Here is a 144179-nt window from a genome sequence, read left to right as displayed (position 1 = left end):
TTGAAAAAGTTTAAGAAGGATGGGAATAAGTTCCTCTTTGTATGTTTGGTAGAATTCACCTGTGTAGCCATCTGGTCTTGGACTTTTACTTGTAGAGAGTTTTCATGACATATTCAATTTAATTTCTAGTGATTGGTCTGTTCAGTTGATCTATTCTTGATTCAGTTATGGCAGGCTGTAAGTCTCTGAAAAGCAGTCCATTTCTTCTAGGTTGTCAAATTTTTTGGCATACAATTTTTCATAGTATTCTCTCATGGTTTTTTGTATTTCTGTAATGTCAGTTGTGACTTATCCTTTTTCATTTCTTATTTTGTTTATTTGGGTTTTTTCTCTCTTCTTGGTGAGTCTAGCCAGATGTTGGTTATTTTTGTTTACCTTTTCAAAGAACCAGCTCTTGCTTTGATTGTTTTTTTCTATTGTTTTTTTAAAATCTCTATTTTATTGATTTCCTCTTTGATCTTGATGATTTCCTTCCTTCTGCTGACTTAAGGTTTTGTTTGTTCTTTTTCGAACTCATTGAGGTGTTGGGTTAAATTGTCGATTTGAGATTTTTCTTCTTTTTCAAGGAAGGCATGTATTGGTATGAATTTCCCTCTGAGCAATGTTTTTGCGGCATCCCATAGATTTGGAGTGGTTGTGTCTTCATTATCATTTGTCTTGAGGTATTTTTTAATTTCCTTCTTAATTTTCTCATTGTCCCATGGGTTTTTTAGTAGCATGTTGTTTAGTCTCCATGTAGTAAGTTTTTTCTCATTTCTTTTCCTGTGGTTGATTTCTAGTTTCATGCCACCATGGTCAGAGAAGATACTTGAAATACTTTCTATACTCTTAAATTTGTTGAGGTTAGCTTTGTGCCTCAGTATGTGATCAATTGTTGAGAATGTTCCATGTTCCATGTTCCATCAATTGTTGAGAAGAATGTATATTCTGATGTAATGTCCTGAAAGTGTCGATTGAGTCTAACTTTTCTATTGTGTCCTTTAGGATCTCTGTTGCCTTATTGATTTTCTGTGTAGAGGATCTGTCCACTGATGTGAGTGGGGTGTTAAAGTTTCTACTATTGTTGTATTGCCATCAACCTCTCCTTTTATGTCTGTTAGTATTTGTTGGAGGTATCTGGGTGTTCCTATATTAGGGGCATGTATATTGATGATTGTAATATCCTCTTCTTGAAAGTATCCTTTAACCATTAAATAGTGTCCTTCTTTGTCTTTCTTTATGGCCTTCATTTTAAAGTCTATTTTGTCTGATATGAGTATTGCAACTTCTGCTTTTCTGTCTTTTCCATGGGCATGAAATATCTTTTCCCATCACCTCACTTTCAATCTGTATGTGTCCTTTGCCCTGAGGTGAGTCTCTCGTAGACAGCATATTGTAGGCTTTTGGTTTTTTATCCAGTCTGCCACTCTCTGTCTTTTGATTGGAGCATTCAGTCCATTGACATTTAAGATGATTGTTGATAGATATGTATTTATTGTCATTTTAAACCTTGTTTTCCAGTTAATTCTGTTTTTCTGTTCTTTTCTTTTTTTGGTTGGATGGTTTCCATTTATTTTCTGCTTGAGTACTTTTCAGTTTTTGTGAATGTAATATTCAGTTTTGATTTGTGGTTGTCCTGTTTTTTAAGTACGTCAACTCCTTCCTATATCTGCTTGCTTTTGCCTGGTAGTCATATAGGCTCAAACACATCATCAATATAAAAAAAGAATCTATATTTTCTTACTTTCCTTCCCCACATTGTATGATTTTGATGTCTTTTTTTTTTTTTTTTTTTTTTTTTTTTTTAGTATCTTCATGTTTAGATCTGTATGCTGGCTTATTTAACTGACTGCTTTCCAATTGTGGTTTTCTCCATCCTAATTCTTCTTCTTTTTCTTTTCTCTTCCTTTTTTTTTTTTTTTTAAATTTAGAGAAGCCCTTTCAGTATTTCTTTTAGAATGGGTTTAGTATTGCTGTACTCTTTTTAGCTTTTGTTCATTGGAGAAATTTTTTATTTCTCTTTCTATTTTAAATGATATTCTTGCTGGATAGAGTATTCTAGGTTGCAAATTTTTTCCTTTCAGCACTTTAAATATATCTTGCCACTCCCTTCTGGCCTTCAGTGTTTCTGTATAGAAATCAGCTGATGGCCTTATGGAGGTTCCCTTATAATTAATGCTTTGCTTTTCTCTTGCTCCCTTTAGAATCCTCTTTAACTTTTGCCATTTTTATTATAATATGTCTTGGTGTGTGCCTGTTTGGGTTCAACTTGTTTGGGGCCCTCTGTGCTTCCTCCATCTTGATGTCAGTATCCTTTATATTTGGAAAATTTTCAGCCATAACTTCTTCAAATATATTTTCAATTCCCTTTTCTTTTTCTTCTCCTTCTGGAATTCCTATTAGGTGTAGATTGGCCAGCTTTATATTATCCCATAGATCTCATATTGCTTTCATGTTTTTTCATTTGGTTTTCTAACTGCTGTCCTGATTGGGTGATTTCCATTATTCTAACTTCCAGGTCACTGATTCGTTCCTCTGCATAACTCATTCAATTCTTTAGTGCCTTTAGCTCAGTTTGTGTCTCTGCAAATTTTATAATTTTTCTTGGTTCTTCCTTATATTTTATAGTTCCTTTCTAAAGTAATCTACATTACTGTTTATATCCACTCTTAATTCCTTCATATTCACCCTTAATTCTTTCAGTATTTTCACCGTCTCCTCTTTGAACTCAGTGTCTGTTAAGCTGCAGAGGTCAGTTTCGTTGTTTGCTCCTTCAGGTGATTTCTTCTGTTCCTTTAACTGGGAGTGGTTCTTGAGCTTCTTCTTGCTTATATTTTTCTTTTTCTGTGAGTTTAGGTAAGCCAAACTGTAGTCTTGGAGGCCTATTTCTATGCAAGAGTGCCCCTTTGTATTTTGTAGGGGGTTACTATTTATTTTTGTCATGGGAGTTTGGATATTTGCTGTCTCTTTCTTTAGGGTGAACAGGCTGTTATCCCCAGGGTGCTGAGTGTGTTTCTAGGGAGAAGGAAGCCGTGGGTATGGCTAGTAGTCAGTGTGTGGTTGCTGGGGTCTTGACAGTAGCAAGGATCTGCAGGAAGGTGGCACAGGCTACTCCTAGTTGCTGGGCCCTGGGAAGTGTTAACAAGCCTTGGGTAGATTTAGGTGGTTCCCAGAGCATTTGGCAGTGGCAGTGGCAGGGTGTGTGAGTTCCCAGGGGAGTGAGAGCAACAACGGGTATTCTTCGGTCACAGTGCCCTCCTCTCTGGTGCCCGCTGAGGTGAATGGGCCCTCAAGTGGCACCCGTTCATGGACCCCTAGTGGTGGCATGCCATGTACACCCCTAAAGTCAGAGGTAACTGTGGTGGTTTGCCCCCACCACCTGTAGACCATGCAAGAAGCACCCCCATCCTGCTTAGCCCATGCAGGAGTTGCTGTAAGGCTGCTCCTAGTTGCAGGGTCCTGGGAAGTGACAATCAAGCGTGTGGGCACTGCCTGGAGCATTTGGCAGTGGCAGCAGCAGGGTGGGTGTGTTCCCAGGGCACTGCAAACAACAGTGGGCAGTACTTGGTTGCAGTGCCCTCTTTTTTGCTGACGTCTCACGTGACTGGGGCCACAGGTGGAGGCTGTTCACAGACCCCTACTGGTGGCAGGCCAGACCTCCCTCTGATTTCTGAGATGACTGCTATGGTTTGTCCCCGCCACCTGTAGATCACGCAAGAAGCACACATTGCACTTGGCCCCCTGCAGCCCTTAGCCCACACAAGAGGTGCCTGACCACCCGTAGCCTGCACAAGAAGTGCCCAGTCTCTGAGCAAGTGGCCTCTCACCTGTAGCCTGTGCCAGTGTTGCCCCACTCTCTGAGAACCCATGGTATGTGTACAGGGAAAGAGATTTCTGTGGTGGTCTGCCCTTCCTCCTCTTGCCCTCCTCAGCAATTGCACCTTGCTTCTCCTGCAGGCACAGACCTCCTCCTCTGTTCCCTTGGCTGTGGTGTTCCACTTCTCAGACTGTGGCACACAGCTCCTTAGCCCCTCAGGCTGTCTCTACACTACCAACCCTAGTCCTCTCCCTGGAACTAACCTCCATAGCCTGAGTCTCAGTGCCCAGCCACCACCCGAGTGTCTCAGGCTCTGGTGTCTGTCAGTGGTGCACATGATTTGTGTGGCTCTCTTTCTGTTTTGCCCTCCTCAGTGCAGCTGCTGTACTTTTCTACAGGGCTTTGAGGTTTCTTCTCTGTCTTGGCTTATCTCCTGGTCAGTTAGGTCAGTTAGGTGGCCTCTCAGGATGGGGATTCCTTTCCTCTTTCACAGTTACCTCGCAGGAGTGCTAGTCCCATCCTTTTTTTTCCCTCTTCTCTCCCCCCTTTTGATCTCTCCAGTTATGTGTAGCGTTTCTTGCCCTTTTTGGAGGTTTAAGGTCTTCTGCCAGTGTTCAATAGATGTTCTGTGGGAATTGTTCTATATGTCGATTTTTTAAAATCACTTTCTCTTGTGGGAAAAAGTGAACACCATGTCTTACTCCTCCACCATCTTGATCCTGCTCCTCGAAAGTAACATTTTTCAACCCATAAATTAAGACCCAACCAAACTATCCATCAAGAATGAAACTATACTCAGACGGGATTAAGATGGCAGAATAGAAGGACTGGCGTTCAACTTCTCTCATCAAAACAACAAAATTACAACCAAATGCTGAGCAACCTTCAACCAAATGAACTGGAAACTTTCAAAAAGATATCCTACTCCAAAAGACAAAGAGAAGGCCACATCAAGAGGTAGGAGAGGCAATTACACAATATAAGCATCCCCATACCTCCTGGGTGGGGAGCCCACAGACTGGAAAGTAACTATCACAGAGACTCACCTATAGGAGTGAGAGTTCTGAGCCCCACATCAAATCCCCATGCCTGGGGATCTGGCATTAGGAGAAAGAGCCTCCGGAGAATCTGGCATTGAGGGCCAGTGGGCTTGTGTGCAGGAGTGCCACAGGACTGGGGGAAATGGAGAGCCTAATCTTGCAAGTTGCACAGAGACTTTCATGTGCACTGGGTCCCAGGGCAAAGCAAAGTCTCCATAGGAATCTGGATTGGCCCTGACTGCAGTTCTTGGAGGATCTCCTGGGAAATCAGGGGGTGACTGTGGCTCCTTGTGAAGAAAGGACATTGGAGGCAAAGCTCTCGGGAATATTCATCAACGTGCGTTTCTCTGGAGGTGGCCATTTTAGGAAAATCTGGTCCCACCCATCAGCACTGAGAAGCCCCAGGCCAATCAATAATCCAGGTGGAATCACAGCCCCACCAACAGTGAACAGGCTGCTTAAAGACCACCCCCCCAAAACACAGCCACCTCTAATCTCACCCAGAGACAAATCCCCGCCCTCCAGAGGGATAGGAATCATCCCCACCTACCAGTGGGCAGACACCAGTCCTTACCATCAGGAAGCCTACAGCAAGCCCCCTGTAACAACTTCAGCCACAAGGGGGGCAGACTCTAGAAGTAAGAGAGGCTACAACTCTATTGTCTGCAAAAAGGACACCACACCAAAAAAACTATAAAAATGAAACTCTGCAGGCCAGAAGGGAGAGGCACGATATACTTAATGTGATGAAAGGGAAAAACCTCCAACCAAGATTACTTTTCCCAGCAAGGCTCTAATTTTTTTTTTTTTGTCTTTTTTCCATTTCTCGGGCTGCTTCCACAGCATATAGAGGTTCCCAGGCTAGGGGTCAAATCAGAGCTGTAGCTGCCAGCCTATGCCAGAGCCACAGCAACACGGGAACTGAACCACATCTGCAACCTAGAGCTCATGGCAATGCTGGATCCTTAACCCACTGAGCAAGGCCAGGGATTGAACCTGCAACCTCATGGTTCCTAGTTGGATTCATCAACCACTGAGCCACGACGGGAACTCCCAAGGCTCTCATTCAGATTTGAAGAAGAAATCAAAAGCCTTGCAGATAAGCAAAAGCTAAGAGAATTCAGCAACAATAGACACTAAATTTGTGCGTGGATGATTTCCTGTCTCTACTGTGTATGTCTTTACCGGTGAGCCTTGTCGTTTGTGGTATTTGCTTCTATGTATTTTTAAATTTCCTTTTTGATTTCTTCAGTGATCCATTGGTTGTTTAGTAGCATGTTGTTTAGTTTCCATGTGTTTGTGTTTTTTGCAGTTTTGTTGTTGTTGTTGTTGATTTCCAGTCATATAGCATTGTGGTCAGAAAAGATGCTTGATATGATTTCAATTTTCTTAAAGTTTCCGAGCTTGGATTTGTAGCCCAGGATGTGATCAATCTTAGGGAATGGTCCATGTGCACTTGAGAAGAATGTGTACTCTGTTGCTTTTGGATGGATTCTATAAACATCTATTAAGTCCATCTGGTCTAATGTTTCATTCAGGGCCTGTGTTTCCTTATTGATTTTCTGTCTGGTTGATCTGTCCATTGCTGTAAGAAGGGTGTTAAAAGTCCCCCACTATGATTGTGTTATTGTCGATTTTCCTTTTTAAGGTTGTTAGCAGTTACCTTATATATTGTGGTGAACCTGTGTTGGGTGTGTAGATACTTAAAATTGTTATATCTTCTTCTTGGATTGATCCTTTGATCAATATGTAATGTCTTTCTTTGTCCCTTAAAATATTCGTCATTTTAAAGTCTATTTTGTCTGTTATGAGTATTGCTACTCCAGCTTTCTTTTGATCCCCGTTTGCATGAAATATTTTCTTCCATCCTCTCACTTTCAATTTGTATGTGTCCCTAGAAGTGAAGTGGGTCTCTTGAAGACAGCATATACATGGTTCTTGGTTTTGTATCCATTCAGCCAGTCTACATCTTTTGGTTGAGGCATTTAGTCCATTAACATTTAAGGTAATTATTGATATGTATGTTCTTACTGCCATTTTATTAATTGCTTTTGATTTTTTTTTTTGTTGCTCTTTTTTCTTTGCTTCTTCTCTTGTTCTCTCCTCTTGTGGTTTGGTGACTATCTTTATTGTATTTGAGTTGATTTTTCTTATTTGTTTGTGCATCAGTTGTAGATTTTTGGTTTGCAGTTACCCTGAAGTTTTGATATAAGAGTCTATATATATATGAGATTGTTTTAACTTGTTGTTCTCTTAATTGCAAGTGCATCTCCATTGTCCTGCCTTTGTACCGTCCTCTTCTCATGATTTCTGATTTTGGTGGTATAATTGTGCATGGATGATTTTGTATCTTTACTGTATATATACCATTACTGGTGAGCCTTATCATTTGTGGTATTTCTGTTTCCTGTTGCTGTCTTTTCTTTTCTGCCTAGAGAAGTTCCTTTAGTATTTGTTGTAAGGCTGGTTTAGTGTTGCTGAATTCTCTCAGCTTTTGCTCATCTGTGAAGGTTTTAATTTTTCCTTCAAATCTGAATGAGAGCCTTGCTGGGTAAAATAATCTTGGTTGAAGGTTTTTTCCTTTCATCACGTTAAGTATGTCATGCCACTCCCTTCTGGCCTGCAGAGTTTCTGCTGAAAAATCTGTTGATAACCTTATCGGGGTTCCCTTGTATGTTACTTGTTTCTTTTCCCCAGCTGCTTTCAAGATTTTCTCTTTGTCTTTAATTTTGGTCAGTTTGATTAATATGTGTCTCGGTGTATTCCTCCTTGGGTTTATTTTATATGGTACTCGTTGTGCTTCCTGGATTTGAGTGAGTGGTTGCTGTCCCATGTTAGGGAAGTTTTTGGCTATTATCTCTTCAAATATTTTTTCTGTCTCCTTCTCTCTCTCACTTCTCCTTCTGGCACCCCTATAATAACAGATGTTGGTGCGTTTAACGTTGTCCCGGAGTTCTTGGAGTCTCTCTTCATTTCTTTTCAATCTTTTTTCTCTTTTCTGTTCCGCATCCGTAATTTCCACTAATCTGTCCTCCACCTCACTTATTTGTTCTTCTGCCTCCTGTATTCTGCTGTTAGCGGCTTCTAGTGAATTTTTTATTTCAGTGATTGTATTTTGCATCTCTTCTTGTTGAAGTTTTATATCTTGTATCTCTTTGGTCAGTGTTTCCCGTAAGTTATCCATCTTTGCCTCCAGTTTATTTCCAATGTCTTGCATCATCTTCAGCATCAGCAATCTAAAGTCTTTTTCCTGGAGGCTGAGAACCTCCTAATCACTTAGCTGATTTTCTGGGATTTTTCTTTTCTCCCTCATCTGAGTTCTAGTTCTCTGTCTTTTCATTTTTAAAGGTTTTTTGGTGTGGTGACCTTTTTACAGATAATAGAGTTGTAGCCTGTCTTACTTCTGGTGTCTGCCCCCCTTGTGGCTGAAGTCAGTATGGGGGCTTGCTGTAGGCTTCCTGATGGGAGGGGACTGATGCCTGCCCACTGGTAGGTGGAGCTGATTCTAATCCCTCTGGTGGGTGGGGCTTAGTCTCTGGATGGGATTAGAGGCAGCTGTGTGCCTGAGGGGTCTTTAGGTAGCCTGTTTACTCGGGGGTGGGGTTGTGATCCCACCTGGATTGTTGTTTGCCCTGGGGCTTCTCAGCACTGACTGATGGGGTGGGGCCAGATTTTCCCAAAATGGCCACCTCCAGAGAAAGGCACTCTGCTGAATATTCCCAAGAGCTTTGTTTTCAATGTCCTTCTCTCACAACAAGCCACATTCACCCCTGTTTTCCCAGAATTTCCTCCAAGAACTGCAGTCAGGTTTGACTCAGATTCCTATGGAGACTTTGCTTTGCCCTGGGACCCAGTGCATGTGAAAGTCTGTGTGCACCTTTTAAGAATGGGATCTCTGTTTCCCCCAGTCCTGTGGAGCTCCTGTGCACAAGCCCCACTGGCCTTCAATTCCAGGTGCTCCAGGGACTCTTTCTCCCCATGCCAGATCGCCACACGTGAGAGTTTGATGTGGGGCTCAGAGCTCTCACTCCTGTAGGTGCGTCTCTGTGAACCAGTTAGTTTCCAGTCTGTGGGGCTTCCCCTCCAGGAGGTATGGGGTTGTTTATATCGTGAAATCGCCCCTCCTACCTGTTGATGTGGCCTCCTCTTTTTCTTCTGGAGTAGGGTATCTTTTTTAAGGTTTCTGGTCCATTTGGGTGAAGAATGCTCAGCCTTTAGTTGTGAATTTTGTTGTTTTTAGGAGAGAAGTTGAGCTCCAGTCCTCCTATTCCACCATCTTTATCCCATCTCTGCATGGTCTCCAGTGTGCATGTGTCTTTGAATTGTAGTTTTATCCAGATATATGCCTAGGAGTGTGATTGCTGGATCATATGGCAGTTCTATTTTTAGCTTTTTGAGAACATCTGTACTGTTTTCCATAGTGGCTACACCAACTTACATTCCTACCAACAGTGTAAGAAGGTTCCCTTTTTTCCCCACCCTCTTCAGTATTTCTTACTGTGGACTTTTTAAGGATTGGTAGTGTGAAGTGGTACCTCATAGTATTTTTCATTTGCATTTCTCTAGTAATTAGTGATGTTGAACATCTTTTCATGTACCTGTTGGCCATCTGTATATCTTCTTTGGAGAAGTGTTTATTTGGGTTTTTTTGGCCATTTTTAGATTGGGTGGTTTGTTTTTTGCTGTTGTTGAGCTGTGTGAGCTGTTTGTATATTGTGGAAATTAAACCTTTGTTGGTCTCATTGTTTGCAAATATTTTCTCCTATTCCATAGATTTTCTTTTCATTTTGTTTATGCTTTCTCTTGTTCTATTTGTAAGTTCTTTTAGGCCCCATTTGTTGCTTTTTTTATTTTATTTCTGTGGCCTTGGGAGACTGACCTAAGAAAACTTTGGTACAATTTATGTCAGATAATGTTTTGCCTATGTTCTCATCTAGTAATTTTATGGCATCATGAGTTATAATGTATAAGACTTTAAGCCATTTTGAGTTTATTTTTGTCTATGGTGTGAGGATGTGTTCTAACTTCATTGATTTACATGTGGCTGTTCAACTTTTCCAGTACCATTTGCTGAAGAGATTGTCTTTTCTCCATTGTATGTTCTTGTCTCTTTTGTCAAAGATTAATTTACCATAGGTATGTGGGTTTATTTCTGGGCTCTTTATTCCGTTCCATTGATCCATATGTCTGGGTTTTTTTTTTTTTAAGTTTTAATGAAGTATAGTTAATTTACAAGGTTGTGATAATTTGTGATATACAACAAAGTGACCCAGTCATTCATACACACACACACATACATATATACATACACACACACACGTATCCATTCTCTCTCAGATTCTTTTTCCACATAGATTGATTGTCACAGAATACTGGGTAGAGTTCTCTGTGCTATACCGCAGGACCGTGTTGGCCAGTCATTCCATATAACTCAGTGTGCATATGTCTGTTTTTCCATGTGTCTTTTTTGCCATTGCCATATTATTTTGATTATTGCAGCTTTGTAGTATTGTCTGAAGTCTGGGAGAGTTATGTCTCCTGCTTCGTTTTTATTTTTTTCCCTCAGGATTGCTTTGGCAATTCTGGGTCTTTTATGGTCCATATAGATTTTAGGATTATTTGTTCTAGTTCTGTGAAAAATGTCATGAATAATTTGATAGGGATCACATTAAATCTGTAGATAGCTTTGGGTGGTATGGTCATTTTAACAATATCAATTCTCCCAATCCAAGAACGTGGGCTATCTTTCCATTTCTTTGAATTGTCTTCAGTTTCCTTTTTTAATGTTTTATAGTTCTCAGTACATAAGTTTTTCACCTGCTTGGTCCAGCTTATTCCTAAGTTTTGGTTTTTGTGTGGGGTGGGATGGGTTTGGTGTGATTTTAAAGGTATTGTGTTTTTACATTCCCTTTCGATATTTCATTGTTAGTGTAAATAAATGGAAACAGTTTCTATATGTTATCTATATGTTATCTATATGTTATCTATATGTTATCTATATGTTATCCTGCTACCCTGATGAATTCATTTATTGGTTCTAGTAGTTGTTGTGTGAAATCTTTAGGGTTTTTATAAATAATATCATGTCTTCTGCATAAAATTATAGTTTTACCTCTTTCCCTCCAATTTGGATACCTTTTCTTTCCTTCCTTCTTTCTTTCTTTCCTTCTTTCTTTCTTTCTTTCTTTCTTTCTTTCTTTCTTTCTTTCTTTCTTTCTTTCTTTCTTTCTTTCTTTTTTTTTTTTTTGTCTGATTGCTGTGGCTAGAACTTCCAATACTATGTTGAATAGAACTTGTGATAATGGGCATCCATCTCTTGTTCTAGATTTTAGTGGGCAGGCTTTTGGCTTTTCACCATTGAGTCTTATATTGGGTGTAGGTTTTTTATAAATAGCTTTTATTATGTTGAGGTATGTTCCCTCTATACCCACTTTGGTAAGAGCTTTTATCATGAATGGATGTTGAATTTTATCAAATACTTTTTCTGGCATCTATTGGGGTGATTATGTAGTTTTTGTCTTTTCTTTCACTGATGTGGTGTACCACATCGATTTGCGTATGTTGAACCATCCTTAAGAACTTGAGATGAATCCCACTCAGTCATGGTGTATGATCCTTTTTATATGTTGTTGGATTCAGTTGGCTATGATTTTGTGGAGAATTTTTTCATCTATATTTATCAAAGATACTGGCCTATAATTTTCTTTGTTGTTGGTATCTTTGCCTGGTTTTGGTATCAGGATGATGATGGCTTCTTAGAATGTCTTTGAGAGTATTCCCTCCTCATCAGTCTTTAAAGAGTTTGAGAAGGATCATTATAAATTTTTCTTTATATGTGTAGTAGAAGTTGCCTGTGAAGCCTAGTCCTAGACTTTTGTTTATAGGGAGTTTTTTTTATTATTATATTTCACTTCTAGTGATCATTCTGTTCAAGTTATCCATTTCTTTTTGATTCAGTATTGCTGGGCTGTATGTTTCTAGAAACCTGTCCATTTCTTCTAGGTTGGTGATTTTGTTGTCATATAGTTGTTAAAGTTCTCTCCTTTTTTTTTTTTTTAAATTTCTGCAGTCTCAATTGTTATTTCTCCTTTTGCATTTCTTATTTTGTTTGTGTGGGTTCTCTCTCTTTTCTTCTTGGTGATCCTGGCCAGAGATTTGTCAATTTGGTTTACCCTTTCAATGACCCACCTCTTGGTTTTATTTATTTTATATATATATTTTTAATTTCTGTTTCCTCTTTGAGCTTTATTATTATTTTTTTTTAGGTAGGCCTATATTGCTATGAATGTCCCTCTAAGAACTCCCTTTTGTTTTACCCCATAGACTTTGTATTGTTTTGTTTTCATTGTCATTTGTCTCAAGGCATTTTTTAATTTCCTCTTTAATTTTGTTGTTGACCCATTTCCTTTTTATTTTATATTATTTTATTTTAGGGCTGCACCCGTGACATATGGAGGTTCCCAGGCTAGGGGTCTAATTGGAGCTGAAACTGTTGGCCTATGACACAGGCACAGCAACATGGGATCCGAGCCGCGTCTGTGACCTACACCACAGCTCTCAGCAACGCCAGATCCTTAACCCACTGAGCAAGGCCGGGGATCGAACCCACATCCTCATGGATGCTGGTCAGGTTCACTAACCACTGAGCCACTACGGGAACTCCCCATTTTCTTTTTAGTAGCATGTTGTTTAGTCTCTATATAATCTTTTTTTTTTTTTTCTCATTTCTCATTTCTCATTTTACCATTGTGGTCAGTAAAGATGGTTGAAATAATTTCTATACTCTTAAATTTGTTGAAGTTTGTTTTGTACCCTAGTATGTGGTTAATCCTAGAGAATCTTCCATGTGCACTTGAAAAGAAGGTGTGTTCTGTGGGTTTTGATGTAATGTCCTGAATCTATCAAGTCTGTTTTAGGTTATCATTTAAGGTATCTGTTGCCTTATTGATTTTCTGTCTAGAAGATCTGTCCTTGATGAGAGTGGGATATTAAAGTCTCCTATTATTTTTGTATTTCAATTTCTCCCTTAATGGCTGTCTGTATTTTGTATTTTGGGTGCTCCTATATTAGGTGCATACATGTTGACAAGAGTAATATTCTTTGCTTGTATTGATCCTTTTATCATTATATAGCATGCTTTTTTAAAATCTTACTTTATGGCTTTTGTTTTAAAGTCTCTTTTGTACGATATGGGTATTTTGATCCCTGCTTTTGTCATTTTCATTTGCATGAGATATATTTTTCCATTCCCTCACTTTTTTTGGGGGGGGGCTGCATATGGAATTTCCTAGGCTAAGGATTGAATTGGAGCTGCAGCTACTGGCCTATGCCACAGCCCCAGCAACACCATATCTGAGCTGCATCTGTGACCTATGCTTCACCTCACAGCATCACCAGATCTTTAACCCACTGAGCAAGGCCAGGGATTGAACCCACGTCCTCATGGATTCTAGTTGGGCTCATTACCACTGAGCCACAACAGAAACGCCTATTCCCTCACTTTCAACATGTGTGTTTCCTTTGCCCTAAAGTGGGTCTCTTATAGGAAGTATATTGTAGGCTCTTGTTTTTTATCCAGTCTGTCACTCTGTCTTTTGTTTGTTTTTGTTTTGGCTGCTCCCATGGCATGTGAAAATTCCTGGGCCAGGGATTGAACTTGCACCACAGTAACAACCCAAGCCACCAAAGTGACAGTGCTAAATCCTTAACCCACTGCACCACAAGGGAACTCCAAAAAACTGTTTTTTTCCCACTCTGTGTCTTTTGATTGGAACATTTAGTCCATTTACATTTGAGGTAATTATTGGTAAGTATTGCCATTTTAAACCTTTACTTCCATTTGATTCTGTGTTTCTTCTTTGTTCCTTTCTTTTTCTTTTTTTTTTAATAATTTGATGATTTTATTTTATGCTTGTATTCTCTTCTTTGTGGTTTTTGTGAATCTGTTTTATGTTTTTTACTTATGGTTACCTTGTTTTTCAAATATGTTAACCCTTTCCTATATCGTTTTAATTTAGACTGATAGACACATAGGCTCAAACACATTCTTAAAAATCTGCATTTTCTTTCCCACATTTTATGATTTTGATGTCATTTTTTACATCTTCATGTTTACCCTTTTGCTGTTCATTGTGGTTATTATCACTTCCACACAGACATTTTTTTTTCTTTTTAATCTGTATACTGGCTTTTTTAACTCATTTACTTTCTGACTGTGATTTTCACTTTCCTGTAACTTCTTGCTTCTTTTCTATTTAGAGAAGACCTTTCAGTATTTCTTATAGGATAGGTTTAGTATTGCGATATTCTTTTTGTTTGTATGAGAAATTCTTTATTGCTTCTTCTATTCTAAATAATAATATTGCTAGGTGGAGTATTTTAGGTTACAGATTATTTTCCCTTTTAGAACTGTGAATATATTTTTCCATTCTCTTCTTGCCTGCAACATTTCTCTAGAGAAATCAGCGGGTAGACCTGTGGGGGGCTCCCTTGTAACTAACTCTTTGTTTTTCTCTGCTACCTTTAGAATCCTCTCTTTAATTTTTGCCATTTTAATTATAATATGTCTTAGTCTATTTGGGTTCATCTTGTTTGGGACCCTTTGTGCTCCCTGTATCTGGATATCTGTTTTCTTTAGGTTTGGGAAATTTTCAGGCATAATTTTTTCAAATATATTTTTAGTACCCCTTTCTCTTTTCTTACCTTCTGGAATCCCTATTATACATAGATTGCAGCTGTAATACACTGTAGACCCTTTAGGCTATCTCCGCACAGCCAACCCCAGTCCTCTCCCCAGGTCTGACCTCCAGAGCTCAAGCTTCAGTCTGCAGTCCCTGCCTGCAGCTGCAGATATGCATCTCAGTCAAGGGAGTGCAGGGTAGCAGCACAGATCATCTGTACAAGTTTGTCTTTTTTCTGCAAACTGTTTGCTGAACTTTCCTCTGTGGCTCAAAAGCTCCCCCTCTGTTCTGGCTGATGACCCGATCAATGAGAGGGCTCCCCAGGATGTGGGAACCTTTCCTCTTGCACAGATGCCTGCCAGGGGCACAGGTCCCATCCTGATTCTCTGAGGTCTTCTGTCAGTGTATAGTGGGTGTTATGTGAGAATTGTTCCACATGTAGATGTGTTTTTGATGTATTTGTGAGAGGAGGTGAGTCCACTTCCTTCTGCTGCACCATCTTGGTCACTCTCTGGCAGTGCTTTTTTTTAAAAGCTCAAAAGTCTGTTTTCAACTCCGCTTCATATTTGTTGGTCACAAAAATATACGTACTTAAATAGCATTTTTAATTTTTTGTTTTTTATGCTCATAGACCTCTAAATGTTAAAAATTTCTCTTTTGGGAGTTCCTTTTGTGGTGCAGTGGAAATGAATCTGACCAGGAACCATGAGGTTGCAGGTTTGATCCCTGGCCTCGCCCAGTGGGTTAAGGATCCAGCATTGCCATGAACTGTGTGGTGTAGGTCACAGATATGGCTTGGATCCTGCGTGGCTGTGGCTGTGGTGTAGGCTGGCAGGTACAGCTCTGGTTAGATCCCTAGCCTGGGAACCTCCATATGCCATGGTGCAGCCCTAAAAAGACAAAAAAAAAATTTTCTCTTTTGGATTGATTATCTTTATAGCTGGTAGTATGTAATTTTAATCAAAATAGCATAAATATCTTTCAAACTATGATAAATATTAAACATAAGAAGTGAAATTGCACCAGAAGTATATCATTTAAATAAATGAATGTGGATTTTATTGCTGAGTTCATGTATCCAGAGATTAAAGTTAGTTCTAATTAGACCAGGTTCAGCATTGGGTTTCTTTTCTTTTTTTATGGAAGATTTAAGCCATGAGAAATGTCATTCACATAATAAGTAAGTGAAATGAAAGCTGTGTTGTTACTACAATGTTACTCCAAGTCTTTATATTCCTTTGGAATGATATGCTAAGAGATACAGTGTGATCTATCATAAAAGGTATTTCCAATTGTCTATCAACTGACAAATCAATCAGATCCTCTTTCAGTTTGCTCCTGACTTGGCAAAAACATTTGTTACCAGGGCATTGGAGTCCATTATATAAAACTTATTCTTTGCTGGTCCTCCAGGAGGTTTTTACACCCCAGGGCAATGAATAGACTTGAGGACAGGGTGGGAAAGGCTGGTTGGGAAGAGGAGCCCCCTGGTGGCCCTGCACCACCACTGCAGAAGGGTTTTAGAAAGAGTACAAAGGGAAGTTACTTACATATAAACAAATGCCCTGAAAACCTTTTGGCAAGAAACCTTGTAAAGTGCTTCTGTAATCTCAAGACTGTACATCCCCTAGCTTATAAACTCCAGGACCACAGGTTCTTGCTAAATCTACAGCCTGCTGAGAAAAGTGCTATTTAGGCAAGATGCCAAAGGGACTTGGAAACAATCCACCCCTAGGCTGATTTTTCTCTAAATGGGTTTCCTGGACCACTTGTATCAAATACGATCTGGTTGTATCATACTATGCTTAATATGAAGATGATTAGACTCTGCCCCAGACCAATGAAACTAAAATAATTAGGAAGAGGGACCTAGGAAGCTATTTAACAAGGAAACTTTGTATTTCTTAAGCATAGTAAAATTTGAGAAATATTCATGCCAATCTAGTTTTTATATTTTTGGATCTAACTGAAGCATCAGAAGGATATATGCTTAGCTACATCTTTTGCCTACAGGTGCCTTTACTGAGGTTTCATCTTACATCCTAGGATTTTATAAACATCACAGACAGATATATGCATGGCACTATTGTATCTGTCTATTACAATATCATAGTTCATGTTGATGTCTGTATCACTCAGTCTCCCATATTATGAGCCTATTAAGGATTTTAATTTAGAAAGCAGTGCCTAGAAATATAGCGTTTACCTTGCTGGTCTGGTATGAGACCCAGTTACACATCACAATAAGAATTATTGCTAGTCTTATTTTTCCTTTGTGCCCTAAATGCCATAAGCTTATAAGTTCATTTAAAGTTTATCTATTTATTTTGTTTTTTAGGTCCGCACCCACAGCATATGAAAGTTCCCAGGGTAGGGGTCAAATTGGAGCTACAGCTGCCAGCCTATGCCACAGCCATAGCAACACGAGATCCAAGCCGCATCTGTGATCTACCCCACAACTCATGGCAATGCTGGATCCCTGACCTGAGCAAGGCCAGGGATCAAACCCACATCCTCATGGATGTTAGCCAGATTTGTTTCCGCTTCACCACAATGGGAACTCCCTAATTTAAAGTTTAATCACATATAATTAAAAGCAGTCTCTTCGGCGAGTGGTGCTGGCAGAACTGGAGAGCTGAATCTAAATCAGTGAAACTAGAACACACCCTCACACCATTAACAAAAATAAACTCAAAATGGCTTAAAGACTTAAACATAAGATAAAACATTATAAAACTCCTAGAAGAGAACATAGGCAAAACATTCTCTGACATGAACTGTACAAATGTTTTCTTACTTCAGTCTCCCAAAGCGATAGAAATAAAAATAAACCAATGGGACTTAATCAAACTGAAAAGCTTTTGCACAGCAAAGGAAACCATATTTAAAAAAAAAAGAAAACCTAAGAAATTGGAGAAAATAGTTTCAGATGGTGCAACTGACGAGGGGTTAATCTCTAAAATATATAAACAACTCAACAGCAAAAAAACAAATAACCCAATTGTAAAATGGGCAGAAGATCTGCATAGACATTTCTCCAAAGAAGACATGGATGGCCAACAGACACATGAAAAAATGCTCAACATCACTAATTATTAAAGAAATCCAAGTCAAAACTGCAATGAGGTACCACTTCACACCAGTCAGAGTGGCCATTATTGGTAAGTCTACAAATAAGAAATGCTGGAGAGGATGTGGAGAAAAGGGGACCTTCCTACACTGTTGGTGGAAATGTAAACTGATACAATTACTATGGAAAACAGTATAGAGGTACCTCTGAAAACTAAATATAGAACTACCATATGATCCAGCAATCCCACTTCTGGGCATACATCCAGACAAAACTTTCATTCAAAAAGATACATGTACTCCTATGTTCATTGCAGCGCTATTCACAATAGCCAAGAAATAGAAACAACCTAAATGTCCATTAACAGATGAATGGATTAAGAAGATGTGGTACATATACACAATGGAATACTACTCAGCCATAAAAAAGAACAAAATAATGCCATTTGCAGCAACGTGGATGGAACTAGGATTCTCATATTAAGTGAAATAAGTCAGAAAGACAAATACCATATGATATCACTTATATCTGGAATCTAATATAAGGTTCATTTATGCCAATCTACAGAAAAGAAACAAACTCATGGACATGGAGATCAGACTTGAGGCTGCCAAGGGGGAAGGGGAGGGAGTGGGATGGTCTGGGAATTTGGGGTTAGTAGATGCAAACTATTTCATATTGCATTTGGAATGGATACAGCAGTGGAGGTCCTGCTGTGTAGCACAGGGAACTTTATCTAATCACTTGTGATGGAACACGATGGAGGAGAATGTGAGAAAAAGAATGTGTGTGTGTGTGTGTGTGTGTGTGTTACTGGGTCACTTTAAAGCAGAAATTGACAGAACATTGTAAATCAACTGTAATAAAGGACAGTCTCGTCTTTATTGATTCTGAAATTTCACTTATTAAAAATGTCATTGTCTTTGCTTTTGTAATAAGCTATTCAAATTTAAATCTTTGACAAGTCATTTTGTAAGTAACTTAGGCCAGAAAGTTCAGTTATTTCCTTTTTATATTTGACAACAATTATTCTTGTTTATTAGAATAATATAGGTTAATTATACAAAATTTTATAAAGCTTGCTAAAGTATAAAGAAGAATTGGTCTATAATCTTATGATTCAAATAGCCACAGTTAATATTTTCTTGCATTTCTTCTTTTTCTATACATATAGAATTTCTTTACAAAATTGGAGTCATACTATACACTGTGAATCCAGATTTTTTTTTTTTTACTTAACATGATTATGTTTATCAAAAGCATTTAACCATGTTATTAAACATTTTTGGTCAACATGAGTTTTAAAATTTATCCCATTTCTAGCTATATTCATTTATCCCATTTCTTGATATATTCATTTCTAGATATATAATTGTGAATATATTTTCCTCTGGTTCTTTCCAGTTATTTTCTGCCATACCAATATTGTGATAAGCATCTTTTACACATATTTTATGCTCTCCTGTGATTATCTTGGGATAAACTTGTAGAGGTAAAATTACTAGATAGGGTAGTAATTAAAGGGTAGGGACCTTTAATTCTTGTGTGGTGTTTTATCAAGACACTTTCTAGGAGTGTTTAAGAAACTATCCAGCTCCCCAAACTCCACAGCAGTAAAACCTATCAGCTCTCTTTCTACAGATCCCCCTTTTTTTTCCATTCCTGCTGCCCAGTTTCAAGTTGTCTTTCACCTTGGCTTTGGGGAGAACCTCATTGCCCCCAGGTCTTGTCCCCTTCCTCTCCCCTTCCCCCTCTTTTGTTCCTGTTCCTCTATATTCTCTTTTTTCTTTTTAATTGGGAATTTTCTTTTTAGTATTTTTTGCTTTCCCTTTGCTTATATCGCTTTTTCCTCTTCTTTCATCAGTAAATAGTTGTTCATTTCACAGGGCAGGACTTTACAGAAGTGGCTAGTGTAGTGAGCAACACTCTTTATCTCTTGCTAAAAATGCCCACACATTTACCATTTGTAGATGAGGAGCTTGAGTTATCCCATGTTCCTAAGGAGGAAATAAGCCCACATTTGGGACATGTGCCCAACAAAGCTTAGATAACTGCTTTAGTCATGGATTTAACTTTCTCTTTTACTTAAAAACGTCAAAGGTCTTATATTTTATAACCAACTACATGAAGTCTGCATTTCCTGCCTGTCTGGTAATCAAGACCATCAAGAGCTGTCCACAGCCTGGTTTCCAGCATCATCGGTCATTATTTCTGCCTCCTGAACATACAATCCTCTGTTCAGCACCCTATAGTTCAGCTGAAAATCCTCCATTTTAACTTTGGGATTTTTTTAGGATGTGGATATTCTGATTAACATTTATAAGCCAGGACTGGAGAACCTCCCAGCTACTCTGAAGTTTGGGAGGAATAATCTCCATGGAATACAAAAATCCTGCTAATATGTTAGTCGAGTGGCCTTTGGCCCAATGCTAGGGAATTTATCCTAAAGGCCTTAGAATGGGAGATTGTAAATTAAAGAGTTAAAGTTACTCACTGGAAACCTAATTAGCAGCTGAAAAGGACAGTGGGTAAAGAAAGTTCCCTATCTGAGAAGGACTTTGAAGCACAAGTACAGGACAGCTGAAGGAAATATAGCAGTTGTTAATAGCAACCATCAGGTGACACAGTAGAACACAAAATGCAGCAAGACAGGACAAAGATGTACAAGAAAACTGCAGGGAATAGTGCAATTGCTAACTCCAACCACAGGGTAGCACAAAAAAAAAAAAGCAAAACTCAGCAGGACAGGGCAAAATAAGTACAAGACAGCTTCAAGGAATATAGCAGTTGCCTACAGCAACCACAGGTGGCGCAGAAGAATGCAAAACCCTCAGCTAGACAGGGCAAGCAAGTACAAGACTGTTAGATGGAATATAGCAGTTGCTAAGAGCAACCACCAGATGGCACAGCAGAATGCAAACTGTCAGCCACACAGGGCAAGCAAGTACAATACTGTTGGACGGAATATAGGAGTTGCTAACAGGAACCATCAGGTAGTGCAATAGAATGCAAAACAGCAGTATAGGACGAAGGTGTACAAGACAGCTGCAGGGAAGATAGTAATTTCCCTACCAGGTGGCATAGCAAAATGCAAAACTGTATAGAACAAGAGCAAAAAAGTGCAAGACAGGAGTTCCCGTCGTGGCTCAGTGGTTAACGAATCCGACTAGGAACCATGAGGTTGTGGGTTCAATCCCTGCCCTTGCTCAGTGGGTTAAGGATCCAGCATTGCCATGAGCTGTGGTGTAGGCTGCAGATGCGGCTGGGATCCTGTGTAGGCCGGTGGCCACAGCTCCAGTTCAACCCTTAGCCTGGGAACCCCATATGCCGAGCATTGCCATGAGCTGTGGTGTAGGCTGCAGATGCGGCTGGGATCCTGTGTAGGCCGGTGGCCACAGCTCCAGTTCAACCCTTAGCCTGGGAACCTCCGTATGCCGTGGGAGCAGCCCAAGAAATGGCAAAAGACCAAAAAAAAAAAAAAAAAGTGGAAGACAGCTGTGGAGAATATAGCAGTTGCTAACTACAAACAGCAGGTGGTGCAGTAGAACACGAAACTCTTAGCCAGAGAGAACAAGCAGAAGAGTGGTAGGGAATAAAGCAATTCTTAACTGCAACCACCAGGTGGCACAGCAAAATTCAGCAGAGTAATTGCTAACAGCATCCACCAAGTGGTACAGTTAATGCAAAACTCTCAGGGTAAGCAATTATAATACAGCTTCAGGGACTATAGCAATTGCTAACTGTAACCACCAGGTAGCACAGCAGAATATGGAACTCATGCAAGCATGTGAAAAACAGCTGAAGGGAATAACTGCTGACTGCAACCACCACATGGCACAGCAAAACACAAAACTCAGCGGAAAAGGGCAAAGAAATACAAGGCAGTTGAAAGGAATAGAGTAGTTGCTGACAGCAACCACCAGGTGGTGCAGTAGAATGTGAAATTCAGCGAGACAGGGCAAGCAATATGAGACAGCTGAAGGGAATATAGCAATTTCTAGCTGTAACCAGCAGGGGCACAGGAGAACACAAATCTCAGGGCTAGCATGCACAAGAGAGCAGAAGGGGATAGAGTAATTGCTAACTGCAACCACAAGGTGGCACAGCGATCTCAGCAGGGCAGGTAGAAAAGTACAAGATTACTGCAGAGAATATAGCAATTGCAGTAACTACAAGGTGGCGGGTAGAATACAAAACTCAAGGCATTCATGTACAAAATAAAGGGAATATAGCAGTTGCTAACTGCAAGCGCCAGGTGGCACAGTAAAGCACAGAACTCAATAGGACAAGACAAAGAAGTGCAAAAGAGCCGAAAAGAATAGAAATTGCTAATGGCAACCACCAGCTGTCAGTAGAATGTAGAACTCTCAGCCAGACAGGGCAAGTTAAGTACAAGGCTGTGGGGAATATAGCAGTTGCTAACTGTAACCACCAGGTGGTGCAGCAGAATACAAAACTCAGGGAAGCATGTACAAGATGGCTGAAGGGGATAGAGTAATTACTAGGTGCAACCTCCAGGTGGCACAGTAGAATGCAAAATTCAGGACAGGGCAAAGAAATATAGGACAGCTGAAAGGAATACAGTAAATGTTAACAGCAACTACCAGGTGGCAAAACAGAATACAAATCTCAGGGTAAGCATGTAAAAGACATCTGAAGGGAATATAGTAATTGCTAACTGCAACTACAGGGTGGTGCAACAGAACTCAAAACTCAGAAGGACAGGGCAATAAATAGTATACAAGACAGCTGAAGTGATTATAAATCACTTGCTAACTGTAACCACCAGGTGGCGCAGCAGAACACAGGGCAGAGTACAAGACGAGAATAGGGTAATTGCTAACAGCATCCACCAGGTGGTGCAGTTGAACGCAAAATAGCAGGGCAGGACAAAGAAGTACAAGAGCTGAAAGGAATAGAGTAAGTGCTAACAGCATCCACCAGGTGGCGCAGTTGAATGCAAAAACAGCTGGATAGGGCAAAGACCTGCAAGACAGATGAAGAGAATAGAGTAATTCCTAACAATAACCACCAGGTGGCGCAGTAGACCTCAAAGAGCAGCAGGACAGTGTGATGTATGTCTGCTTAAAAAAAGGGGGGTAGTTGCTTACAGTATCCACCAGGTGGCGCAGCATACCGCAAAACTCTCAACAGGAGGGGGCTAAAGGAGTACAAGACAGCTGAAGGGAATACAGCAATTGCTGACTGCAACCACGATGCAGCTCAGTAGAATGCAAAACTCTCGCAGAACGTGATAAACCCACCCCCTTTTGCTGCTTTCCTCAAAGAGGAATTTGGTACCCTAGAAATTTGACCTCTGAGGATTGGTCAGAGTTAGCTAGCTACCATTAAGATTATTGCTCAATACCTTAATTTTACCCTTCTCCCAATTTGCCTCTGATAATAATCGGACATATGGTAAAATGCAATTGCTAAAATTTTGTACCCTTTAGTCAGGTCAGAGGATTGGAACTGTGCTTTGCCTTTGATTACTTATTTACTTCAGGCAATTGACTCTTGCTGTCTATCTGTAAAAAGAATATAATAGTACCTTCTTTGCAAGATTATTGTAAGTATTAAATCAGTACAAATGTCACCTTAAGTAGCTCTATGTGTTGGCTGTTTTGATGACTGAAATGTGATGGAATTATGAATATTCATGAGAGAAGGAATGTTGATGCAGACAGCAGAGACACGTTTGAATTCTAAGATCCTGAAGCCATTTTCCTCTTGTTAGATTTTTACATTTAACTTCACATCATGATTTAAAGTTATTTTCTGGAAAGAAACTAATCATAATGCCAGATGTCAAGACAGAATAATACATGTTTACTGTCATACATTTCTTAATATTTGGAAATTAAAATTTCCAAGGTTTAGTTCTAAAGGCTTTTACCTTGATTTCTGAAATATTTTGTAAACAGAAAATCAGTTAGGTTTTCTCAAAGAGCATAATGTTTTACACAACAGTATATCTTGGGTTGTCTGAGTCCAACCAAGAGGCTGCTCAAAAAGCAGGTTAGTAGAAAATCCATGTCTAATTCCTCTAATGAGTGGGTTAAGCATTTGTCTCCATATTTAAATGGTTGCAGACTTTGAGAATAAATTCAGAGAATCATCCCTCATAGGGACAGAAATGAATGAAAAGAGTCTAGAATTGAACATGTCTCTCTTTCTGAAATCACGAATTGAAGACCTAGCTTTGTGGTATGAAGAGGTTGATCTGTTAAGGCTGAATTTTTCAGTGATATAAACTTTAGGGTGCCTTTCAGCATCAAGTTGTGAAAGCCCTTTCTGGACGTTTTGCAGAATGTTGGCGTACAGCCTGCCTGCTGAGATCCCAGTGTGTGACCTGTTCCTGCCTGCAGCCAGAGGCAAACTCAGTGACCCACTGAGGCCACTGTCAACTGGCACAGACTGGAAAATTGTTAAATAAATTGGTCAGAAACTGTCAAACCTATTGCATAATCCAAACCTTAAAACCCGGACTGCAAAGTTTTCTCCTCATGCCAGTCATTCACCCCTTTTGGATTCATTTTTTGATCAGTTCGTCAGAAGAGTATTTATTGGTTCTCTATGAGATATGCCCAGCACTGTGATAAGTGCTACTTTAAAATTTATTTTTAAAACTATAACTAATGGGGAAAGAACTTGGGTGGTTCTCCAAGACACCCAGAGATTAAGATGGCATGTACTATAAATCTGTAACAAGTAATAATTTGCTTTAAAAAAAAAATCAGAGACACGTTAACCACGTAGACAATCTCCACCTTCATCTCTCTGGAACTCTTCAGCTCCCAGAAAGTGACAGGGTGTTTCTACACCAAAGAGTATGCACATTGCCATTTTTAGTTTCTTCCGTCATACGGTCTACTCATGGCCTCAGGGGAAAGACATGTGACACTTCAAGTCACTTGAGAGTACAGCTGTCTTACTATCACCATCCCATTGAGGCCAGTTTTGGCCCAGCCACAGCTGCTGGTGGAGCCCACGTGGGTGTAACTGTGTGTGGGGAGAGTCGTGATACAGACAAGCCAACTGACACTGCAGAGGGGCCCTCAGGGCAGATCACAGCCACAGCCCTTGGTGGCACGTTTTAAAGTTGTAAATGTATGTATATGATGAGAATAAATACATATCGGTGGTTGATTATGTGTGAAACATAAAAGCATAAAAAGGTTAATTTTATTATTATTTCCCCCCCTCAGCTTTATTGAAATGTAACTGGCATACATTGTGTGTGTTTAAGGGGTATAGAATGATTACTTGATACACGTATATACTGCAAAACGTTTACCACAATCAGGTTAGTTGGCACATACTTTGCCTCCCATAATTACCTTTTTGTTGTTGTCGACATGATGATGAAAATCTTTAAGGTCTACTTTCTTAACAACTCTCAAGTATACTAAACGGTATTGTTATCTGTAGTCACCATACTGAACATTAGATCCTGGGAGCTTATTCATCTCATAACAGGAAGTTTATGCCCTTTGACCAACCTCTCCCATTTCCCCCACCTCCTAGTCTTGGCAGTCAGTATTCTACCCTCTGTTTTTGTTTTTTAAGATTCCACATGTAAATGAGAAAATACAGTATTTCTCTTTCTTGGTCTTATGTCACTTTGTATAATGCCTTCAAGGTTCATGCATGTCAAACCATGTTCATCACAAGTAGCAGTATTGGAATTCCGGTCGTGGCACAGTGGTTAACGGATCCAACTAGGAATCATGAGGTTGTGTATTCGGTCCCTGGCCTTGCTCAGTGGGTTAAGGATCTAGCATTGCCGTGAGCTGTGGTGTAGGTTGTAGATGTGGCTCAGATCCTGCGTTGCTGTGGCTCTGGCGTAGGCTGGCCTCTACAGCTCCGATTCGACCCCTAGCCTGGGAACCTCCATGTGGGAGCTGCCTTAGAAAAGGAAAAAAAAAGACAAAAAAAAACAACAACAACAACAACAAAAAACAAGTGGCAGTATTTCCTTCTTTAAGGCTGAATAATATTCTATTCCATATATACATGTGCATGGTATATAACATTCCATTGCATATATACATATATATATTCTTATCCATCTGTCCATAGGTGGACACTAAGGTTGCTTCCATATCTTGGCTATTGTAAACAATGCTGCAGTGAACATAAGAGTGCATGTATCTTTGCTGCTTAGTGTCTCTTTCCTTTGGATAAATGCACAGAAGTGGAATTGCTGGATCATACGGTAGTTATATTTTTAATTTTGGGGGGAACCTTCATGTTGTTTTGCATAGCAGCTTTACCAGTTTACATTCCCAGCAATAGTTCACAATGGCAGTATTTTCTCCACGTCCTTGCTAACACTTGTTATTTCTTGTCTTTGTGATGATAGACATTCTTACAGGTGTGAGATGGTACCTCACTGTGATTTTGATTTGCATTTTCCTAGTAATTAACGATGTTGAACACATTTCATGTACCTGTTGACTGTCTGTATATCTTCTTCGGAAAAATGCCTATTCAGATCCTCTGCGCTGTTTTTAATCAGATTGTTTTTTTTGCTATCGAGTTATATGAGTTCTTTATATATTTTGGAAATCAATCCCTTATCAGATATATGACTTGTAAATACTTTCTCCTGTTCAGGAGGCAGCTTCTTTATTTCATTGTTTTCCATTCACTTGGTTTCCTTTGTTATGTAGAAGCATTTTAAATTGTTATAGCTCCGCTTGTTTATTTTTGCTTTTATTGTCTTTGCAAGACTAATTTTAAATGTAATGCCCCACTGTCTAGATATAAATGCTATTAATGCTTTTGCTACACTTCCTTCAGACATGTTTCTGTGTGTGGGTTTGTGGGATGGGGGAGAGAGGCAAGAGGCAGGGAGAGAGAGGTTGAGAAAGAGAGAAGACAGTTTTTCTTTTTTTCTCACTATCTCTACCATTTATTTTGAAATAGTTGCAGGTTTACAGAAAAGTTATTAAAAATAATATAAAGAATTCCAGTATGCCTGTCACCCAGATTTCCCAACTATTAACACATTTGCATTCTCTCTCATATGTATATTATTTTTTTCTGCACCATCTGATGGTGTGTTGCAAACTGATGCCCCCTAAAGAATGTCTGCATGTATTCCCTAAAAACTGTCTTATAGATATCCATGCTAGACCTAACAGAATCAGAAGACTAATGATGAAACTGTTGTAATATTTAATATGCAGAATTTATTTCAATTCATCAATTGTTTACTTATTGCTCTTTTAGCAATAGAAAAATTCTGGTCGAGGATGTAATCCTGCATCACTTATGGTTGGTGTCCTTTTATTTAGTTATTTTTTTGGCTTATTTTTTTGGAACTGTAGACGTTCCCAGGCCAAGGATTGAACCCATGCCTCTGCAGTGACAATGCCAAATCCTTAACCCCCTACACCACAAGGGAACTTCTCTTTGGTGTCCTTTGATCTGGGTGGTTCTTCAGCCCTTCTTGTCTGGCTTTTGACATCTTGGAATAGTCCAGGCCAGCTACCCTTTAAAAGAGTTTGGGGTTTGTTGATACTTCTTCATGATGAGATTCATGCTACATGTCTTGGGCAGGAATGCATGGAAGCGGGGTGGAATTCTCCTCTGGGCATATTATCAAGGGCACGTGTTATGGTTTGGGTGCATGCTAACCTTGATGATTCTTGCAAAAGTGAATTCTGTGGCTTTGTTTTTCTTGTTTCCATTGTGTCTATAGGGAGAAAGCTGTGGTGTGATGAAAAGGGGGACAAAGAGATCTCCAGTAAGGGAGGAGGTGGTCACCTAAGGGACACGTGTTTTTTGGTAATGATATTATAATTTCAAGGTAAAGCTTATTGTGGGTAATTTGGAAAGAAGAGAGGGAAAAAAAATCACCCACCTCCTCAAATCTGAAGTAATTGGTTAGCATTTTGTCTGACACTTTTTGCCTGTGTATTTTTTTTCTTGCAAGTGTTGGAAAAATGTTACATATAAAACTTGTGACCTATTTTCCCCTTAGAATTGTAGCAAAACTTTTTAGTATTATTATAAATTATTATATATTACATTCTTAAGTATCATTTTTTTTTTGGCTTTTTAGGGCTGCACCCACGGCATACGGAGGTTCCCAGGCTAGGAGTTGAATTGGAGCTGTAGCAGGTGGCCTACACCACAGCCACAGCAACACCAGATCCAAGCCACGTGTGTGACCAGCACCACAGCTCATGGCAATGCTGGATCCTTAACCCACTGATCAAGGCCAGGGATCAAACCCATGTCCTCTTGGATGGATACTAGTCAGATTCGTTTCTGCTAAGCGACAATGGGAACTCCTTGAGTATCATTTTAATGACATTTCCCATCATACTGAATCATTTCCCCCACTGTTCCTTTAAATTTTTGCTAGAAACATTCTTACACACAGATCTTTGACTATATCTCTATGATGTTGGGATAGATTCTTAATAATTGGATAGAATTTGGACACATTGATTTTAAAAACATTTTATTGAAGTATACTTGACTTACAATGTTGCATTAATTTCTGCCATATAGCAAAGTGTTAGTTACACATATATATTATTTATTTCCCATTATGATTTATCACAGGATATCGGATATGGTTCCCTGTGCTACACAGTAGAACCTCGTTGTTCATCCATTTTATATATACTAGTTTGCTTCTGCTAATTCTAAATTCCCAATCCTTCCGTCCCTCACCCCACCTACCCCTTCGCAACCACAAATCTATTCTCTATGTCTGCGAGTCTATTTCTCTTTCATAGATAAATTTATTTGTCTTATTTTATATTCTAGATATAAGTGATATCATATAGTATTTGTCCTCTTTCTAACCTACTTTGCTTACTATAATAATCTCTAGGTCCATCCATGTTGCTGCACATGGCATTATTCCATTCTTTTTTATGGCTGAATATATATATATATATATTTCACTGTATATATACTCTACGTCTTCCTTATCCATTTATCTGTCAATAGACATTTAGGTTGTTTCCATGTTTTCGCTATTGTGACTAGTGCTGCTATGAACATATGCGTCTGTCTTTTTGAATTGAGTTTTGTCTGGGTATATGCCCAGGAGTGGAATTGCTGGATCATATGGTAGTTCAATGTTTAGTTTTTTGAGGAATCTCCGTACTGTTCTCCATAGTGGCTGCCAATTTACATTCCCACCAACAATGTAGGAGGGTTCCCTTTTCTCCACACCCTCTTTAGCATGTATCATTTGCAATCTTTTAATGATGGCCATTCTGACCAGTGTGAGGTGGTACCTCATTGTAGTTTTGATTTGCATTTCTCTAATAGTGATGATGAGCATCTTTTCAAGTGCCTGTTGACCTCACATTGATGGCTTTTGATAGCTATTCCTAATTGCTCTCCAGAGTGGTACAGCTTCTACTGCCATGACCTCAGCATGTGAGTGCAAAGAGGCAAACTTGAAAAGCACATTGTGGGGGGATTTTCACAGAGCCGATGACACAAAATGTCAAAAATTAGGTGTTTACTGATATGATCCTTCTTAGCAACTTCTTTGACATCTGTATATTAAAGACTTGTACATACAAGTCTGTTTTGGATTCTGTATGGGGAGTTTGGCCTCAGAAATGCCTCACATAGTCTAGTCTGTCCAGGTTTTAAAACTTTGGGTTCCAAGAACAGCATTCTAGAGGGGCCCCAGGGTGTGAACATTTCCAGTGAAGCCAGATTTACTGTTTTCCTCTGTGTTGAATGGCCACCTCATTTTTATATGGGATCACCCTTGCACAGAAAATGGATCACTCATCCAGCCTCTCCACTTAAGAACTTGAACATTTGGTTCTTTTCACTTGAGTTTCCAAATAACACCATGATAAAATCCAGGAAGGCCAGTGATGTCATGAATTGGTTCGTTAACTGCCTCTTAGTCACTGTAGCTAAGGAGACAGTAGTTCTAGAGGCTGTGCCCCAGTTGTGTGTATGAGCACAAGGCACATTGTCACAGCCCCAGCCAAACCCCATTAGCTTAGGCTGCTGCATGATAGATGCAGGGTTAGTTCCACAGAGAACCAGGTCAGAGCATGTGTGTGGATCAGTGTAGTTAGAACCATGACCTTAACATGTGGATGGGTTGGCTCCGGTAATTTTCGAGTCATGGGACAACAGTGGAATGAATTGGCATAGATCCAACTCAAACTGGGGAAGGAACCTTAACCAACAGTTGAGTGTACAGATGAGCCATTTAAGGCTAAAGAAGCCCAGTGACACGCTCCAGATCCCGTGGCTAGTTAGGGGAACTCTAGGTTTGTTTTTGTTTGTTTGTTTGTTTGTTTTTTAGGGCTGCATGTGCATCATATGCAAGTTCCCAGGCTAGGGGGTTGAATTGGAGCTGCAGCTGCAAGCCTATGCCGCAGCTACAGCAATGCCAGATTTGAGCCACGTCTGTGACCGACAACACAGCTCACAGCAATGCCAGGTCTTTAACCCACTGAGAGAGGCCAGGGATCGAACCTACATCCTCATGGATACTAGTTGGGTTCGTTACCACTGAGCCACCACGGGAACTCTCAGCTCTCTAGGTTTTTAACCAGGCCTCCTGATTGCAAGCTCAGGGCTCTAATACTGTGTTAGCTGTATCCATTGGCCCATGCCCATGGATTTGGCCGGGTTAGTGGGCTTTGGCAGAGAGAAGCCTGGACACATGAGAAGGCATCCTTTATTATTTATGCTGCTGCCACCTGCACATAGTTAGTGGAATTTCCTGGTGCAGCCCAGATGCTGACAGAAATCCACTTGCCTTCATATGCATCTCTCAGGAGGAAATAAAATTCACTTAAGAACTCACTTCCCTACCTTCTTATTTATTGCAAGCCCCCTCCCCATGCATGAAGGAATAGCTCCAAATCAAGAGTCTTTTCTGATGAGATGTGTATCAGTCTGCAGTGAAACATTTAAGCAGGAAATGGTAATTTCCTGACCCAGCACCATTAAACCTCAGCAATGCCATCCCATTAGCTTGTTTGCATGTAATTGTATAAACACAGTTTTGCCAGTTCAGAGCATTTGAAAGTATTTCATTATGCCTTTTCCTAGCTGGGCAGTACTGACCACGTGCCAGGGCTGAAAAGCAACTAGCTTGTCTTTGAGCTCAGGATAATTTGGACTTGGAGGAAGGCAGCTGCACCTAAGTCTCTATAGACACGTCGCTATGTTAATTTTATGCTAGGAGATAGGGTGACAGTGGAGGACTCTGACCACGTACTTGGATGTGGAAGCTGAGAATAAGGAAAGGGTGTGTGTCCTCCTGACTTTCTCTCTCCGCAGCTCCTCATAGGTTGCATGTAGTTTGGTTTAACCAATATGCATTGGAGGGATCCCATGGGGAAGGTTCAGCCATAGGAATCAGGCCCAGTTCCTGCTCTCCAGGAGTTCAAGTTCTTGAAGGTAAGAGAGGTATGAAAATAACTTGAACTTGGACACAGGATGGCAGGAGTGCCATGATGGTCACAGAAGTACTAAGAGAGGGGAATTAATTTTGCCTGAGAGATCCTGGGAGGCTGCAAGGAGGGGGCGGCATTTTGCAGGTGAAGGGATTTCTATGGATAGGAACCTTTTTCAATGTGAGTCAAAGCCGAGTTGCTGGGGGTATGGGAGCTCAGGGCAGGGGGCTGGAGGAGGGTGATCCAGTGTGAATAAATCAGCTCCATGCAGAGGCCTGGGCTGCCTTAGCTAGTGCTGAATCTCTAGTGCCCCACACAGCAGCTGGCATGTGAGTGCCCATGAATGAGTAAAGGAGTTCCAAGGAAGGGGTTCCTGCTGCCACCAGGTACTGTGGGTACAAATGCAGGGATCCATTCTAGTTATCTCCAGGGATGGGTGGGGCTCATGGAGGTGTGTCACTTTAAGAATATATTTGGTCTGGAACAAGAATTTATTTGATTTGGAACCAGGGTCCCTGATTGTCTCCAGACCCAGTCACAGGGGGTGTGGCTCTGGAATGCTTTTCTGCAGTGTTCAGCCAGCTTCCTCTGCTCCAGCCAGGTCTGTACTCCATCTTAACTTTGGTCTGGAAGTGGCTGTGACCACCCGCCTGACCCCGCTCTCCAGATCACAATGGCACGCAGTCTTTCCCATTTCCAGCAGGAATCTGGTTGGCCTGGACAGTTTTGGCACACAGATGCTCATAGCTACTTCAACTAGTGATGTTGGACTGGCAGAGGGGCACCAGGCAACGTGGGCCCAGGTGTTTCCCTTAGAATTGTGTGTGGTTGCACTGATTGTCTCCAGAAGCTCTGTAGAGGGAATAGGGTGACCTTAGATTTATGCCATTTGACAAGAAATTGGAACTGTATCCAGTAGGCAAAACATCCTGGAAGGCTTTTATCAGGGCATAGGCTGCTGGCTGTATATCCTTTCACGTCCCCAGACTCTACTCTGCCACTGGCTGGCTGCCTAACAACTCCGTGCCCCCAAATATTTTATTCTAGTTCATGTCTTTATTTGAAAGACTCACCACTCCATTCTCAGTTTGGCTCCATCACACTCTGCCTTTGTTCTCATGGAAGCCCATGCCCTCCACTTTCATAACAGAGCTTGCCCTCCTTTGTGTGGGTGGGCCTCGTGCAATCAGTTGAGGGCCAGAGTAGAACAAAAGACTGACTGGCCCTAGAATAGGAAAGAATTCTCCAGCCGGATGGCCTTCAAACTGGGACACTGGCTCTATGGATTTCGGACTTGCCAGCCTCCATAATCACATGAGCCACTTTCTTATAATAAACCACATTCCAGTACAATGCTACTGGTTCTCTTCTCTAAAGGACCCTAATACACTCCTCCAAAAGAAACCCTGTACCCCCTAGCAGTCATTTCCTATCCCTCCTCCCTCCAGCCCTAAGCAACCTCTACATATTTGCCTATTCTGGATATTTCATATAAATGGAGCCATATAGAGGCTCCTTGCTGTGGTTCAGTGGGTTAAGAACCTGACTGCAGTGGCTCACGTTGCCTTAGAGGTATGGGTTCAATCCCTGGCCCAGTGCAATAGGTTAAATGATCCAGCATAGGTCACAACTGGGGTTTGGATTTAATCCCTGGCCCAGGAACTTCCATAGACTGCCAGTGCAGCTATAAAGAAAAAAACAAACAAAGAAGAAATGGAACCATACGATATGGGGTCTTTTGTGACTGGCATCTTTTACATACCATTAAGATTCCTCCAAATGATTGCTTGCAGCAGTCCTTGGTTTCTTTTTATTGCCAGATAATTTTCCATTGTATGGATATACTGCATTATAGTTATTCATTCCTCAGTAGATGTACATTTGGGTTGTTTCTACCTTTTGGCTATTATGAATTGTGCTCCCATAAACATTTGTTGACAAGCTTTTGGATGGACGTGTGCATTTATTATGAATGGTCCACTCCTCCACTCAACTCATAGGTCACTCTATGTTTAGCCTTCTGAAGAACTGCCAAACTTGTTGCCAAAGTGTCCTTACCATTTCACCAGCAATGTGTGAGTTCCAATTTCTCCACATCATTGTCAACCCTTGTCATCTTTTATTTATTATCATGGCCATCGTGATGGATGTGAAGTGGTACCTGAGATTTTGGGTTGTATTTCCCCCATAGTCAGTGATATTGAGGATCTTTTCATCTACTTATTGACTACTTGCACATGTTCTTTGGAGAAATATCTATTCGAATCCTCTCCATTTTTAAATTGGGTTTATCTTTTACTATTGAGTTTTAAGAGTTCTTTATATATTCTGGATAGAAGTCCATTAACAGATGTATTATTTGCAAATATTTTCTCCTATTCTGGGTTGTCTTTTCACTTTGTTGATGATATTGTTTGCAGCATAAGAATGCTCTTCTATTTTTTGGAAGGATTTGGGAAGGGTTTTTAGTATTAGTTATTTTAAGATTTGGTATAATGTTTAGTGAGGCCATCGGGTCCTTGTCTTTGTGGGAATTTTTGAAATTACCGAGTCAATCCCTTTTCTTAATGTAGATCTAGTCAGATTTCCTATTCCTTCTTGAGTTATCTTTGGTAATTTGTGTCTATAGGAATTTGCCCATTTTGTTTTAAGTTGTAGGCAAAGAATTGTTCATGGTGTTCCCTTTCAACGCTTTTTATTTCTGTGAGGTCAGTAATGATGTTCCCTCTTTTATTAAGATTTTAGTAATTTGAGTCTTTTCTCAAATTTGAACTTTCCTTGATCAGTCTTGCTAAAGGTTTGTCAATTTTGTTAAACTTTCCAAAGGACCAGCTTTTGGTTTTGTTGATTTTATCTTCTTCTCTATTTCATCTATTTCTGCTATTATTTCCTTCCTTCTGCTTGTTTTGGGTTTAGTTTGCTTTTCTTTTTCTATCTTGTGGAAGTGAAGTTTAGGTTATTGATTTATTTCTTTTTTAATATGGGCATTTATAACTGCGTATACTGCCTGAGCCACATCTCATAACTTTCCATATGTTGTTTTCATTTTCATTTGTCATAAAGCATTTTCCAATTTCCTTTGTTTTCTTCTTTGGCCATTGGTTATTTAGCACTGTGTTATTTAATCTTTATATTTTGTGCATGTCTCAAATTTCCTTTCCTGCTTCATGAATTGATCCTTTTTCATAATGAAAGGTGCCTCTTTGTTTCAAGTAACATTTTATTTTAATGTCCATTTTGTCTGATATTAGTATAGCCACTCCCATTTTATTATGATTATTGTTTGTTTGCCTGGCATATCGTTTTTCCATCCTGTTACTTTCCATCTATTTGTATCTTTAAATTAAAATCTGCCTCTTGTAGAAAGCATTTCTTTTTTTAAATTTTGCTTTTAGGGCCTCACCCATTGCAAATGGAAGTTCCCAGGCTAGGGGTTGAATCAGAGCTGCAGCCAACAGCCTACGCCACAGCCACAGCAATTTGGGATCCAAGATGCATCTGAAACCTACACCATAGCTCATGGCAGTGCCAGATCCTTAACCCACTGAGGGGAGCCAGGAATTGAACCCACATCCTCATGGATACTAGTTGGATTTGTTTCCACTGAGTCACGAGAGACGGGAACTCCTCAAAGCATAATTTTCAATCCAGTCAGACATCTGTGTTGTGGTTGAGTTTGGTCCATTCAGATTTAGTATTAATGATGTCGTTAGATGTGTGTCTGCCATACTGATTTTCTCTATTATATTTCATCCCATTTTTGCTTCTCTATTCCTCCCTTGCTGCCCGCTTTTGCATTAAGTGGCTATTTTCTCATATAACATTTTAATTCCTAATAAAGGAATTCTTAGGAATAAGGTTTCTTAAATATATTTTTGATATGCACTCCTTTTTAAAAGAGTGCTCTAAATCTTACAATAAAGATGTTAACTTACCAGAATCTACTTCAGATTTATACTGGCTTAGTTTCAGTGAAATACAGAACGTTTGCTCCAACCTCCCTTGCCATGAAACTTTTCTGTGCTATTCTTATACATATTACATCCACATGTTACAATATATACATGGTTATAGTTATCACTTTGTATAACCTGCCTTTTAAAGAAGCTGCTAAAAGAAAGAGTATACACTATAACTTTTGTTATAAAAGCTTTCCGACTTATCCTTTTGTCTCACTTCATTTCTTCCTTTGGATTTCAGTTTCCATCTGGTGTCATTCCTTATTCCAGTGCAGCTTCGTTCCACCCACCTCCTTTGTGCTATTTTTACCTTATAGAGCCAGCAATACATATTATGTATATATTGTTTTGTACAGTTGTTTTAAACTAGTAAAGAGAAGAAAGGAGATGTATGCCTTTGTGCAGTCTTTATCATTACTTAACAGAATTTCCTTTACTGGGGGCTCTTTCATGTCCGTGCTTAGATCTTCCCCTTATTCTTACCTTTTGGCCTGGCTTCCAAGGGATTACTCCGGCTCTGCCTAAGTCACTGACTGTCAAAAGTTGTGCTTCATCCCCTTCATCAGTTAGATTTTTTTCTTTTGGTCTTTTTGTCTTTTTTTTTTTTTAGGGCCGCACCCACAGCATATGGAGGTTCCCAAGCTAGGGGTGAATCGGAGCTGCAGCTACCTGCCTACGCCAGAGCCACAGCAACACCAGATCCGAGCCACATCTGCGACCTACACCACAGCTCACAGCATTGCTGGATCCTTAACCCACTAAGCGAGGCCAGGGATCAAATCTGCATCCTCATGGATGCTAGTCAGATTCGTTTCCATTGAGCCACGATGGGAACTCCAGTTAGATTTTTTACCCTTTACTGTTGGATGTGTGTCTAACTTGTAGGTGGCTGTCACACTTCAGGCTCCACATTCAGCCAAGGACTAGCAGCTTGAGTTCCCTCTCTGATCACTCCAGAGAGGTCTCTGTCATGGACCTGCAGTCTTCCAGGCTCCCAGATATGTGTGACTTTAGTTACAAACCTGGCTTCCTAGGAGCAGTTACTGGGTTGGAGAAGCTTGCTGTTCAGTTTTTGCTCAGAGGTTATGTTTGAGCTCCTTGCGCCTGTTAAGCTTCTGCCCCATGAGGATGGGCTTATATGTGGCTTGGGGATGCTTTGAGGTCTGCCCCACGTCCTGTTCTGATTACTCCTGAGTGGTGCAGCCTAAGTACCTCCAGAATTGCCTGTGATCCAAGGAGGACACTCCCTGGCTTTTTCCGGGTTCTGTTAAACTCCTGGGTGCTCTGCTGTTTTACTTGCATCATGGGGCTACTGGCCCCCTTCACTGCTCTCCACCAAATCTCCATTGCTTCTGACAGCACCCTTTGGCATGCAGTTCTCCGGGCTCTGTCCCAGAGAAAGTCAGGCTCCTCAGCTGAAGCTGTGGAGGTCTTCATCTTTATGGGCCACCTTTCCCCTGGGCAAACCCTGTACCCTTGCACTGGAACTGAGGGTGGGGACTCTCTTTTTTTGAGAGTGACACCCCTGCTCTGCAAGTGGGTGCTGAGGGAGGTCTTCCTGGCTTGTCTGCTGGGCTTCCTGGAGGTCGCCCCTTGTCTTCCTGGCTTGCCTCTCCTGGGGTGGAGTCCCCACCTGACCTGAGATCTGGGGTGGGAACAGCAGAGCCCCCAGAACTCTTGGTCTGTCCTGCCCTCGTCTCTCAGCCACTCTTGCCTGGAAGAGAGTTCCTGCAATAAAGTGCTGGGGAGGATGAGAGACACCAGCAGCCTGTGTCTCCCAAGGAGAAACCGTAGCTCCAGACAGGGAATGGAGGGGAGAGAATCTCCATCTTCTTGGCCGCATCTGTGCTGAACAGAGGGCCCAGGGAAGCACTTCTGGAACACGGAGGAGGAGCAGTGAAGGATGTCGTGGCTCAAAGGTTACAGACACTGGCTGAGCTTACATACAATAGATTTTTCTTAAATGACTATTTCTGCATTTGCTGTATGTTCTCAGCACAATTTCCAGAGATTTTACAATTTATTTATTTATTTAGGGTCACACCTGCAGCATATGGAGGTTCCCAAGCTAGGGGTCAAATTGGAGCTGTAGCTGCCAGCCTACACCACAGTCACAGCAACAGAGGATCCGAGCCATGCCTGTAACCTACACTACAGCTCACAGCAATGCCGGATCCATAACCCATTGCACGAGGCCAGGTATCAAACCTGCGTTCTCATGGATACTAGTCAGATTCATTTCCACTGTGCCACGACAGGAACTCCTCCAGTGATTTTAAATAATTCTCTGTGGTTCTTTTTAAAAACAAAACAGTTTCTCCCACTTTGCTTTGCTGGGAGAATTTCCACTAAGTTCATCTGCCATCTCAACATGCTTTTTAGAGCAGGAGAAAAGACTGACTGTAACGTTGGGTTGCCAGGCATGACATCTACCCCCGGACACTCACTGGGCACGTGGCCTGTACCCAACTTAATTTCATGCCGTGATTTCTCAAGGCCTGAGTGACTGTAAAATGAATCCAATCAATTTGTTCTGTTTGACATGTACCAAATCGGTTATCGAGACTTTGCTTTGATTTCTGATGAGTGACACACATGAATTCACTTTTTCAGTCTGGCTTCAGTAAAATATTCACAGAAAAAGTGTTATACCTAAAAGGGCTTCTTCCTAAACCGCATTAACATTTTCACAAATCGAATTTTCCCATTCAGATTTCAGTTGGATTTGGTTGGATTTATAGGAAAAGTTCAGCCACACTGGAATATGTAAGCATGTAGAACTTAGTTTAAATTTCAAATTTAAGAAATAGTCATTTTCTAATAATCATTCTTCTGTAATCTTTTAATACAGTTTTCTAGCCATATTGGAAATTAGAAATTTTATAACTGGGGGATATAACTGGGGGAAATGGTTCCTAAAGCTTTTGTGGCAGGGAGTTGTGGGGGAGGCTTTCAGACTTACAGGGAAATTGCCTGGTCTCCTTGTAGGTGGCATTAGACTGGTCCCCTCCATTATATAATGCAGATGCTCACCTATTATCTTCATTATTTTTGCCATTTAGTCACTATTCTTTCCGTATCTATATACCACCTGCACTTATTCACTTAACAGATTTTTAATACATTGGAAGTATTTCTTTCTAAATGCACTCATTTTTTTGTTGTTGTTTTGTTTTTACTTTGCTTTTTAGGGCTGCACCCGTGGCTTATGGAGCTTCTTCCCAGGCTAGGGGTCTAATCGGAGCTTTGGCTACTGGCCTACACCACAGCCACAGCAATGCCAAATCCAAGCCGTTGGATTTGGCTACACCACAGCTCACGGCAACGCCAGATCCTTAACCCACTGAGTGAGGCCAGGGATCGAACCCACAACCTCATGGTTCCTAGTTGGATTCGTTTCCGCTGTGCCGTGATGGGAACTCCTGCATTCATTTTTAAAGCACATGTTTTAGGAGTTTCCTAGTGGCTCAGTGGTTAAAGATCCAGCATGGTCACTGTTGTGGCATGGGTTCAATGCCTGGCCCGGGAACTGTCACGAGGTGTGGTTAAAAAAAAATTAAAAATTAAGCAAATGTTTTATCAGTAGTACGAAAACCAATTAGTAAATTTGATGAATTGTTAAAGATTTTAGTTAGATATTGTCAAGGACTCAGAACTTGAGACCAGCTTCCTCTAAAAAAAAGATAACTATGCACATTAATAGAATAACTTAGCTGTATTTGATGACCAGAACTAGGGCACTATATCCTAAGTCCTTTACACATAGAATCTCATTTAATACTCATCACACTGTGTGAGGCAGATGGTTTTCTCCATCTCACACAGGAGGAAACTGAGGCACAAGGCAACTAGACAGCAGAGCCAGGATTCAAACAGAGGCAGTGTTGAGGGAGTGCTCTTAGCTGCCAATCCTGCCTCCTAAGAACCTAAGAATTGATTCTCTACTGGTTGAGGCTCCATCTGCCTCAACGGCAAGGGCCAGGTCACATTGGCACTTGACGTCCTGTGCTTTGGAAGCACTCGCCTCGGATGATGTCCGCAGTGGACTCTGGGGAAAACCTTCCTTCCACACTCCAGCACCTGTGGAAATGTTTTCTGTTCTCCTTTTGGCCATGCACAATTTATATCAGCATCTAAACAGTTCCAAGTCCTTCAGTGAAAATTCGTTTTACTTAGTGCAGCTTTCTCAAACTTACTCATTCTCAGGCCTCTTTTATAGAGGAATGCCTAAGGAGACACGAATGTTTCCTGGAGCAGGTGGGGGAATACTGAGTTCATCTCTGTGTTGAGAATAATATTCACTTCATTCTAAATTATTTCTTGTGTATAAAGCTGAAAATGTTTCTTGATTTAAAATATTCAAATAGAGTTTCTGTTACCAGGTGAATTTTCTCAGGCTGTCGAACCTCATAATGTCGAAGGGTCACACGCTTCCTAAACCCCCTTCCAGCAACTCCACACCCCTTTTCCCCATCCCACCGCACTCAGTGTAGCAGTGCAAGTTCTGCCAGGTGAACTTGCCCAAGACTACTGGGTGACAGTCACGGGCAAGGGAAATGGTGGGCTTTTAAACTCACCACTTGTGGGACACTGTGTATTCAAAACAAACCAGGAATCTACTTCAAAAGCTTACCCTTAAATTGGTGAGATAGCCTTGGGAGGGAAGGGTCTATGTGTGTGATGAATAATGCATTTCTAACAGTCACCAGGGACATCTGCTTGTCTGCGATCTGCTTAACAAAGTTAAAGAACTCCAAATTTAGGCGTTCCCATTTTGGCACAGCAGAAACAAATCTGACTAATATTCATGAGGATGCAAGTTCGATCCCTGGCCTCGCTCAGTGGGTTGGGGATCCGGTGTTGCTGTGAGCTGTGGTGTAGGTTGCAGACGTGGCTCAGATCCCACGTGGCTGTGGCTGTGGCGTAGGCTGGTGGCTACAGTTCTGATTTGACCCCTAGCCTGGGAACTTGCATACATTGTGGGCATGGCCCTAAAAAAGCAAAAAATAGTAACTCCAGGTTTCCTGGTAAAGAAAAACGAAGCCCAAATTTGACTGTTTATGCTCCTTGTGTTCTCTCCAAGGCGGGGGTCAGTGGTGGCATTGAGCCTGAGGACACTGCTTCACCTGGATATGGCCATCAGAGCCAGCCCAACCTGGGGGCACAACTCTTGTTTCCTTACTCTTGAAAATTCAGATCAGCATGTAGTTTCAGCTTTTCCACTGGCAGGGGGAAGAGTCAGGGCACCCAAGGACTTCACCTACCTTCTCAGGGGTCTCACAGAGAGGCCCTCCCCATGGAGAGGGCTCTCTCTTACCTGTGGCCCCAATGCCCAGCACCCCAGGAGAGGGCTTGTCTGTGCAGGTCCTTCCCCAGAAGCTGTTGCTTTTCCTTTCCTTGTCTTCTCAAGTGTCCTTTGGAAAAAGCACAGGGGGAACAGAAGTCTCTGATCCAATATTGAGGGTCAACTCCTTCAGCCTGCAAATGCAGACTCCTGGGGCCGTGAAAGACCAGAGAAAGGGAATTTGCAAACCTATTGCAAATGTGTAAGCTTTGATTTAGGAATAAAGCAGCTATCTGAAAAAAAGGTTCTGATTTAAGAGACAGATGATAGTCGAGTTGACTCTTCAGCCTGAAAACACAGGCAGAGTTTGAAATAGAGATTCTTTCATTTCCTCCTGGGGACTCAATCCCCAACCAGAGCTGCCACCATCCACCTCCCCTGGCTCAAAAGTGACTTAAGAATGAAAAATACAGGGATCCCCTAACTGGTAAAATTGAAACTTAAAAACCCACCAAAACCAGAAATAACTAAACTCTGGAAATATAACTGCTTAACCATTTCTTTATATTTTTATTAAACTTTTTGATTTTTTTTTTTAAATTCTGCCTAGTTACGACAATTAAATAGGAAACCACAATTACAATTCACAATGAAAAAGAACACACACCCCATCAGGAATTACACCAAACCCTTTCCATTTTATTCATTCAGAAGAGTCCAATGCACAAGTGTCATATATGAGCACTCTTTTTTTTTTTTTTTTTTTTCCCTTAGAAGGGGGAAAAACATTTATTCTGGCAGCGCTTTTACAATTCCAGGAAGTGGTTTTGATACCACAAGATGCAGGAATAGAAACCACAACAAATTTGGAGGGCGTTTGTTTGCAAGGCAAGGGACAAAACTTTGTTGGAAAGATTCCGCTTGTGCTTCGTGAATTGCCTGTCAGCCTCCCTGGCTGAGTCTTCCCAGGTGTTGAAAGAGAAAATGGACTTTCCTGCAGAGATGAAGAAAATTCCTATAGAGCAGAGTGTTTTCTGTATCTCTGACCCTCCCCCAATCCTGAAGCAAGTTCTTATGCTTTTCCGGAGCTGCTTTTGGTCACATGACCCTCTATCATGATGACCTTTTTGCTAAAATACATGTGACACCAAGATTTCTTCTTACACTGCTTCTCTAGGGTTCAGATGACAGCACAAAACATCACTTGTCCAAAAATAGCAGATATTAAGAATGTGGGCATCTATGTTCATATTAAGAGCAAACACTTTGCAGGGTATGTCACCCAAAGGAGCATTTTTTTTTTTTCCCATTTAATATGGTCCCCTGGGGAGTTAGCCTGAAGTCCACACTTAAGAGTCTTTTCAAAAGACTAGTCAAAGTCACTTAATTTGACAGTTTAGGAACTGTCTCGTGCCAATTGAAAAAACTTTTATGCCCAACAATTCAGTGATCCATAAAGCAATTAAATGTCGCCATTCAGTTTACACTCACACACACACACATACACTCGCACATGCACACGCACAGGAGAACTGTGACAAAAGGATTAACCAGATTAATCTTGTGACTGTTCTAAAAGAAAATGAAATTGCAAATCTGAGGTGTCATATTCAAGTATAAAAATGTGGAAATAGTCTGATCCCATTTGATTTTATAAGATGTCATGCTTGTTTAACTGGAGGTACTGGCGTTAATGAAGTTAACTCCTGGGGCACAAAATAATCTACAAAAATTCAATTTGTGATTTTTTTTTTTTTTTGCAATGCAGCCACTTGCTTGTTTGTTTTTTTTGTTTTTTTTTTTTCTTTTAAAAATATGTGGCGACGTTGGGAGTTCCCTTGTGGCGCAGTGGGTTAAGGATTCAGTGTTGTCACTGCAGCAGCTCAGGTCACTACTGTGGCATGGGTCAATCCCCGGCCTAGGAACTTCTACATGCCACAGGCACGGCCAAAAAAAAAAAGTAAAAATACATGGAGACTTCATATACTGTGGCATTCCAAGAGTCAATACTTTATAAAAGAATAATACCAGTGGACTCATTTTTTTCTTGCCTTACATGGGTGAGAAATAGTTTTACACATTTTCAATCAACATGGATAGGCGGCAGATGTAAACAGAGTCATGCACATTCCTTAAGGAATGTGTTACTATCGCTGCAGATGCTGTTTGGCCCCGATGAGGAGAAGAAGAGAGAGCAATTTCATTGGTTGGCTTTTTAAGTTGCATTTTATGGAGATTTTAAAACTAGGATTTTACTAGTTCTTGGCAGTAGACCATCCAATCAGAGGCTCTGTAATTATAAATAGCCAAAGTGGGCTCATGCTCTCCAATTAGGCAATGCCCTATCTTAAGGTCTGACCAGATGTGGAGGGCTTTCAGAGTGCTCTGCTAAATTTCACAGACTCTGTTCTAAAAAGAAAAAAAAAAAACTTATTAGCAGAGCTCTTTATATATATATGCTTCAGAACTGACTCCTGATTATCTTGAGCTATTGCAAGACTCTGGTTTTCCATGGATTTGTGGATTCCTTAATCCCCCTCCCCTGAAGAGTCCTAACACCAGGCCTCCATCACACCATCACCCAGTGACAATTCGCAGTTATCACAAAGCCTAGAGCAAGGAAGACTGCCTGGCACTAGTGGGCAAAGAAAAGGAATAATCCTGTTACCTTGTCCAGTGGTTTATAGGCAGGGATCTTTATGTAAAAGGAGGGGAGGGGACATTGCCTGAAACATATATTTAAAGTTCTTGCTGATTACTGCCAACCTCTATGAACCAACACTTCATCCATGGGCAGAGAGAGAGAGAGAGATCTTTTTCTTTTTAATCTGCAAAGGATTAAAGGATAAAGAATAAAAACAAAAAGGTCCTATGCTAAAATAAGAAATCAGCCCCATCTTGGCACAGTTCTCATCAGAATATTGCACCCAGTGTTAACTAACGCTAGAAGCTTCAACCTGTATAAATTTAAATGTATTTGCATATTATAAAAATAAAGATAAACATATACATATTTTACACTAGTTACGGAACAGCAATGAATGGTCAGTTGATCGCTCTTTCACATTTAACAGAACTGAAATCTGAGTGCTCTAAATACTGCCACCTGTACTGGAACTATGGCTTATATGTGCATGGAAAACAAAATCCCTGAGAAGCCATTCGACTTTTTTTTTTTTTTTTTCTTTTCTTCAAGTAGCGCTCTCCCTGGAGGATCACAGTTCTGAGGTTCAGGTTGTAAAACATTTGCTCCATATTCTCTCCCATCCTTACCCACCCCTGCCCCTCCCCATGTTGTCTACAGGCTAGGTGTGCTTCCTCCCCTGAAAGCACCCCAAACACGTATGCACTTGAAGTCACAGAATATGCCTGGGAGCGTGAAGGGTTTGCCGGGTACAAAAGATGGTCCAGGTACATTCTGATGCTCTTTTCTCCATGGAAGTTCCACAGCCATATAAAAGTCACTGGTTTCTGTGCTTTTCACCAACGTTCTTCCTATGTGGGTAGATGAGAAGAAAGCACAGAAATGACGAAAGGAAATAGGAAATGATACTCTCAGTTATAAGAACAAATCACAATATAAATCTTTTTGGCACAGATATCCATATCTATTTCTAGAGCTCTGTGTAAAATTGCAAATGTCAGGCAATTAATGTTTCTACAAAGGAAAGAGGCTTTTTACTAGAAACCTAGTCAAACATTTCTGTTTATGACACCAAGTTCAGACATAAAGAGAGAACTAGACAAATTAGCTCTTTCTACCTATTCCACTGTAGTTTCACAGCCTAACTAGATTTCTGATCAAGAACCTTGAACTCTAAACACAGCACTGCTTCCTTTCAAGAAACACGCACAGACACACACAAAATTACCCTCTGCAAGTAGGCCTATGTACTAAGAAGTGAGAGTGGGTGTCTATCTAGACTAAAAAGCATGATTTGACTTGAATTAAAGGCTGTCAAACTAAAAGCTGGAGTTAGATGAATATAAAATGAAGAAACCACGTATCTTCAGGTAATTAAAGTGGCATTCCATTCAGACCAAATGGTCAGACAAGAACACATCAAGCGTCCCCCCCCCCATATTTTAGCTATCCTATAATGACTTGCAACATAGTTAAAGTGTTGTGGCAACACTTAATAAAACATACAAAGAGGTACAGGGCTTACCACCCGCATTCCCCACCCTCCACCCTGCCTCTCTCTTGAAGCTGCCTGATTTTATGGAAACTGATAATTTAGTATCTACCTAAGACATTTCTCCAGCCCACACAAGAACTGGCTGAGCATAATATCAATAACAACATCACCAAAAATAGACACCTTCCATTTACTAAATGCTCACTACATGCCAGGAATCACACCATTCCCCATACTGTGTTATTTGATTAGTCCTTAACTCTTAACACTCCATCAGGTAAGCTTTCCCTTATTCTGCATTCACCAAGAAAGGAGCTAAGGTCCAAGTGGTTAAATAACTTCCCCAAGGGCACACACACCAGTGAGCGGCAGGGCCGGGCCCTTTAAAGAGGGTTATTTGACGCCAAAGTATGCTTGACGACTGAAAGGAAGACTGGACTATTTGGGGCCCTGGGGATAGTTTCACATTTCTCTGGCACTTGGCCATGTGGACATTTTGAAGGCCTATTAATATATTAAACTTCCCAGTAGAGAAAGTTTTGAAAACTGCCTCAAATTCAAGTAATAACATAATTAATCTAACCATAAGGAGGATGGCAGCGTGAAAACACGCATGCCAGCCAAGTGGTTAATGCTGGTGGAGCGAGTTCTGGCTCTGAGTGGGAGAGGTGCTATGCATATGCTTTTCTTACTGACTCTAGCAAACCTGGGGAAAGGCAGACAGTTGTGTCTGGCTGTCTGCTCCCCTGAGCCACTCGTAAGACTGAGAAACACAAGCATATGTAATCAAGGACAGCTAGAGGGAATACCCCAGTGTTCAAAGGGAAAAAAGGAAAACTGGTTTGAGCATTCTGCACATGGATGTCATTTTTTCCTGTTTAGGCACGTAAGGGAAAAAAGCATTGATCACAAGCCTCCCCGCCTCTGACTATGCCTCCATTTCAAACTTGCCCTCATCAAGATCCACCTCAAATGCTATTTCCTGGAACTTTTCCCGATTCTTCTGGCAGAGTGCTTTCGTCTCTGTGCCTACAGGACTTCGATACACTTGTTGCTGGAGGTGTCATGTTTCAATTGGAATCAGACACAAGTTTGTCTGGTTGTGCCTTTGATTCCCATTTCTACTGGATTCTTGAGGGTCTCAGTTATTTCTGTACCCACAATGCTTGGCCTAATGCCTAGTAGAGGGCAAATACTCAACAAAGATCTGCTGAATGAATGAGGAATAAGATGTGATGAAGGAGTTCCTGTCGTGGCTCAGTGGTTAATGAATCCGACTAGGAACCATGAGGTTATGGGTTCGATCCCTGGCCTTGCTCAGTGAGTTAAGGATCCAGCGTTGCTGTGAGCTGTGGTGTGGGTCACAGATGCGGCTCGGATCCCACATTGCTGTGGCTCTGGCGTAGGCCAGTGGCTACAGCTCCGATTAGACCCCTAGCCTAGGAACCTCCATATGCCGCAGGAATTGGCCCTAGAAAAGGCAAAAAAAAAAAAAAAAAGATGTGATGAAAAAGTCACAGGCAGAAAAACAGCCCAGGTACTATGAGATTATTACCATAAGGAGTAGTGATCACTACCATCTCTTCATAAGGAGATGTATAAAAAGGAGATGTGAAGGAAAGAATGGCTGATTACAGTTAGAAGGGCTGAGGATGGCTTCTCAAAAACGACATATGAAGCAGCTAGTGGTGAACTGAGAGCCAGCCAGAGCTTAAGCCTGGCTAACCCTCCCACAGTAAGGTGGTGTCACACATCAGAAGGGTGGTGGGGTCCGATGGGGAAGCCTTGTGTGTCGTGCCTAGGATTTTGAACTTGAGCCCCTAATCAGCAGGAAGTCATTCAGGGCTTTTAAAGTAGGAAGAGAAGTGATGGGGTCTGATGTTGAAAGATGGCATTGGATAGAAAGCCAAAAAGACTAGGGAGGAAGATGCCAGTTGAGACTCAGTCTTAGGGCAGAGACAGGAGGACCTGGATGAAAGCACAGGCTGAAGAGAAAGTTCGGTAGTTGAATTCCCTCATTCGAGACACACTGCTAAGATGGGGTACCAGTTCTTAGTGGAATGCTGCTTATGGGAGGGAAGAAAAGGAGGTGTTGAATGGACAGACTCCCAGCCTAGGAGATGGTGCCAGGCTATGTCACCCCCAGAGACAAGAGGCACAGACCGTGGAGAGCCCTGGGGGAGGAAGACAGAACGCACACCTGTGGAGCCTACAGAACATCCAAGGGAGCTGCCAGCTAGGATGATGAAGACAGAGGCCTGGAGCTGAAGGAAAGGTCGGTATGGGGAGGCTCAGCCCAGCCTCCTCTCAGGCTATGGAACCTGCTCTTCCTAGGATGCGGCAAAAGCATTCAAGGTATGTGGAGCTTAGGCTGAAAAGGAAGCTATACCATTAAGCAAGTCTTTTCTGTATTCTGAAATTCTGACCCCCAGGGCCTCGCCCACCCTGGCGGAATGCCCCTCCCAGCATCAGCCAGCTAGTCCCCAGAGAGAGTCAACAACCTAAGTGTGACTGTGCTTCTCAACTGCAAACCAGTGAATCCAGAGCCCACACCCCCAACCACCTGCTTTATCAAGCTCTCACACTCCAGGCTGCAGTCCATCTACCCTAATCATGCCAGGGCCACGCTCCAGACAACGTGGGGACTGTCTTTATGCCCCCGAGTCCATGGAAACTATCCAAACTGGCCCATCCTATGCCTTCTCCCCTGCCTTGCCTGTACCTCCCGCAAAAACCACAATGCAGGTTCCTACTCACACTTTCCTCTCCCGCTGGCCCCTGGCCACACAGGTGTTTCCCTGGGCAGCCCCCCCCCCCCATGGCATGGTGTGCCCCTTCCTCTAAGGAACTGTAATACACTTTTTTTTCCCCACAGCAGTCATTTCCTGATCTGTCGGCCTTAGTGTATCTCTGATTTTCCACTCCCACACTATACAAAGTCTGTCCAGGCACTGGGCATTTTCAACCTCAATATGAATGATCCCACTCATGTCCTCTTTGTTCCAGAAAGACGGGTTAGAGACTGATGTTTACTCAGAGACTGCAGGTGGCCTCATAAATAGATCATCATGTACTTCACCTTGACCGCTTTGTGGTGGTGGATGTGAAGGTGAAGCAACATTCTCTCCTATACACGCGTTTACCTGCCTTGTGTAGACACCTCAACCAATGAGCTATGCAATCCTAGGTAAGTCAGTGAGTGGATTAGACTCTAGCATGTATATTTGCATTTTGAAATTTTTATTACTACCTTTGTACGCCATCCCCAGTGTATGCTGCTTATGTTTCTAGTAAAAATAACGGCAACCGGATTTATCAAGTGCCACTTATTCTGTGTAAGGACTAATGCTGAAGGCTTCCCCTACAATGGTCTCTAAATGCACAGAACAACCCCATGAGATAGTGCTTCCTTAAATCTGCACTTGTTACAGCACTAGCAAATCGGAGGATTCAAACTCAGGAAGCATAACTCCAGAGCCTATCAAAATGCCTTAAAGAAAAGAAATATAAACACTGCTTTTAAAAAGCTGTTTGTTGTATTAATCAACTTGGGCTTATCCTGATGTTATATTCTTAAATAACAGTAGAGTACATTTTTTTAATGACTTTTTTTTTCCAAAAAGAATCTAAGGTTACCGATATATACATTATACTAAATTGAGCCAAAGAATTGAGCAGTTTTCTTATTCTTAATTCCTAAATAAATCTTGATTCTGGACAAGTAAAAGATTTCTAATCTTAAAATGTCCTGCTCTTTGGAATCTCTTCATCCCAAACCCATCCCAACCCCCTTTTTTCCCTAAACTCACCAAGGCCTTTAGGAAGTCCTCACCTATTTTAAGAAATGCTCTCTGCTTCCCAGAGACTTACCCTTAAAAATTGGTGCTCCTAAAGTCACAGATTGGGGACAGTAAAAATGATGGCATAAGGGAAAGAAGCACTATCTTTTCCACTTAATTGTCCAAGAAAGTATGCAGATACCTAAGCAGAGAGGGAACAAATTCCAGTATCAATGTGGCTGACGGGAGACTAAATAATCAAAGAAACACTATTAGCCCCAGCCTGTAAAAGTAGCAGGGCAATGAGCTGTCTTATTCTTACAAAGAACAAAACATATCAATGCAAATCAATGTGATACACCCCACAGGCAACCTCCACATTTAAAGCCTACTTTCCTTCTGAAATCCCATCCCACCCCCACTCTTCATGGTTCAAAATTCTGAGATCAGTGCAAAATTCTCCACTGTGATAAAGCTAAATTCAATCCTTAAAAAAATTCTTTTTTAAATCAATTCCATACTAATCTGAGTGGAGTTAAACATAATTCACCTGATTTATTCGGTGAGATAAAGGCCACAGAATCTTTATACTACTTTTTGCAAAAGGCTTATATGAATTGATCTTAAATATTCTCATGTCATCACAATGTGACTGCCGAAAGTCCTATGCAAAGTAATCACTATACATTGGAGAATTCTTAGCAGGAATCTTACTTGAATTGAAACACAGTATATGTGCAATAATCCAAGTTTAAAAAGTAGTTCTGAAATGCAGTGTTAGCCTTGCCTTTTATTATTAGCTGCCCTTTCTGGAAAGGAAGAAAGCTTTGCCCAACAATCTTCAAACCAGACCATTTTTTAAAATTCTGTAACACATGATCTGCCAAAATCAAAATTAACTTCCTTTTTCAGTCCCACCGTGCCACAGACATGTAGCACCACAAGAGAGATGGCAACCGTCAGGAAATAAAAATGATACATTTCCATTTCCTGTATGTTCAAGGACCAGTCCATTAAGAAACCACATGGAAGAATATGGGTTGCATTCCAGTATGTCTTAAGGTAAAAAAAAAAAAATTTTCATATGCTAAACTTTGGATTCTGTCTTGAAATGAAAATCAATAGATAAATTGAGTTAAGTGGCAGTTTCTAAGACTCTACGCTTTAATTGGTAAATCAGACAAATCTCTTTGGAAATGAGAAAGAGATATATTCTATCAGGTATCTAAAAAAAAGGCAAATGGTAAAGGAGTTCACACTTCTTTCTGAATTGGAATATTAAGCATCTCAACCTGCACAGCAACAGGATGGAGATGAGAAGTCATACATAAAAATTTTAAAAGTAAATGTTAAAAAATGATCCTACTTTCTCTTTTTCCCACTGAAAGTATAGGTTTGCTTGTCCCTAATGTCCAAGGGACAGTTAGGCTGCCACTCAAATTCTGAAGGATAAATATGTGAGAAGAATGTGTTAATTAACACATTCTTCTCACATATTTCTTGCCTATCACTGTGTCTCTAGCTGAACTCCTTCTGTGTGGTGGGAGTCTTCATGATATATACAGGTATCAACAACACAATATACACTTTAAATATCTTACAGTTTTGTTAATCATACCTCAGTAAAGCTTAAAAAAAAGAAATCAGTGTTGCCAGGGGTTAAGAGGGGAGGGAGGGACAAAGGGGGGGACGCAGGATTTTTAAAGCAATGAAAGTATTGTGTGTGACACTGTAATGAAGGATACATGTTATTCTACATTTGTCTAAACCCATGAAACACACACCACTAAGAGTGAACCCTAATGTAAAGCATAAACTTTGGATGATAAGATGTGTCCATGTAGGTTCATCGCGTGTAACCAATGTTGATGGTGGGGGAGGCTGTGAGTGTGGCGAGGGCAGGGGGTAAATGGGAACTCTCTGTACCGTCTTCATTTTCACGTAAACCTAAAACTGCTCTAAAAAATAAAATCCATGCTTGGAAAAAATTACTACTTATACTTTTTTTAAGAGAAAGTTCTAAAGGAGGCTGACTTCCCTCCAAGAAATGCCATTTCCCTTCTATTTTCCAATAAACAAGGGGCTGGCAGTTGGGAGGGTACACATTAATTTGCTGCCTTTAGACTGAATTGGACCAGGGATAACAAGTGTGCATATGAATTTCTTTAAAACTCACAAATTGTTTAATACCAACACCAGCAAAACTGATAGGGATGGAGTAGGCATGGGTAGTTGTAGAAGTCCCAATAAAGGATCATAGATAGGGAAATCTAGGGGATGCTGGGAGATCACTGTAAGTTAATAACTGCTCAGGGAGTTCCCGTCATGGCTCAGCGGTTAACGAACCCGACTAGCATCCATGAGGACGCGGGTTCGATCCCTGGCCTTGCTCAGTGGGTTAAGGATCCGGCGTTGCCGTGAGCTGGTCCCAGACTCAGCTTGGATCTCAAGTTGCTGTGGCTCTGGTGTAGGCCAGTAGCTGTAGCTCCAATTTGACCCTTAGCCTGGGAACTCCACATGCCATGGGTGTGGCTCTAAAAGCCAAAAATCCAAAAAATAAAAAAGTAACTGCTGAAGAAGGCCATCAGAATGAGGCAGGCTTGCTTGACTAGTGAAGGCAGGAGACTTTGGGTGGGGCATGGGATGAGGCCTACATTCAGATTCAGACCAAGGGTAGGAGTTGAGGACCACCCTTCTGCTGATTTGAATACACATCTTACTGGATATGGATACTAAGGAGGAGCTTCCGACCCCTACTTCCCTTGGATAATAAAACTGTAGCCCACAGGATCCTGGGGCAGAGCCTCCTTGCCTGCCAGCTTTTATCTATCACAAGCTTCCTATCTTAATAAATCTATTTCTTGCCTATCACTATGTCTCTAGCTGAACTCCTTCTGTGTGGAGGAATGAAGAACCTGAACCTCAGTGAGTCCAGACATCAGGTGAGTGATTCTGATTTAAAACTGTGGGTTCAAGTCCCCGTCTATGTTCTGGCTAGTTTCAGGCCGTTAGTGCTGTCAGTTTTAAAACCATCCCTGAAAGTGGCACTAAAAATAATTACTGTCAGCACAGAACTAGGTGTTATATTAAGCATAGGTAACCTCAGATGGGCATGAAATTTCTCTTTAGAATGATGAAAATGTTCTGAAATGAGACTGTGGTGACAGTAGCATAGCTATGTGAATATAGGAAGAATCATCATTGAATGAGCAAGGTTTTTTTAAAAAAATGTACGAGGCAGAATCTATATCCTTAAGGAAGTCATAATCTTTCAAAGCAACCCAACAAATCTGCTACCAGATGAATTTTCATCTCATCTCAAAAGCAAATATCCTTGAAAATCAGCCCAGGATAGCCAAGGTATGGAAATGACTCATATTTCTATCTGATAATCAGAAAAGGGGTTGAGAAGTCACTCAGCTGCTAAGTTTCTCTCTGGAGGGTGAGATGCTGAAGGACAAGGATTTCATTCAATTCACATAACCTCTTCCCAGTGGAATGCTGAGGGACTTCACCATCCAAGGTGAATTATGAGAGGAAGTCATGGCTTTGTTTTGTTTTTAAATCACTGTTTACCTTTACTCTCTCGCTCTCTCTAGGGGAATAAAAACACCTTGAAATTTTTTTTAAATGAGAAATAGAAAAGCTTGGAATTCACAAGGAAGATCCAATCAATTAAGAGTCATAATGGTTTTTCCTTAAAAAATGCATAGTAGTAGCACCATTATTTTACATGTGGTCAAAGGCAGACGCTAATGACATGTCTCAGTTGACCGCTCAGCTGGTCAAAGAAGAGCTTGGAATGCCTTTTTAGAAACACCTGTAAGATCTAGGTCAATGACCTAAAAGTAGGGTGATAATATTGGTTTACCTGGTTGATGCCTATCATCCTGGTATAATTATTTAAGATAATTAATAATTAAGAATAATGATATGAAAATGAGGCTCACTGGCCAGCAAGGTCACCCTGGAAGCCACAGAGGGGATCTCAGCAGAACAGGCACCCACATGTGACAGTTATCCGCATGACTCTTGTTTTCTTAATGGCTAGAGCCTGGCCCTGGAAATTCTAATACACATGCCTGATCAAGAAAGCCTGATCCTGACCATTGACCTGCAGTTTAGGGGATGAGAGAGGAGTAAAATATCACTCTCCAGTGATCTGCCTAAGTTAACTGAAGCAGGAGTTGCAAAGCCAGGGCAATAGCTCCAGTCTCCAAATTTCTACTGCCTACCGAAACTCCAAAACTAACTCTCAGGAACTCTCAGGCTCAGGCTCAAGCTGTGTTGACCTAATGACCACCTCCTGGGACAGCTTTCCTCATCAGCCTGCAAGTCTCCCACTTCCCATACACCGCCATCTACTTGTACATCAGAGCTCCCACTGGGCTGTGCAGGGCCTGGATTATGTTTTCATTTTATTCTCAACAATACTCCTTCATTTAGAATTGAGACTTGCCCTCTAAACCTGCCATCCATTGTATGAGACCATTTTTTAAAAATCCATTTCAAAGTGAAACTACTCACAGCTAGGTCAAAAGTAGTTCAACCCCTAAAGGGATGCCCTCCAGCATCTAGATGTCCCAGGCCATGAGGCTCTGATTATGCAAGACCTTACACTACTTGTTCATTTTAGGTATGATAAACTGGGAGAGAGAGGAAGTGAGAGCATTTCTGTAGGTTGGTAGAAATGTCCCTCTGTGGCAGCACAACAAAAAGCCCATAAGCAAACACTGATAACACTGGCTTAGCGTCACTGTGCTTTCTCGTGCAAATGGGTATTTTAACTCCTACTTCTATCTCACTTCTTAAATGCCATGCAGCTGTGGCAAAACAAGAGGTTACCATCTCTCCTGGCTGAGGAATATCTGTACCCATGCAGAGCCTACTGAACAACTGTTTCCCTCCATTCCAGATCCTCCTGTTTCTAAGAAATTCCCTGGTAGCACAGTGGGTTAAAGATCCAGCTCTGGTTGTGGCTCTGGTTACAGCTGTGGTGCAGGTTTGATCCCTGGTCTGGGAACTTCTACATGCTGTGGGCTCAGCCAAAAAAAGAAAAAGAAAAGAAAAGAAAAGAAGGAAAAATCACTGACAGACCCTGCTGTTTCTGTAACAGTCCCTTTATCCTTAGTCTCTGCGTATCTGAAAGAAAGAGACCCATGTACCACCATTCAAAGAACGGGAACATTTCTGTTGTTCAGGACGGGGGTATGTTCTGGTTCATGTGAAGTTACTATGTAATCCTAAGAAGCACTTCAAGGTCTCACAGTGTCACAAGGGTCATATTAGTGATGAATTATACTATGTGCACGTTACCTTAAAAAGCATTCTCAATAGAAGAGCATTAGATAAGAGTCTCCCTTGGGTGTTTAGTGATGTTTCCCAGCAAAGATGGATTAGGGATGTTCTGTCTAATGACCCAGCTTGGAGAAGAGGGGCAGCAGCTAATGAATGAAAAAGCCCCTGTAGTCCCCCGATCCTGCAGAGAGCACACCAAGGGCAGGAAAGCTGACACTTGGAGGAATAGAGACAGGAGCTCCTATCACACACACCTCTCAGGAATGCAGCCTGATAGCAAGTTTCCCAAGATGCCAGGACAGGTCACTATTCTCAAATGTGAACTTCTATGTGCACATTACCTTAAAAAACCTCCCTATAAAAAGCTTAGATATTTAAAAAACAAAACGAAAGAAAAAAAAAAATCATTCTGTGTGGTCAACTAGGAAGAAAACCAGAAGTTTCCTGCACAAATACGTCGTGGATGTCATCCAGGTAAAAAGAGGTCCAAGAAGACCAAGGGCTGCTACTTTTCAAGATTTGCAATAAAAAGGTATTTCGTCTCAGTCTAAAAGTGGCCTCTTTAGTTCTTAACACTACAGGGAAAAAAAAAACCAAACAGATGAGTTTTACCTCAGTTTTTCATCTGAATTTAACACTAAGTTAACACTCTACCCAAAAGTTAGTTCACATGTATGCATTCTATGTCTTTAAGCCCATTTTGGAGAAGGTGGGAGCAAACTACACAGCCTCTGATTATCAAGGATTGATAGAGAATCAGAGACCCACAGGAAAAAAGGATTCACTACACATTTCCTGCCAGCTTTTCTTATTTAATGAGCCCTCACTTTTTCCTGAAGCAACAGCCTCCTTAATTCTACAGTGACAGAATTTAGACTCTCCATCAAAAAAAAAAAAAAGCTCTTTTTGGTTTTATATATGTGCAAATATACTTTAAACAACTGCATAATATGTGAAAAATAGCTCAAGAAAGCTGTTTAAAAATGCTCTTTTATCAGAAAAAAAAAAAGATAACAAAAAAGGAGAATTCAGTTTGTTGTATAAGCCATGATTTTGCTGTTGCTAAGATAATTAGGTCTATCTTGGGGGAGCTTATCAAGGTTTGTGGAAAGGTACCTTAACTTAGCTTTTGGTTCTTACAAACTACTGCAGGCTCTGGAGTGAGAGACAGGGGCTAGGCACTCAGAACTCACTTGGAACAGGGGCTGATCACAGTCGGTGTGGGTGGGTAAACCAAGGCAACATTCACTCGCTCACTGCCATTCTTGGGGCAGATGATCTCTGCCACTCCTTCTGGTCTGGGCTGACTCAGCAACTCCCCTGCAGGTGGAGAGAGAAAAATGCATTAGTGAGATCTGCCTTCAAAAAATGGGACCATATTAGAGAGAAATCCTGCGCTGCAGGGGGAGAGCAGGGCAGGCAGGGAGGAAGCGAGGGGTCTGCAGATGGTGGAGCCGGAGAACAAATGTGCAACCAGAGCCAACCTGGCCCTGCTCTTACAGGCGCTGCCTTAATTCTCATCTCTGTCACCATGGAGAATGTTCTAATGGTGATGGTAGGAAGGCCATCATTCCAGACAAAGCATCTGCCACTATTCTCCTCACCTTCCTTTCCACAGACAGGCTCCAGAGATCATTATCTCGATATCTCAGCAAGCTGAGCCAAGATCCCTAATTAGGGTTGGGGCAGATGGGAGGCGCAGCAGCCTTGCAACAAAAGCCCTGCATTAATGACCTGGAAACACAGCCAGCTACAGGTGTGGTATCGAGGTAAACAGCCCAGCTTCATGTGGGCAAGAGGACTTCCGGTGCAGGTATGTGTGCAGATTTGAAAGGACCAACACACTGCTATCTCACGAGTGACGGGGGCTCGCAAAACAGATCATTCACTTACTGGATCACTGCAAGACCCAAAAGAAATCTGCATATGCTGCCTGCCCTGGATACAGTCTCTCCAACCAGATCATCAAATTCCTAAGAGCAGCGATGCCTTCCGTTTCTTAGTTTCCTCCCTACTGTCTGCTTACTTGTAGCACCCTGCCCTTTCTGTTACAGCAGACAAGCCTGGAAGTCATCCAGTCCAAATACCGCTTTACAAGTCCGAAGCTCTCTGAGTTTAAACAGATTTGCTCAGAGACCCAAAGAGAGCTTTAAGCCAACCGATCCACCACATACCATGGGGCTAGAACTACCCCAGGATGATGTTCTCAACAACCAGACCTGCACCGTTCTCCCCTGCTTCCTCATCTGCTATTTTCAATTTCTACTTTCCATCCTAAGACTACTCCCAAGGCTCAAGCCCAGACTGGGAATTTTTGGTTTCCTCTGAGAACTATCTCCTGGTTGAAGTTTCACTCAGACCTCTGCTCCTTCTGCCTGCAGCAGCCTGATTGCCAGGGATAACAAATGTAGATGTCAAGCCCCCCCCCTACCCCCCTCCCTCCCACACACCGGGTCCTGTACATCTGGCTTCTTTGCTGGTTATACTGTAGGTTTTGTTGAGAAAAAGACTAGTTTGCCAGAAAATATGAAATAATTTGCAGTTGACTACTAAGCACTGGTTATCAATTTCTATTAAACCAAGAGCTTTAGTGCCCCTCACCCCAGATTCCCAGTGTCACACAGCACCAGGTCACTGGTTTTGTCTGGGTCCTACTCTTGGCTGCGTTGCCAGCCACTGAAACAGCATGACAGTTGGAAGCATCGAGGAATTTCATACATATGAAAAATTCACTTGATGCTGTGGAAGACTGAGCAAGAAATAGAACATTTCACAAGCTCCACGACATCCCCGTACTCCAATAAGCTACCTCATGGGGCCAGGATTCTGAGGATTGAAGAAAATGTGCCCAGCTGCCAGCTGCTAGATGAAAATAAGAAAAACAGCTTTTTCCTTTCAAAAAAGACCCTTATCCTATCAATAGGAAGAATGGTCCATAACATGTGCTAGCTACTAAAATAGAAGCTAATTGTCTCAAATTTCCTTAACACAAACTTGATTTTCAAATTAAAGTACAGCTATTCATTGAGCATCTAATGGGGAGATCTTACTGTCTGAGGAACTGCAGGAGGCACGGGGATACAGGAAGCTAAGGCAAGGCCTCTGGTGTGAGGGTCTCAGCACTGGAGAAAGTCAAGTACACAAAAAGAGAACTATGGTCCTATGTGGTTGGTGCCCCCAAGGAAGTCATTATCAGATGACAGAGAATGAAGGAGGAGGACAAACTAACACTGACTTGGAGGATTGGAAAAGACCTGGAAGTGTGAGGAGGGCTGACTCAAAGACCCAGAAACAGAGTTCCTGTCGTGGCTCAGTGGTTAGTGAACCCGACTAGCATCCAGGAGAACACGGGTTCGATCCCTGCCCTTGCTTAGTGGGTTAAGAATCTGGCATTGCCATGAGCTGTGGTCTAGGTCACAGATGCGGCTCAGATCTCGTGTTGCTGTGGCTGTGATGTAGGCCAGCAACTACAGCTCCAATTGGACCACTAGTCTGGGAACCTCCATATGCTGCAGATGTGGCCCTAGAAACACAAAAAGACAAGAAAAAAAAAAAGAACCAGAAACATTCATTATCAGAATGGAGGGCAGTGATGTGCTATCATGTACATCAAATTAAAGATCAAATTAACCCCAGAAAACTGATGATCACTGGAGCAGCTAATAATTATCAAGCACTTATGCACTAATTCTATAAATGCATTCTCTCTCTTAGTCCTTATGCCAACCTGATAAAGTGGGAAACAATGATTATCCCCACTATATAGAAGAGGAAATTGAGGCTCGGGGGTTAAGTGTTTGCCAGTAGTCACAAAGAGGAGGAGGCAGTGCTAGAATTTGAACCCTGGACTATGACTTCACTCTTAACAGCATATAACACTACCGTGGTGATTAAATTAGATACATAAGAAAAGTAAATGTTGTGGAATCGAAATACGTTCTTGACACTATTTTATAGTGATAAGATTTTTTCAAAGCCAACTCTCCCAAATATAAAGAATTCACTTGAATATATAAGTACCCAGATTCTCTATAGTAAAACAATACACAAGGATTAGACTATAAATTATCACAACACCATGCAAAACGCCTCGCCAGAAATTTGAAAACTTCAAATGAAAAAAAATTTAGATATATTACACATCTATCATCTCTAGCAAAAGCACATAAAAGACAATTCCAGGAGTTTCCACTGTGGCACAGCGAGATCTGTGGTGTCTCCAGAGCCCCGGACACAGGTTTTATCCCTAGCCCGGTACAGTAGGTTAATATCCAGCATTGCCACAGCTGCAGTGTAGGCTGCGAATGTGGCTAAGACCTGATCCCTGGCCTGGGGACTTCATATGCTGCTGGGTAGAAAAAAAAAAAATCCCCAAAATTGGTAGGAACGGTTAAAAAAAAGTTGTATTTATATAAAATACACTGCAAATAGAGTAAGGAGGAATATACAAGTGACTTGGTATATTTCCATTTTTAGGAACTTGCTTCAAGGAAGTGAGCCTTTCTTTCTGACAAAAATTATACAGTGATTGCTCATAGCAACCCTATTTATAAAACAGTGAAAGCTTGGTAACCCTCTCAAATATTCAAGAAAGAGGAAATGATGGAAAACTATGATACATTCAGAAGACAGAATTCTCTGTAGTCATTAAAAATTATGAGACTGGAAGTTCCCGTCATGGCACAGCAGAAACAAATCAGACTAGAAACCATGAGGTTGCAGGTTCAATCCCTGGCCTCTCTCAGTAGGTTTAAGGATCTGGCGTTGTCATGAGCTGTGGTGTAGGTCGCAGATGCAGCTCGGACCTGGCATTGCTGTGGCTGTGGTGTAGGCTGGAGGCTACAGCTCCGATTTGACCCCTAGCCTGGGAACTTCCATATGCCATGGGTGCACCCCTAAAAAAAAAAAGACAAAAAAAATTATGAGACCAATATTTCTATGTAGGAAGTAAATTTGATATACGTTCTCATTAGAAACAAACTGACAAGGAACACAAATGAATTTGGAGTGAAATGGATCATTCAAGATTAAATGGTCCTGAGGTTATCCGTTTATTTTTATGCTCAAGTCAATTAAAAAAAAAAAAAAAAAGACCAAGTTTGCTTTACACTGAAGGGCGATGCCAGCTTTAAATGCTGATGCTTTCTCTTCTGTTGGAGATTTTCTGTTCATATGCAGTTTTTACAGTCTTCCTGAAGAAGCAGAAATTTAGCCCGATGAATAGACTCCTGCATCTACTTAGGCTTATTAGGCCACTACACAGTCTCCTGGTGCCCATTAAAGTTATAAAAAACTACACTGACTTAATTACTGTCTCAAGATTTCTGGCATTAAAAGGCTAGCAAGGAGTTCCTATCGTGGTGCAGTGGAAACGAATCTGACTAGGAACCATGAAGTTTCGGGTTCAATCCCTGGCCCCGATCAGTGGGTTAAGGCTCCGGCATTGCTGTGAGCTGTGGTGTAGGTCACAGACGCAAGCTCAGATCCTGTGTTGCTGTGGCCATGGCTGTGGCCAGTGGCTACAGCTCTGACTAGACCCCTAGCCTGGGAACCTCCATGTGCTGCGGGTGGGGCCCTAAAAAAAAAAAAAAAAAGGCTAGCAAACTCTCATCAGCTGTTTTTCCCCTATAGAAGAACAGAACAAGTCTTATTTTATTTTATTTTTTTACTTTTTTAATGTTATTGTCTATCATGGTCTACCCCAGGAGACTGGATATAGTTCCCTGTGCTATACAGCAAGACTTCATTGTTAATCCATTCTCCATGTAATAGTTTGCATCTACTAACCCCAAATTCCCAGTGCATCCCCCTCCCTCCCTCTCCCCCTTGGCACAAACACAAATCTGTTCTGTGAGTTTGTTTCTGTTTTGTAGGTACATTTTTTTTTAATAAACAGGAGATAAATGAAATTAGTTCATCTTTTCCTGCTAATTATCAGAATATTTGGTAGCCATTTCCATTAAAAAACATAGTAATAATAGCAGGTTAAGAAGCTGATGCTGCTTGTGTGAGGATGTTAGTTTGATCCCTGGCCTTGTTCAGTGGGTTAAGGATCTAGCATTTGCCACAAGCTGTTGCATAGGTCGCAGATACTTTTGGACCCAGTGTTACCCCGGCTGTGGTGTGGGCCTCAGCTACAGCTCCAATTCAACTGCTAGCCTGGGAAGTTACATATGTTGCAGGTGCAGCCATAAAAAGAAAAAATTTAAAAATATTAAAATTAAAAAAATAACATGGGGGAAATAACAAAATGTAAATGCAATCTAAAACACTAATCAAGTTAATGTATACGAAATTTCTGCTCATAGAGAAATAATACGAAGTAGTTTAGTTCTGGAATCAGATAGCTTTAGTTCCAATTCTGGCTAAGATTTGCTGGCTGTACTGATCAGTGAGGGTCTAGTCGGACAACCACAGAGTAAGGTTTAATATAAATAATTATTAACCTATTATATAGAATTTACTCCAAGAGGAAAGAAGAGTGAACTCTACAGAATACCCTACAGCTGAAGAAAAACAGCCAAGAAAGAAAAACTTGGGTGTGAGGAGGCCACAGCAAAGCTGAGATTTAGACTTTGTTGAATGGATAGGATATGGTGCAGCCCCTGAATGGGGGAAAAGCCTGCTGGGTTGCCCAGACCAGACTGGTCCACAGTCAGCTGGCTGAAGCTGGCAGGGAACTGTCCTCTAGGTGAGAAAATTTCCCCAGGAAGCTGTCTGGGAGGGGAAGGCAGGGAGCATGCTATTGAACTGAAGCCGGATGGAGTACCAACTGAGAGTCCCTGAAAAGCTATCCCATGGGATGCTGCTGAATCAGTGAGGAAGCCAGCTAGGATACCATCAAAACTGGAGAGGTGCCCTGGGAGACACTGCTGAGCCACTGGGGAGTCAGCTGGGGGGCCCACAGATATCATTCCAGCCCTTGGCCACACCATATACTCGTAGGGAGTCCTGGGACCACGAGAGTGGTCCCCTAAACTGCAGTGGTCCCCTACACTGTGGATCTCTTTCAGAACTGTGTTTTCATTTTCATCATATATAGCCCTGCCAGTCTTCAAAATATAGGAAGCCACTGAGTTCTAGGCAATTTGACAGTGTAAAGGCATTTCTGGCTCCAAGATGTGTTGAATTCTCAAGTCCAGTTTTGACTCTAAATGCCGCGACTTTGTTTTTTTTTTTTTAAATCACTCAGAAATGACCTTCTATCCTTGAAGGCTTGTGGACAATTGGTCAAGTCTTATCATTAAGAAAGTACAATGTACAAGCCAAGTTCTGTAGAACCCCAGAAGCAGGTCAGCTGGGGTTCTTGGAGATGACGTTGAGCTAAGGATACAGCTCACTACCTATTTTCAGCGAGTCTTCATGGCCTCTCATTAATTAGGCTGCCCTGAGCAAATGAAATTTCAGCACTTCGACTTCTTCCCAACATCCTCCAAGGTGGTGACAGTGGTGACAGAGGCAGAAGGAAAAACGAAGGCCACATTCTTAGTTTCTTCTCTGACTCATACAATGAAGCTAACCTGTAAAGCCCTCAGATGCTCCTGATGAGTAATGCAATGGAAGCCAAGCCTGCCCCTGACGCCAGGCACAAGTGACCGGATACTTTGAATTTTTCTTTTTATGGCAGGTGTTCCATCTGGTGCAGACAGGCCCAGCTTTTCACTGTTTAACCCAATTCCTGACAGAGGATGACTCTCCTCAGAGTAATGTTTGCATTTAATTACAAAAAGCTTTTTGTTTGAGGGACAGAGGAGGTGACTAAATATCTTGAGTATGCTACACCAAAAAGAGTGGCATTTGGTCCAGGGGTCCCCTCTTGGATGGATCAGCATGCAGGTCTCTTCCGGATCAAAAGAGCTAGGACTTCAGAGTAAACATCTGGCAAAAGTTCAAGGGGTAAAAATTTTGCTGACAAATTTTTTTGCAAATCTCCTTCCTTCACATTACAAGCTTACATTTCCTTTTCCTAATGTCTTTTTCTTTTTGTGTGTTTTTATTTGTACATGTGCAATCCTCTGTACCTTTCTTCCCCACCGTTTCCTCATGCTTGGCTCTTTGAAATTCCCTCCCCACCCCCCAGGCCCCCATTCCATCACCTGCAGTGGAACAAAAGGCCCCCCCATCACCTCCTTCTCCAGGCTGCTCTTTTGCCTAGACTTCCTCCACCTGCAGAAAGAGTCCCAGGGTCCCTGAGGAGCTTCCTTCTCCGAGTGTCCATTGCAGCACTGGGATGATATGCCAGGAAGAAACTGTGGGAAGATTCCTCTTTGAAGTGTGAGGCCCCAACAGACACAAAATAAATATTCCTAGGGGCCAGGATAAACATTCTGGGACAACAGGTGAACCTGGCTCCTGTGGCACTTATTAATTTAATAAGTAGGAGAATTACTCCAGGGACGTTGCCAGAATCTGAGGTGCCTACAATGGTGTACAATAAAAGATTGTTTTATATTAACGTTCAGTACACTTGGTATCAGCACTTCCTCAGACTCGCACAGATAAAGGACAAATCGCCATATTACAAGAATAAGAGATCCTGTCTTTAGATTCTGTACAAAATTTCTCTAGAATGGCCAAAGAGGAGTCACATTGTATCCTAGAAACAAAGAACCACAAGGCACTACTTGAAGCTTAAATAAGGGGGCTTTAGGGCAAGAAAGCTTTCATATGGATGGTAAGCCTATTGTAAAAATTCGCTGCCCTGAAGTAAGACGGAGAAAGACAGATACCATCTGATGTCACTCACATGTGGAATGTAAAAAAATAAAATAAGTGAACAAGCTGCAATAAATAAAAACAAACACACAGATACAGACAACAGAATAGTGGTTCCCAGAGAGAAAGGGATGGAGGGAGGGCAAAGGGGAACAAATAGATGGTGATGGATGGAAACTAAAGTTTGGGTGGTGAGCACTGTAGAGCATACATAGAAGAAATACAATATTGGAAACATGAAACTTACCTAATGTTAAATCAGTTCACCTCAATTAAAAAAAAAGAAATAGAAATAAAAAAGTAAATAGCCTTGAGAAGTGGCAAGGGCTGGTCCAAAAAGGTATAGACAGATTCATGGAGGTAAATTAGTAACACACTACGAGAAGGTTGAGCTTCAGAGGTGGTCTACAAGCTTATACTCTTAGTGATGACATGCAAAGAAATAAAGTGACCCAATCATTCACACACATACAGATACCTCACTGGAGTTATGATCTGGGGTTAGCCTATCAGCTGCTGGCTCAGCTCGACCTGTTGCATCAATGGCCCTGTGTACGAGCACATCCCTCAGCAAAATGCCTCTGAGGTCTTAGACCACCCTCTTTCCTTACTGACCTTTACTAGATCTGACCCAAGTCAGAGCTGACTGGGGACACAGGGAAACATAGCCCTGCCTCTTCCCGCCATTCATTCATTCCAGCTCGCCTCAGACGCTGTGCCGGCCACTTGGCTCCATCACCATTGCTAAGGGTTTAATATAAATACAAATCCACCCAAGAAAGGAAAAATATTTCTCCTTTTCCTGCTCTGGATAAAGTTCTAGCCGACTTGGCTGAGGATGAGACATGCTTCACAGATCAAAGTGCACTCAGGCGAGGAGGGAGGGAGGAGGAACAGAGCCCAAACCCAGCTCTGGCCTTCCTGCTCTCAACATGCAAGTCAGGATCATAAAAAAGCCCCCATGCCGCTGAACTGGAGTGCTTTCAAAAGCTTACTCTTTATTTGGATAGCCTGTCACCTACTTCTTACTGGAAACCATTCCAGGCTCAGAGGAGTGAATGCAGACAGTTTCCCAAAAGCCTTCAGACTAAAACTGCCTCCCTCCAACCTGCGTTCTCCTTTCAGCTGAAAATGGGAGGAACTTTTAGGACCTGAACTGAAAGCTGAAATGCTGACCAGGCAGCCTTGTCAAAACTGACCTGATTTTGAAGGACTTAGGGAACGACCTGAAGTCCTTAGGAGTGATCCTTTGCTTCATGTCTCCAAACAAGCAAGATGATGACAATTCCTGCAAATTCATTTCCCTTGGAGGAAGGTAGTGGGGAGGAGGAGTGAATTACTCTGGGTGAGGGGGGAGCTTCTCTGAGAAGCCCCTACAGGGCCCTGAAAAACCCCACAAACTTAAGAGTCAGACCCACAGACACCACAGGGGAACCTGTTCCAGCCCGGATCCTCTTCCAGCAGGAGTTTTTCTTTATCTACCCCCCTGCCCTCATCCAAGTTTTCATTCCCAGAAGATCCAGCCTGGACCTGAGGCCAGTTTAAACGAACAAAAAGCGGAGTGCCCGTGGTGGCGCAATGGAAACAAATCCGACTGGTATCCATGAGGATTCAGGTTCAATCCTTGGCCTCTCTCAGTGGGCTGGGTTGGGAATCTAGTATTGCCATAAGCTGTGGCGTAGGCCAGCAGCTACAGCTCCAATTTGATCCCTAGCCTGAGAATCTCTATATACCACAGATGCAGCCCTAAAAAGCAAACAAAACAAAAACCCAGATTGCAACTGTGAACAAGAAAGCATTTTTTTCCACTCTAGGTTATTTATTTTGAGAAATATGCACATGCATTTTTTAACCAGTGATCACATTTTCAGTCTTAAATAGGAGTAGTTCTTTTCCTAATAGTTAATGGCATAGAAACTGTCTGACCAAATGAAAATCTATAACCTTAAAATTCTTTGGGTAAGAAAGAATTTTTTTTGAATTATGTAAGTCTTTATTTTTCTTATCTTTCAGATACACCTTTTCCTGCAAGGAGGTACACAGCTGGCTTCCAAATGAAGCCTCAGCACAAAGAAAAGAAATAAACATGAAAGTGTTTACACCCATTAGAATGTATGAGACCCCCAAACAGGACTGGCTTCATCAGGGGAAAGAGCCACCTCTGGGGGCAGCTCGGTCTGCTTGCTTGGCCATGGTCTCAGTTCACCCCCAGTCCTGAGCTCTTGCCTGGATATCACACCGAGATCCCACTACCTATTAAACACTGTCACTTGGATACCGACGTGCCCAAAATCAAACTCTTGACTCCCACTGGCTCCACCCCCCACCAAGTTACTCCATTTCCAGGTTTCCCTGTGTCTGTGAACGTCCACTCTGTTCTTCAGTCACTTTGGACAAAAAACAAACAAACAAACAAACAAACAAAAATGGAGTCATTTTTCCCTCCCCTTTTCTCTCACACCACACACTGAATACATCGCTGCATCCTGTTCCAGCTTCAGACCCACTGGCATCCTACCATGTCATCAGCTCCTTGGTCCTTGCCACCCCCTGCCCCCACAGTCCATTCCCCACTGAAGCAGAGGGGCTCCCTCACAATGCACATCAGGTCACATTACTCCTTGGCTCAGACCCTCCACCGCCTCCTCTGTCACTCACACATCTACAGGGTCCTATGTCATTTCCTTTCTCCTACCCTGGCTTCACTGGCCTCCTTGCAGGGCAAACTCCTACCTCACGACCTCATTCTAATCACTGAGCTTCCCCATCCCTGCTTTGTTCAGGCTCAGATATCAAAACCTCAAGAAGAACTTCCCTGACCCCCCTGTATAAACAGCACCCCCACCTCCTGGTCACCCACTTTCTGTCCCCTCTTTTATATTTCTTATGGTATTTCTGTCCACCTAACATGTATTAATTTATGGCGTGTCTCCTCTACTAGAATGTAAGCATCACAAGTATGGGGATTCCTCTTGTTCACTGTGGGATCCAAGCAATGAAAGCAGTGCCGGGCCCATAGCAGGTATGAGATGATGGTGAATAAGTGACTGGTCATTTGATGAGTCCAGAAATTGACGGCATTTACAAAGCGGCTTCTCAAGCTCTCTCAGGGATGTGGTTCCAAATCTGACACTAGTGGGGTGCACACTCAGGCCATGAGGGCCACAGACTACCCCCTCTTCTTCCCAAGGGGACACAAATGGCCAGCTGGGGCAAGTGTTCAAACTTCCCAGCCCATCACTGTCTCCTCCATATGCCAGGCCTGGCACAGAAACTGGAAGCGCTCTGCTCCAGAAGCCACTCTGCTTTTCTGTTTTACCTGGTTCTTGCATCTTTTACGAACTAAAGAGAAAGTCATGTCAAAGTCAAGATCCATTTGGGGAGACTCCAATGCCAACATCTTGAAATGTTTTCTAAATTTGAAGAATTACAAGACTTAGGGAAACCTGTTAAGTGTAGCTTAAAAAAAAACCCCGCCCTCTTCTAAATTATAGTTGGAATGGGTTAGAGTGGGGGAAGGGGACTAGGGAAGTGGAGGTACTATAAGTTATTTAGTGCTCTGGGTATGGGGTAGGAGGAAATCAGATCTAAGCACCCCCCCTTCTTTTCCCCAGTCTCAGATAGTTTGTTCACACACATGTGCTGATCAGCACCCTGCTGGGTTTTCCAGAGAACCCTCTGGAGTTCTCTTTCCTCTCTAGTTCTCTGTCCTGCAAACACCAGTCACCCTGGGCCCCTTAATTAGGAGGTATGTCTCAGCTCCCTTCTCTGTACTACAGCCTGGGCACTCTCAAGGCACTAGGCTGGGGCAAACGGGACTCACTTCATTTCATTCCCGTATCTCATGATCATTGTCCTTTGTCACCTGATGCTCAGGGCCTCAAAAAAATCATCATATATTTTGTTCTTTCATTTTTTTCCAGATGCAAGAGTAAACACAGTCTCTTTTATTCTATCCTTAGCTGAAAGTGGAAGTGTGGTTATAAGTTTTAAAGTACTTTTGATACTGTGAATAGAATAAGTTTCTTTCGAAATAGTAAGCCCATCATTGAGGTTAACAACATATGTTCTTCCAAAGACACTGAATGAAAAGACAAGGTAAGATGCAGATTGAGAGGAAAGAATGGCAAAGCATACATCCAATAAAAGGGCTTGTATCCAGAACATGTAAAGAACTGTCAAAACTCAATAAGAAGGAACTAACCAATAAAAAAAAGGGGGAGGCAAATGTCTGAACAGATGTTTATCCAAACTGTACCAATGGTAAATTAGCACATGAAAACATGCTCAACATCATTAATCTTTAAGGAAATGCAACCAAAACCAGAATGAGATACCACTTCACATCTATTAGAATGTCTAAACAAAAAGGCTGAACGCAACAAGCATTAGTGAGAATATAGAGGAACTGGAACTCTCATTCACCACTGGTGGCATTTCTTGGAAAGTTAATAAAACATATACCTTCTATGTGATCCAGCTAGTCACACTTAGATTTTTACCCAAGAGAAATCATAAATCCAATCAAAGATATATACATAAATATTCATGGCAGCTTCAACTGAAGTAGCCAAAAGCCAGGAGCAACCCAAATGTCCATTAAAAGGTGAGGAGATGATAAACTGTGGTGTATCCATAGAGTGAAACACTAAGCAATATAAAGGAATGAACCATGGAAACATACATGACACAGATGAATCAAAAAAAAAAAAAAAATTACTGCTGAGTAAGCAAAGCCAGGCCAAGAAAAAGTGTATTTGTATATTTCATTGTATAATTCCATTATATAATAATTCTAGAAAATGCAAAAAAATCTGCAGTAATAGAAAGCAGGTCAGTGGTTGCCTGGACAGGAAGGAATGGGAGTGAATAAGAAGAAATTTCTGAGGAGGATGGATTGTTCATCATCTTGACTGTGGTGATAGTTTTACGGGTATATACGTATATCAAAACTTATCAAATTGTACACTTTCAATTGTGCATTTTACTATATGCCAATTACATCTCAGCTATACCTCAATTAAAAAACAAAGCAAAACAAACCCTATAGTTAATTAAAAACCTAAACTATCACTAGGAAATAACAATTGGTGTTACAGCATGACTACACCCCCCCCCCCCAAAAAAAAATGCTTGACAGGTTCTGGGAAGAATAAATTTCATTTACCACATCCTATTACTTTCAACCTGAAAAACTGGAATCTCAGATCAAATCCATAGAAGGCAGAAATGTGACAAAAGCATGCATCTTTTTGCTGAGTTATTTTTCTCAGCTGTTATATATGATTGTTTCATTTGTGCTTCACTGTGATATTTGTAAAAAATATATATATATTCTATTAGATGAAACTCAAACTGAAGATATACTCAATCATATAGAAAGTACTAATGGTAATAATAGTAAATAGTATCTAATACCTAATAATAGTTAGCAGGTGACTACCTACCAATGGCTATTAGTAGATCAAAGTAGTTACCAATAATTTATGGTTATAAACTTTCAGGAAGTGGTAATAATATGGAAACACACCAGTGTCTGCTGCAGAAGGACCAATGTGTAAGAGCTGACATCCATGGCAAGGTTAAGGTAAATATACTCCCACCCACCTCTAGCGAACTAGAGACCTGTAAGCTTGGCTGCTTCTTCCATCTGAGGAAATTATTCTTTGCCTATTGGTAGCTTCAGAGTATTAGCACTTGGGAGTTCCCGTTATGGCTCAGCAGTTAATGAAGCCAACTAGTATCCTTGAGGATGCAGGTGTGATCCCTGGCCTCACTCAGTGGGTTAAGGATCCAGCGCTGCCAAGAGCTGTGGTGTAGGTTGCAGATGCAGCTCGGATCCCACATTGTTGTGGCTATGGTGTAGGCTAGCAACTACAGCTCTGATTCGACCCTAGCCTGGAACTTCCATATGCTGCAGGTGTAGCCCTAAAAAGACAAAAAAAAAAAAAAGAGTATTAACGCTTAGAAATGAGACACAAGCTTTACTTCATCCACCACTACCCCACCGAACCTCCAAGAGAGAGGGCTAAGGGTAGGAAGACATAAGGACAGTGGCTCCTTTCAGTCTTAAAGAACAAAGTAATCTAGTGGCTGATTCACAACATTAGCTCAAAAGACCATCATCTAATTTCCCTCAAGTGGAAATTACACCACATTTTTTTTCTTTTTTGACCGCATCCATGGCATATGGAAGCTCCTGGGTCAAGGATCGAATCTGAGCCACAGCTGCAACCTACACCACAGCTGCAGCAATGCCAGATCCTTAATCCACTCCACAGTGCTGGGGACTGAACCGGCACTGCCACAGAGACAAGTCAGATCATTAATCCACTGCACCACAGGGGGAACTCTGAAAATTACACCACTTTTGATTAAAGATCAGAAAAATGAATAAGTACCATATAATAATCTCTACCACCTGTGAGAAAATTTACCCTGGATTTTATGGGAAGAAAAATCACCTTATTTCTTGAGCTGAGAAATTACAAATTATATCCAAGCTCTTTGATTGAAGTCCATTTGTATCAGAGGTTATTAATCTAATAAAGCCATTGAAACAAAAAGTAAAGACAGTTGCCAACTTACACACATTTGACTTTCAAAAATAATAAATGGCCCCATCCTTTTTAGTAGTCATGCTTTTAACAGTTCCACCTAAGCAAGCTTTCTATTGCCTTGTATCTTTGGTGCAGCCATGCCCCTGAACCCCATCCCAGGTCACAGATGTGGGAGTCACTGCCCTCCTGTTTTGCACCTTGCTGTGGCTCTAACCCCCTTATCTGTCCATACATCCTCACCTGTGCATTCTGCTGTGGTCTGAGAGTACCAAGACATTATGGCCACCAGTACTATTTCAGCACACAGTAGGTTACGTGGGCTTCATGGTCCAATCTGGAAGCCGAGCCAGCATTGAGAGCATTGCCGCCCCAGGATGTGGATTCTCCTTCAGGGTAGAAGAATTTGGGGAACACGGCCCTTTTGGATGTTAAGAACAATCCATATAATCCATCAGCAAACTTCCTCTGTACACCCCACAAATCTATTTAAAGGGCTTCTGAGGTACAAGCAATGGCACACATCCATAGTTCAACCATAAGTGATACCAGTCTCCTATACCTCACTCACTGCATCCCTAGATTTTCTGCAATGCCAGAGATAGAGATTTCTAATTTTCTAAGAGAGAAGGAGAAATATCAAAAAGAACATGAGTACTCTGACAAAGTCAGAAAGCTGGCTCTGTCACTTATCCACCATGTGACCTTGGGGGAGTTACTGAGCCTCTCTAAGCCTCCTTTTTCTTTTTTTTTCATCTGTGAACCGTGGATAGTTAATGCCAAACACATACCTCATAGGAGTGCTATGAGAATTAAATGATGATATTTGCAAGGAACTTAACCCAATGCCTGCTATATAACAGCAGTCCATTAAATGTATATGTCTTCCTCACATCCTTATTAATCTGAAACATAAAAACCGAGGGTTGAGCAAAAATAACTTCTGGAAAGAGAAGCAAGCACCTTAGAGGAGCAGTTTAAAAGGCCCTTACTTTTTTAATGCCTTCCCTAAAATCCCTATTGCTGCCTTTATAGTATATCCACCTCCAAGGCAGCACTGTGCTCTAAAGAACATCTAGCACTTTCACACTTTTCTGAAAGAAGTACCAATTTGCACTTCCTCTCTGGAGAGAAATTTGGCAATTCCCTTTCAAGATATTTATTCTCGGGAGTCCCTATCGTGGCTCAGTGGTTAATGGGTCCGACTGGGAACCATGGGGTTGTAGGTTCGATCCCTGGCCTCACTCATTGGGTTAAGGATCCAGCGTTGCTGTGAGCTGTGGTGTAGGTCGAAGACGCAGCTCGGATCCTGTGTTGCTGTGGCTGTGGTGTAGGCCAGCGGCTACAGCTCTGATTAGACCCCTAGCCTGGGAACCTCCATATGTCCGTGGGTATAGCCCTAAAAGGACAAAAGACAAAAAAAATAAAAAATAAAGATATTTATTCTCTGAATATACCCATAAATGTCAAAGGATACAGTCATGGGTATTTACTTCAGCACTGTTTCTAAAGTAAGAGACTGAAAACAACTCAGATGCTATCTCAACAGGAGACTGATTAAATAAAACCAGCTTATATAGTAGAATATCATACAACCAGTGTAAAAGGAGTCAGACAACTCTACACGTATGAGTATGTCCAGTAAATATTTTTAACTTAAAAAAAATACCCCACATGGCTGTGACTGTGGTGTAGGCTGGCAGCTGCAGCTCCAGTTTGACGCCTAGCCTGGAAACTTCCATATGCTACAGACGAGGCCCTAAAAACCAACACCCCCGCCCCACCCCACCAAAAAAAAAGACCCAAGCAGTGTTTATACTATGCTGCCATTTTATGGGAGAGGGGCTCTCTCTTCCATTTTTACCTGCAAAGATATATTTGTAAAAACACAGAGCGCCTTGCAAGGATACTCAGGAATGTGATGCAACTGGCTGCCTCCAGAAGGAGAATCAGACGCTGTGGAGCAATGTCCCTTTTCCCATAAAGCCTTAAGTTTGTACCATTTACACAGACTACCTATTAGGCATAACACTTAAAATAATCTACCCCAGCAGTCATTAATTTTTTCCCCTTTTCTTCCCCAGGTTTCTTGATTTTTTAAAAATCTCCCTAAATTTATTTTTTTAATTATCAAAGTTATCACACACTGCTTTTCATAAGCAAATTACCATAAAATATATAAAGAAGAAGCTGTAATCCCTTTCTCCCCTTCACCCCTCTCCCAAGTATCCAGGGTTGGAGTGGTGTGGCTCCTTCTGTATGTCTGTCCTGGCTCAGACACACGGATAAAGCATATTCACACACCAGGGGCTTTGGGGGTTGCTTTCTTTCCCACCAGGCAGAATCACACCATAAGCTTAAGTGTGACAGTCCTTTCTTTCATCTGATACTATACTGTCTGACCGACATATAACAGTGAGAACTATATTTGTTCCCAATTTCTTTATTCATTGAATTTCAATGTCTTTCTCTCCCACTCCCATGATTTTACACAAATGGACTCATGGCACACATTCGTATTTTTTTTAGGGGTCATTTCATTTGTTTGGTTTTGGCCACCACTGCCAACTCCCATTTCCTAAACAATCCTGCAGCTCCTTGGAGGGTAGGTTTATGTGCCCACAGGGGATCCTGTGGTCTCCCCAGACCCAGCCCTGGAGCTGCTTCCTGCTCTGAGAGGTGCCCTGTGGCAGACCTCAGCCTGCTGGCCAGTCAGGGAATCCAGCCTCTGGTCAAGTGTCAAGTGTGACACCAGACTCCAGCAGAGGTGCCATGTGCAATACAGAATTAAACAATCCAAAAGGAGAAGCTACCAGATGATTTCACAAACCCAAATCACACATTTGATTAATAAAAAAAATATCATAGGTGATGGAGAAAAGCTCTCCAGCAAATAAAGGCCTCTGGTTTCTCTGTCCTTCCCTGGCCCTCTTCCTTCGAGGAGAGGAAAGCACACACTGAGTCAGAACCGGACAGTATCAGCCTATCAGTCATGCAGATGCTCACACTGGCCGCCCACCGGGGTCCGAGGCCACTGCCTGCCTGGCCTTGGGTGTGAGAGGAAGAGGCTGCCAGATGGAGACAGAACGAACTGCTGGAGGATTAGCAGCTTCCGTACAAAGCTGACGGGATGCCTCCAAGGCCCCTGTGGCAGGAGGTCAAAGAACAAGGAGGAGGGAGTAGAAATGGAAGGTCACTTGCTATGACGCCTACTCCCACTCGCATTGCTGGGTTCTTAGATTTCATCACAGCAAATTTCACAGAATTCAGGGAAAGACTTAACAGTCTTTGTTCAGCAAGGAGGATAGTGTAAGGATGATCTCCTAGCACCCAGACAGGCTTCTAATTCTTAGGTCAATACGAAATCTATCCTGATGCCAGGGCTTATGAAGATACAAGTCAATCACCACTGATTAATCAATATTTGATATATTCCGGAACATCATATGTTCTTTAAATGGGAAGGAGGTGCTTTTAAAAATGTCACAAACCAACTAATGATGTTTAAACCTTACTTGAGTGTTTCTGCAAGGACCTGACCTAGATCAAAGAAATCCTCCTGGGACCCCAAGCATGTGAAGCCATGGAAGATACCATAAGGGGCCCAAGCAAGGTTTTCATAAAATCCTATCAATATTAAGCCTGTACTGATAGCCCAGATGCCTTAATAGTAATGTCTAAACACATGCAAAAGACAGTGGGTCTACTCAGCAGTGGAGTGTTTTGACTTATTAGGGATTCACTGATTAACTTCAGAAAAGCCAGCATGAGGAGGAGGGGGGTACAGGACTGACTTTGGAGGCTGCCTCCCGGCTCAGCCACCTCCCAGCAGTGGGTCCCAGGCAGTGGCTTTACTGGTGCTGGGCCTGAGTTTCCACATCCCTGTGGAGGACGATCCATCCCAGGGCTGCTGTGAGGACTCAATGAGATCGTTTACGCACAAGTGCTTAGCGTGAGGCCAGCTCCCTCCCCCAGCCCTCCTGAGGCCCCCAGGAGCCTGGCCCAAGAACTCGACCTGGGCTTGCTATCCAGCCCCACAGACAGTCAATTCCTAAGTGTGGCAATGACGTGAAGCCCGGTGAGAAAAGCTGAAGCAAGCAGATTGGATGGGTCCCTGGGGAATTGGAAATTAGGGTGGGAGAATTAGTGTATTGGGCCAAGGGTGCGCCTGGAAAAGAGAGGGGCGGGCACAATCATTTGGGTCAGGTGTGAGCTGCAGAGTAAGCTGGTCTGAGGGGAGAAAGAAAAATGGGGCAAGTCCTTAGGGAAAGAGAGAGATGATCTGAGGGGTGGCCACACCTGAGGCAGAGGGCAGAAGATGGGAGGGGGACCAAAATGGGAGACAGGGACTGAAGTGGGGACAGGGAATCAAGAGACAGAACAGGGGTCTGAGGAGTTATTGTTGTGGCTCAGAGGGTTAAGAATCAACAGAGTGTTTGTGAGGATGTGGCTTTGATTCCTAGCCTCACTCTGTGGGTTAAGGATGCAGTGTTGCCACAAGCTGCAGCATAGGTCACAGATGTGGCTCAAATCCAGCATTGCCATGACTGTGGTGCAGGCCGCAGCTGCAGCTCCAATTAGACCCCAGCCTGAGAACTTCCATATGCTGTAGGTGCGGCCTTAAAAAAAAAAAAAAAAAAAAAAAAAAAGCAGGGGTCTGAGTTAAGGAGTGGAGGTGGGAGAGAGGGTGATGGATGAGTAAAATGACAGGACAGAGATTACCAATAGACTGGGACCGGGGCAGGGGGGCGGGGGTGGGGGTGGGAGTGGGGCGGGGAGTGGTGGAGACAAGGGTCCTGGGACAGAGGGATTTCCTTTCCTTGGATTCTGGGGATGGCTCTATTTTTGACATAATCCTGCTTTTTTCCCCTTAAATTAGCTCAAGAGCTCTCACTAGAACATAATAATTAATAAATGGCTTTTATTGAGAGTATCCATTTTGTGCATTGACTATGTTATTTGCAACAAATTATGTAGCTCTAACAAATTATTATAAAACACTTTTGAAACCTTGGCTTTAAGATCAACAACATATCCCTCTGCATCCAGGGAAATGCTTTTGCAAGGCCTCCGTGAGCACCCTTGCTAGAAGGAAAGGGGCAGGGAACTTGGCACTGAGACTGGGTTCCGATCCAGGTGCTAAGCTAAGTCCCTGCAAATTCCTGACAAACCTTGACTCCTCTGGGCCTCAGGCCTTCAGCTACAAAAGGAAGAGGCTGAACTGGTTTATCTCCAGGGTTTGTTCAGCTTAAAATAGTCTGTTCCGGCTTAAAATACTGTGAAAATGTATTTTCTATTGAATTTTCTAGGCTTCTCAAGCTAAGCATCTCGCAAATTTAGCATGAAGTAGAACAGCCTCTTAAGTAGGGCAAACAAACATGGCCCGGCCTTTCCTTGGCCACCCGCCATCACTTCCCTAATCCATCCATCCCCATGCCTCCATACGAGGCATCGAATCCACTGGCACCAAGTACAGTGTTATCTGCGTGCACACTCTCACGCTTAGTGTGAAGAACAGTCAGGGTGGAAAAAAAAATTTTATGGCCAATAAAACCCTCTATCCAGAGATGCATCTGCCTCTCTGGGCTTCAAAGAACTCAGCTCTGTCAAGCATAATACAAAGCTGAGGGCTTGCATCAAAGGCCTGTTACTCTGTTCTCTTCATGGTGCATTTCCCTAGAGTGAGAAAACAATGGTACATCAAACAAAAAGCAGTGTGATTTAATTTTCCATATAAATAAAAGTGCTTTTCATTCCTCACTAAGCAAAAATCAGTTTACCTCCAGGAGCTCACAGCTACATGTCGTTTACCCAGACCTAAATATTTCTATCTGTGTGGCTCTCAGCTCCAACAGTAGTGTGTCTGCAAGGTGAACATGCTGATCATTGAGGCTGTAGAGACCTACCCATGTTCTGTGCTTCTGTGAGAAGAAACTGGTAAACAGGCTGGCAAAGGGTTCACAAATCCAGCCTCCTTCTGAGGAGCTCAGCAGGAAGCAGAGGGCCCTGAGGCCAACCTCTGTTCACCTTCAGTCATCCAGCATCTGTTAGAAAGGTAGAGACCATCCCACAGTCACTGCCCACTGCAGCTCTGGAACTGGGCCCTCATTTAGCCTCAGGAAAGATTCAATCTCCCTGAAATGGAAGATTGCAGGCCATTTCAGTGGCCCCTGGTGCTGGTCAAGGCCAAGATCTGGCTCATTGCTGGGCTAGAGAACATGTGAAACCCCAGGGGTTTGTTTCTCTCCCTCTCCCTCCTTCCCTCCCTCTCTCTCTCTCTCTCACTCACACACACACCCACACCCACTTGGGTTGAATATAGGACTTCAACCCACCCCTTCTTGCTTCATCAAAAGTGGAATATAATTCTTGCCAATAGGTATCACAAGGTAATTCTTATAAAACAGGATTCCACTTTCAAATCTCATCAGTTGCCTAGGTACAGATTGGCCCTAAAAGGCAAAACTACTTATGGTCAAGATGGATTTTACAGCCAGAGGCCCTGCAAGAGTGCAGAAGAGTATCCATCAGTTCTGAAGATCAAGGCTAGAAGACGGATCAGAGAAGAGATGAGCAAGCTGGAATCAGGTCTCCAAGGAACCTGGGAATGAGGTACGTGTGGCAATGATGCCCTGGGGAGAGGCTGGCACTGGCCTCTCAGTAACAGACACTTGCTTGTTCTTGCCCCAGACCCAGCCCTGCTCCCAGCCTATGTTCAATATCTCCAGGTTCTCTGGGGACCAGCTTTCACCTGGGGCGGGAATAGATGAAGTAGTCAGGTCTAGTGCAATCTCAAGCTATCCTGGAGATTCTGCAAAATATACAAAACTATCCCCACAGAAGTTTAAATGGATAGAAGACTTTATCAGTTTGTCAGGGCTCCTGGAACAAAATACCACAGGCTGGGAGGCTTAAAGAACAGAAAAGATTATCTTGCAATGCTAGCGGCTAGAAGCCCATGGATCCAAGTGTCAACTGGATTGTTTCTTGAGAGGCCTCTCTCCTTGGCTTAGAGATGGTGCCTTCTCCCTATATTTTCATATGGCCATGTGAGTGTGTGTGTCTGTCTATGTCTAAATCTCCTCTTCTTATAAAGACACAGTCCTACTGGATTAGGGCCCACCCTCATGACCTCATTTAAACCTTATCATCTCTTAAAGACTCTCTCTCCAAATACATTCACATTCTAGGGTCCTGTGGGTTAGGACTTCAACATATCAATCTGGAGGTCAGAGGAACATAATTCAGCCCACAATAAAAATTAAATAATCTCCAAGATGTTAGGCTTCTTTTGTGACTAAAGGAGCTGATTCCTAATCCCCTTCTCTGGTTGCTGGAGATTCTGTAATGAACTGGAGGAGGCTCAGACACAGGAGTGCAAGACAGGATCTAATCTAACCTTTCACCTTACGGCTGAGGCTGAAGCCCACAGGCTCTGAGGAACTGGCTGGACAGCTGTACCCAGAGGTTCTGTCAACTTCCTATCAACTTCCTTCCTTTAAACTTAACACATATTTATTGTTTAAAACAAAAACAAAAACAAAAACAAAAAACAAAAAACCTCAGCTGGAAAGAACAATGTAAAGTGAAAAATAAACGTCCCTCTTCCTTTTTAGTGCCAGGTTATTCCGAAGAGGTAACTACTGTTATCCATTCCTTAGGTACCTTCCAGAAATACTGTAACACAACACAAAAGTGTGTGTGGGGGGGGGGGCATACACCCCTGGCTGCCTAGTAAATATTCCCTCTCCTCTTCTTCCATACTCTAGGACCCTGGGCTGTGTGTCAGGGAAGATTGTGTGCTCATTAAAATTCTTGCCTTCACAGATAACCCTGAAGGTCTGGGAGCCATGGAACAGTTAGTCCAGTCAATGAAATGTAAGTTTGCTAAGTGTTTCTGAAAATGTTGGCCATGATACAAAAGCCACCCCTTCCTACTTTTCTCCGGATGTCTTTTCCTACCTGGAAATACAGACGGGAGGCCTGGTGGAAATCAAGAGAAAAAAGAAGCTTGAACAGTATCCACAGGTGGAACAGACTGTCTCTAATGAGGTTACCCTCAGAGGTGTCTAGAGGCCAGATGGTCTGGTGGGAAGGCCACAGAGATGATTCTCAACCTTGAAGGTACATAACCTCCACATACCTGGTTCAGTAGGTCTGGGGTGTAACCTGATATTCTGCATTTCTAACAAGTCCCCAGGTGATGCTCAGGCTGCTGCTGGTCCAAGGACCATACTTTGAAGATTGGGGAAGCTAGATGACCTCCAGCTCCCTCCAATCTTGAGATTTACCCATAGGGCCCAATATGAGAGGTGGCTCCACAGCCTATGGTCCATGTAGCCATTAGTCAAGAGCTAATAACTTAGACTTACGTGTTGGGAAACACAAAGATAAAAGCCTAATGACTGTAAAAGCTCCTAAAATAAATGAAAGAGTCCTGTTCAGCATCAAGATTTTCCTGAAGCATTTTGATTAAAAGAGTACTAAGGAGTTCCCCGTCGTGGCTCAGTGGTTAACGAATCCGACTAGGAACCATGAGGTTCCGGGTTCGATCCCTGGCCTCACTCAGTGGGTTAAGGATCCAGTGATGCTGTGAGCTGTGGTGTAGGTCGCAGACGCAGCTCAGATCTGGCATTGCTGTAGCTCTGGCGTAGGCCGGTGGCTATAGCTCCAATTAGACCCCTAGCCTGGGAACCTCCATATGCCACAGGTGCGGCCCTAGAAAAGGCAAAAAGACAGGAAAAAAACAAAAAAACAAAACAAAAAAAAGAGTACTAAGTTATTATTAAGTGTCAGCCACAGTTTTCATGAAGCTATCTGGTTTCAGTATTGTTTTTGTTTTGTGTTTTTAAAACCTAAATCACAGCAAAGTGCACAAGTAAAAGAGAAAACCATTTATGATCCACCAACAATGACAGGTTATTAGATTTAAATGGGACATTAGTGGGGGCTATTCTAGAGTCAAAGGATTCTTATGGATGGAAAGAAAACTGAGGCCCAAGATCATCACAGTTCACACTGAAGCAAGATCATTGTCCTATGTTCTCAGTATACTTTCCTGACCTTTAAGGTCAGTTTAACGTCCAAGCCTAAAAAGAAATATGCTTACAGAAGTAACCAGAATAAAGCATTTGAAAAAAGTTTTGATGAAAGAAATCACACTTAGATACATCCTATCCATAATACTACTTGATATCAAAACTTATAGTAAATCTATAATAATCAAGGTAATGTGAATAGACATAGATTAATGGGACAGAACAGAGTTCAGAAAGAGATAAGCACATCCATGGTCCATTGATTTTTGACAGAAGGGTCTAGTTAATCCCAAAGGGAAAGAATAGCTTTTTTTTTTTCAACAATGGTAGGGAAATAACTAAATATCTACATGGAAAAAAATGAACATCAACCTTTATTTCATGGCATACACAAAGAATAGCTTGAAATGGATCCTAGACCAAAATGTAAAAGCTAAAATTATAAAACGTCTAGAAGAAAATTTAGGTGAAAATCTTAAATCTTGAAAAGGCCAAAAAACAAAAGTATGAGATAAAAACTGAAAATTGAAATTTTAAACAATTGCTCTTCAAAATATACTGTTAAGAAAATGAAAAGGAGAGCCACCAACTGGGAGAAAATCTTCATAATACATATATCTGGAAAAAAGCTTTGTGTCCAGAAAGTATTTTAAAACTCTTATAACTCAGAAATAAGAAGACAAGCAACCCAATTAAAAATGGGCAAAAGATCTGAACAAACATCTTATACACACTTGCATACATACACACACAAATGGCAAATAAGCACACTTGCAAAGATGCTCATCATCAGTCATCAGGGAAATCCAAATTGAAATCACACTCAGACATACAATATACCTAGTAGAATGGCTAAAACTTTTTAAAAAACTTACAATACCAAGTATTGGTGAGTACTAGAGTAATTACAATTTTCATACATTGTTGATTAGCGTGAAATAGTATGATCACTTGGAAAAGTTCAGCAATTTCTCATAATGTTAAACATGCACTTATCACATGGTCTGATAATTCTAAGAAAAATGACAATATGTGTCCACCTAGACAAAGACTTTCACATAAATGCTTATATGGTTTAGTTCATAATAGCACAAAAACAGAAGCAGCTCAAATGCCCCCATCAAGTAAATAGATATACAGTATTTTCCAAAATGGACTAGTATTCAGCAGTTAAAAAAAAAAAAAAAAAAAAAAAAGAGCAAAGTGCTAACATGTGTAACAACATGGATATATCTCAAAAACATGCTGAGACAAAGAAGCTAGGTGTCTGGGACCAAACATGGCACTACATCATTCTAGGGCACCATGGTGAACTCACAGATACCACAGAGTATTTTAGATTATTGAGAGAAATACAGCAACAACTAAACACCATGTCAAGTACTTCTACTGTGTTCTCTGGACCTAATGGAACTGTTAGGTATTTCTTTTGACTTGTGACACCAAGAAAAAAATGACTGATTCTCTAAAGATCTTGTGAACCAGAAAATTTTGGTAACCTTTGAACCAGACACAAGAGAGTACATACTCTATGATTCTATTCACGTGACTCCTAGAACAGACAATCCCAATCCACAGTGCCAGCAAGCAGATAAATAGTTGTCTGGGGCTTGGTGGGGAGAGGGTTGGGGCATCTTTTAGGAAGACAGAAATGTTCCATATCTTGATTGCAGTGGTGGGTGAATGTCAAAACTCATGGAATTTATCATATGCTTAAAATAGGTGGATTTTTACTATATGTAAATTGTACTTCAAAAAGGTTTACTTTAAAATAAAATATCCCCCAAATGTCAAAACACATTAAAAAATATATATATATATCCTCTCTCATGGGTCTTGAGAATCTTTCCAAGATGATAAGCACCCTGGAGCAGAAAGTGTGTGACAGCCATCCCTGTAGCTGCCCTCAGGGCCCAGAAAAGCATTACAGTTCATGCTCTGGAAATATTTGCTCATTAATTCCCTAATTTTCCTCACAATGAAGATGTTTCTGCAAGGAAATGAAATTTGAAACTGAATTCCAAAATTTCTATATAACTATCTTTTCATGAGAACACATTTTTGTCATGGAAATTTTTTAGCAGTTATAAATATTTATAAAGCTTTTCCCTTTTCCTCCCTCAAGATTCTGGTCATTGAATAAGGTTTCAAATTAAAAATTTAAAGACCAGGGGTGGGGTCAAGATGATGGAGGAGTAATATGCAGCATTCACCTCCCCCACAAATACATAAAAAAACCCATCTTCATATCTGCACAGAACATCTACTGAATGCTGGCAGAAGACCTTAAATCTCCAAAAAGGGCAAGAAACTCTCCTCATAACTGGGTAGAACAAAAGGGGAAAAAAGAGAGAGAGAGAGAAAAGGATCAGGACAGGACTTGCACTCTTGAGATGGGGCTATGAAAGAGGAAAAGAATCCATGCCCTGGGAAACCACCTAACTGATGGGGAGATCAGCTGAGATGGAGGGACCTCAAAACCTCAGAGAAAAGTGCAGCGCATGGACTGAGGAGGGCAAGGCAGAGAGACCCACATAGACCATCAGTACCACCTCCCAGGACACCACAACGTGAGATGCTCAGAAGATGGCTGAATGCTGAGACTCAGGCTCCAGAGGTGGCAGAGGCAAACTCAGTCATCTTAGACTGCAGAGGTGGGCATGGCACAACGCTACTAGGGGTCAGCAAAAAGACACCACCTACGGCGTACCCAGTCACCTCAGAAGCTGGCACAGAGGAGGGCACTGCACCAAGTACCACCCACTGCTGCTGTCACTGCTGCTGGGAATGCATATACCCTGCTGCTGCCACTGCCATACACTCTGGGAGCTGCCCACCCTGCCTGAGGGTCACTGCCACTTCCCAGGGCCCTGCAACTAGGAGCAGCTTGCACCACCTTCCTGTGGATCCTTGGACAGCAACCAGGCACTGGCTACTAGCCCTGCCCAGTGCCTTCATCTCCCTGGAAGAACACACAGCACCCTATCAATGGGATAACAGCCTGCACACACTGATGAAAGAGACAGCAAGCATCTAAAACAGCAGCCCTCACACCAAAAATAAATAGTAAGCCCTCACAAAATACCCAAAGGCACACTTGCATATAAACAGCCCTTCAAGACTACAGTAGTTGTTTTCCCCAAACTCACAGAATAAGAAAAATATAAGCCAACTGAAGAAGCTCAGGAACTATTCCCAGTTAAAAGAACAAGAGAAATCACCTGAAGGAGCAAACAATGAAACAGATCTCTGTTGTATAACAGACACCAAGTTCAAAAAGGAGATAGTGCAAATACTGAAGGAATTAAGAGTGAACATGAAGGAATTAAGAGTGGATAAGAACAGTAATGCAGATTATTTTAGAAAGGAATTAGAAAATTTAAGGAGGAGACAAGAAAAATTGGAAAACTCATTTGCAGCTGAGTTAAAGGCACTGATGAGCAGAATGAATAATGCAGAGGTACGAATTAGTGACTTGGAAGATAGAATAATGGAAATCACCCAATCAGGACAGCAGACAGAAGACCAAATGAAAAAACATCAAAGCAATATGAGAGATCTATGGGATAATATAAAGTGGGCCAATCTATGCATAATAGGGATTCCAGAGGAGAAGGAAAAGAAAAGGGGATTGAGAATATATTTGAAGAAATTATGGCTGAAAACTTTCCAAATCTAAAGGAAACAGATATCAAGATGCAGGAAGCACACAGGGCCCCAAACAAGTTGAACTCACAAGTCCCACACCAAGACACATTGTAATAAAAATGGCAAAGGTTAAAGATAAAGAGACCATTCTAAAGGCAGCAAGAGAAAAACAAAGAGTTAATTATAAGGGAACCCCCATAAGGTTATCAGCTGATTTCTCTGCAGAAACACTGCAGGCCAGAAGAGAGTGGCAAGATATATTCGAAGTTCTAAAAGGGAAAAATTTGCAGCCTAAAATACCCTACCCAGCAAGAATATCATTTAAAACAGAAGGAAAAATAAAGATTTTCTCCAACAAGATTCCTCAAAAAACTAAAAATATAACTACCATATGATCCAGCAATCCCACTCTAGGGCATCTATCCAGAGAAAACCATAATTCGAAAAGATACATGCACACCAATGTTCACTGTAGCACTATTTACAAAAGCCAAGACATGGAAGCAACCTAAATGTCCATCAACATAGAAATTGATAAAGAGAATGTGGTACATATGTATAATGGAATATTACTCAGCCATAAAAAGAATTAAATAATGGCACTTACAGCATCATGGATGGACCTAGACCTATCATATTAAGTTAGATAGTGACCGACAAACATTATATAATATCACTTATATGTGGAATTTTTTTTAAAAAAGGATACAAATGAACTTATTTGCAGAACAGAAACAGACCCACAAACTTTCAAAAACTTATGGGACAGGTGGCGGGGGGAGGTCTGGAGTTTGGGGACTGGCATATGCACACTGAGGCATATGCAGTGGTTGGCCAATGGGCCCATGCTATATGACACAGAGAACTCTACCCAATATTCTGTGATAATTTATGTGGGAAAAGAATCTCAAAGAGAATGGGGATGTGTATATGTTTGACTGAATCACTTGTGGTGCAGCAGCAATTATCAAAACTTTGTAAATCAACTATACTTCAATAAAACTTTTAAAAAATGCAAAAAAAAAAAAAGATTTTCTCCAACAAACAGAAACTAAAAAAGTACAGCAATACTAAACCCATTCTAAAAGAAATGCTGAAAGGGCTCCTCTAAATAAAAAAAGAAGTAAGGAGAAATAGGATGGAGGAAATCATAATTGGAAAGCAATCACTTAAATAAGCCAGTATGCAGATCTAAATGGGGAAAAAAAAAAAAAAACTATTGTAAAGGTGACAATAAACACAAGGAACAGGAAAAGGACAAACATGAAGATATTAAAAAAGGACTTCCAAATCATAAAATGTGGGGAAGGAAAGTAAGAAAATCAAGACCCCACTTTTTTTTAGAATGTGTTTGAGCCTATATGACTATCAGGCTAAAGCAAGCAGATATAGGAAGGGGTTAACATACTTGAAAAACAGGGAAACCAGAAATCAAAACCAAACATTATATTCACAAAAACTAAAAAGAAGAGGACACAAGCATAAAATAAAAAGAAAATATTCCAACCAAAAAAAGAGAAAAGAACAAAGGAGAAACAGAATCAACTGGAAAACAAGGTTTAAAAAGCAAATAAATACATATTTATCAATAGTTACCTTAAATGTCAATGCAATGAATGCTCCAATCAAAAGACACAGATTGGATAAAAAAGCAAAAGCCTACAATATGCTGTCTACAGGAGACCCACCTCAGGGCAAAGGACACACATAGATTGAAAGTGAGGGGATGGGAGAGGATATTTCATGCCAAAAGACAAGACAGGAAAGCAGGACTTGCAATACTCATATCAGACAAAATAGACTTTAAAATGAAGGCCATAAAGAAAGACAAAGAAGAACACTATATAATGACAACAGTATCCATTCAAGAAGAGAATATTAAATCATCAATATATATGCCCCTAATATAAGAGGATCCAGATAAATACAACAAATACTAATAGACATGAAAGAAGAAACTGAATACAGTAACAGTAGGAGGTTTTAACACCCCACTCACATCAATGGACAGATCCTCTAGACAGAAAATCAGTATGGCAACAGAGATCCTAAATGACACAATGGAACAGTTAGACGTAAATGATATTTTCAAGACATGGCATCCAAAAAACCCAGAATATACATTCTTTTTACGTGCACATGGAACATTCTCTAGAATTGATCACATACTGCTGCACAAAATTAACCTCAACAAATTTAAAAGTATAGGAATTATTTCAAGCATCTTCTCTGACCACAGTGTCATGAAACTAGAAATAAACCACAGAAAAATAAATGAGAAAAAAAACCTGAATACAAGGACATGCTACTAAAAAACCAATGGGTCAATAAGGAAATCAAAGGGAAATTAAAAAATACCTTGAGACAAGCAATAATGAAAACACAACCATTCAAAATCTACGGGATGCTGCAAAAGCAGTTCTTAGAGGGAAGTTCATAGCTATACATGCATTCCTCAAAAAAGAAGAAAAATCTCAAATCAACAACTTAACCTACCACCTAAAAGAATTAGAAAAAGAAGTGCAAACAAAACCTAAATTCATCAGAAGGAAACAAATAAAGATCAGAGAAAAAAATAAAATAGAGATTCAAAAAACAATTTAAAAAAATCAATAAAACCAAGAGCTGGTTCTTTGAAAGGGTAAACAAAATGGACAAACAAAAAAACATAATACTATGAGTAATTATATGCCAACAAATTTGACAACCTAGAAGAAATGGACAACTTTCTAGAAACATACAGCCTGCCAAAACTGAATTAAGAAGAAATATATCATTTGAACAGAACTATCACAAGAATTGAAATTGAATATGTAATAGAAACACTCTGTACAAACAAAAGCCCAGGACCAGAAGGCTTCACAGATGAATTCTACCAAATATACAAAGAATAACTTATACCCATCCTTCTTAAACTTGTGCAAAAGGTTGAAAAAGAAGGAATAATCTCAAAGACATTCTATGAAGCCACCATCACCCTCATACCAAAACCAGACAGAGATATTAACAAAACAAAACTATGGGCCAAAATCTCTGATGAATACAGACACAAACATTCTCAACAAAATTTTCGCCAACCGAATCCAACACCACATAAAAAAGATCATACACCACAACCAAGTGGGATTCATCCTAAGTTCACAAGGATGGTTCAACATACACAAATCAAGGTCATACAGCACATTAACAAAATTCAAAAACCACGCGATCATCTCAATAGATGCAGAAAAAGCATTTGACAAAATCCAATATCATTCATGATAAAAACTCTGAACAAAGTGGGTTTGGAGGGAACACACCTTAACATAATAGAAGCCATTTATGACAAACCCACAGCCAATATAATACTCAATGAAGAAAAGCTAAAAGGCTTTCTGCCAAAATCTGGAACAAGAGAAGGATGCCCACTCTCACAAATTTTATTTGAAGTCCTAGCCACAGCAATCAGGCAAATAAAAGAAATAAAAGGTATCCAAGTTGGAATAGAAGAGGTTAAAACTGTCACTCTATGCAGATGACAAGATATCATACATTGAAAACCCTAAGGACTCCACACACAAACTACTTGAACTCATCAAGGAATTCAGCAAAGTAGCAGGATAAAGATTAACATCCAGAAAGTGGTTCCATTTCTGTAGACTAACAATGAAGTATTAGAAAAGGAATACAAAAAATATTTTAAAACTGCACACCACCAAATTATAAACACCTAGGAATAAACTTCACCAAGGAGGTGAAAGACTTATATGCTGATAACTATAAAACATTAAAAAAGGAAACTGAAGACAATTCAAAGAAATGGAAAGATAGCCCACGTTCTTGGATTGGGAGAATTGATATTGTTAAAATGACCATACCACCCAAAGCATCTACAGATTTAATGTGATCCCTATCAAATTACCTATGACATTTTTCACAGAAATAGAACAATCCAAAAATTTATATGCAACCACAAATGACTCAGAATTGCCAAAGCAACCCTGAGGGAAAAAAAAACTAGCAGGAGGCATAACTCTCCCAGACTTCAGACAATATTACAAAGCTACAGTAATCAAGATAGTACTGGTACAAAAACAGATATACAGACAAATGGAACAGAACAGAGAACCCAGAAATAAACCCAGACCCCTACAGTCAATTAATCTTCAACAAAGGAGGCAAGAGTATAAAATAGGAAAAAGTGTCTTCAGCAAGTGGTGCTGGCAAAACTGGACAGGTGCATGCAAATTGGTGAAACTAGAACACACCCTCACACCATGAACAAAAATAAACTAAAAATGGCTTGAAGACTTAAACATAAGACAAGACACCATAAAACTCCTGGAAGAGAACATAGCCAAAACATTCTCTGACGTTAACTGCACAAATGTTTTCTTGGGTCAGTCTCCCAAGGCAATAGAAATAAAAACAAAAATAAACCAATGGGACCTAATCTAACTTACAAGCTTTTGCACAGCAAAGAAAACCATTAAAAAAAACAGGCAACAAATAGAATGGGAGAAAATAGTTGCAAATTCTGCAACCAACAAGGGCTTAATCTCCAAAATATATAAACAACTCATACAATGCAATGGCAAAAAAAAAACCAACAACCCAATTGAAAAATGGGCAGAAGACCTACATAGACATTTCTCCAAAGAAGATATATGGATGGCCAACAGGCCATGAAAAAATGCTGAATATCACTAATTACTGGAGAAACACAAATCAAAACTACAATGAAGTGCCATCTCACACTGTTCATAATGGCTACCATTAATAGGTTTACAAATAACAAATGCTGGAGAGGGTATGTAGAAAAAGGAATGCTACTACACTGTTGGTGGGAATGTGAACTGGTACAACCACTATAGGAAACAGTATGGAGGTACCTCAGAAAACTAAATATAGAACTACCATATGATCCAGCAATCTCATTCCTGGGCATATATCCAGACAGAACTTCATTCAAAAAGATACATGCACTCCTATGTTCATTGCAGCACTATTCACAATAGCCAAGACATGGAAACAACCTAAATGTCCATCAACAGACAAATGGACTAAGAAGATGTGGTACATATACACAATGGAATACTACTCAGCCATAAAAAAGAACAAAATAATGTCATTTGCAGCAACGTGGATGAAACTAAAGACTCACATACTAAGTGAAGTAAATCAGAAAGAGAAAGACAAATACCATATGATATCACACATCTGGAATCAATATACAGCCCAAAGAACTTATCTACAGAAAAACTCATGGACATGGAGAACAGACTTGTGGTTGCCGGGGGGTGGGGGTGGGGCTGGGAATAGTGGGAGGGAGTGGGATGGACTGGGAATCTGGGGTTAGTAGACGCAAACTATTGCATTTGGAGTAGATTAGCAATGAGATCCTGCTGTATAGCACAGGGAACAATAGCTAATCACTTGTGATACAACATGATGGAGGATAATGTGAGAAAAATAATGTGTGTGTATATATGTAACTGGGTCACTTTTCTGTACAGCAGAAATTGAAGAACACTGTAAATCAACTATAATAAAATTTTTAAAGATGATTTAACCCTTTAAGCATATTTGGGACCCAAGGAATACCGTGGAGAAAAAAATCAACCTTCAGAGACAGCTTTCATTAACCGTGTATTCAGATGCCCCTTGAGACTAGTTAGAACTGGGGCCACCAAAATTGAGCCCACTGCCTGCTCTTGTAAATAAAGTTTTATTGGAAGACACCCATGGCCAGTCTTTGAAAGATTACCCATGGCTGTTTTCCAAAATGGTACAACTTTGCTTCCCCACTTTGCTACAACTGAGCTGGATAGTTGCCAGAGAGACTCTATGCCCTACAAAGCTGAAAATATCTACTATCCAGCTCTTTACAGAAAATGTTTGCTGAACTCTGACGTAAGATGTATCTGACCTAAAACAACATATATCTTGCAAGACAGACAGGGAAGAAGAGAAGAAAACCAAAAAGCAAAATGAAGGATGTCTTTTAAAACAAAACTCAATTCCATGCAGGCTAGGGTGCAGGAGGGAAGTTTATTATTTAAAATGCAAATTTCAAGCTATGCTGTTGTTTCCCACGAAATGTGTAGCTTGTGTAGTGCCAGATTCTGGACTGTGTCCCACTCAAAGAAAAATCTACATCTGTGGGCTGTTTAAAGTTGTAATTATCAATAACTATAAACTCGTTAGAAAAAAAAGCACACAGCTTTCTATTTTAAACACTTCCTGGGTGCAGTGATCCATCTCTCCATGAACTCAAAATTTTTATGTGCAGCATTAATGCAGGAGAGAAAAAATAAAGTGAAACTGGCTTTGTTTTTTTCCTCCTTTCTGACTGCTTTTTCTCCTCTGAATTTCCTCATTTTTCTGTAAGTGAGCCCACCTTTCTTCTCTTTTTTCCCCCACAGTAATAGTCATCTCATTGTTTATTTAAACTGGCTTTTTACCCGTGTATGAGTTTCATTCTGCCTAATGTAGAGACTAAGCACAGCTCCACATATAAAAATTTTAGGTATTTTTATGCAAGTTGAACTGGGTTAGGGAGAGCAATACTGGAATAGTGGCCTTGTGACTCTGGCAAAATATAACTAAGCATTGCCTATAAATATTCATTTAGCTTTTTGAAATAGGAACTGTTATCAATATGTAATCAGCAACTAGATGTTCATAACACTGCAGTTCTTCAATGATGATGCAAATGCTCTGCTAATTTGGGCAAGCTCTTTATATATATGTTCTTGAAGCGGATGGCCAAATAAATTATCCTGCTAGGCATTTAGGACAAAAGATTTTAAATAGCAATGAAGCAAATTCTTGATTTTCTCCAAAGAAGATATAGAAATAGCCAATACACACATAAAAAGGTGCTCAACATTTTTCATTTAGGAAATGCAAATCAAAACCACAAAGAGATACCACTTCACACCCATTAGGATGCCTTACTATCAAAAACCAGAAAATAACATATATTGATAGGAATGTAAAACAGTGTAGCTGCTGTGGAAAATAGCATAGTGTTTCCTTAAAAAATTAAAAATAGAATTACTGTATGATCCAGCAATTTCACTTCTGAGTATACACTCAAAAGAGTGGAAAGCTAGATCTGAAAGAAGTATTTTTCCATCCATGTTGATGGCAGCATTATTCACAACAGCTAAAATGTGGAAGCAACCCAAATGTCCATTGATGGATGGATAAGCAAAATGAGGCCTATCCATGCAATGGAATATTATTCAGCCTGAAAAGGGAAGGAAATTCTGACACATGCTACGACGTGGATGAACCTCAAGGTCATTATGTGGAATGAAATAAGCCCCAAAAGTAGTGCATGCCCTTCCATATTCTCTCTCAATTATTCCCTTGTGGTTTGGCAGTTTTGACTTACAAATTAGCAAGGTTTTAACCCTGTGAAAACAAAACAAAACTAGGTACCTGATTTGCATATAAGAATGTGAGAGAGAAAGACTAAGAGCAAAAGATGGATGGGCCAAGGCAAGGAAGGGTAAGAAGAGAGAGAAGGGAAGGGGAAGGAGAAACATGGTCATTTCTCCCCTAGATGTCACCTCGTGCTCCCTCCCCATAAACACTTTTTAGTCACCCATATCTAATAGGCTGAAAATGAGAGCCAGCATTTCTCTTCAATGTAGGTGTTACAGTAAGATTAGTGAAAACACATAAAAAAGGGAAAGATAATAATTGAAGAATTCTTTCTCTTAACATTATCTGGGGCAGAAGTATGCATAAAGAGGACAAACTATAAAAAGCAGAGACATTTAATAAATGATTGTAGGATTAATTTAAAATAATTAAAAATGTGTTCTTCTCTGGACTCTTACTGCATGGATGTCATGCTGAAAGGCATGGAGACATAGGTTTAATTCACACAGAAAAGTGGCATAGATGGAGAGGAAAAGAACCCTGGACCAGTGTCAGCCCTTCCACTAATCAGCAGGGAAACCCAGGGCAGAGCTTATCCATTTCTCAGCTTTGCCATTCAAAGAAATGGGAGAAATCAGACTACTGGTCCCCAAAAGTTCTTCCATTTCAGCCCTAAAAATGATAGGATTCTAAGTCATATGATCATTGTCCCAACATGACTCCTTCTCTTAAAAATGGGGGAAAAAAGCCCTGCAGATGTTCCTACCAGAGGCAGGCTTCAAATGTGCTATTTGTTCCCTATAGGAAACAGTACCATCTTCTTCAAATAAGACTCTGTTCACACTTAACCAGGTTTCTTTACAAAAAATACAAATAAAATATGCATGGGCATGTACATCCCTCCTGTCATTGTTTAAAGTTAACAGGATTCTTGCACCAGCCCCTTATCTGAAAAGATCTAAACCTACACAATTAGGATGCTTTAATTCTGCAGAGTCAGGGCTGGCTTCCATCCACCTTCTCTGTCATAAACTAAGAGGCTGGTGCAAGGTCAGATCTCAGCTTTAGATGTCTCCTCAGATAATCCCTCATACTGCCCAGCACTCCCTCTGTCCTGACACTCCTTATACCCACTCAAAACTCAAGTCGTATATCTGCAGACTGGGTTACTGATCACCCACCCATCCTCCCAACACACATACCAGACTGGGTTTTCAACTCCTGGACAGCTGAGGTGTTGACTGTCACTGCTTCATCCCCAGGCCCTCAAACGGTACCTGGCACGGAGGGAGGCTCATCAACACTGCTAAATAAGCAAATGTAAGATCTAATCCTGGGCACACTTAGGTTGTTGCTTTATTTTTAAAAGAAGGCCCAGGAGTTCCCGTCATAGAGCAGGAGAAACAAATCTGACTAGTATCATGAGGACGCAGGTTTGATCCCTGGCCTCGCTCAGTGGGTTAAGGATCTGGTGTTGCCATTAGCTGTGATTTAGGTCACAGATGCAGGATCTGGCATTGCTCTGGCTGTGGTGTAGGCCAGTGGATACAGCTCCAATTCTACCCTTAGCCTCCATATGCCTCAGGAGCAGCCCTGAAAAAAAAAAAAAAAAAAGATAAAAGAAGGCCCAAATACTATCAGTATAATAATAAAAGAACTCTTGGGTGAAGTTATGAACAACAACAATAAATATAAGATGAAGGAGGAAGGGGAAAAACTCATTTGAGCTGAAATAAGAGGAAGATTCTGAGGACAATGAAAATGGAGTAAGCTATAACCTCCCTTGATATTTTGAATGTACATAGGTTCTTTTTCCATTAAAGCTAGAGACAGAGATGGAAACCAGCCCACTTTCGGCCATATGCAAAGAAAATAAAGTGGATTTTTTTTTTTAACATTTTGCTTCAAAATTGCCATTCTTACTCAGGCATGATCAACTAAATAATGGAATTTTCTAAGTTAGTTCATAGAAAAGGCAGAAACGGTTCTATTAAAAAAAAAAGAGCTATTTCACAGTACAAACTAATATTGTAACGATGATTAGGACTGATCTGTCTATGACACACAAGAAAATCCATACTCCTTTTTAGTAATATTAGCCCCACCACAGAACACGTCAGGCAACTAAGTCCAAACCTGGAAACACCCAGTTAGAGCTGGATGCATGAACAAAAGATCTTAAAGGGCATCTGTGAGGCTGACTGGAGCAGGGTTCTCAATTAGAAGCCTACAATTTAATTAAATTGCCTTTTACAAGACCCTCCTGCCATGGCTGATATGAGGCTCCTGGGGATGCTTTGTCTCCTCACAGGCCTTTTCTGATCTTTATCCTGAATGTTTCTTTCCTTGACTTAAGGTTTTCATATCTTAAGCTTAGTGTTGCCCTGAGATTTATTGACAAATACACACTTATTCCTGTGAAAAAGCATTGGAGACACTGAATGAGACAATAAAATTTTGAATAAGTCAAAATAAAAAATTACACAGGGCCCATACTTCACTTTAATTTGACTTTCCCATCAAAATCTCCTCCTCTCCCTGCCTTTCCCAGCTCAATAAATGGTAACTCCAGCATTCTGGTTGTTCAGGCCAAAACCCTTTGTCTTTCTTTAATTTTTTTCTCAGAACCCAGCACCTACTGACAAACCCTTCAGCTCTATCGTCTCATCAGATCTAAATAGTAACCACCTCTCACCAGCTATAATGCTAGGATGTATCCGAGCTACCATTGCTTCCTGCCTAGGCTACTGCAATAATAGTCCTACCTCCCCTCCTTGCCTTCCCCTTCACCTGTCCGTGGCACACCCTCTGCAGTCTTTTAAAAATATTTAATTAAATTTTTCTTTAAAAATTCTTTTTTTCTCAGCTCAAAAACCCCCACTGGCTTCCCAACTGTCATAGAATTGGTGAGATTACAAGTGATTTTTATTTTCTTCTTTGTACTTTCACACATTGCCAACAAATGTATTTTATTGTCCCTGGAAGGAAAAGCCACAGGGTGGTTGTTTCCAATAAACTTGTTAGAAATACCTTGAGAAAGATTATCAGAAATATATAAAGGGATTCACTTACAGAAAGAAAACATAAAGTAGAACAGGAATTCATGATTGATAAGACAGTTAGTGGCTATATACTAAGAAACAATAATAACCTGTATTTAAATTTGTCACATATTAACTGCCTGAACAAGAAGACACCTCATGGCATAAATCTTGCAATAAATTCCCTGCCATTCTAGACCTTCAGAAAACGTGTACTGACCAAAATTCTTCCTGCTCATCAAGAGTGAAAGAAATACTTCCTTTCTACTATATAACCACTTCAAATAGCAGGTGTCTAAAGCCAAATTGTTCTTTGATGGCCTTTTTTAGTATACTCAGTATACCCATACAGCACCTTAATTTCCTACCACATGCATGCTGAAGAAAAACATCCAGACACTGAGAGGGGTTGTGTACTTGGTATGGCACACACAAGTAGGATAGAAAGCAGTACACAAAGATCCCTTCCTATTTGGGGATATCTCCCCTCCTCCTATGATAAAAGGTAAGAAAAGAAAGAACAAAACCTGGATATTGATGGAACTGAACTGCTTGGAAATTCATCTGAGACCAGTGTCTTAACCCCACGGCCAGGGCTGCACCAGCTGATCCCTTTCTTCTCTGTCTCTTTTAGCTGGACTCAGAGGGTGTCCCACCTGCCACCAAAAGGCTTAAAACGGCCACCTGTGTCCTGCTGTACTTTTACCTTTATCATTTTCAGCACATTTATCATAACAGCACTGCTCCTATTCTTCAAGGAGAGGACTATGACCCCAATTCACACAGGGTTGAACACATTAGCCATTTTGAGGGAGTGTCTTTACTGCCCATTTGACAAAGAGCCAGTCAGGCTTAAGCATGAAAAAAAAAAAAAAAGTCATCCAATTTCATTTCCCCTTCTCTGTCTCAAGCAAAGGAATAAAAATGAAAGCCATTACTATAAAGAAACACAAGTATAAGAGCAAACAGAACTCCCAGGGAACACAAAACCCCCCTCACCGTTTAACTGAAAACTAAGACACTGAAATACTTCATGAGTAGATGGGAAGCCCTCTGACTAATAATAGAGCTGGATAGTCATTTTTAACCAACGAGTAAAATATTTAACAGAGAACTGAGAAAGCATTTTGTCCTTACATTAGAAGTTTTTTAAAAATAAACACATGAAAAACGCAGACAACCAGAGGAAGCCTCCAGCCCACAGACTACTTAACACAAAAAAATTAAATGTCCACACAACTCCTTTTATCAAACACAATGCAATGCGGGCCTCCCCACATGAAACTGGTTGGGGAAAAAGTCGTGAAATCAAACAACTTTTTTTTTTTTTGAAAGAGAGAGGGAGACTTCTGATTTCAAAGGGCCGTTACACTTACTTTTCTCTTAAACTGCAAACTGACTGAATTTAATACTTCTTCCCCAAATATCAAGGTAAAGATGCACGGCTGAAAGCAGAACATTCTGAAACAATTAACTCTGAAAGTTCACAGTTTATTGACTTTTATTCCTTCATGCACCCACATATGTATGTATGTATCTACATATACCTAGAGAGACATACATAATCCTGTGTCAGTGGTATTTATCACTATGATATAGCAATGTAGTAATATAATATATAGTAATACATATTACTATATAGTAATATTTTATATATTCTCTATATATACACATATATATAATATAGGGTTATAATAAAGATATTTACCCAGCCTCACATTTATACCTTTATTATTCTCTCAGAATCCAGCTCAAATCTGGCACCAAAAGAGTCTCCAGCAGGCTGAAAAGGCATCTGTGTCTCCTGGAAACAAAACAAGCACCTAAGTGGCTGCTTTACTGCAGTCAAGGGTGCTATGCTTCTGTAGAGATAAACTATTCCTTTCTTTAAACTGCAAACAGGTAGGGGTAGATAAGCTTTACTTTCTAGCAAGGGAGAAAGTTCTCTCCTTTCCCTTTCAGAGGGAACCCAACCCTAGGAGATGGTTTATGGCTCAAAGCCCTAATTGCCTGGTGTGACCTAGGGAAAATTCCACTTTGAGAAAATGCATTTTCCTTAAATACGCTGAGGCAGAAAGCAGCTGGGTCTCTGAAGAGGCCCCTAGACTTTCTTACAATAGTAAAGACTTTTAGAAAAGCAAAGGAAATTAAATTACTTTAAACTAACAGTGTTTGGAATCTTTACTTTGAACCACGTTGAAAAGCTAACACTGTGCCTGTTCGCATGAAGATGATTTTATATGAATCATATATTCTTGATTAGGTGTGAGGCCACCAAGACCAAAAATTACACGGAAACTTGTAAATCTAGTGGCACCAACCAGCTCGTAAACTACTTAGCACACATAAACTATTAATGCTCAGCTGCACCCCCTTGGTAAAAGTTAACAGTCACTTAAAGTTCTCTTCCATTAACTGAAACACAAGTAGCTACACTCAGGTGTGACAATACACACTAGTAATTTCTCGCTTTACACATTTTATAAAATATTAGTCACAGTAATTTTTGCTGATACTCAACCTGAAAATACTTCCCATATTAGAAAAGTAGACTGCAGCGGCTGTTATTTTCCTAATGGTGTGTTTCCAGGTGAGAGCAGAACTTTTAACGTGGAAGAGACTTTAAAGATCATTTAATCCAGCTCCTTGTTTTAAAGATTAGGACACAGGACAAGAGAGTTGAGATGTCCAAATTTACAGAGTTTATTAGTAAAAATATTTTCAGGAGACCCTGAATTCCCAGGCTTCTGCACTACACACCAACCCACCTAGTCCTTCACCATGCACATGACCTCAACAGAACTCTTCTCCTTCCCAGTCTGGCTCCCAACTAGCCACTCCCTTCCCCAGCAGGTTCCACATACACCCCCGAAGACTCCATCAACAGTTTTACCACCCTTGGGACTAGTCACCTCCAGTCAATTAACTTTTCCTTACAGAGAACCTCTGTACTTCAGAGTCCCAAAGTCTCACCCAGGGTTATGTATGTCAGTTCCCCTCAAAGGTTTAGGAGAAAATTCTATACCTAGATAAAAGAAATTTTTTTTTGGCTACACTCACAGCATAAAGAAGTTCCCAGGCCAGGGAATAACCCAAGCCACAGCAGTGACCCGAGCCACAGAGTGACAATGCTGAGCCCTTAACTAGGCCACCAGGGAACTCCATAGGTGAATTATAGCAAAAAGTACAAGGTTTGCTTTCCTTTTTCATTAAGCTTTGGTTGTTTTCAGTATGCTCAATTCTGCTGATAAGAATCTGCCCTTTTCATTTGTGCTATGATTGTGATTTGGGTAACTGATTAACAAGAGCTAGTTTTGTTGTCTGATCCCAAATACTAATATGTAGTATTCCTCCAGTGCTTCATATTTGCCATGTTGCTGTCACTGAAATGAGTCATATGCCAGTAGATAAGCACATTGAGTCTCAGGGGACATGACTAACAGTCAGCAAACAAACACCCCACAAATGCAGAGATGCAGGTGAATCCTCCTAAAAGTGAGGTCTGGATTCCACCAAAGAGCCTCTGCAAACTCTCCGTGTGGAGTTGCCATCTAAAGTTTAGCCACATTTCTTAAAAAACGGAGTTTTAATGTGCTGGGAAACAACCAGGGACTAGAAAGTGGAAAGCACCCAGCTGCTGGTACAAAACAGAACTGGAAGTAAAACTGTATTCTTTCATAGTATACCCCTTTCCTTGCCTTTTCTCTTCCCATTCACTGAGTAACACTTTAACCAAAGAATGAACTTAAAATAAAAACAAATGCAGGAAGTTAATCTGTTCAAAACACTAGCAGTAATGTTAAAACTAAGGTAAGTGGAAAATAGGAAATTTCAATGAAGCCCATAAAACAAAGGTGCTTGGGCTTGTGAGACTTCAAGCATGATCACCATATCCTCCATTCCCAGTGAAGGAGAGAAAATATTTTCTCTGGGCAAAGCTGAAGCTTAAGTGTAAACTCCAGGTCAATCAAGATCCCTACTAAGGGCTGGCTGTTCTTAAGAAACACCTCCTAGAGCCCAGTTTTAGAGCTTCAGGGAGTGGGGGTGCAGTGTCAGCTTCCTGTCAAGGAGAGCTGGCTCTGACAACTGTGGGAGACCCCCAAGAGATACTCCGCTCCAGAAAGCTGAGGTTTCAGCAGTGCCTGGTATGCGATACAAGCCATTGGCATGACCACTTAAAACATAGCATACAGTGGGGAAAAAATAAAATAAAATAAAGTGGATGCGATGACTATGCAAAAAAATAAATAAAAATAAATTCTAAAACAAAACAAAAACACATAGCATACAAAGTTTTCTATCTAGCATCTGCTGGTCTCAATAGCTTTAAATCCAGTGGGAAGGTTTTGTTTCTTTGCAAATTCTGTATTCTTAGGATACCATCACCCTTCATAAAGGCTGAGATTCCAACTTCCATGGCCATTTGCCACCGATGCTTTTAATAACCATACATTGATTTGGTTCTCAAGTCTAGAGAAAGAGCTATTTTCGCTCCCCCTAATAGAGTAGAGCCAACATAGCATACCACACCATGCAAAGCTCTAATTTGGCTGACATCAGAACAGAGTCTGTTAAAGGGTTTCTTATATTGGGCTATTATTGCTTTTAGTCTTAATGAGTCAAATTTACATTCTGGGATAAGGACATTCACTTCCAAGTACTTTAGGTCAGAACTGTTTACATTTCCACAAAAACATTTATACCCAGATCTATTTTTTTAGTCTTACTTTGTGGGTGGGGAGATGGCCTAAAAAAAAAAAAAAAATCCATTTAAGCCAAAGGAGGTGGGAGGTCCTAATTCTATCCTCTGCAACAGCAACTGCCTGACTCAGTCTGTGAGCCTGTATCTGCTCTGAAGCCCCTGACTTCATCCCTACCTGCTCCAGTTTCTCCTACTATAAAAATGGGGGTTTACCACCCGTTCATACTTATGTACTTATACTGTGGACATACACTGATCCCAAATACACACACCTCCCAGGAAGTGGTCTCCTTCTAGCTCAAAGGATGACAAACTCCTGTCCTGCTGGCCCTGTCCCATTTTACAGGAAGGAAGGGAGCACTGGAGAGCTGTACCCAGAAGAAGAAAAGCAGCAGAAAGGAGGAAGGAGGCCAGTATCTCTTAACTACAGTTCCATAAGCCCAGACAACTCCTTTATTAGTTAATATGCACCACCTCCTGAAATGTCTGCTCACTATTACTATAAAAACCTTGGGTTAGAAGTGCCTGGCTCAGAGGCTCAGTGCTCTGTAGCTGGCTCAGAGGCTCAAGGCTATGCAGTTGTTGTAGGTAAAATGGCTCATCTTCACAAATGCTATTTGTGAAGGAGAATAATTATTCCTATTTGTGATTCCCATCCTACAAGCCCAGTGAACACCCTGAATTGCCTTAGTTGTAGTTGCATTATAGAATTATACCTATTTGGATTCAAAAAATTAGTTTTTAACTAAGAGACATTACATAGGGTTGCCTATATAAATTCAGCAAATAAAAATACAAGATGGCCAATTAAATCTGAATATTGCATGAAACATAGCTATATTAAAAAATTATTTGTCACTTATCTAAAATTCAAATTTAATAATACATGTGATTATGGGACACACTTAGAACAAAACTTCATTGTTAGTTATCTGAAATTCAAATTTCCCTGCACATCTTGCACTTTATCTGGCAACTCTGACATTGCACTAAAGCCTAAAAGAACAAAGATGAATAAGACATGGCATCTGATGACCAGGAACTCACAGTCTGGTGAGAACCAGAATAATACAGGTTTTCAAGAGGATTAGAGGCACTTAACAGGTGCTTTCAGAAACACAAATAAAGGAGCTTTTAAATCCTAATATGGCACCCAAATATCCTTATTCTTTACAATGAAAGTAAACATTATGGAACCTTTTATTCTAGAATTCTTTATATTCTACAGATTCTATAATCCTGATTCAAGAACTTGCTAAGTGTTCTAAGTGTTGTTCCCTGATTGGACATCATTCACAAGAGTAACATCCACAGTAAGAAGTAAACTTTGAGGAGTTCCCTTGTGGCATAGCATGTTAAGGATCTGGCATTGTCACTGTTGTGGCTCTGCTTACTGCCATTGTGCAGGTTCCATCCCTGGCCCGGGAACTCCCATATGCGGCAGGTGAAGCCAAAAAAAAAAGAAAAAAGTAAACCTTGAGCTAAGCTGAAACTTCCAAAATTTCCAGGAGTTAATAAGAACTTCTCTCCTTAACCCAGAGCTATGTTGCTAACCTCCCAAGAAACCACATAAAAGCAGAGAGCGCCATGACTTGCACACAGTTGCTCAGCAACAGTCATCTGGAAAAGGAAACCAAATACTACCAATGCCGTACCATCTTCAAGGGTAAACCCCAAAACTTGAACAATTGTGAAGAACACACCTTCTGTCGTTATTTGAGCCTGAAGCAAGTTCCTATCAAGGTAATGTGGAGGGAGTTAGAGGACACTGGCTGTAAAATAGATTTGAAAAGACAGATTAGAGACTAAACTGAGTTGTTCACAGCACCAAATACTTTCCATCACTGAGCCTGGGGAGCTAGCACAGCCTGGGAGTTTGTTTCAAACAGTGTAGAACGGTCCTCTCCATTTCTGCTGAGAGGAGGGATTCTCCACATATTACGCCCAGGCCCAGCTCTGAAGGGAAGATTTCGGGCCCATATTTGGAAAACCAACTCTCCTTTTTTATCTCAAGCTCTCTTTGGTGCCAGCAGCTAAGGGAGCTGGGCAAGGCACAGAGTCGACGGGTCAGGTGGGGTCACTTGAGGACAGTGCCAGAGAGACCTGCTCAGGCTCACGTCATTCTCAGATGGCGCATGGGCAGGTGTGATTTGCACAGCCTGGCGCAGAAACAGCTCTGCCCTAGAAGTCACCTGTACCTTCTTGTGAAGAGCAACCTCATTTCCCCTTGACTTTGAGATCACAGGAGAGAAAGCAAAAGGAAGGCAGGAAAAAAAGGAAGCAAGGAAGTTAAGAAATATATGGTGTGTGCGTATTTCTCACTAGAATCACCTCAGGTCACAGAATAAAAGGGCATGATGGTTGCCAAGTGCATTAGGTGAGGCTAATGGGATCCACTGGTGGGAAACCAGGGACATATACCCACCAAAGACAATAATTCAAAGACTTAAAATTAGGTAATTCGCTTCCTATTATTTTACTCACAAGGTCTCATAATTCAGTACTGAAAATACTAATACTTTAAAAAAAATTGGCCTTTTATTCCAAGCCTATTTATCTTTGCATCTCCAACACTGAGAATCATCATGGTACTTGGTACATACCCTCTAAAGCTGATGCGTTCATGAATGGCTTCCATGAAGTTTCAACCCTACAAGCCAGGTTCCCTACCACAGGCACTGAATAGTTTATTACTACACACAGGGAACCTTGCAGCCACACGGTTCTGCTTCCACGCTTTCCTAAAAGCTAACATGATTCTTTGTAGGTGATAGAAATGAGAAGAAATGAGTACCCATCTTTTAAGACTCAACATTAAAACTTACTCCAAACCAGACACCTTTTAAGTCAGAAAAGTAAAAACACTATTTTATACTATATCAGAATAGAAGTCAACCTGTTTATAATTTTGTTTTGGAGGCAGTGCAAAAGGAAACATTTTAGAAAGCACTGCCAATTTATAAAAAAAATAAAATAAAATGGCCAAAACCAAATTCAACCTATTAAACAAAGTGGGGGGGGGGGGAACCTATATCAATTCAAAGCAATAGAGGCTTAAACAGAAAGTTCATGAAAGATCAATAAATAAATTCCAGATGTGGCCCCACTGTTTAACTATGAAACAGTCAACCCAATTTTTATTGGTTAACCAACCCAGGATAGGCTTGCTTCTAATTTAATATCCCTTTCAGATCTCCAATTCCATAATGAGATACTGTCCAAACCAACATATGCCAACTTTTTCTGCCTTAAAATAAACATGTGAATTTTCTGGGCTTAGATACTTTCTTCTTCCTCTTATTCAGCCACAGATGGTCTAGTCACCTCAATCACATTTAATAATATACATAATATATAATTAAAAACATACAATATATACACATAAGTAGTATATAATATATAGGTAGTGTACATATAAAATTAAAGAGTACAGATAACTGCCAAGTGAGATGAATACAAATAATGAGATTACTTCTAATTTTAAGTAAAATATGAATTCAAAATTAGTCTTCTGTGAATGCAATAGATACTATGACTTTTAACCTTAAAAAAGGTAACTGTTACAAATTAATTTTAAAAATGCCCAAAACCTAAAGCAAGTTTTTCTCTACACTCAGGGAAGCTTCATCTGCTGATCTGGCCTCCTTGTGGACACATACACATTGCTACCAATAAGCCACCAACTTATGGTAAGAGAAAAACCAAGATGATTCCCATACCTGAGCTATGTCAAATAAAATGCTCTAATACAATGATCTGGGTCATTTCCCAACCTTTAAGCCTGGCAACACTTGACCCAGCCTAGAGCAATAGCCATCTATCTAATGTCTGACCCCTGGGAGGGGCTAGGGAGTGGTTAAAGTACCAGGAAGGGAAGGAAAGAAATGGTTCAGTAAATGCCTATAATGTGCCAGGCATCATTTATGTACTTTTACACTTTTTAGTATCTTATCCAATCCTTACAATGGCTCTACGACATAGGTTTAGCTTTTTATACTTAAGGAAACAGATTCAATGTCCCCATGTTATCTAAACATAAATACATCAAAGTACTCATTTACATACCTTTTATTATGCTTTGGTATATAAGAAAATTATATTAAATGGCCCATCCAGTTTTGGAGACCAAGAAGGGTTTAACATTGAATTATTTATTTCACCAGGATCTAAACATACAGACTAGGTCAGTGCTACTTAAAATGATTATGCAATACTCTGATTACAACCATATTAAAAATGCTCATTGGTAGTCCCCGTTGTGGCTCAGCAGGTTATGAACCCAACTAGTATCCATGAGGATGCAGGTTTGATCCCCGGCCTCACTCAATGGGTTAAGGATCCGATGTTGCCATGAGCTGTGGTGTAGGTCACAGACTCGGCTCGGATCTGGTGTTGCTGTGTCTGTGGTGTAGGCTGGCAGCTGCAGCTCCAATTCGACCCCTAGCCTGGGAACTTCCATGTGCCGTGGGTGTGGCCCTTAAAAAAAGAAAAAAAAAAATGTTCATGCCTTTCAAGGTGGATACATTCATTATCATGACTGTGGTGATGGTCTCATGGGAATACGCAAAAGTCAAAATTTATCAAATTGTACTTAAAATACATGCAGTTTGTTGTATGTCAATTGCACTTCGATAAAAAAACTTACACTCATATATCGGATGCAAATAGACAGAAGGAAGGTGAAATTATCCATAATTGATAAGTATTCTGAGTCAAAAAAGCCACACAATGAATGGGAGCAAGATTTTTCTATCAACTTTTCTCAAAGAATCTTCTCTAGAACACCAGCTCTGAGGGATGTACACAAATGTCACATGAATATGCATGCACACGCACACACACAAGTTCTGTGTTCACATAAATTTGAAGACCGCTTGCCTAAACTAGGCTTACCGCATTTCTTAACTACGGAACTTCTCAGAGACTTTTTCATATGCTAAGATATTTGGGGCTTTTCCAAAACAGCTCTGCAAAATAGAATTTTTCTGGAATTAATAGGACCAGAAGCTCTTTTTCAGAGGCCCTCTTGGGACTGATAATCTACAGTCCCACTGCTCTTAATTCACAGACTCCTGGGGTCTGCACTGGCTGGGAGGTTTTTTGTTTTTTTTTTTTTGTCTTTTGTTGTTGTTGTTGTTGCTATTTCTTGGGCCGCACCCACGGCATATGGAGGTTCCCAGGCTAGGGGTCGAATTGGAGCTGTAGCCACCGGCCTACGCCAGAGCCACAGCAACGCGGGATCCGAGCCGTGTCTGCAACCTACACCACAGCTCATGGCAATGCCGGATCGTTAACCCACTGAGCAAGGGCAGGGACTGAACCCGCAACCTCATGGTTCCTAGTCGGATTCGTTAACCACTGCACCACAACGGGAACTCCTGGCTGGGAGTTTTGAGATCAGTGAGGCTTGGGGTCCTCAGAACTTAGCCGCAAGAGTCACTGATGCCCTGAACTCATGACCTGTCCCTCTTTCCTCAGTAGTGATACTGAGTAGTTAACAATGAGGGGTGTTAGTAGTGATCCCAAGTCAAGCCAAGTGGTGGAAGTCCTTCGGATCCCTCCTGTTGCCCTTTCTATATTCATGCCTCAGGGCTGCTGTAACAAAGGACCATGAATTGAGTGTCTCAAACCATAAACATGCATTTCTCACAGTTCAAATCCAAAATCAAGATGTCAGCAGGGTTGGTTCCTCTTGGGGGCTTTGAAGGAGAATCTGTCTTAGGCCCCTCTCTGAGGCTTGGACGTATCTGTTCTCCCTGTGTGCTTGTCTGTCTCCAAATTTCCCCTTTTTAAAATGAGGACACCAGACAGATTGGAAAAGGGCCGTCTAAGGAATTCATTCTAACTTGATGACCTCTGTCAAGACTATCTCCAAATAAGGTCACATTTTGAGGTACCAAGACTTAGGACTTTAAGATATAAATTTGAGGGAGTCACACTTCAATCCCTAACACCCTCCAAGAGAGCTAAACCGGCCACAGATTTATTAGACATCTGGCTTACAGGGCCACCCTACCTGCGGAAGTTGAACCTGTCTAATTATATTGTTCATGTGCATTCTCAGACGCTCTCATTTATACTCTGGTTTGGTAAGCTATCTTTATTCTGCTACATAAATAAATTATAAAAATTTTCTCCTTCATTTGATATCCACATACAGGTTGCTTTTTGTTATGGCTTCTGTTAATGATCTACTGAGCCTCTTATATGTCAGGCACGGTATTCACCATCCTCACATGCCTTTAAAGTAGGTTTTTGGTTTTTTTCTTTTTGGCTGCCCTGCAGCATGTGGAATTCCAAGGCCAAGGATCAGATCCAAGCCACAGCCTACACTGCAGCTACAGCAATGAGGGATCCTTTAACCTACTGTACTGGGCTGGGGCCGCCAAACCTGTTGCGCCACAGCAGGAACTCTTAAAGTACATATTTTTCATATTTCAAGAGAGACGAGGTCAGGTAACCTTCCCAAGGTCACATAGTTAGCAAGGAACAGAATGTGGGATTTGAACCCATGTCTGACTCTAGAGTCCCTACCTTTCCTTTTCACCACAATCTGGGACGGCTGCACTCCCCTTGTATCTTTACTGGTGTTGAACCCACTCAGAGAAGTCTCTTTGAGAGGGGGGAGAAATCCCAAGTTGTTTTAGACATGAGATGCCTATTGGACATTCAAGTGGAGATGCCGAGAGCTGAACATGTTAGTCTGAAAGTTCTAGGAATAGTTAGAGCTGGAGGTATACATTTTTCATTCATCTGCATATGAATGAAAAAAGACCAAGATCAGATGACATCACTTTGTGACACACAGCAGGTATTAGCAAATTATGGCCACAGGCCACTGCCTGTTTTTATTTATCCTGTGAGCTAAGAATGGTTTTCACATTTTTGAAATGGTTAAAAGAATATCTCTTGATGCATAAAAACAGTATGAAATTAAAATATTAGAGACCATAAATAGTTTTGCTAGAACACAGTCGTACTTATTTATTTACATAATGCCTATGGCTGTCTTTGTGCCACATTAGAACCGAATAACTGTGACAGACTATATGGCCCATAGAACTTAAAAGATTTGTTATCCGGCCCTTTCCAGAAAAAGTCTGCCAATCCCTCCTAGAGAAGAGACAGCAGAAGTCTGAGGACAGCCATCCCTGGTGGCCTGTGACACTTCACAGTGAGATGAGGAAACACAGCCAGCAAGGGTGGCTGAGGGGAGCACCCAGTGAGGTAAGATGACAACTGAGCGTGTGAAGCCCTGGAAGCAGCAAAGAAACAGGAAGCCAGGGTCTCCAGGAGGATGGAAGGAATGTCAGTGGGGTCAAGTGGGGGGCAGACTGAGAACTGACCCCTGACCACATGCACATTGATGAAGACCAGGACAAGAGCGGCTCTGGAGAAACAGTGGGGACCAAGTCAGACTAAAAAGGATTCAAGGAAAGAATGGGAAGGATGTAAACATGGAGGACAAAGAACCTTTTCAAAGATCCTTATTATAAATAGGGTAGAGACAACAGCTAGAGTGGACCATAAGGTGAAAAACACATTTTAGTTGCTTGATTTTGTTTGTTTTTGCCTTTTAGGGCCACAGCTGTGGCATATGGAAGTTCCCAGGCTAGGGGTCGAATTGGAGCTGCAGCCACTGGCCTACGCCACAGAAACGCCAGAGCTGAGCTACGTCTGTGACCTACACCACAGCTCACGGCAATGCCAGATCCTTAACCCACTGAGCAAGGCCAGGGATCAAACCTGCATCCTCATAGATCCTAGTCAGGTTCATTAACCGCTGAGCCATGAAGGAAACTCCCTAGTTGCTTGTTTTAAGAAGGGAGATTCTACAGGCTGTTGATTTGCCGACAGAATTGATCAAGAAGAGGGGAAACCAGTGAAACAAGAGAGAGTGGGAAGCACTCACTGTAGGATGAAGGGCTTCTGAGTAAACAAGAATAGAAGGTGCCCTGCAAATAAGTGGCCGGGGGCAGGGATGGTTCATCTGTCAAAACAGGCCAGGCAGCGAAAGCATATGGGTGTGGATACAAGTGTGGATAAACGTAGTGGTGGGAAATGACAAAGTTCTCTTCCTAAGCCAGGTTTTTCCTCAATAAAATAAAGACATTAGCTGACAGGGGGACATGGGAGAGTTGCTGGACGTTAAAGGGGATGGTAAGAAACTGTCACCCCAGACAGAGAGAGAGAAAGTGAACTGATTGGGGTGATGTGGTAAAACTGTCACAGTTCTCAGGGAACACATGAGAAATGAAATGTCAAACATTTAAGGGGAAAATATTCCACGTGGTTGTTTTTCTCCAGCCACATTCAAATCCGTGAACACCAAAATGACTGTGCGGCAAGGAAACTGGGCTAAGGGAAGTAAGGTAATTTGTCAGTACTGGGCCCTGGAATTTAAACTGGGTGAGGAAGTAAGGATATGCCTGGGGTTGGAAGTCAATATAAAAACGGAAAGGCCTGAAAGTCTCAGCAGGATCAGAGAATTTTTAAGCAGATTATGTAAATATGCCCTATGAATTTGGGTATTCAAATATCACATTTAAAAAAAATGTAAAGCAGAGTCTTATCTAGAGTTCAAAGCTGGTATCTGATGGGAGTTTTCTTAAACAAAAACATAATCACTTAAGAAGCAGTCACCCCTAACCACCTATCAACCATTAATTTCCTCCTGTCAAGGGAGAGGACTTGATGAAGGTTCAATTCACATCTTCTCTGTGCAGCCATGAGAGAAGAGGCGTCTGAGGAGAGTAAGAGGAGGAGGAAGCAGGCTTGAGGGGAAGCAGATTAAGCACTCAAGTGAGAGGAAAAAGAATCAGGTAGAGAAAGGGATGGAGATGAGGTTGAGGGAAAGATGGAAGTGAGATGAAGATAACAATAAGAGTAAAAACCACTTGAAAAAAAAAAAAGTCAAGAAAGTAATAAGGTATGAGCACCAAGCAATGTCCACATCATATACCGAGTGGTCATTAGCACTGAGACTCCAAATTCACCAAATGCCAGTGTCCTTTCTTCCCATAAATAAAGAAACTGCCATTTAAAAATATCATTTTGACTAAGAATGTGTATTAATGTCCTAGGGCTGCCATACAAAATACTACAAACTGTTGGCTTAAACAACAGAAATGTACTTTCTCACAGTTCCACAGGCTAGAAGTTCAAAATCAAAGTGTTGGCAGGGCAGTTTCTTCTGAGAGTCATGAGGGAGAATCTGTTCCATGCCTCTCCCCAAGCTTCTGTGGTTTGCTGGCAATCTTTGCATTTCTTGCCTAATAGATGCAGCACCCTTAGTCCCTGCATGCATCTTCACATGGTACTTTCTGCTGTACGTGTCTCTGATTCCACATTTCCCCTTTTTATAGAAACATCGAGTCATATTGGATTAGGGCACACCCCAGTGATCTCATTTTTACTTTTTTTTTTTTTTTTTTTGGTATTTAGGGCCACATGTGCAGCATACTGACATTCCCAGGCTAGGGGTCAAATCAGAGCTACAGCTGCTGGCATACACCACAGCTCACAGCATTACGGGATCCCTAACTCACTGAGGCCAGGGATGGAACCCGCATCATAATGGACACTAGTTAGGCTCATTACTGCTGAGCCACAATGGGAACCTCCTACTTACTTCTAAAATGACTCTAGCTCCAAATAAGGCCATGTTCTGAGGTACTAATCGTTAAGGCTCCAAATTTTTTTTTTTTTCCCTTTGGTTGGGGGAGTACAGTTCAACTCATAAGGGAGAGGAAGGCTTGTCTTAGTTTTGTCTCTTAAATTTAGACTGCAAGTAACCTAAGGGCATATCATTTTCCAAGACCTCCAAGTGCCTCAAGACATGGAGGGATTTTATAGACAAAGTGCACATTTTACAAACTTCATTGGAAAAATGTGATCCAAAACACAGTTCGTTAAACCTAAGAAAAGGGTAAAGAGGGAAGAGGGAAAAAAACCACATACTCCCCCCCCATACAAATAGAAAAGTGATTCCTGCCATATGCATGTTTCTTAGATTTCCCTAAGTTTGAAGTGATATGAAATATTAATTAAGCATAATTTGTACCCCACAACACTTTTCAAGAACAAGTCTGTGTGAGGGAGGAAGAATGTGATTATGAAGGGTCAGCAGGAGGTATTTTTAAGGGGTAGTATAATTTTTCTATACCCTGGTTGTTGTGATCATATAAATCTACATGAGTTAAAATTCATAGACTTGAATGCCGAAAAGTCAATTTTACTATATAATTATTTTTACAAGAATATTTTAAAAAGAACATTGGTATTTAGTGTCTATTCCTTAACAATATTATGTAACATCTGGTATTAATTCCATTTTTCAGATAAGGAAAGTGGCAGCTTGACATTAAGTAACTTGCCCAGATTATACACCTTAGGTGGAGAGTCTAGGTTTGATCCACATTTGGTTGGCTCCTCCAAAACCTCTACTCTATTCCACTGCCCCACAATGACACCAAAAAAATTACTGAACTACTTAATTTGGGTATGCCATCTCCCCTCTCAGAACTGCAAATTCCTGACCAAGAGTAAAGACTATTATCAGAGGGAACATACACACACACACACAAACTTGAAATTCCATAAAGAGAGCACAGAACAAAACATGGAAACCCATCCCACTTACATAACATCATTTCTTGAGTACACACTCTTCTAGGGCAGAGGTCCAAAGACAACAGCCTATGTGCTGTGTTGACTATCAACAATCTCATCTCTGATTGCTGGGGTAGCTCCATTGCACATAAAAAGAAGAGCCATCTGCCCTCTCAGTCCCCTGGACTTATTTAGGAAAAGGAGGAGGATATACAGCAGAGTTAGGAAAAGTAAAGCATGCATTCCATTGTTTTCTATTTTGCTTGCATGGGTTTCTACTCAGAAACCTAAGAAAACAGGGCATCAAGTTGACTAGCCTGGACATTCTGTTGAAATGAATTCTCTAGAATATGTATTTTAAAATGTATTTTAAAAGTTTCCCAAGATTCTTCATTTGATGCTGAGTGTGGCCCCTGTTACCTACCTCTCAGCAAACAATGCAATTTAAGTCTGAGGAGGAAGTGACAGCTACTTTCCCCACATCTCCTGCACTCCAAACAAAAGGCCACAAAGACACCCAGAAGCCAGCCTCCTTGAGCACTTGATCACCTCGCTTGTGACTAAAGGCTCAATCCAGTCAACAAGTTAACTAAAGGACCAGTCAGTGTGAGGTCAGAGCCACTACATAATGGCAAACTATAGAGACCCTTCTTGAGAAAGATTAAGAGATGCTTGCCCTTGTCAGACTCTAATTTCATGCAAATTGCTGGTCGTTTGCATTTTTTCTTTAGGCTCATGTGCACATGTTTACATGCAAACCACTTGTTTCTCAGTAAGAAAATCCAGATACCTTCTTATAATTACTACAGTGGAGACAACAATGACTAAGTGTTGTATTTCACAGTCGTGACTATGGCAAAGTTTATACGTCTTTTAATTTTATCACCTAAATTCTTTTGGGCAAGGGCAACAGACTCGTCTTTATATCTAACCACTGTAATTCTAAGTAGAATGCCCTGAAAAAAACAGCGATACGTGAAATGTCTACTGAACTGAAAAAGCAAAAGGAGGGAAAAGAAAATGCATAACTTAGAAAATTTAGGCTTTTTGGCTTAAACCTTTGAAATTTTTGACAATTTGCCACATAATCTTGAATTATAACTTGCCAAAAATCTTTTCAATGAATTAGAAAGCAAACAAAATTCCTTCTATTAGTTGAACCATATGCAACTTCTGCTTTTGTAGATCAAACATTACTGAATATCAACAATTTCATATGGTTCAACCTAACAATATAACCAATACACAAACTAAGGTGGAAAGTCTAGAAATACATTCATAACACGTTCCATTTATCAAAGTATTCATAGACAAGGGGTAGGATCACAAGGCACAAAACATGTGAACATGGAAAAAAAAACTTGTTTCAGAATATCTAAAGAATTATTTTAACCAGAACTTTATTTATTTTTTTGTAGGGCCGCACCCATGGCATATGGAAGTTCCCAAGCTAGGGGTCCAATCAGAGCTGTAGCCACCAGCATATACCACAACCACTGCAATGCCAGATCCTTTAACCCACCAAGCAAGGCCAGGGATCGAACCCAAGTCCTCAGGGATACTAGTCAGGTTTGATACTGCTGAGCCACAATGGGAACTCCTTAACCAGAACTTTATTTTTTAAATTAGCTTTAATGAATGATAATTTACAGTTAATAATATTCACTAATTTTAAGTGTAGAATTTGATGTGATTTGACAAATGAATCTGGATTTGTCACCTCCACCACACTCATGAAGTGGAATATTTCCATCACCCAAAAAAAGTTCCCTTGTAGTCCATCTTCTCCTGACACCATCAGCCCCTGATCTGCTTTATGTCACTATAGCAGTTCTGCCTTTCTAGAATTTCCTATGATTGGATTCAAGCACAAAAGTACGTATTCTTTTGCATTTGGTTTATTCACCTAACGCAATGCTTTTGCTATTCATCTATATTGTTTTATTCATATTGTGGCCCTTTTTATTGCTAGGTAATATACCAAAACTTGCTTATTTTTTTCACCAGAAAAGTTGTTTTCAGCGTTTCGCCTTTCTGAAAAAAATAAGGTATTATGAACATTTTTGTATAAATCTTTTTTTTTTTTTTGTCTTTTCTAGGGCTGCACCCACGGCATATGGAGGTTCCCAGGCTAGGGGTCTAATCAGAGCTGTAGCCACTGGCCTACGCCACAGCCACGCCAGATCCTTAACCCACTGAGTGAGGCCAGGGATCAAACCCACAACCTCATGGTTCCTAGTCGGATTTGTTAACCACTGAGCCATGACAGGAACTCCGACATTTTTGTATAAATCTTTTTTTAAACATAGATTTTCATTTTTTATTTTCCTTGGGTGAATACCAAGGAATGCAGTTGCTAAGTTGTATAATAAATGCATACTCAACTGTATAAGAAACTACCAAAATGTTTCCCAATGGTTATAGCATTTTACATGCTCAGCAGCAACACAGGAGAGCCCCAGCTATACACATCCTCACCAGCACTTGGTATGGCCAGTCTTTTTAATCTAAGCCATAGAAAGAGTGTGTAGCTATATCTCCCAGTAGTTTTAATTTGCATTTCTCTAATAACTAATGGTGTTGCTATCTTTTAATATGTTTCTTTGCCATTCAGGTATCCTATCTGGGGAAGTGTTTATTCAAATCTTTGCCCACTTTCTAATTGAATTTTAAAATTATTGAATTAGAAGTTTTGTTATCAGACACATAGTTTGCAAATATTTCCTCCTGAACTATGGACTGTCTCTTCATTTTTTAACAGGTCTTCAGAAGACCAAAACATTTTGATTAAATCTTACAGATCAAAATTTTTCTTATACCGTTTCCATGCTTAAAACAAACAAACAAACAAACAAAATTTTCCTATTCAAAGATTAGAAAAAGTTTCTCTGCTTTCTTTGTTAGATTTTATACTTGTACCGGTTACATTTAGATCTATGATACATTTCAAGTTAATTAGTGTATACAGTGTGAGCATGGGTCACCATTTGTTCCCTCACTGAATTACTTTTGCACCTTTGCTAAAAAAAATCAATAAATATACATACAAATCTATTCTGTTCTACTGATCAGTTTATCTATCCTTACACTAATACCACATTGCCTTGATTACTGTAGCTTCAAAGAAGTCTTGAAACCAGCTAGTATATATCCCTCAATTTAGAATAACTATTTTTAAATAATTTATATAACTAGTGATTGATTCCCCATGGAACAATTCACTCTCAGTGACCTCCAATTGATGTTGTTGCTCACTTCATCCCCCCATCTCTTTTTTAAATCAACAGTGGCTCCTTCAACACACACCAGTAAGCTTCAAAGCCCTTTATCTACTTCCCACTCAGATGGGGCATAAAGAATTCCTACTAAGCTGACCTCACCAAGAATGAGCTCTCACCTAGGTTGTTCCCACCATGCTCTTGTTCCACCAGCCATGATCCTGGACTCTTGGTCTGTACTCCTTAGATTTCTCCAGACCACATCACCAAAAAGTTGCCAGTCTCTGTTTTGACTATTTGAGTCCTACCCCTTTGACCAGCTTCAGAGACTTATTTCCTTGGGGTGCCGTGACCTGATTCATTCTGAGTTTAGACTTTACCCCTAACCAGTTATAACCATGGAAGAATAAATAAATGAACAAAGATATTTCCACCCACAAACCAACCAGGCCTGCTAAAGGCCAAGAGGGTTGTTCGTGGCCCAACACCAGAGCTACTGCTCACACTGCAATGGAACTATGCAACAAAATGGTCCAGCCCCATTCCTCCACCTCTTCTCCCCTCCCCCCATCACTCACATACTAGTAACACAGTGTCTTCATATTAAAAACTATATAGTAAAAATATGTTCAACATTCCTTGGGCCAAATTCATATCTTAAATATTCTTATGTTAACTTTGATGTGTTTCGGACAGGTCCAAATGCAGAAAATCACAAATAACTTTTTGGGTGAAATCACTTTTTATATTTCTTTCCCCTAAAGTACTCAAACACATATTTACATTGTCTTACTAGAACTGCGATCAGCATAAAATTAGCTATTCCCTTCCTGTAATAGGTACCAGCTCCCTACCAGACACTTTTGAAATGCATTTTATCAGTAAAGTGCATTTTCCCAGTGGCATCCCAAAATAAAAGCCCTAAGACTTGAAGTCACTTGGTGGTCCTTTTACCTTTAAACTCATCTATAGACTCTAGGTTCTGTTTAAAAAAAAAAAAAAGCCAGGAAGGAAGGAAAAACAGGAACTCAGATGAGATATCATAACATTAAAAAGAACACTGAAATTTTCTCATCTGAAAGATTACTTGAGATTTCTCTTGGCTTTATTTGTGAATTAGCTACTCAAAAGCATATCCAGTTTTCAAACAAATCAACTAGGAGGCTGCCTAGGTTTCAAAAAAAAAAAAAGTTTCAAAAAATTAGAAGCTTGGGGAGTTCCCATCCTGGCGCAGTGGTTAATGAATCCGACTAGGAACCATGAGGTTGCGGGTTCGGTCCCTGCCCTTGCTCAGTGGGTTAACGATCCGGCGTTGCCGTGAGCTGTGGTGTAGGTTGCAGACGAGGCTCGGATCCCGCGTTGCTGTGGCTCTGGCATAGGCCGGTGGCTACAGCTCCGATTCAACCCCTGGCCTGGGAACCTCCATATGCAGCGGGAGCGGCCCAAGAAATAGCAACAACAACAAAAGACCAAAAAAAAAAAAAAAAAATTAGAAGCTTGGAAACTGTTTCTTCATACACACCTAGCTCTACTTGAAAAAACTAAAGGCAAAAGGCAAAATTGGAAACTCCTGGGCACAATGACTTAAAATGAGCAAGAAGACAAATAGGGCAGGAGCTGGTGAAGGCGGGAATTAGGAGCTATCTTAACAGCCAGGGGTGTGGCCCAGGAAGGCCCTGCAGTCGGGCAGTCATACAAAAAGCAGAAAATGACACATGGCATCAATTGCTTTCTGGACAACTTCTATTTTAGAAAGTGGCTGTTGAGTGCAAGTAAATCACTCAACTGTCAAATCTTAGGCTACTCCAGGTGAGCTGCCTATGACTTCTCTGAAATTCCTAATAATTGCACATTATAAAAATTGAATTACCACTACTAAACCATACAGCCCCTTAGTCCAAATATTTCTTGTTTCCAAAATTGACGTTATCTTAGAAAAACTAAATTCTCATAGTCCACAAAGGTCAAAAGCCTGGTTACTAAAGGATAGTTGGTGTCCTACTGGCTTACTGGGGAAGACAGGACAATGACAGGGACCATTCCCACACAGAGCTGACGTCCTCCCTGCCCCTCCTCACTCACTTTGCACAGGAAGCACCGACAGTGCCAGCCTCAAAAGCACGTGACGATGTAGACGCTCCAATGCTGGGTCCCCAGGACATGACTGGGCATTTTGGGGAGAGATTTACTCCTTGCTGGCATGGTTTATTGTGCTCTTTCTTGAAGGAGGAAGACAGAAAAAGAGACTTCAAGAACCTGGGAAGCTCTTTATCAACTTACAGGTGCTTTTCCTGCCCCCAGCGCCCTTCCAACTAATGACAGTTTTCTCAGAAGATAGAACTTGGGAGTTTAAAAGCAAGTTTAAAAGAGGGCTCTGTGGTTACCTAGCAAAGAACACTCAGATCTGGGGGAAAAGGAACCGTGATGCTAAATGACCATTGACAGATTTTCTCTCTCCCTAATCTCTGACATACTGTCACAGTGACTGCTTCACTTATTTCCTGCAGAAGACAGAACTGCCTGAATGTGCATGGAAAATGTTCATAGTAAACTCTGGTCTTGTGAACCACCTGAAGAAGCAATTATCTTGAGAAATCCCAAAATAAAATCACAACATGAATTCATGAATCAAGAAGGCGCAGTTTACTTGCATAATGAGACTTCTTTAGAGAATGGGGGGGGCTATCTGCTTCAAGACAGTTCTAAAAGTACAATCGCATCATTTGCAAAGAACTAACTATAAATTTAGAAAGTGATACTGAGTAAAAAGAGAGAGAGGGAGAGTGGGAAATGGCTTCGTATAATACACTTTCAGCATACAATTCTTTTTTTTGGCCTTGCCCACAGCACGCCTAAATTCCCAGGCCAGGGATCAAATCCACAACACAGCAGTGACAACACCAGGTCCTTAACACACTGAACCACCAGAAAACTCCTAGCTACATGTAATACAGAACTCCCAGGTACATTAATATTTCCTATATTACTAAGATGCATTAGTATAACAGAAAAGGGGAAACAAAACAAGGCTTTAGATCAAAGGAAACAAAAGACAATAAAGTAGATGGATTCATAAACTTTTCAAGTCTGTGCTAGTGGAGAATGCATTCAAACAAAGGCTATCATTTTATTAAAATCACAATGGTTAATAGTGTAGGCAGATCCACTAAATTCTTCACCATATAAACTTTCCATGACATGTTTACGTCACAAATTAAAAATATAATCTCACACTACTGTTAAACACTATGCCTTTAATTGTTCCTAAGATAGCAAAGAACATTTATTTTTAAAAGAGCATAAAAAAAGGAGGTACCTTATGTCCCTTATATGTATCACATGGAAAAAAATGAAATATGTTTCTATTCTTTTATAACTCTTTCAAGCCCAGGATTTGAAGAGCAATGCAAAGTATTATGAGAGACTGATCTAAAGGTAATTCAAAAATTATGAACTACTGCACTTTTCTAGCTAACAGGTTAAAAGTCCGGGGATTTGACTGACAATCTCTCTAGAAGCAAAAAGGCCATTTGTAACTTCTTTTGTTCACTACATGACTTTCCCATCACTCGTAAGTGGAATTCTAGTTTCTCCATGACCCATTCAGTTTGAAGGAGTGTCTTTCTCCTCTGAACTCTCAGGGCACTGGGTCTAGACTCATTTTACATGTAATATAGTGGTACCCAAGCTTCATTTCCCTTTTTGGACCAAAGTCTTTGAGCTCAGGTTCTGAGGGCGATTCCTGTGGGATGTCCTATGGTGCCCAGCCCTTGCTGAAAGCCCTCTGTGAATTCCTGCTGAATGAATACAGGATTAAGTGAACACATATTTTGACAAATGTCTCTCTGTGTTACCTCTCAGTGTTTTTCATTTCTTTACACTGCATGAGCACTGGGGTGCATTTTAGTTGACTTAATAATACAGACAACCTGAGTTAAGGGATTTTTCTGCAATTTTTTTTTTAAATTTAGTATGAGCTAAAATTGTAATTAACCACTGAAATTAGAATAGCCACAACATTTTACAACTGACTGTACACTGGAACTCTGCTGACTGCCTGGAAGCCAGCCCTCAGTAGGTGTGCACTTCCAGAGGTGGCCCTGGGCCATGCCGTTTCAGTCTGGAGCCACTTGCAATTATTTAGATATTTGCCTGTGTCCTCCCACAAGTGATTATCTTCGAGCAGATGAGTCAGCTCACCTAACCACAATGAAACACATGGTAGATCCTTCCTAATTGAGTCTAGATGAGCCAGGCCCAACACCTGTGTCCGTGAGGCCACAGCCTCATAAAGTAGGCAGCTATTTTGCTACAGAAAGAAGTTATGAATGACTAAAATAAGCAATGTGACCACTGCCTTCCACTTACAGTCATCATTTCTTCCTGTACAAAATGTAAACAGTATCTCTGATGGCTTACTCAGGTCATAAAGGAATCTTTGCTGAGGAGGGGAGTGGAGGAAAGGGAAGAAAAAACACAAACTACTTTCCTGCTGCCTTTCATGTTTTTTAATCTTCTGTAATTGCACTGAAAGTCTAGAGAAAATTAGTGGGGAAAAAAGATCACAGGCACGTCAATAATTTATTCCAATTTATTTTATTAAGTTTAAAAGTAGTTAAAGCCTAACATGCTTTTACTTCGAGCATAAAGATCTTCATGCAGACCGACTGCCTTGAAAAATTTAAAGAGGATGCAGCAAAGAGGAAGGAGGAGGCAAGAAGAGAACTGCTTCAGAGGCATGAGGAACCAACAAGGGGTGTGCCAGTTCCCTGCTCTGTCATCAGCCTGACCCACAGCTGTTAACGCCACAGGGGGTCCTCCGACACAGTCCCCAAATCCCACCCAACTGTGGACCAATTTGATAATGAATAAACAAAGCACCAACAAAAGCAACCAACAGAATAGGACGACAAAAAAACGATCATCCTGCACCAAACAGATCTCTTTAATGCATTTGCTTTGACCTCTTCTTTTACAAGCACCCCTACTGAAAATACGCTAGAACAAAAGATGATTCGTTATGCACAGCCATAAAGAACTCCAGGGCACAGAGCATCCATAATTCATGATGCAAAGCCAGCCACCATCAGCATCATTTATCCTTTCAATATTTTAAAGTGGTGAAAGGTTGCTGGATATTTATAAAGTTGCTTATTTCTACACTACCCTTCCAAACTAAGGAACAAATGAGGAACTTTATTCTTCTGCAAATGACATTACTTACAAACCTAAGACTATAAATCTACTAGAATTCACTTGGTATCCATCATAGGAGGTTGACCAAACAGCCCATATAAACCACTTAAGCCAGCAGGCAACATATATCAGCTCTGTTTACATTAATCTTACCAAATCACTGTACTTTTTGCTTTAAAACTAATGCCCCAGTTCTTCTCATACCATCCATATGCCCAAATGAAAGAGACATGCTTTCTGCCTCATATACAGGAAAGTGAAGCCCAGGGAGGTTACTTGGCTCACCCAGGATCTCCCAGCCAGGCAGAGAGGCCCAGGGCTCTACTTCCCTCAAGACGATCCTGGACATTTTCCTTCATTCCCAGGGGCCTATATCACATATTGTCTGAATGACCTCAGAGCTCTCCCCTGACTCTATTCCCACTCTCCTCAAGTCCATTTTCCATGCTGCTGCCCTGAGTGGTCTTATAAAACAAACTTGACACTTCCCCCATCTGACCCTTCAATATTTCCTTCTCACCCTAGCGGGAAAAAAGCATCGAATCAAATAAAAATATTTTAGCTTCTGATCAAGCTCCCAAGAATTCTGCCAAGAATTTTATCTAATCAGGTAGATAGGATAGAAAGTATTTACATGGCATGTGCATTGACGTAAAAGAGCTGGCTCCCAACAATTTGTTCGTCTCTCTTCCCCATCCCTCCTCCATCACATTCAATAGACCTGGTGGTTTGTGAGAAATCCCCTAGCATCACCTCTGCTCAGCTAGAGACCTGCTCCCAGCCATCCAACCCCACCCACGTGGCTCTTGAGAGCTCCCCTCCTCAGGCCTCTCCTGGCCCCCGGGGATCTTTTTATCTTGGCATTTATTACACAGCACTGCAATTGTATGCTTATTGCTTATGCCACTTTGCTAAACTGCAGCTTCCTGGGATCAGGGCCTGTTCACCCTGGACCCCCCATCACCCGCCTAATCATCATACAGATTCCCAGTTAATGTTTATATCCTGCACTAGAGAGTAAACACACATGCCTTTCACATACATTATTCTAGTTTTCATTCAACCAACCACCATTTTGGCAGGTGGAAAGCAATCATCTTTTGAGAAGCAGTACAGAGTGGTGGCAGAGAATGTAGGGTCTGGAGGACAGCTGGGCCCTGCCATGTACTGTGTGCACAACCCTGCCCTCCTGTGCCTCCCCTGTAAACAGGGATCATACGCTAACATTTACTGAGTATTTAGTACATGATAAAACTACTCTGGCCCCTTGGCATGCATTCATTCATTTAATCCTCACATCTGAGGCTGTGACAGCAGGAGCAAATGCTTAGAGAAGTGTTAGAATTACTGTCCTCATTCACAGATGAAGAAATTGAGGTTCAGGGGCCAGGAGATGTTTCCCAGAGGTCCAAGCTCCTTTCTACCCTAACCCACTGGCTTTGAAAGATAAAAGATGCAAGGCCTTTTTCACTGATGCTGGTTAACATAACACAAGAAAGCCACATGGCAATATTCATCTTTAGCTATCACTAAAGGGACACGTGTCCAATGTCACCCTCCACAGAGAACTATGTAAACTCCTTGGGGTAAAGATCTGTCCCATTAGAGAAATGAGCTAAATTAGAGGAGGAGGAAGCAGAAAGGTATTCTTATTTTATGGAGCTCACACCCAGATTCCAAGCATTATCAAACTGTCCACATTATGTGTGCGCCTGCATCCTTAGAAGGTGAGACAGCGTGTTTGTTACATTGATGGGAACAAAGACACCAACACGCTACCATATTCTTCAAAAGCAAATATCTGTCTATAACCGAAGAACCAGGATTCCTTTCCAACAAAGAACAATGTATACCCTTCTAATTTCTGATTCTTCCTTCTGCTTTACAGCAGGTTCTGATTTCAATGGAAATCCCCCCACAAATAAACATGTCTTGAATCCCAAATGGCACAATAAATCAGAAGATTTATAGACTGTAAAAAGGGATGACAGGAGCGGTCCAACTTTCATGGAACACCTGGAGCCGGGTATGCAGCAGCTTTTCGGTCCCCAGAAAGTCACCTGTTTTTTTTGGCTCAGCGAGAAAATTTTAACAACCCTTGTAATCAACAAGATGTGATCATGCCTGCTATTTGCGATGAGCTTTTAATTCTGTGTCCTGTCACACAGACAAGGCTCAGATGCATTGACAGTTTTCAAGAAGTGGCTGAGAGGCTAATGCCAGAAAGCCTAGACAAACAGCCCCAAAGGAAAATTTCCAAAATTAACAGAGAACTAATGAATTTTCCTTCTTTCTACACCAGGAAAAAAAAAGATGGAAACAAGGTACTAGCCAGGGAGAAGGCACATTACCTTATACAGTAACCAGAGGGAGAGCACATATGTGTTTTTCTTGGGAAGGCGAAAAGGAAACACAGTCACTGAGCCTTAATAAAGACATTAATTCAAAAGAACACCTGCCCCAAACTAGAGAGGGGCATAAGCAGGGCCATGCCCTTACTAGCCATGTGGGGGTGAGCGGTGTCAGCAAGGGGGACAGATGCATCCTCCTATGAGAGGCTTTGCATCTCATGTTTTGTTCCTATAACCTGGTCACAAAATGGCCCAGCTCTTGGCAGAGCAGTGAGCTGTTTGGGGCCTCACAGTTTTCTTCTGGAAAATTCCCATTTCTCTTTTTAGCTCTTCCCCATGTGATTCATGAGCAAACAAGCCCTCTAAATCAAAGGCACCTCGGCTATGGAACATCAATGTGCAGCGAGGGTGAATGGAGACCATCCCAGCAAATACGTGTGCTTTGATAACATGTTCCTCTTCCCCTCCGTGCTGTCTGCACAGCCCTGGACATTTATTTATTATAAGATGGAGCATTTTTAAAGACTAAATACTTGAATGAGTCCTGTGAACAATCTTTTGTCTCCAAGAATCCGACTGGTGATGATTTTGTTTGATTTAAACAAAATATACGACAAAGCATCTTTTAAACACCAGCTACTCTAGCAGGATTTAATTGTTTACTGTTCTTGCAAGTCAAACACATTTTAGTGGGCTGGGTTAGACCCACTCTTTGTCCATGACACACACAGAGAAGCAAACTATTTGGATAATCTCTTAAATTTGGAACCCCTACTGGTTCCAGGATAAAATATCCAGGGCACATCTGTGCATAACCCACCAGGCTGAGGCCCAGAAAAATACGAGGGTGTGGAAGTCTGGGGCTAGCTATAGGGCAGAAATGAAAACTGCTCCACTGACATAGGTGGACTGGCCTTTAGATGACAGCATAGAAAAGTAGAAGCAGTGTTTTGAGTTAATGAGATACAGTTCATTATCAATTATTTTTCATTAATGTCTCACATGGACACAGCACTACTCCTGCTGCCACCATCTTATTTTGATCAGTGGTATATTTATCTGTAGACATGCAAGATTTGTAATTATTGCTATGTCTAAACATTACATCACATTGTAATGGATGAATTAAGCTGGGAAATGCATAATTATGCTGTGAACAATGGTGTTTCAATAGGCATCACAGAAGCCAATTAAAATGATTACCCTTATTTTAAATCACAGAGTTAAGCTTTTATAATTCCCAAGCCCCTTTTAAAGTCCCACCATTTGACTCAGAGATTTTTCTAATTGATTCTCAACAGTGTCCTGAGCACAAAGAGGGATCACCAATCCTGAAGGAAATAAAACTGAGTATTTCTTAAAATTCTCAAAGATGGAAATATAACTGAAAATCTATGAGATAATCTGGAAAGAACCAAAGGTCTATCAATATAGGACTAACTAAACAGCACATCCACTGGTAGAATATTATGCTACATGTGTACGTACACACATACACACATAGTAGGTTTGTCACTGCTCATGTGGAAGCATCTCCAAAATATATTTTCAGTGACCAAAGTGAGGTGCAGAACAATGAGTATAGCAAGATCTTTTCCAGGTTAAAATATATGCAAATGAATGTTTTATTTTCCTTGAAAGGAATCACAAGAACAGTTTACACAAGAGAAAAAGGACCTCTTTGAGGAGGGGGCTGAGAGGGGCTTTTGTTTTTGAATATACCATCCAGGCACAGGCGCTATGTTTTTTATTATCAGCAGAGGTTATATGGGTAGAGAATTATGGTTCACTGTATGATCCCTTCTGTTACTTCTCTTTAGAAAAGTAATGATGGTATTTCATTTAATCACAAGGGATGCTATCCATGCATTGTAGTGAGTGAAATTTAAAACGTGAAAATGTCATGAGTTTTGTAAATGTCATTAAGACAAAAGAGCCAGAAAACAAACATCGAAATATGATGCGGTTCAGGGCAGGCCACCCTAAAATATACCACTTTGACATATTATTTTGACTTAAAGTTACTTAAAAAACAACGAGTGCAAGAAGGACACTCTGCCCCTCCTATGTCCCACCATCCAAAAAAGAAGGAAATGAAATCTTCCATGTGAAAGATGCCAGGAGGTAAAGAGACATTCTTATTGCCAGAGACAGGGGACTCTCGGTAGAAGAGGTTGTAAAAACAAACCCTGGTTAGTTTCTTCATTAATTAGTACCCAAGCCCAAGTCTGTCTTGTCAGTTCTTAACAACTTTATTGTTTAAAAGGTATATAAAGTCTGCTTTGGTCACTTCTTGGGTCCCATATCTGTGAGACCTCCATATACAGGAAATTAAATTTGTTTTCCTCCTATTGATCTTCCTTGTGTCAATTTAATTACTAGACCAGACAAAAGAACTAAGAAGGGCAGGGGAAAATATTCAGTTTGGTAGACAAAAAGTTATTGTCTTTCATATACAAAGTGCTAATATAAACTGAATTCTGTAATTATAAGAAATCACTGTGATTTAAAAAAAAAAATACCACTAAGATGATTCCAAAAGACATGATCACACATTTCACAAAAGAATCAACACAATTAGGCAATATTCATAGAGAAAAACATGTATGTTCACTAATTAAAAACTTGATCTATCAGTGACATACTGTTTTCTATGCATTGTTAGTACATTTTTAAGATGATACCCAATGCTGAGAAAGTGCACTGAAATCAATCTGTGCAGGTAGCAGGATGAACTGTGTTCCCCAAGTGGAAAGCAATATTGAACCTTAGACATTCTTTGCCTTTGACTCGTTGAGTCTCCTTTGGGGATTATTGCCCAAATAAGAGCTTTTATAAAGAAGTACAGTCATCACAGAATTACTCATAACAACAAAACCTGAAACTACTCAAGTGCCTAATGGTTAAATAAACAAAGGTAAAAGTCTCCTTGATGTACTCTTATGCAAGCATTTATAATTACCATGTAGATACTAATAACATGAAATCATACTCCTGGTAGCTTGTGTTTAAAAAAAATAATTTATACAATGTGATTATCACTACACATTTTAATAAACCTAAAATTTAGGGGAAAAAATTGAAAAGAATTAGAGCAAAATGAGCAAAGTAATTATGTTACATAGCAACCCTGACTGGTTTTTCTTTCCCTTTACACTTCAAATTTGCAAATGTTTTAATAAGGGGGGAAATGATTCTGAAACAAGCATAAGTTATTAATGAATAGGGATCACACTGTACTACACTCCTTCAATGAAAAAGGAAGAGTTTCATCATCAGATTTCCAAATAGGTCTTTAGACTTGTGCTTTCTGGAATAATTGTAGAAACAGCAGTAGCAGCAGCAGTTAACATGCACCAAGCATTGTCCAAAGCATTTTACTTGTATTAACTCAATCCACAGGGCTAGCCTATGAGACAGAAACTATTATGACATCCAAAGTCACACAGCTAACAAGTGGTGGAGCAGGGATTCAAACCAGCAGAATCTCAAAAACCCTGGCAACAAATGGCTACACTGTAACAATTCCACTTTAAACCATAAGGCAAAATTTTAAGTGTTTCAAGTCGAAATATAAAGCAAATATAAACAAAATATAAGGTTTTTAATACCTTGCACTTCCTAGGATTTTAATTAAAATGTAACTAAGTATATTTTGATAACTTCAGAGGCACAAGAGGACAAACGTCAATGGTGATAGGATGAAAAGTACAAGAAAATGCTGTCACAGTAAAGGGGAGTCCAAACAAATAAAATGCATAAAATGTGGTGGCCCATCAGTGCATGATTAATTTAAAAAATGGTATTTTTTCAGTCATTCTGTGGTGTCACAACAAAACCCAAAGCAAAGACAAGGAAACTTAGTGCACAATAAAATGCTAATTGTGTGAAAGCCAAATTCGCCTTTATCACAGGATCTGTTATGGTAAGATTTAGAGTAAGGAAAATCAATGTTCTGGATACATTCCTAGGGGTCACAGAGGCATGCAGCCATCTGGCTGGAGGCATAGCCAGCATCTATGTTCACTCTGTACTCAGAACAGAGGAAGAGGGCAGCAGCTCCTGTAGACGGCATCTCACAGAACAGGTGCTCTGTCGGCCCAAGAGTAACTTGATTATGAGTCTGGGAAAATCATCTGAAATCACCCTTTAGTTCTCTGAGCCATAAATCCCTTTCATGGTCTCAACAGAGCTCTGCCTGATGCAAAAGGAAGTGAGCTAGGACAGTCCTTCCAAAATTCTAGGTTATAGGTCAGCAGTGGCCACTGGCAAACTCTGATCAGTCTATAAATGAAACTTAAAGAAGCCTCTTCTCTATGACAACTGCTAACTGCTTTTGCACCCACATGCCCACCCCCAGAAATGGCCTGCTGATCTATCTGAACCCATCCACCACCACCACTACCCTGGCCTTTTAAAGCAGCATTCTAATTTGAAATACCCTTCCCCACTTCTCCATGTGGTTAACTGGGACTGGAAATGGCCCTTTCACACTCAGCTGCAGTGCAGCCCTTTCAGGAACCCCTGAGACCCTGCCTCTCCCTGGCACCTGACCATGACCCTGCTGACCTCTGACTAGGCAGACCCTACATGCCCAGACCCTACATGCCCAACACTGAGACAGTGGCTGGCACTCAGTGACAAAGAATGGATATCTAGGAAGGAGGGGGACAGAGGTGAGTTTGTCTGTGCTGGAGAGTGGTGGGGGGTGGGCGGGGGGTGGTCAGGACAGTGGATTGCAGTTGAAATCCCAGAGTGGTCTAACTCTTGGGAACTCACTCAAATTTCTGCACCTCAACTTCTCCCTCCTGAAAGTCAGGTCAGTGATACACTGACCCCCTAGAGCTGCTGGGAAGACTAAATGAGATCGTCTATAAGAAGCACTTAGCACTGTCTCCAGAGCACGAAAGAGGCTCAACCCATGTCTCTGATTCTTATATATTCTCCCAACCCTATACCCTTAGAATGACTGCTATGATGATTAATACAATAATAACCTCTACAGCATGAAAAAAAAAGAATCTTATGGAAACAATGATAAAAGTTGATAAACCAGACAGTAGTACCTAGGAGAACTATCATCTTTGAGTTTATATTTTTTCTGTTACCTTTTTTTAAACTCCCTCTTCTCAAAAGAAAGATAATGAGGCTTGTTCTCCTACCCCCAAATTCACCACCACTGTAACAGAGTACTAATACAATGGCAAGATCGCATGCTTCATTTTAGGGGTTGGGAGGATCTAAGAAAATTAACTCTTTAATTCTCTCAACATTTAACATGTTAATAATAGAAAACCCTGCCAACAAAGCATCCTTCAACAAAGACATCTCTAAGTTAGAAGCCATATATTTTTTTATCATTTATTTATATATATATATTTTTTTTCTGCTAGAAGCCATATATTTTTAATATGACAGTATCCAATTTACCTTAGACTGTCTTTGGAGTCAATGTTCATGCAGTCTTGGGGGTTCAGAAATCACTGCTGAGTCAATCCCTCTCAAAACAGAAGCAAACCCATCAATGACTAAGAAATGTAAAAAAAAATTCCTGAAGAGGAGGCATTCCCCATACGCCTCAAAAAAAGCTGATTAGTTTTGGAAGTTTTTAGAAATCCTCAGATATAATGCCTTTTCCTTTTTCTGCATCCTCTCAAGATCTACTTGTGTGTTCTTGCAAAGAAATGATTCAAACAGAAAATTAACTGAAAAGAATGACTTATGTCAGGCAAATTCAAAATTGTACCAAAATTTTCTCAGTAATCATATTTTTTTCTGGAAAATCAAAAACCAATTTTTTTTTCAGTAATTCCTCAAACATGCAATGAATTTCTCCATCTATGATCAGAGTCTATATGTACAAGACTTAACAATTACATCAACCAAAAATCCCACCTCAGCTTCTCATGGCCAAGGCCAGGTGCTTTATTTTATTCTCCTAAAACTCCCAGTTAGTACAGACTTCTGTATACAGAGGGTACTCAACAGTGATTGATGACAGGCTGCAGCTAATAAATTTATGGTACACTTACCAGTTTAATCTGATAATGACCTAATTTTGAATCAATGCAATCCCATCCCCTTAATTCCATTTGCCTATGGCTTAGCCAATCATTCCAGAGCTCTACTCAAAATGTGTATTGGGAAAAAAAAAAAAAAAAAGCACTATACAGAAGTAGTTACACAGTACTTATTTGTGCTTCTCTCCTACATGGTCTTTGTCAACAACCCCCCACCCCAATAAATCACACATGTCACAGAGCAGACCAAAAGGCTCCATGTCATATTTTCTGTCCTCGCATCAATACTCAGGATGAGGATTCTCATAGCAGTCATATTAAAAGATATTCACCAACGTGGCATCTCAAGACCTAACCTAAAAATCTTTTTTCTTCTAAAATCATGACTTGGAAGAAAAGTTGCCACAAAGAGCTGGGCAAAGGAATTTGCAGAACATTAGCCCCAGTGGCCGCACAGCCCTGCAAATGCACTAAATGCCATGGAACTGTTCACTTTAAAACGGTTCACTTCAGGAGTTCCTGTCGTGGCGCAGTGGTTAAGGAATCCGACTAGGAACCATGAGGGTTCGGGTTTGATCCCTGGTCTTGCTCAGTGGGTTAAGGATCCGGTGTTGCCGTGAGCTGTGGTGTAGGTTACAGACGAGGCTCGGATCCCGCGTTGCTGTGGCTCTGGCGTAGGCTGGCAGCTACAGCTCTAATTAGACCCCTAGCCTGGGAACCTCCATATGCTGCGGGAAGTGGCCCTAAAAAAAGCAAAAAGACAAAATAAAATAAAATGGTTCATCTCAAGCCACATTTTAGATGAAAACGGGCACTGCTGTTATTGGGGTCCAGAAATTAACATGACTACACTGAAAGAGACACAGGTTTTGCTTCCATCACAGTAATCTTACGGCAGTGGTGATAATGTGACCTGTGACATGTTTTGCAAGTCTCATGACGTAACAAAACTTTTCAGTGTTATAAATGATGAAGGAACAATATATTTTAGATCATCTGCCAAAATAGCAATGTACAATGTTAAATTCCTACAATTTAACTTCAAGGGCCCTAGAGTAAATTGCTTGAAGAAAATGGATCCCAAGTAGAAACAGACCAACTGAACAGACCGATCACTAGAAATGAAATTGAAGAGGTCATAAAATCACTCCCTACAAATAAAAGTCCAGGACCAGATGGCTTCACAGGTGAATTTTATCAAACATATAAAGAGGAATTGGTGCCCATCCTCCTTAAACTCTTTCAAAAGGGTGAAGAAGAAGGAATACTCCCAAAGACATTCTATGATGCCACCATCACCCTCATTCCAAAACCAGACAGAGATACCACCAAAAAAGAAAACTATCGCCCAGTATCATTGATGAATATAGATGCAAAAATTCTCAACAAAATCTTAGCCAACCGAATCCAACAACATACCAAAAAAATTATACACCATGACCAGGATGGGTTCATCCCAGGTTCACAAGGATGGTTCAACATACGCAAATCAATTAATGTCATACACCACATTAACAAAAAAAAGTCAAAAATCATATGATCATCTCAATAGACACAGAAAAAGCATTTGACAAAGTCCAACATCCATTCATGATCAAGACCCTCGCCAAAGTGGATATAGAGGGAACATTCCTGAATATAATCAAAGCCATTTATGAGAAACCCACAGCAAATATAATCCTCAATGGGGAAAAACTGAAAGCCTTCTCACTCAAATCTGGAACAAGACAGGGATGCCCACTCTCACCACTGCTCTTCAACATAGTTTTGGAAGTCCTAGCCACAGCAGTTAGACAGACAATAGAAACAAAAGGCATCCATATAGGAAGAGAAGAGATAACACTGTCACTGTATGCAGATGACATGATACTATACATAGAAAACCCTAAGGACTCAACCCCAAAACTACTTGAACTGATTCATAAATTCAGCAAAGTAGCAGGATAGAAGATTAACATTCAGAAGTCAGTTGCATTTCTGTATACCAGCAATGAAACATTAGAAAAGGAATACAAAAATACGATACCTTTTAAAATTGCACCTCACAAAATCAAATACCTCGGAATACACCTGACCAAAGAGATAAAGGACCTATATGCCGAGAACTATAAAACTTTAATCAAAGAAATCAAAGAAGATGTAAAGAAATGGAAAGATATTCCATGTTCCTGGATTGGAAAAATCAATATTGTAGAAATGGCCATACTACCCAAAGCAATCTACAGATTCAATGCAATCCCTACCAAATTACCCATGACATTTTCCACAGAACTAGAACAAACAATCCAAACATTTATGTGGAACCACAAAAGACCCAGAATTGCCAAAGCAATCCTGAGAAACAAAAACCAAGCAGGAGGCATAACTCTCCCAGACTTCAAGAAATACTACAAAGCCACAGTCATCAAAACAGTGTGGTACTGGTACCAAAACAGAAAGACAGACCGACCAATGGAACAGAATAGAGAATCCGGAAATAAACCCTGACACCTATGGTCAATTAATCTTTGACAAGGGAGGCAAGAACATAAAATGGGAAAAAGAAAGTCTATTCAGCAAGCATTGCTGGGAAACCTGGACAGCTGCATGCAAAGCAATGAAACTAGAACACACCCTCACACCATGCACAAAAATAAACTCCAAATGGCTGAAAGACTTAAATATACGACAGGACACCATCAAACTCCTAGAAGAAAACATAGGCAAAACACTCTCTGACATCAACATCATGAATATTTTCTCAGGTCAGTCTCCCAAAGCAATCGAAATTAGAGCAAAAATAAACCCATGGGACCTCATCAAACTGAAAAGCTTTTGCACAGCAAAGGAAACCCAAAAGAAAAAAGACAACTTACAGAATGGGAGAAAATAGTTTCAAATGATGCAACCGACAAGGGCTTAATCTCTAGAATATATAAACAACTTATACAACCCAACAGCAAAAAAGCCAATCAATCAATGGAAAAACAGGCAAAAGACCTGAATAGACATTTCTCCAAATAAGATATACAGATGGCCAACAAACACATGAAAAAATGCTCAACATCGCTGGTTATAAGAAAAATGCAAATCAAAACTACCATGAGATATCACCTCACACCAATCAGAATGGCCATCATTAATAAATCCACAAATAACAAGTGCTGGAGGGGGTGTGGAGAAAAGGGAACCCTCCTGCACTGTTGGTGGGAATGTCAACTGGTACAGACACTATGGAGAACACTTTGGAGATACCTTAGAAATCTATACATAGAACTTCCATATGACCCCGCAATCCCACTCTTGGGCATCTATCCGGACAAAACTACTTAAAAGAGACACGTGCACCCGCATGTTCATTGCAGCACTATTCACAATAGCCAAGACATGGAAACAACCCAAATGTCCATCGACAGAGGATGGATTCGGAAGATGTGGTATATATACACAATGGAATACTACTCCGCCATAAAAAAGAATGACATAATGCCATTTGCAGCAACATGGATGGAACTAGAGAATCTCATACTGAGTGAAATGAGCCAGAAAGACAAAGACAAATACCATATGATATCACTTATAACTGGAATCTAATATCCAGCACAAATGAACATCTCCTCAGAAAAGAAAATCATGGACTTGGAGAAGAGACTTGTGGCTGCCTGATGGGAGGGGGAAGGAGTGGGAGGGATCGGGAGCTTGGGCTTATCAGACACAACTTAGAATAGATTTACAAGGAGATCCTGCTGAATAGCATTGAGAACCTTGTCTAGATACTCATGTTGCAACAGAAGAAAGGCTGAGGGAAAAATGTAATTGTAATGTATACATGTAAGGATAACCTGACGCCCTTGCTGTACAGTGGGAAAATTAAAAAAAAAAAGAAAAGAAAAAAAAAGAAAATGGATCCCAAAGACTACAGGTGGGGAAGTTTTGAGGTATCTCCATATTCAAGTGGAGAGCAAAGAAGTCCAAATTTAAAAAGAACTGCAGATTGACTAACGTGACAACTCTGGTCTGCATAAAAATTCTTTTTAAAAGAGGCATCTTGAAGAATATGACTCAAACACTGGAGGAATTAAGATGACGGGCAGTGGAAAGAATAACATGTGAATTCTTTAAATAAAAACTTAACGACTTTAAATAATTTTGCCTATGTTACTCATAAAAAAAAAAACCTTTACAGTTAAAAAAAAGTCTTAATTTCATGTATGTGAATTTCACCTGGATATAAAGGAGGAGGAGGAAGAAGAGGAGCAATAGGGCTAGCCTCAGTCAGCCTCCCCACCCTAAAAGCAGAAAGGCACACACAAAACAGGAACCTGCAAAGAGCAGTCTCGATACAACTTAACACAACTTCCTTTTCTCCTTGCTCTCCTTCCAAGTACCCCTCTGCACCGACTTGCAAAAGCAAAGGAAACAGATGGAACAGCCTGGGTGCCTAGGACTGCCAGTCCAGAGCAGGAAGTTTCTTCCTGAGGCAGTAAAACTGGCTCCAGGCTCACAAAGCCCATGCAAACCAACCACAGAATCTCACCACCACCCAAGTAACTCCTGTGCTCCCCACTTCAACTTACTTTCTCTTCTGTATTTCTTTTTTTATTTTTATTTTTATTTTTGGCCGTATTCACGGCATGCAGAAATTCTGGGGCCTGAGATTGAACTGACACCGCAGCAATGGCCCCAGCCACAGCAGTGGCAAGGCTAATCCTTAAACCACTGAGCCACCAGGGAACTCCCTCCTTCTGTAGTTTTTGTCCTCTGTAAATCAGCAGCTAAAGAGAAAGAAGTTTGTTGGTGGTTTTTCAAGAATTTACTCTTTAAGAAACAAAGCATCGCTATTTTCAGCTAAGAGATTAGGTTGAGGAAGGAAAAATGAGAAAATGTTTTCTTGCATTCAGTGCCAAAAATTAAAAAAAAAAAATGTTTTCTCCTCCCTTTCCATGAATAAAGGGAGCCCTGACAGCCATGGTGTCTTGGAGTTGTTAGCATAGCTTATAGTCCACAGGAACCATCGCTGTCTTCCTTACAGACAGTAATTCTTCTACTGTCTCCACTGAACTCAAACTAGCAAGAACCTTGGAATAAACTTGTGAAAAGCAAGAGCACTTGGAAGAAAGCAAAACAGCCAGTATACACCACAGAAAATGTCTTTCCTGCATTGCCACCATCACATCTTCACTCCCCTTAACATTTATACTTTACTGCTTCTAGAGGCCAATGCCAAGGGAAGGTCTGGGGCTAGTTAGAAAGAAAGAGCTATGATACAGTAGGGATGGGAATGCCACCTCCTCAAAGAGAGCGAAGGTGAGGCCAGGCGGTAGGAGCTTTCTGAAGCTAGTTCCTAAGCTTCGCCTACCTTTGCGCCCTGATAAGCCGCCCCTCACCCACTCCTCCCCCATTTATGTAAGGGTCAGTAGGATGTACATAAAGGGCAGGAATTTATGCGCCAGAAAAATTACATGGGCAAATTATACACACTTAACCTGAAAGAAAACACTTCTGAGATAAAGAATATTATAAGCAACCAAAAAAAAAAAAAAAAAAGCACTTGGGAATGGGAGAAAACCTTTGCAAATGAATCGACTGACAAGGGATTAATCTCCAAAATTTATAAACCTCTTGCAGCTTAATACCAAAAAAACAAACCACCCCATCAAAAAATGTGCAGAAGATCTAAACTGATTATTCTCCAAAGAAGACATACAGATGGCCAAAAAAAGAAAAAAACCTGAAAAGATGTTCAACATCACTCATTATTAGAGAAATGCAAATCCAAACCACTATCAGGTACCACCTTACACTGGCCAGAATGGCCATCATCAAAAAGTCTACAAACAATAAGTGCTGGAGAGGGTGTAGAGAAAAGGGAACCCTAACACACTGTTGGTGGGAATGTAAATTGGTGCAACCACTGTGGAAAATAGTGTGGAGATTCCTCAGAAAACTCAAAATAGAACTACCATTTGATCCAGCAATCCCACTCCTGGGCATCTATCCAGAGAAAACCACGACTCGAAAAGATACATGTACTCCAATGTTCATTGCAGCACTATACACAGTAGCCAAGACACGGAAACAACCTAAATGTCCATCCACAGAGGAGTGGATAAAGATGTGGCATATGGAATATTACTCAGCCATTAAAAGGAAAGAAATAACAGCATTTACAGCAACATGGATGGACCTAGAAATTATCATGCTAAGGGAAGTCAGTCAGATGGTGAAACACCAACATCATATGCTATCACTTACATGTGGACTCTAAAAAAAAGGACACAATGAACTTCTTTGCAGAACAGATACTGATTCACAGACTTCCAAAGAAACCATAAGTTGGTAGGTAGGGGGATGAGCTAGGGGTTTAAGATGGAAATGCTAAAAAATTGGGTTGTGATGATCACTGTACAACTATAAATGTAATAAAATTCTTTGAGTAATTAAAAAAAAAGCAGTTGGCCAGATAATCAATTAAGAATCATTAGAATTTCTTGAGTTCATGAAACATAACCATCCTCTTTGCATCCTGACTACCAGCCCTGTGCCAGGAACTGTCCAGAGAGTGCTGTGCCATCACATGAAACAGGTCAGAACTCAGAGACGTGAGTGTATAACCACTGAGTAAACTGCACGCCTTACATAGGAGAGGGTCTTGAAGGTCTGACAAAAATACTTCATCATATGTATTCTTTGATTGTCAGAGATGATTGTCAATCATCCTGGGTTTACAGGCTGTGCAGACTTGAGGCACTAAACAGGGATCAGAGGGTCAGCTTCATTAGTGCTAGAGCAGGACGGGGGCAGACAGGCCAAAATGGGCCCTCCTCAGCCCTCCCTACTGACGCAAAGCTGGCCAGCCCCCAGAGCGTGGTAAACCTGACAGCAACCCTGCAACTGGTTTTGCAATCAGAGCAGCTGAACCAGGGGGAATGGAGACCTGGCTGGGCCTGCCCCAAGCAGAACCTGAAATGCCAACAACTCTCCTCTCCAGCCCTGGGCCCAGGAGTGCCAAGGCTGCAGCAGACCAGCAAGAGTGAGAGATAAGGCTGGCAGCACTAGTCCACTTAAAAAAAAAAAAAAAAAAAAAAAAAGATCCCTGATGGATGCTTGGGTCCTTAATCAAAACAGGCTCTCAAGGAGAAAAGTAAGTTACTGGGTGAATAGAGAAATCAACCTGAAATGTTCACTCCCATATCAGCTTACCCCCCAGTACAAGGAACAGAATTCCCTCCCTTCCTCATAGACACAGGGAATAACTGCTTTCCCCAACATAGCCTCTCACCTAATCCTCAAAACAGCCTTGTGCAGGAAGTTCCCACTGTGGCTCGGCGATAACAAGCCTGACAAGTATCCCTGAGGACCCAGGTTCGATCCCTGGCCTTGCTCAGTTTGTTAAGGATCTGGCATTGCCGTGACCTGTGATGTAGGTTGCAAACACAGCTCAGATCCCAAGATCCTGTGGCTGGGGCGTAGACTGGCAGCTGCAGCTCCAATTTGACCCCTAACCTGGGAACTCCATATGTTTCAAGTACAGCCCCTAAAAAAACCAAACAAAAACCAAACCTGTGCAGTACACCCTATGCACATTCTAGGTGCTCAGATGAATTAAATGAGGAAGAACTAAAATAGGTGAGGTTTCCTGGGGAATAAGATAAGCAGGTGGCAGAAACAGAACATAAAACATCTGTTAACAAATAAAAAAATATATTTTCTCTAGGAAATTCTAAACTGCTTTGCAAGCATGGACTTGAGAGTTCACTCTAGAATTTAGAGAAGAGGCACCTAATACTTAAGAAACTTCAACACGCTGAAGGCCTTTCAAGTCTTTGAATTCTGTTATGTAGGGAATTTATTTCTTCCACTGCATGATGAAGGTTTTGATTTTTATATGAAACAAAGCCCAGGAGAGTTCAAAGAGGGCTCTCCACAAAAATAAAAGCTAAGTGGCATCAATATTAATAAAGCCAAACTAAAAAGATATTTAATAACCTTTGCAAAATTAAAAACAATGACTAATTCAATCCAAGCAACTAGGTCATGCTTAAATTCCAGGATCTCTAAAACGCAGATAGAATAAGGCAAGAATTTTGCTTTGCTTCAGTGGTCAAAGTGAAGGGCCCATTCAAGGGCAAGACCAGTAATACAGTCACAGTGGGGACACCAGAGGGACAAATAGGGGGCAGGGGAGGGAAGCTGGGACACAGGACAAAGCAGGATGACCAGGATAGTACCACCTGGGACTCTGACAGAGTTTGCGAATATCAAAAGGGGGACAAAAAAAAAAAAAATATATATATATATATATATTCTCACAAAGACCAGTCATTCAGCAGACCTCTGAGAGGCTCTTACAGAAGCCATAAAGCCTCAGGCATGTTTCCTGCTTGGAGGAAGCAAGTGAACAAGCTAATCAAAGAGATTATGACCTACACAAACAGCAACTGAACAAGGCAAAATTTGTTGAGGGCTTCAGACAGGCACACGGTATATGAGAAATTAAACAAGGACAAAAGGCACTTGACTAGGGAGAGGAGGCAAGGCACTGAACAACTGAGTAAAAGGGATTGAATGTATAAAAGATCATCTACCAATTCTCTGCCTATTGCTCTGGGCTGCTTTCTAATTATTCTTAAGGACAATCTTTCAAGAGTTCCCTGGTGGCACAGTTGGTTAAGGATCCAGTATTGCTGAAACTGTGGCACGAGTTAGATCTCTGGCCCTGGCACCTCCACATGCCACGAGGGCAGCCAAACAAAGAAATGACCTTTCAGGAATTCCTTGGTGGCTCAGCATGTTAAATATTCAGCTTTCTCACTACTGTTCGATCCCTGGACCAGGAACTTCCACATATCTCGGGTGGGACCAAAAAACAAACAAATCTTAGGAAAAAAAAAAAAAGTATGATCTTTCATAATTTGGAAAAATATGAAAAATATTTCATAAGAAATCACACGCAGCTGAAGTTCAACCCACTAACATGCACCCTTCCAACTTAAAAACACACAGCGTCCTTTCAAACACTGAAACAGAGAGCAAAGCACTAGAATCTGGCCGTGGACCTACGTCCTAGCCTCCACATCCCACTTCACAGACAACACATCATCCAACTTTAGGAGTGGGTCAGCTTTCCTGGTTTCGATGTCATGTTGGTGGAAAAGAACAAGAGCATAAATAGATATCCCGCAAGAAGAAACTTATACTAGGCCAAGAACATTCGAGTTCCTTCGTTAACAAGGAGGAAGCCTGGCTGTCAGGTGCTGGCAGTAAGGTAAAACCTGCAGAAAGCAGGCAACCACTCACACACCTGACAGGCAGGCTGCATCACGGGCCTCTTCTGAGTTTCTAAAAGCCTCTACTGTGGCTCAACCCAGTCATCTCAAATGAAACAAACAGGTGATCTCTCTGACAATGAGATTAGATCTTTTTTTTACAAGAACTTTTTAAAGTAGCCAGTGACTGAGGATTTTCCAAAATACTGCACTGCACAAGAGAAATCTAGCAGTGTACTTTCCTAGGCCAACTACCTTGGTGCAGCTCAGGCCAAAAAAGTCAGTGACGGGACACGGCCAGAGCCAAAACCAGCTTTTCACCAAAAAAATAAAAAAATAAAAATAATAATGCAACTTTGTTTCTTCTGCACAAAATCAAAGGAGACACTTTGATTAATGTGCTATTTAACCTTAATTTTCTGAAGTTGAGAAAATTAAACAGCCTTTTTATTTTTTTTCACCATTGTATCTAAAATGGTTAGTTTAAGGGAGAATTTGACACTTTAATAAAATGTAAAAGTAAGTAACCAACTTTTTTCAAGCAAAATGACTTCTTAAAGAGACAAAAGGCTGCCAAGAGATCCAAAGGTTTCTGCTGAGTTAAAAATACATTTTAATAATCTAGGGACTCAGTGAACATATTTTTAAATGTATGCCCTAAGCAAGCACCAAACATTTTAGTTCTGTTCCTACATTACTTTCTAGGTTTTTATTATTTTAGTTCTTCTCAAATCTTTCAGAATTGGGACAAATACTAATAAATGGTGGCTATCACAGAAAAATATGAAAAGTGACAATGTGGGGTTTCAGCTTCCTAATGCAATAAGTGTACTGCAGTCACTGTTTCCACTACTCTGTACATTCTGCTACTTTGGAAGAAATGCAATCATAAATGAAGCAAAAAAGATAATTTCTTTCTCTGACCATAAATAAGACATGTACAGTCTACATTATAAAAACTAGCTAATGATTTATTCCTACACACTATATAAGAGAGACAATTTTCAACTATTTAATTGCTTTTTATGTTGAAAAAGTCATCTCTGCAGCCTGGGTTGCAAACCAGGTGAATCTCCTTTGAAGACAAAAAGGCAAAACAATAACAAGAAAATGGGATCCTTTCTGCATCTGGAGACAAGCTTATTTGTGGAATTTATGACTTAAAAAACAAACAAACAAACAAAAAAAAACAAAGAGCTGAGGTTAGAAAAAGAAATTCAGCCCCATTGTTTATGCTTCAAAGTTCCTGGAATTCCTCCGTACAGATCCTTACTTGTTCAATAATCTATGTCTTTCCCTTTGTCGTTAAAAACATGTTTCATTGACGATCCATCTTTGCATTAAGTAAGAACTGGCTTGAAGTAAGTCCTTCAAAAATCTGCTCTATGAATACATAACTCTCAACCGCTTTCTTCAATTTAGTGGCACAATAAAGTATTTTGCTTTCATGAGTAAAAGACAATGGCAAATACAAAACAAACTGAAGAGTGTACAAGTCACAAACTGTGATGAGACACCAGATAACTATATAGAATAGAGGGCTCAGTTGACTGGTAACTGGATATGGTAGCTTTTCTCAAGCTGAAGAATTAAACGCAGCCTAGATCTAGGGCATCGAGGAGATGTTCCCTTCGGAAATACTGGTGTCAAATTCCTTCCTGATACTACTGCGAGCAGCATTCAGACTAGGACAAAGATGAGAGTGGTCTGCCATCTTCCATTTCAATACCCCCTTAATGTGCCCAGCTTGGGGGGGGGGGTGTCAAGGGAAGAAATTGGCAACAATGCTATCATTAGTCTTGTCCTTAGGATGCTTGGAATGTTGTTAACCAGGCCTACTTCCCCAAAATCAGAGCTGTTTAGAGAAGAGTTCCAAAGGGTGAAGAATTGGACAAATAGACTCTTGGGTCACCAACTAACCAGGCTCAGAAAATCCCACTAGTCCTGGAATCTTCTCATTCACCAATAACAGTTTAAAAAAAAAAAAAAGTCTGCAGGAAAACACTCCTCAAAAGAAGGGGGAAAGAAAAAAAAAAAAGAAAAAACTGTTAGCTTTTTGTTCCTTTCATCTCTTAAAAGTGCTCCCATAAACTCCACTCTCTAACGCTTAACCAAAAACCAAGCCTTAAGATGTCAGTAAAGCACAAAATTACCAGGAAATACCCCAAAAAACTCCCCTTAGTAATCTCTCGTTCAGATTTCGGTAACCTCTCTCTCATGCCTTAGAGTGTGCTGGGAGAAACTGATTGCAGGATTGAGTCATGCCTAACAGAGTGACATTTTCATCTTTTATTAATCCATCATTGACCCTGCCTACTAAACATTCCTTCTCAGAAATTTCTTAAGAAAAAGGAGCAATAATTTCTACTTTATGATCACACTCTGAAACAAAAGAAAATGACAATAGACATCTCAAAGCACCCGTTGGAGATGTGTCTACTAAGTATTATAGCCCAGGCAGAACCCCGCAGCAGACACCATTCATCTTCTGTTCAACGATCTGAAAATCTCCATCCATGAAAAGTGGGCTAGATTGGGAAGAGGGAACACAAGACCCAAAATGTTTTGACTGGAGACCACTTTGGAAGTATTTCTAGTGGAAGTCTGAATCTTTTTTTTTTTTCTTTTGCTTTTTAGGGCCTCACCTGGGGCATATGGAGGTTCCCAGGCTGGGGTTGAATCGGAGCTACGGCTGCCAGCCCACACCACAGCCATGGCAACTTGGGATCTGAGCCGTGTCTGCAAATTACACCACAGCTCAGGGCAACACTGGATCCCTAACCCACTGAGTGAGGTCAGGGATCGAACCCACAATCTTGTGGTTACTAGTCAGATTCGCTTCTGCTGCGACACAATGGGAACTCCAGTCTGAGTCTTTCTACTGGAAGAATATGACGCTGGAGACTATATTTCATATAGCTTATGTACTTTACTGCCTTTTGCTTGTCCCCATATGCTCCTGTATTTACCCTGAAAAGCTTTCCTGGGGAGCCTGAAAACAGTCTGCCAAATGAGAAATATCTTCCCAAAAAGCATCTTAAAACACATCACGGAAGAGTCTCGTCCCTCTCCCCACTTACCTGGGAAAGCGTGTGGATTGGGCGACCCTCTCTTAAGGCACTTAGAACAGAGAATGTGCACGGTGTAGTGCAGTCCAGGCCATTCCTGAAGAAGGACATTCAGCTCCTCTACCAAGGGGGTTATGGCTTGCCATGCTGTCCATATGTTTGGTAAAGATGCATGGCTGGCGATGGACAGAGTGTCTGGCTGCAGGACCCCCTTGGCAGGTCTGTAACTCACCACCACAGGGACTTTTCCTCTATATGCAAAGATCTGAAGTTTGCCATCTGACCTGTGCACCACATGGCTGTTGATCTGGACGCTGTAGCGTGCAAACAAGCCAGGTGGAAAGGTGAAGGGAAAACTATATTCAATCTGTAACTGCTCAGCCACAAAGGACTGCCCGGCCAGGTTGGTCCCATTAATCCAGGCCTCTGCGTGGGGCACCTCATTCTGCACATAGCACGGGAACTTGTACCAGGCCGTGGACCCATTCAAAGGCTTGCCCTTGGGTTTGTTGAGGCAGTAACATAGTCCCATCTTCTCCAGCAGCTCCAGCAGCAGCTGCAGGTCCTGCTGAGCCTGGACATGAGGCTTCAACAGCAACCGGATGACATGGGCTGGCAGGAGCCCATGCAGAAGAAAGCCCTCCACATAATGATGAAGCTGGGTGGCCCGCAGCGTGTCCTGGCTCGGGGCGGGCAGTGCCATCAGTGGGGAGCTTTCGCCCTCACCCTCAGCCTCACCACTGGTCCCTAGGAGCAGCTTATGCAGCAGCAAGGAAGGATCCCTCTGGAAGAAAACATTGAGGATGTCGATTAGGCGGGACAGGTTGTGGAAGACATGCTCCTTGAGAGCCGGGCTGTCCTCAAAGTAGAGCAGCTTGCCACTCTCGTGCAGGTAGGAGAGAGCACTCTGCAGTCGGTCCTCGGTCAGCCCAGCCTGCAGGCCCAGGCGAGCTGAGTCCCACCAGCTGAGCCAGAGCCGCTGCGCCTGAGGGGGCTGGAAGTGCAGCTCCTCCAGCACCTGCCAGGACCTGGGCAGTACTCTGTGTAAGTTGGGGAAGATTTCCCGGTGCTCGGCAACTGAAAGCAGTTTGTCCCGAAGGCGCTTTAACTGGCAGGGATCCCTGCAGCTAACAGGCAGCACGGGGGAGAGGATCTGCAGCCGGTGGTTGAGCAGGTACTGAAAGTGGGCCTTGCGACGCCGAAGGTTCTTGTCTGAAACGCCATAGTACGCAGCATGGGGGCTGGCAGAGCGGAGCTCGAAGTCCCGGGCCAGCGCCTCATCTACCACCTGGGCTAGACGGCTTAGGCCCTCGGCGTCACGCTTCTCCTGAAGGGCAATCTGGCGGTGAATGTCCAAACACTTCTCCTCCAGCTCCTGTTCCCCGCAGAGGTCGGCATGCGTGCCTACAATGCACACCACTGCATGAGGCACCCGGGCCCCCACCCGATGCAAGAAGGAGCCCACAGTGGTTGGAAAGCGCAGTGGCTCATAGGTGGCCAAGTTCACCACCAGCACATAAAGAGCCCCCGGGGAGAGGAAGAAGGGCTGGATCACCTCGTAACTTTCATCCCCAGCTAAGTCATACACGATGAACCGCAGGCCCCTGGAGGCATCCGCTGTCCAGCTGGTCACCTCAATGCCCTTGCTCACAGGAGGAGGTGAAGCGGGGTAGCTCTTCTCCTTTTCCCCTTCTCCTTGGCTCACCTCCACTCTGTCTTCGGTGAGGCAGTGACAGAGCAGGGTCTTTCCTGCAGCCTTATGGCCCATCAGGAGCAGCTTGAGGCGGGGCTGGACCGCCGGCTGGGAATGAGCCAGCTCCTTCTGGTAGGCTGCGATATAGGGGATCCCCTTCATACAGACCTCGTAGGGGGGCTGGATCAGCGGGTTGTCCTTGATCTTCCACAGGCCCACCCTGGAGAGCTGGCCAAAGTTGTCTGGCAGCACAGCAATCTGGTTCCCCTGCAGCACAAGCTCCTCCAGGCCGGTCAGCTCCACGATGGAGTCTGGCAGGTATCTGATCCGGTTATTATCCAGCCACAGGGTGAGAAGTCGGCTCAGGCCGGAGATCAGGGATGGCACTGAAGTGAGCTGGTTGCGACTAAGGTAGAGCTCCTCCAGACCAGCCAGGGGCAGCAGCGCGGCAGGGAACTCCTCAAAGAGGTTGGAGGAGAGGTTGAGCATTTTGAGCCGCTGCAGGCGGCTAAACTGGGCGGGCAGAGCCTGCAGCCCGTTGTTGTCCAGCATGAGGCTCTCCAGGCTGGCCAGTTCGCAGAAACCGCTGGGCAGGGTGCCAAGCTCAGCCCCGCTCAGCCACAGGATCTTTAGGGCACGCAGGGCACTGATATCTTCAGGTAGGCCACGCAGCCGGTTGCTGGACACATCCAGCTCCTCCAGGGCCGCCAGCTGCAGCAGCTGCCGGGGAAAAGCCGTGAGCTGGTTGTGGTCCACGTCGAGGGTGCGCAGGTGGGAGAGGCAGGAGAAGGAGTCGGGCAGGTGTGTCAACCGGTTAAAGCTGACGTCCAGCTCCTCCAGGTGGACCAGCGCGCCCAGCTGGGCAGGCATGGCGGGCAGCTGGTTGTGGCTGAGGTTGAGCTTCCGCAGCTCACGCAGGGCGCTCACCACTTCGGCGCCCAGGACGCTCAGCCGGTTGTGGCTCACGTCCAGCTCGGTTAGGTGGTGGCCCAGCTCCGCCACCGCGGGGGGCAGCCGGGCGAAGCGGTTTCGGCGCAGAACCAGGACGCGCAAGCTGCCCAGCGCAGAGCCCAGCCCGTCGGGCACCTCCTCCAGGCCGTTGTTCCCCAGGTTCAGCACCTCAATGTCCGCGATGTTGGCCGGCAGCACCAGCTGGGGGGCGTCGGGGGAGTCGATCTGGTCGGCACCTGGGCTGCCCCCGGCCGCGCTGAGGGTGAGCTGGCGCAGGTTGCTCCTCAGCTTTCTGGCACGCAGGGCGGCGTCCCGCCACAGCCTCACCGTTTTCAGGTTCCCACTGTCCGTCCCAGCCATGGTGGGGTCCCGGGCTGACACCTTGGCGCGGGCGCCCGCAGCTACATGCCGCGCTGCGCCCAGGCAGGCGCCAGTCTCTGGGGCCCTCTAGCTCCCGCTCCTCCCTTCCCACCAGCTCTCCGCGACCAGCGGAGGCGGGTCCTAGAGCAGCCAGCGGCCAGGCGCCCGCAGCTGGGGGGCAGCGGCGACGCGAGAAGCTCCGGGGAGCGCCGGGAGTGCGGCGCTGGGGGAGGCGGCCGGCCGGCGGGGAGCGCAGCTCGCATTCTCCGGGCTCTCGGGCCAGGGGCGCGCCGGGGCAGCAGGGCCGCCGCCCGCCCGCCGCGCCGCGGAGGATGCCTGCCGCTCCCCCTCCTGCTCCACCCGCCTCCGGGGCCTCGGGGCCGACTCTAGCCCCGCTACCCTCGCTGCCGCGGCCCCGCGGCCCGCAGCATCGTCGCCTCCGCGAGCTCCACGAGGACGGCGGCGGCCCGCTCCGCTGCGGGCATGATGTGGGCGCAGGGCCGGGCCGCCTCGTAGTCTCCGCTTCCCCGGGCTCCGGCGGGAGCGCGAGCGCCGCGTCCCCGCCACTGGGAGGGCGAGATCGGGAAGCGGCAGCGCCGCCCGGCGGAGCGGCCCCCACGTGACCCACGGAGACGCCGCGTGTTCCCGGCACCGCCCCGGGGCGGGGGCCACGGACCAGCGCCTTGAGCCGGGCTGGGGGCGCCTCGCCCTCCACGGGCGGCGGCGTGGACACCGCTGAGCCGGAGGCGCGCTGGTGGCCTGTCCCGGCTGCAGATCACGGCCCCGGGGCGCTCCTGCTTAAGTCTGCCTGCGTCTGGCTCTTTGTTGGCCCTGCGCCTCTAAGAATTTCTTTCTCTTCTCCCCTCACGTGTTGGATCCCAGGCCTCCCTGACTCATTCCTTACCCTTCTTCCCCCTTCCACTCACCCTATGTCCACACCTTAGTGGAACCGGCAGCATGCAGGGGCCTGGGTTTCATTGTAGGAACCTAAAAGGAGAGTGTGATTAAACAAAAGAACGAGAAAAGCAGGCAACCATTCATTCACTTGGTAAATATTTATCGAGACCTTATTTTATGGCAGACCGACCAGAGACAGACATTCTCTGCTCCCCTGAGGAAGGTTCTGAGCAGGCTCCTCGCCGGCCTTACTGCGGAGTGGAGAAAGGGGGGCCACGCAGTGTTTTACCCGGGATGTCCCACACATCCTCCCAACAGCCTCAGGAAACAAATACCATATCCCCAACTGTACAGTCCTTATTATGCTGTAGGTTCAAGAAAATGGCAGTTATGTCAAGCAAAATTTATAGCCCAATGCTCAACTCCAAGTCTTGCTTGCTTGCTTGTTTATTTATTTATTTATTGGAATTTCTTTGCGGTCACATCTACACTAAGTAAATAATTTCTTCAGAATTTGACCAAACCTTGAACCCTATTCAGCCTCAGGGTAGCACCTCCGTCATTGCCTCCAGCTTGATTAATAATGAAGCAAATAGCTCTCAGACACAAAGCTAAATGTAATTGGTTAAATGCACCAGTTAACACCTGGTTGGCTCTCCCCTACAAGGGATTGTTGCTGTCATTTGGGGACCCAAATTAAGTGCAGGTATTTGAATAGTAATCATTTGTCTCTTTAAAGGGAGCCATTGAGAAGTTCCTGTCGTGGCGCAGTGGTTAAGGAATCTGACTAGGAACCATGAATTTGCGGTTGGATCCCTGATCTTGCTCAGTGGGTTAAGGATCCAGCGTTGCCCTGAGCTGTGGTGTAGGTTGCAGACTTGGCTCGGATCCCGTGTTGCTGTGGCTCTGGCATAGGCCGCTGGCTACAGCTCTGATTAGACCCCTAGCCTGGAAACCTCCATATGCCTCCGGAGTGGCTCTAGAAAAGGCAAAAATACAAAAATAAATTAATTAATAAATTAATTAATTAAAAAAAAAAACAAACGAAGAGAGCCATTAACACCTCAGGCTGGAAAGCTGCCCCAGTGATGGTTATCAAGCCTGGTCTGGTAGGTACATCCTGGTACTGGAGGATGCTCCTGGAGCCAGGTGGAACCCAGAGCTTCAAGTACTTTAACAGATACAAGTGAGCCATGTTCACCCTGAAGGTCTTCCTGGAAGATCAGAACGCTCAAGAGTTCCCCAGGTACCCCACTTCAAGGAAAATTCGGAATCATCTAGACTGAGCCTTTCATTCATAGAGGAGGCAACAGTCCCAAGAGAAGTGACCTCTCAATCAAACAGCCAGGTAAAGGGAAGAACCAGGTGTGTTAACTCCCCTTGTGGGGTTATTCCCCTGAATGCATCACCTTCATGGTATTCTTGAGTCAGATCCCAACTCCTGCAGTCTCTAAGGAAACTGGAGAAGGTGTCAACTCCCTACCCCACTTGGGATAAACTAAAGTGATCTGGGTTTGATCTAAAAAACCCAGGCTAAACTGCCCCCTTTAGAAGCCATCAGAAGATTATACTTCCCTCTCAACTGTCTTTGAAAACTCTGCTTTTCCTTTGTCAGGACATAATCTGTAATTTGCTTTATCCAATAAAAAAAAGCTGGATAGGACAGGAGAACAACCCATTTGAGGGATCTCACTGGAGCACCAAAGCCTGGGTTTGCTCAGTGAGAACATTCTTTCTGGGCCGTTCAGTCTGCTTGAGCTACTGCAGTCAATATTTTGGGAAGCCTTATTGTAAAAAATCATATCCAAGAGTTCTTTGAATGTTAGAGAATGCAGTGATAAAATATAACTCTGGAAAAAGATAGTGTGTACAACGTAGCTCTTAAATGCAGCCAAGAAGGATCCTGGTCTTGGCACCCAATCTAGTCCTCCTCTTGCCATACCCCAACCCAACCCCTGTGGTAAGGTTTCTGATAGGCTGAGGGGTTGATGGGCATGCCCTCTTGGCCTTCTAGAACACACTTTGTGCGAAGGATCCTGAATTCTCAGTGTAGACAGCCTGAAGCCTGCTTGGAGAGGGTGGGCAGTAATTCATAGTCATTTAAGAGTTGCCGGTATGCACACCCCTGGGCCTTTGGGGTATAGATGGAACTTGACCCTCCTGTGAGCCCACAGGTTCCTCACTGGCCTGGCTGGAGCCCAGGTTAGGATGAGACAGGAAGTGGGTGTGCCACATTTGTTAGCCTGATGTAGCACATTTAAATATGAGGCATTCAGTGTATGGGCCTCCATGTGTAGTCTTGTCCCAAGCCCTGCCAATATTAAGAGTGACTCTGCATGTGTTGGGGTTTTCCTAAAAGCCAAAGAAAACCATCTCAGTTTGGAGAAGAGAGACCAAATTTTTTTTTCTTTCTGTCTTGTCTTTTTAGGGCCACACCCGTGGCATATGGATGTTCCTAGGCTAGAGGTCTAATCAGAGCTATAGCTGCCCACCTACACCACAGCCATAGCAATGCCAGATCCGAGCAGTGTCTGCAGCTTATACCACAGCTCATGGCAAGACAGACTGATTATTAAAAGTTTTCTTGCCTTGTATGTTTCCCCAATGTTGTGGACCTAATCTATAAACTTTTTAAATGTATCCTATTTTTCCTACTCTGAGTCTATTTTCATCTTAGCTGCTGCCATATGATTGCACTCAGCTTACTCCCAGAGTCCAGGCCCTCTGCAAGGATACAAGTCATTTAAAGGAGTGGAAGAGCACAGTGAAGAGGCTGGGTCTTGAGCTAGGCCTTAAAAAATGTGGCTGGCTAGAAAAGAAGACCCCGGACACTTGGGCAAGAGTCTTCCATTTAAATATTTGTCAGTACCAGTCTGAATGGCCCAGGCAGCAGGAGTCTTCTGCTCTTGGTAGCAACAAGCTCCAAGTAAGCTTCCATCCCTGGTTTCTTTCATTCTTTCTTCAGCATACTTTCCTCTTTCCTTACAGATTTTTTTCTTAACCTTGCTAGCCCCCTAGCTACTTGGCTCATTGCTTTACTTCCTTTCCCTGTCAAATATCTTAGAGAAGTACTGTAGGGCTGTCTGGAGCCTCTCTGCTGGGTCCCTCCTTGGGCCCAGTAATCTGGCTTCCCCATGCCAGCAGCACTGCTCTCTGGAAGGGCAGCTCACCTTCTTCCTTCTTTGACCTCCCATCGTTGAAAATGTTAAGCAGTTTCCTTTGGAAACTTTCTCCTTTCTCAGCCTGTAGGATATTTGGTGTCACATTAAGTTTTGGGATTTCTGGAAGAGCCCTAAAAAGGCTAATTATTTCCTAGCAGGAACCAAGTTTGCAATTAGAATAAGTGCTACCAAATGAACCAGTATAACCCACAGGGACAAACTGTCCAGGATTTGTCTATATATGGATAGCTTCTTAGGAGAGTATTTAGTCATTATGCTTCTTTTGTTTATATTTGTATTATTCTATTTATATTAAAGATGCATAACTTGGAAAATCATATACATACCCTTTCCACTGAATTTTAATTTCATCAACTATAACTTAAGTCTTTTTTTTTAGGGTAACCAAATGTCCCAGTGTACACAAGACTGAGGGGTTTCCCAGGATAGAAGACATTCTGTGCTTAAAACCAGGATGATCATAGGAAACTAGTGCAGTTAGTTAACCTACTTGGTCTTTTTCTTGCTCTCCCTTTATTTTTCAAGAGTTCAGAAAACACAGCTTCCCAGAAATGCAGGCTTTTACTTACTTCAGCTGCTTTAGACTTTCAAAATAGTTATGATTTATTTACTTAGTACATACTTTGTTTTACTGCACTTTTCTTTATCATGCATTGCAGAGATTGCATTTTTTGTTTGTTTGTTTTTTACAAATTGAAGGTCTATGGCAACACTGCACCAAGCAAGTCTATCAGTGCCATTTTTCTGAGAGCATTTGTTCACTTCATGTCTTTTTTTTAAATTAATTAATTTATTTTCTGTCTTTTGTCTTTTTAGGGCCACACCTGCAGCATATGGAGGTTCCCAGCCCAG

At 41.6% G+C, this 144179-nt stretch overlaps 1 protein-coding gene, 1 long non-coding RNA gene and 1 other non-coding gene across 7 annotated transcripts; 2 read left to right on the top strand and 1 right to left on the bottom strand.

Annotated features, from left to right (window-relative positions):
- Window positions 1–42225: 42225 nt before the first annotated feature.
- MFHAS1 (multifunctional ROCO family signaling regulator 1) lies at window positions 42226–139382 on the bottom strand. Of its 4 annotated transcripts, XR_007134000.1 has the most exons (4): window positions 136257–139381; window positions 54651–54777; window positions 48251–48361; window positions 42226–43736 (listed from the first exon to the last, which is right to left on the bottom strand). XR_007134000.1 is itself a non-coding variant. In XM_047772562.1 (3 exons), exons 1-3 carry the CDS (start codon window positions 139246–139248, stop codon window positions 43703–43705), a joined length of 3153 nt encoding a protein of 1050 aa, XP_047628518.1. In that variant the 5' UTR covers window positions 139249–139381; the 3' UTR covers window positions 42226–43702. The 4 variants fall into 4 exon arrangements, 3 of the variants coding, with proteins under 3 accessions (XP_047628518.1, XP_047628519.1, XP_047628520.1); XM_047772562.1 differs by lacking the exon at window positions 48251–48361; XM_047772563.1 differs by lacking the exons at window positions 42226–43736; window positions 48251–48361 and adding an exon at window positions 93557–93634 and having other exon boundaries at window positions 54684–54777; window positions 136257–139382.
- LOC125123183 (uncharacterized) lies at window positions 45850–66614 on the top strand. 2 transcript variants are annotated; one of them, XR_007134002.1, is made up of 5 exons: window positions 45850–46735; window positions 47387–47567; window positions 49072–49221; window positions 51043–51101; window positions 64186–66614. It is a non-coding gene; the product is annotated as an uncharacterized LOC125123183 (long non-coding RNA). The 2 variants fall into 2 exon arrangements; XR_007134001.1 differs by having other exon boundaries at window positions 45850–47567.
- LOC125123803 (small nucleolar RNA SNORA1) lies at window positions 124717–124852 on the top strand. The gene has a single exon (XR_007134179.1). It is a non-coding gene; the product is annotated as a small nucleolar RNA SNORA1 (small nucleolar RNA).
- Window positions 139383–144179: the final 4797 nt, after the last annotated feature.

The sequence above is a fragment of the Phacochoerus africanus genome, chromosome 3 (genome assembly GCF_016906955.1).
Source record: "Phacochoerus africanus isolate WHEZ1 chromosome 3, ROS_Pafr_v1, whole genome shotgun sequence".
In the NCBI taxonomy this organism is placed as follows: Eukaryota; Metazoa; Chordata; class Mammalia; order Artiodactyla; family Suidae; genus Phacochoerus; species Phacochoerus africanus.
This window is presented reverse-complemented; position numbering and strand designations above follow the sequence as displayed.

What these genes read in the sequence shown, in the direction of transcription:
- MFHAS1 (XM_047772562.1), bottom strand. Translation starts at nt 139,248, where the DNA reads ATGGCTGGGACGGACAGTGGGAACCTGAAAACGGTGAGGCTGTGGCGG. An exon ending in CAATCCACACGCTTTCCCAG is followed by an intron (nt 54,778 to 136,256) that starts GTAAGTGGGGAG and finishes CTCCACCTGCAG; the next exon opens with GGGAGTTGCTGAGTCAGCCC. An exon ending in GTGATCAGCCCCTGTTCCAA is followed by an intron (nt 43,737 to 54,650) that starts GTGAGTTCTGAG and finishes CTACCCACATAG; the next exon opens with GAAGAACGTTGGTGAAAAGC.